Source organism: Accipiter gentilis, chromosome 20, assembly GCF_929443795.1.
Source record: "Accipiter gentilis chromosome 20, bAccGen1.1, whole genome shotgun sequence".
NCBI lineage: Eukaryota > Metazoa > Chordata > Aves > Accipitriformes > Accipitridae > Astur > Astur gentilis.
Genome location: NC_064899.1, coordinates 9,251,216 through 9,395,394, shown reverse-complemented (window position 1 = coordinate 9,395,394; position 144,179 = coordinate 9,251,216). Strand labels below are relative to the sequence as shown.

Below are 144,179 nucleotides of genomic sequence, written 5' to 3'. Positions count from 1 at the left end.
GGAGGCACTTGTGGTGTTAAAGTAAGCAGTACCTGTTATTTGACCAGTGTTCATCCTTTAGTAAGCTTTATCTTTTAATAGCCATATGCTCATCTCAGAGAAAAGGGGGCAGTTCGCTTGTGAGACTTTCACTAGAAGTGTTAGCTGCCAGAATTCCTCTGTGGCTCCTCAACACCACCACAAAAAGTAGAGAGGGTTCTTGTTCAAATGGAAAGGCCAGTTCTGCTGGTTCCCCATTGCTGGAGGGCTTCCAGGCCTGATTTACGGAGCCTGTGAGAGACTGAAAGAGTTAATGTCTCAAACACTGGTTTGTGGGGCAAGTTCTGCATAACACCAAACCTGCATAACACCAACCACAGGTGAGAAGCCGAAGCCAAACCGGTCAGCAACAGGACGCGGAGGGCGTGCTGGAGGATGCGCAATTCCGTGTTCTGATAGGCTGAGGGGGGACCTCGTATGGCCAACGGTCATACAAAGTTTATCTGAGGAAGGGGCCGACGGCCGCCCACAGACCCGCCGCCTCCACCCCCCGCCAGCGGCGCCGGCGCACAAGCTCGAGAGTGACGGAAGTGCCCACGGGCGGTGTGCAGAGCGGGAGGGGCGTGACTGGTGTGAGAAAGGGCGGGAACTGGGCTATAAAGGACACAGACACGAGGAGTCCCGCGTGTGTGCCCACCAGAATTGGGCCTCTAGACTGGCTGGACGAACGCTGGACCCAGGACTGGAGAAATCTTCACCCCCACCCCCCCCCCACCCCCCCTTTTCCATAACCCTACACCTCATCCCTTTAGACATAAACCGCTGACCAAGTGTGGGACTAGGAGTGGATCCAGCTGCCCCTGGGCCCCTCTCTGAGAAGGAGCCCAGAAAGCAAGGGGGTCTGCTCTGAACTTTGTGTCTCAACAGGAGGACTCTCCTTATTCCCTGAATTGACGTATATGGTTACCACAGGTTACATGGTTTATGGAGGTAGTTTCATGACAATTCCGGTTGTGAGACACCCTACCACCTACTGTTACACCTTCCAAGTTCAGGCTGCTTCTGCCATAAATAAAACGTTCAGCTGATTGTTTGGTGTCGCTTCACCTTAATTTAGCCCAAGGGAATTCTGAACTCACCACGACTCCTCCCTGGTCTGTCCAGCATGGGTCATGACAAAGACCCAAAAAGGCTATCTGAGAGATTATCAGTATTTTTACAAGGATAATCTTAGGATGTAGGGATTTAACCGGATATATGAGCCAGATGTAAGAATGTAAATCCACCCAGGGACATGAAGCAAGAAGGCAGGAGATCTTACCCAACACAATTTTTGGCACTTTCAGAGACATGTTGTTACCCATTTTAAGGTCATCTGTTGTCAAAGCTCTTGTTCCTAATTCTGGTTTCACTAAATACAATGACTGAGCAATTACTGAAAGATCAAGATAAACAGATTTAAAACATCAGCAACACATTCAAAAGAGAGCACCATTAAAATCAGTGTTCGCTTGCCAGTTCTTGTGATGTTATTGATCTACACATTGAAAAAAGGCACTGGAGACAGTTTTTCCTTGAAATCTTATCATCTTATCATCACAGGACAAAGAAAGTATAAAACAACTAGAGTACCAATGCAAAATTGTGCACTGACTGTAAAATTGCACAACTTTATCTCAGGGAAGGTGAGCAAGTACTTGTACAGCATCCAGTGCCTAATGAACTATTTGACCAAACCTATATTTCATCAAATAGAAGAAAAGAGATAATCTCTTTATTTAGACCAGCAACAGATTAGTCATCTCTGAACTCTGAACACATTGTTCGTTGATACAATTGTCCCCCAGCTAAATCTCTTGGTACCCAAATTTCTTCTTGTCTGCATTTTTAGACAACAGACACTCTAATCAAAAATTTACTGTCAGGAAGAAACTTAGAAACCTGATGGGATACTCTACAAACAACAGATAGCAGCTAAATGCCCAACAGAGTTAGGAGCCTAACTGCTGTCAGTACTTTAAAAAATACCACTCAGAAAACTCTTCAATATTTCACAAATTTTAGATGGAGTCTGAAAACTGTTTCACAAACTGGTACAACTTATTACTTCAAATATATCTTAAGATAGCTTCTCAAGAGATAATAACAAAGCATATATTTATCAGCAATGCTACCTCAGAAGATTTTCCAACTTTTTAAAAATTATTTTTAAGGGAAAAAATACTTACATGTGTTTGAATAGTTGGGTTCCTTTTATTTTGCTGGCTGAACCAAAACACTGACAAAAAATAATGTTTAGTTTTCCCAGGAAAACAAAACAAAACAAAGGTTTCATGTTTACTAACAATTTTCATTTAACTCTAAACAAAACTGTTCATTTTTCAAACAAAAGGATATATTATGCGTTGTTCTAAACATGGGAACACTACCTCTGTCTCAAATGTGTTATTATCATAGTTGTTACTTTTTTGCTGCCTTGCTACAACAATCTTTATATTGAAAAAGGTATTTTTTTATTGCTGCTGCAGGACAATGTGAATGGAAAGTGTGCCAATATGTTTGGATCAACAATTAGCTCAAATTGCTACAAGCATTCTTAAAAGATTGTTTTGACAAGATGCAATAGTGAAGATATTTCTTATATTTGCCAAAGCTGAAAGAAAATGGTTTCTATGGGAAGGTAGATTCATCCAAATGAGCTTTGAAGCTTTTCTTTATACCTGTGGGTTATTTCCAGCTGCAGACAGTCTTGGATCTCTGTCAGCTCCCCAGGTATGCAGTGGCTGCCTCTACCAGCTTTTTGGTAGAAAAATCATTTTTTCTCTGTTGTAAGAAGCAATAATTATCTGATCAAAGGATCAACACTTCTTGCAGTTCTAAAACAGTAAAACTAGTTGTCCACTGTTAGCAAATCAGTAATGAGCTCATCAGCATTTATGGATTTTGTTTCAGGAATGTCACAAACCAACAAAGTATCCTAATCAAGCACTTACGCTCGCATCTGATTGTCTAGGATATAAAATAGTCTTTCCCTCCTTTTTATTTTTATATTGCTTTTGATATCAGTCACAGAATTGGGATTGTACCTCTGTTCACTTACTTTGTTTTTTGTGGTCACAATTCCTTCCATTTTGTTTAGGGTTCTGCGGAGCCGGTTTATCCTATATGCATAGTATACAATACCAAACTTAGTTTGTAAGATTTACTACAGCCCCTCGCTGAGAAATTCAGTTATTGTAACTTGAATAGTTAGTTGTGGGCTGGTAGCAGTTTCTACCTTATGGGTTATATATTCAGACGACTTTCCTCTTCTTAATTTGATGTACTCTGATCAGACCTCAAGGCAGCTTCTAGTGGTTAAGAGCTTTTATTTAATTCTTGGGTTTTTTTTTCCTATGACTGCAACTGCTTTGAAATTTTGAAGATTATTGGTGACATATATCACTATACTCCTTAGTCTGACATGTACTCCTACAAATGCTTTTGTGTCTTTTCCACCTGCAAGACAATATTTCTTGTGGAGATACAGTTGACTGTAGCACAGGTGGTCACTGTTGGAGTTAAGATAGGGAAAGGCTTATTTCAGAGGTTACAAAATTTCTTTGTCTCTTGATTATGAGAAGGGTGATTTATTTTGAAGTGCCTATTGAAAAAATTGTAAAAAACTTGAGGAAAAGCATAGCCATTCTTACCAACACAATTAGGTACAAATTAATCGCTAGAGTTGATAATGAATATAGAATGTGTATGTCTAAGCTACTCTTCTGAGAAAATCAAAGAGTTTCTGTTTCGATTCATAATTACATTGCTCAATAGGTATAAAATTCTCTCAGGGAAAAATTCTATTTTGGCGCTGTATTGGATTTACGTAGCAAGATTTTGGTTGGTGGGGCTGCAGGGGCAGCTTCTGTGAGAAGATGCCATGTCACACAGAGAGCGTTCCAGCAGGCTCCAAGACGGACCCCTCTGCTGGCCAAAGCTGAGGCCATCAGCAGCATTTGTAGCACCTCAGTGCTAACATATTTAAGAAAGGGTAGAAAATACTGTGCAACAGCAGCCAGCAGAAACAAGTGAGAAAACATGAGAGAAGTAACTATGCAGGCACCCAGGTCAGTGCAGAAGGAGGGGGAGGAGATGCTCCAGGCGCCGGAGCAGAGATTCCCCTGCAGCCCGTGGGGAAGACCCTGGTGAGGCAGGCTGTCCCCCTGCAGCCCAGGGAGGACCATGGTGGGGCCCATATCCACATTGCAGCCCATGGAGGATGCCACACCAGAGGTGGATGTGCCCTGAAGGAAGCTGCAGCCTATGGAGAGCCCGCATTGAAGCAAGCTCCTGGCAGGACCTATAACCCCATGGAGAAGAGCTCATGCTGGAGCTGGTTGTCTGGCAGGACCTGTGATTCCGGGGGGGACCCACGCTGGAGCAGTCTGTCCCTGAAGGACTGCAGCCCATGGAAGGGACCCACGCTGGAGCCGTTCGTGAAGAACTGCAGCCCGTGGGATGGATCCCACACTGGAGCAGGGAAAGAGAGGAGGAAGGAGTGGCAGAGACAAGATGTTATGAACTGATGGAAACCCCCATTCCTCATCTCCCTGCACTGATTGAAGGGGGGAAGAGGTAGAGAAGTTGGGAGTGAAGTTGATCCTGGGAAGAAGGGAGGGGTGGGGGGAAGGTGGTTTTATATTTGTTCTTATTTCTTATTGTCCTACTCTGTTTAATTGTTAAATGGTTAGTCATTTCTGTATAGCTGTGTCACCACTCCTAGAGGATAATGCAAAAACAGGAAAACATCTGATGGCTATCAGTCCTTGTTTCCTCTATTGTGTGATTTGGTTTGTGACTATTGAATAATATTTATTTTTCCTTCATTGGTTTATACATTTCAGTATCACCTTCATGCCAGGGAGTCAGAGGTCAAATAATGCTCAATATTACTTGTCTTTGTTGTAGCAATACCATTTGTTACATTTGTGTGACTTGCCTGCAAGATTTTGTAAGATGGGCTTAGCATGCAGAAGCTGTATTTTTTCAGACCTTTTTATTGACAGTAGTTAAATTTTTGGCTGTATGTTTAAGTCAGTAGATATAGTACTTTGTTGCAATAAGCAGAGCTGATATACTGTAATGAACTGGCCAGTGTGTAAACATAAATTTGAAAAGAAATGGTTATAATTAGGTACTCATCTCTACTATGTCAGATTCTGACCACTATTAAAAGCTTATGTGGATTCTTCTTAATCATACGTGAAGGGAACTTTTGAGGCAGAACCATAATTTTTGTGAAACACCGAGTGGCCTCTACTTGAAGTGCAGTGACAACCTCCTGGTTTCCTATAGTCGTTCCTACAGACAACATGATCATTAATTTTGTTAATAGGATAACTTAAAATTGATCTAGAAGTGATCTAATTCATCTCACTGCCACCAAACAGGATTGCTGTGGATTATGTCGTTTCCTGACAGAAGTTTGTCCAGGCTGCTCTCAGTCTACCACTAACAGAGATCCAGAATATTCTAGACAATCTATGCTAGTGTTTAACCGTCTTTACCTATATGAAGAGACTTTCGATTTAAACTCATTGTTTTGGCAGGGGTTAGACGTGGCCATAGTCTGTAGGTGGTTCTAACATTGACAGTTATGAGTATTTCCTTGCATTGTGTAGCCCTAGATATGCACCCTTGAACTGTCTGCAAAAGGTTGCATCATGAATTTTAGGCTGTAGATATTCACCATCTCCTGGGCCATTTCCTGTAGTAAAACAGCATGAAAATGTCATTTAGTATTTGACAAAAAGGATGATTTAATTCTTAATGAATTTGATTTTCAGCCTGTGGACTTGAATATATAATTTTTGAACCATCTAGGAAAAAAAAAAAAAAAAAGAAAAGATTGAATTTATGGAAAAATAGTTTTCTGTAATTTTTACGAGTTTTGAGCAAATCCTTCTCCCAGGATTTTTGAGGATAGAAATCAGTTCAGAGGCATGACAAGTCATTATGAATATCTGACTATCTAAATGATACAAAGATTAATTTTGTCCTTTAAAATGTATTCTCAATATTTTCCTTCCAAAATAAATATTTGTATGGCACCCATTCTTCTGGATTCTGACAAATACTGTGATGCAACTGCCAAAATTCTGATAGCTCCTCTCACTTAAACAGATGTAGTAATTGCTAGAAATTTCCTGAGAGAGTCAATTCTCCTGAGATTTCCTACACATTTGCCAATTAATATGGATAGTTGGAGAAGCAGCCAAATTTTTGTGATGTTTATCTGAAGCAAATCACTGAGCCTGTGGTGGTTCATCCATTGCTAATGAGAGAATTAAATTTAAGCTTGTGTATGTATACTATTGAGAATATTATGGATAAAATCTGTACCCCTCAGAAGTCAGTCCAATTTATCATTAATTTCAATGGGGCCAGAATTTAATCCATTGTACAAAAGGACTGTATAAAGCAGGTGGTTCAAAATGACACTACAGTCTGTTGCCTGTACTAGAATTCTGTAAGAAGATAAAGTACGTAAAAGCAACACAGCAGTAAAGAATATGGAATTCTATATTACCTTACACATTGGGGAAATTGTATATAACATGTAGATTTGACAACTACAGAGAAATTCTGTTCTACTCAAATAATGTCAATAGCAGATATAAATAAAACCAAGATTTGGACCTTCCAAGTAATACATTAGAAACAAATTTTTTTCTTTATTCTTCCCACATCAGTAATTTTTTATCATTTGTCATGAAGTTACAAGCCCCATTATTCAAGCCTTTGGCATTTTGATCCACTTGTCCTTATTCAGCTTCCACATACTAATTAGCGTAACCAGCTGCTGTTCAGGTTTTCCTAAACATCCCAAAAATTCATCTTGGGCATTTAAGCTATTTGATTAACTTGGCCTTGGAGAATTTTTTGTCCTATTTTTGGTCATATCAATTACTGTACTGCAGATTCATACAGCCTATTCTTATCATGTAGTGATAATGTTGCTTCATCTTCAAATCTCTACCTCCTAACCAGCTTGATTCCACTAGTTCAAAGACTTTCAACTACTACATGCCTTTGCAATGTCCTTCCACATGAGATCATGAACAGTGGGTTGACTGTATTTTCCAGTCAAAATTAAAACCCCATTCGTTCAGCTTGACTTATGCTTAGTGACAGCTCTGTGTATTTCTCACTGTGATGTGAATACATGAAGGACACGGTATAAAGATGCACTGAATTATATTGCATTGTGTGGTAAATGTGATTGGAGTAATTACCAGTGTCCATGTTTTTATCCCTTTTTTCATTAAAGTCGCTAATATGCCAATGACAGAGATAAATAATAGAACTGTTTTATTAGTGGCTGTCTTGTCTAAAATTTGAATGACAGAAAAAGCAATAAAGAAGACAGTGAAAATATATCATTAGAAAAAACAAAAAACAAACCCACACTTCTTAACAGGGCGGGTGTAAATGTCACTAATGAAGTAAGAACAAATACATGATGTTAATTATTCTGGCTTAGTTAAGTGCAGATCAGATGCTTGTAAAAAAGATAATCAGACAAGTTAACCATTATATTGTATCATGCACTCTGTTGAACACTTATGTTCATTTTCCTCTACAGTATAGCACTTTAAAGCATATTACACCGCGTGGACCAACTTTGACTAAAACATTCCAAATATATGTGGGGTTTTTTTTCCTATGGTGTTTACAGAAGATGTGTTTTCAGACAAACCTTTCTGAACCAGTCCCAGACACACTATGGGTACTCTTAAGTGGTATAACACGTTGCTACAATTATTATTTACTATTAATTACCATTATTTTTAGTATTAACATTTTCCCCAACGATATTTTATTGGCATAGCATTTTTTCTGGTTTACTGCTTGTGTCTCTGGAGGAACTGTAACATTATGGTCTACTTTTCATTGACCATAGTACTTCTTCAGCTCTTGAGTAAATCTCAATGTTTGGACTATAATTTCAACTATAGACTCATTATTCCAGTCTGGCAAAGTAATGTTCTTTTAAGGGGGGAAGTAACTATAGTTCATAACCAAGCACAGATCACAAAGCTTCATTAAGTGCTCTGTCCACAGATGGACTGTGTAAGGTGGTCACCTTATTATTTAAGCGTGTAGCTTTTTCAACATCTGCTACATGTCCTGTTTGAAAAATAATAGGTACTGAAGTTTTTTTCCTTACACAGAAGTCATGATTTGATAGTTTTTTTCTGATTCAATGAAATGTTTAAATGCATTCTTTCAAACTTTTCCAAACTGAGGCTAGTGTGAAATTTAAGTCATTTTTTAATTGGTCTAGCTCTATGGAAGTGAGTGGAGCTAGGCTCATTTACACCAGCTCAGAATATGTCCATAGTCCTTATAGTCTCATTCACTAAATTTTCATCATAACATGTTGATTTTGTGGAGTGATTAAAATTACATGTTAAGAAATTTTGACAAGAAAGGGAGAAAAGAAGCTTTTGAAAGTTTGAAATCAGCATTTCACTTTAAAACATCTCAGCAAGGACCATCTGCTGCAAGAAGGAACCAAGAGCAGCTCTTATCATATAAATTCATTTCCTGAGATGCACAAAAGAGTCAATATTTAAAGTCTATTGTTCGTTAATGTCATTGTTTAATGAAGATGGCAATAATGAGTCACATGGAGCACCCTTCACACTGAATGGCAGTAGTGATAGAAGAGTCACAGCACAAAATACTAATACTATCAAAATACTCAAGTTCTTATCTAACTAGGCATAACACTGGCAGAGATGTTATTAGAGCATTGTACTGTGGGAGTGCTATATTTGGAAATAACCATTTCTTAGACTATTATCAAAACATAATTGATTCAGTATCCGAAATCACTTTAAATATAATTTCAGGGGGAAATAATGCTATTTGAAAAATAGGAGAGCAATGATTTAATATGGCTAACAGAATAAAGTTTAATTGCAAATATTTAATATTCTTTGGCTTATTTCTCACTACCTTTCTAGAAAAAAATCTTCAATTTAATATCTCTCAACTATGACATGGAATCATCTGACAGGATTTCAATATCCACATTTAAGTGACTGTTCACTTAGGTTGATTTGCAAAGGAGTGAAACATTCAAAGCCCCCTTAGAGCGGTGCAACTGCTCAATAACACCATTCTGAGATCATTTGCATAGGTTAAATACAGACTTAATTGTCAAATTAAGCATTGGTCATACCGAACTCCAAGACACTGACAGCAAAGTGTCAAACCAGTCAGAATTGACTTGCTCATGCTCCCAGTGTTCTAAAAATAACATTGCAGCTGTTTAAATTTTAAAATGCCAGTAACATTTTTGCATTAACACTCTTTTTTTATGGGAAGAAACACCCATGAAAACAAATTAAATAATGTTTTTCTTTTCATTTGATTGGAAATGCATGAAAAAAATAAAAAGAACACAATTCTCAGAAATAATGAACAATATAGAACCATATTTTAAATATATCTAAACTTTGCTAGAAGAAAAAAAGGTAAATTCTTTATAACCTCTCCAATGAGTCATCTGAATATTGAGAAACTCAGAAGCTTTAAACCCTTGAGCCTTTGAGAATTTGATAGCCTCTTAGGTTTCTAAACCACATTTGCAAACTTCCCTTACCTGTTAATGAGTCTGGTAATGAAAGTGAAAGTTGGTTTCATTTCTAAATCATTTAGATGTGTTTGAGAATGTTACCTCTGCCTAGAGAAATTACTGGAGCTGTTGCATTACAAAGATTTCTTCTTTAACTGTTTCTTTTTTATGGTGTTCTCAGGTAGTAACAAAAGAGCAGAGGGAAGATGTAGGTCTCCAAGATCATTTCAAAGTTAAAAGGTGGATTTTCTGTTCCTTATCAGCTGGACACAAAAATTTCTGCTGATCTTTGACAATGTGTTTCTCAGAAGTATATTGGCTGTTATTTTCTTCATTCACAATAAAAACAGAAAAGTACATTAACCGGTGCTTTCATTTTCAGTATGTGATTCCAAATGCAGAACTCAGCCTTTTAAAGATCTGTAGCTGCTGATAAAAATTAACAGTGTGAAAGATACACTTGGCCTACAGTTACGTTGCCTTTTATATTTCATGTAAGACACAGACAAGCATGCTGAATGTTCATTCAAGTATTTGATTGCTAGGCTGAAAAGCTGTTACTTTAATGTGGAAGGTAAATGATAAGATTCAGACCTTCACAGTGATCAGAGGAAAAGGATGAACTGAAACAAACAGCAGTCTGCACATCTCTCCAAACCAAAAGGAAAGAAAAAAGCCACATCTGTGTTAATCCAAATACAACGTAGACTGAAAAACATATAACCCCAGTAGACAAGATATAACCTTTATTTTAGGGTTAAGGATGCAGAGGAGGGAAGAAAAGAACAATAGCATAGATTATGTGGTGTTTATCATCTTTAGATATACATAGCTGGAGTTAAGCAAAGCAAATGTGGGTAAAAGCTATTCTTTCTTTTCCGGCAGGCATTATTTCCTTTGCTGATTTCAGACGAAGGAATCTTGTACTATCTGAAACTGCAAATCTTACTCCAGAAATTCAATTCACCAGAGCCTAGAGGATTAAGTAGGACTGAAGTGTGATCACCAAAAGGATGCTCTGAAGAAAGATTTTAAAAAAAAAAAAAAAAAAAAGACAAAATCAATTGGTTGATGTTTAAAACATAATTAAGTTGATTCCTCTCTCCTTTTTGCAGAAAGTAAAACTAACCTCTGCCCAAACATTGTATAATCTCTTTTGGTTTAGTGACTCAACCCCTTTGAATGTTTGAACTGATTTTTTTTCCAACTGATCTGCATGGGCTACCAGATTTAAATGATAGATAATCACAGAACAAACTACTAATAGGCCAGTACACACAATGATGTACTGTCCAGCTCTCAGCCCTTTCCCAGACAGTGCTTCACACCACCGGATTGACCACATGCTCACTCTTACTGTGAAAGCCTTGATCTGGTATAATTTCCTACTTTCTGAAAGCCTGGGCTGTGCCATAAGCAGGTAAACAGTGTCATTCCTGCAGCTGAACAGTTGAGGCAACAGAAAGAGAAGGGTCATATATATATAGCTGTCTTGACTAGTTATAGAAAAGAAGCAACTGATGCCCCAAAGGAAAGCTGCAAAGTTTTTCAGACGCTTCTTGTCTGGAAAAGCCAAACTGATCAGAATATTTGGGCCATTGGGAGAATGTCAATATTGGAAAACAACTTACTCAAATCTGGACAGATAACTGACAAGGGCATAGTTCTCTTGTTTCAGCAGAACGTCCGGCAAGGTGTGAAGGAAAGATAAAAGGAGGAGTTTGAGATATGTAAGGAAGTCCTATATTCTTCTGTGTTTGTATTAATACCTTGCCTTTTTCTTAAGATTTTCCCTCCCAATTTCCAGAGCTTTTGTTCATATTCAAGACAAGCATAGCTGGTACAGGTCTGCCGTGGTTTGGCAGCTCATTCCTTTCAATGACAAATGGAATGGAGTTGGAGAAGTGTTTTTTGTAATTAAATAAAGTTCTGACATTTGGTCAAACATACTTACATGCAGACATTTAGAGTACAAAGGAGAAAGTGAAATGCCCTTCATCTTCAGTTGGTGTTTGAGGATTTTTGGCACATAAGGGCTATCAAGAAAACCTTCCTCTGGACGGCAGTTACACCTTAGAACGTACATCACGGGCATCAAGTCCTCAATACAGACGAACTGAGTCCTCAGTAAAGACCTACAGTAGATCTGTTCATTGCATGAAGCATTCTGTCAATAGATTCTGAAAAGTTTCAAAGGTAACTAGTGAGTGACCAGACCCTCAAGGTGATGATTTTGAGATACTTGAAAAATTAGATTTTCAGTAGGTGACAAGCACTCTCCTTTAAAACTCTGGGTCCTTAAAGGACCTTTCTTTCCTTTCCTTTAAACTAGAAAAGCAGAGAGATACCATAAATCATTGTCTTAAGTCTGGGGAGAGGTGAAAGCTTTGCTGTGGGGTATGACTGGAAGAATTTTATTGCCACATTATGATATAGAATGTCTTGTCTACATTAGAAAATGAAGCTCAGGCAGCATACGTATCTTACCAAAGTAAGAAAGCTGTTGATTAAATAGATTGCTAGTGCCGTTCCCACTCCCTCAGCTTTAAACATTATATCGTGTTTCTTTTATGGCTAAAGCAAGGCAATGAAATCATTATGTATTGAAAAAGTAGTAGCCAGCAGTTCATAATTGTTTATGACTGTTACAACCAGAAAAAAAATCCCTGTTGTACTTCTGATTCATTTTCATGATCCATTGACCAGCTGGTATGAGAAGCATCATTAATGAAGCATGAGATTTCATGCAGTTTGGCCACCCAGCAGGAGATACGCTTCACCTTATGCTGATTCTCTTTTTACTAGCTCCTACAGCCAGGAAAGTCAATGTGTTAAGGACACATTAAAAGTAAGATATGTATATATTATTCAGTCTTCTGGATATCACTGACAACTATCATACTGCTTCTTAGAGCGACAGCTTTCAACAGAGCATTGCCCTGTGAAATAGAGTACAGAGGCACACACTGTGAAAGGAAAAATGTAAAATCAAAAGAGTTTTGTAACAGCTATTATTCAGTGAGGTTTTAGATATTTTTAACAAAAGCAAACCAGGAGATTTTCTCTCATGAGAAGACAGTACTGGAGACAAATTAGATTTTATATATCAAGTCAGTGACAGCATTAAAAACACATAGAAATATTTTTAAAAGGACAGTCTCATACGTACATGAACATGAATGTGTGCGCATACATGATGGAGTTTTGTAGGCATGCCATTGCACATATTGCTTACCTATAATTTCTTCCTAAACCAATCTCTTTATAGAAAAAAATATCTTTGATGCCTTTGTACAACAGGTATAAAATAATGATCAAGATCCTAAATCTAGTTCAGCTTCCAAGACTCTTTGTAAAGCATTTTACTACTGCCCTCCGCATATCCTGGACACTTAAGATGAAGGATGGACCCAAGAGTTTTGTTGAACCACACGTGAAAATTAACAAATGGTGTCAAGTTCAATTCTTACTTAATTTTGGCATTCATTTCCATTTTAACATCCCAAACTTTAATTTTCAAAATGCTGCTGAATTGCTGTACTGAAACTGAAGTAGAAAACTTGACAGAAGCAATCCTTGAGGTGGGACCAGGCATCTGGGGGACGTGTGGCGAGGTTTATACCACCTCAAGCTTACATGTCAGATTGCAAAGTCAGGAAGTCATTATTTTGGAGTCTGGTCATTGCAATGAGAAGAGAGGATGATCACCACTTTGTTGGATGGGGTTTTAATGCTTCAAAGAGGAATAGAAAGGTATAATTTGTTTACAATAAGAGGTACTAAATATACCTTATGTTATTACAGAAATTCTTGTAAATACAGAGATCCATGTATGAGGGCTTTGGGTCGGTCAAAAGGAAGCCAAACAGTAAGCAGCAAGAAACTTTGCAAAATGATGTTAATAAATAATATGGGAAGATATACATGGCCTAATAAAAAGTAAACGTATTCTTTATGTTACTCTATGGCTGTTATTCTCTGGACTCAGTTTGCTCACTTTATACCAAAAAAGACCAATCTATTCCTACAGAAACCTTAACTGCTGGGGATAATTTATGCAGGGTCAGATGGTCTAAGGAAAAAAAAAAAAAAAAAAAAGACTAAAATTCAAAACAACTCCCTTTTTTCTTTGAGATGCCAAAATTGTGCACATTGGCTTTACCTCATTCAGCTCTTCTGTTATGTACAGAAGAAGCTTAAGGCAAAAGAAAAGCTGGAAAAAATTTAACATCCCAAATTCTGTCTAGTCAGAACAGAAAGACAGAGAAATTTAAAACAACAAAACCAAACCAACCTCAAGAAAACAACAACAAAGATTAATTCACTTGAAATGTATGGACTAAATATTACATTAAACCCCAGCTGTGTCATAAGGCAATTATGACATAGTACCTACGTAGTAATCTAGTTATCTACATATTACCTAAGTAGAATCACAAATGTATGTTACTGAACCACAGAAAATGATGATGGTAATTTATGTCACAATCTCAGCTCAAGATTTCTGAACAGGTTAGTATTAGTGACAGTACTCCTGTCCCTGATGCAGTTTTGCACTTCTTCCACTCCCCCTTCCTGCCTAAAAACGCAATGGTGCCAGAAGACTTCTGAGTTCACTATCTGCTGAGTGCAACCCACTCACAGGCTGGTTACAACTTGTCTCTGTTTGTAGATGTCACTCACCACTCTAATGTGTTAAACAAACTATTGAATCAGCAGGTATGAAAAGAAAAGTAATAACTTCTTTTTTTCCACATTGATATATCAGGGGAAATAAAATGTAGCTTGGAATCTATGAGTGGAATTGGAATTTGCCAATTTTATCCTACCTGAACACCCCTATTTTCCTAAAAAGTGTCCTGAGACTAAGTGACCACAAGTAACCAGTGGCTTAGTTTTCTCACCACTAAAATATGCTAAAGATAGTTATAGTGTACTCTGTATTAGAGTTACCACATTAATGGGTGGATAGTGAGTGTTTGGGGTTATTTCAGATTTTTTCAGAGAGCAAAAAAGGTTCATCACAGTTGTTAGGGTTAAGAAACATCTGCAAGAATCTATATTTTAAGTAAATAAATAAAAATAATAAGAAGAAAACAATAGCATATGATAAAGGAATTCCCTTGGAATTCCAACATTTGTTGGAACAAAAAAAAAATGCCAAAAAATACATTAATAAAACAATTATTAATATCAAATGAAAGAATGATGAGATGCTTCTTGCTTAACTTGAGATATTAAGTGGGTGATAAAACAAAAAGTTATATTATATACATTTACACAAATAAATAGTAATTAATTTTCCAAAAATATGTTAAAAAATAAGAACATGGAATTAATGAATTCAGAGACTTTCTTTAGGAGATCAATGAATGAAACTACCTTCTGCAGTGCTGAAGTGAAACAATAGCTTTAAAAGTGTGTATAATTATAAAAATAAACTGGACACCTGCAAAAACGTCTTAATTTAAATATCTAATCCTTAAAAAGCAAGGATAATCAAGTTTATTGCTGTACTGAAAATTATCAAAATCCAGAACCCAATTAATGAAGAGATCTTTTAAACGTAAGTTTCACTACAGTGCTACTTAGATAACAAAGGCAGGTGTAACAGCTCTGGAAGGTGATGGAATGAAGTATGGAAAAGAATTGTGAGTCTGCAAACATAGTAAAAAAAGAGTTTTGTGAGTTATGAAACACCCCAGGCAACTCCCTGGAGTCTTAAAGTAATCAGGAGAATATTCCGGTCTGTCCTTTTAATTTCAAAGGTTTCTGTTTTGCAGAGAGAAGAGTTCCACAAATTACTTTTTCTCGATGAAACAGTCTTTATCTGAAAAATTTTCAACCAATTTAGTTAATATCTTCATGCAAGGCTACCTTAAAAGACATTTCTGACCGAATCAGGTAAGAAGGAATGAAGGTTGCCCAGTCCATAAAGTGAAATAATAATGAGAAAACCAGTGGAAAATGTTCCCATCTTTCTTCTGTAAATACAGACAACAAAGAAAAGGAATTTTGGTCTGGTTATTCTTTGGAGGAAGAAATGCTTGGGGTGGGGACAGGAGAGAGAAAGGCTGCACATTGCTACCGAAGAGCAACAGGCAACTACTCCTAATAAGGATACCTAGACTGACCTTATCATGGAAAAAAGAAAAAGGAGAAAGAAATTAACGAGAGATAAAATTAGCCAATTTTCCTTCTGCATGAAGATCTCCTAGTAGATCCATGACAGACCCTGGAGGAATGCAAATTTTTGAGAGTGCCTTCCCTCCCATGTGTTCATGCAAGACTCCCTGTTTTGTGGTCACAGGAAGTATTCCACAGCAGCAGTGGGTGCTGTTTAGAAGTTAGTCAAGAGGAAATAACCGTTTTATTGTATATTTTTCTAAAATATTCACAGACATTGAGCTGCAGAACATGGAAAGATGTTATGAAGATACCCACGTTCCCAATGCCTCTCAAATTTGGCATGTGGAAATGAATGATGTGTGCCTCTTCAGTGAAACTGCTTTGCCTGCCTCTAAAGAAGACCTCGCTTACATCTGAACACAACTCTGTTTTTTTTAGTAAGACGACAAAAGGACACTTAACTCTACTTTATTAGAGTGTTCCCCCTCACCTTCTTCTCCAGGCCATTGATAGAGACGCTAAACCAAACAGGACCTAGAAAGACCCTTGCAACAGATGCTTGCCACAGACCTCCAGGTAGAGTAAGAACAATTAACTACTCTCTGAGCCTGACCATCCAACCCGTTATTTAGCCATCTACTTCTCTACTCACCCAGAACACAAAGTCCCAACTTGGATACAAGAATATTTGGGAAACGGGTTGCCTTTCAGCTATTTGCAGGTAGAGACCATTTCATGCTATTTACCTTGACTTTAGAAAGGCTTTCGATGCTATTTCATGCTTCGGGCTTAGGGAATTTTGGAGTTAACTAATAAGATCTTAAACTTTATTTAAACAATACTCCTTAATCTCTTTGAAAACAAAACTTCAAAGCAAGCTTGTACTGTGTCTAGTTCAGTGACACCTCAGCTTAGGAGCAAAGATCTCATCAGAGATTTCAAGCTCCTTATTTAATATGTAACAGTGAGTAAGAACATTGTTTGTAGCAGTTACTAACTTTTCCAGAACTTGTTGGTTTCAAACACTCAAAGTTTAGTGACTTTAAATGACAAATTTTTAGTTTTGTCTATGCATTATGATGCAATTTTTAAGACTGGATCTCAGACTATTTTTTTTCATAGGTAGCTTCCCTACTTCATTTAGAAGGTTTGTGTTGGTCGCAACTTATTTGTTACTGCTTCACATAGATCTGTATGCTAATCAAACCACGCTGGAAGAAATCTCCACATGTCTTGCCCTCTGATGCTCATCACAACAGTTAAATAAGTGCTTTCTGAACACAAATAAATTTATTTTCATGTGACTCCAGTCAGATTATTGATTTTACAAACAGAAAACTGAAAGATTAAGGCCAAATGCAGTCTTTCATTCCAAGCACCCAATCTGAGATGTTTATACCTAGATTGTCAGGGCAGGTAGCACGATATGTTTTATATTCTTACTGACTTCAGCTGCTGTTGGAAGAGTTCTGCTTTTTTGCATGCTAGACTGGAAAGTCTTAAGCATGGCACCTAGAGAAAAAGGGTGTCCTGTGATTCCTCAAAACATTTTGATTTAAATCACTTGTGCAGCCTAATGTATAATTTACACTGCACAAATAAAAACAGAGGGGTTTTTTATGGTGGTTTCCATTTACCCATTCTCTGAGATAGTTTTTTTTCCTCTCATCTTTAACCTCATTCAACATACATCTTACATATTAAAACCATGAAAATTGGTGAACATATGAAAAAGGTCAATTTGTGGAGTAGTATCAATTATGAACTGTTTGGACTCTGCCTGGTTTTAGTCTGCTCTGCTCAACAATATCATTTCTCCTCTCCTGCTATGGGGCCTCATCACATTTGTCTCACAAACTCATCTTCCTCTTTCTACTTGGTCCCCACATTTTTTTTTGTTCCCCATTGCCTTTTTCAGTCACAGTCCTGGTATGCTTTAAAACCATAGACAGTTACAGTGCTCCCTTCCCTTTCTCAGGAGTCTCCAGTCAACATCATTTATTTTTATCTCCTCAGGCTTTTTACTGCAATGTAGCTCAATTTTCTCTGCACTCTTCTAAGACTGGTCTTTTTCCTTCATTTGCTTTAGCGGTGGAGCATTCAGCCACAGGTAATATAGCTTTCCTGACATCACTGAGAGCCTACATCCCAGCAGACAAACAAAACTCAGACATAGGTGCTAGGGAGAACAGACATGTCTGTTGAAAGAGGTGGTTGTGGTTCCACTTAAGATATATCTCCTCCACCTCCTAAAGAGAATATTATGTCTCTGAAGGAAGAAGACGATCCAAGAAGCCATAGACAGCTGGCCACTGGAAGACCACGCTATTTGTCAAATGATTAAGGCATAGGAGATCGTTTGTGTTTTAGAAATGCTTTCTTATCTATACTAGCTTTATAGGAGAATCTAAATGACTACGCTGACAGCACTCACCTGAGAGTTGAATCTCCCCTGTAAGGTCACTCATAGTTCTGGAGAAATGTCTGCATGATTACATTAGTGTGAGGTTACGTTGCTCTTAACCTTGGGAAGTCATGGCATAATCAAACCTTCCTCTGTGCCTTACGCTTTGAGGAGATTTATTCAGAAGATGCGAGTCAGCTTAAATACTTTACATGATGACATACTGATAGCAACATATCCCACTGTGACCTCAAAGCTTGTTTATTAAGATTTCTTTTTCACTGAAGTATTAGCTGCTGGCAGCTTGTTCAGGATATAGCATCATGAATGCCTATGAGCTTGAAATACTGTGATAATATCCTCCCCAACCTTAAAACAAGTAGTTTTCTGAACATTGGAACTAGTGTATAAAATTTTTGTCTTGAAGTTAATGGACTTCACTGTCTGAGTTGCAAGCCCTGGTTGAAGTTTTCCTGCCACTGAGGCGAGCAGAAACATTCACTCTAAGAGATATTAAAAATATTTATAAATCATGCGGAAAATTAGAAAATTGTGTTCTAAAATTCCCTTTTTCAATCTCTGCATATGTCAGCTGCATTGTCTCTCTACTTAATTTCCTCAAGGATTCAGACATCTGAAATTTCTTTCCTCTGAAGATCTGATAGGGTGCTGCACTTGTTTTGAGAGTAACAGTGATTTACAAAATACTTTAAGGTTTCCTAAATGTTTATGCTTATAATTTCTTTCCTCCTGACTTGAATTCATGATAAGAATATCACTATTTTAGAAGCAAAAGAAAACAAACAAAAGAACCTTACCTCTTAACAATTCATTTTAATTTTTTTATTTGTTTGTTATGTGGGCTCCGTGTACTGGATCTGTTTGGGATGGAAATAACTTTCTTCATAGCAGACTGTATGGTCCTGTGTTTTAGATCTGTGAGTAAACCAGTGTTGATAACACACCTGTGGTTTAGTCATTGCTGAGCAGGGCTTGCACAGCATCGAGGCCTTCTGTTTCCCACACTGCCCTCCCAGTGAGTAGGCCGGAGTCAGCAAGAGTTTAGGAAGTGACACAGCTGGGACAGCTGACCCGAACTGACCAAAGGGATATACCATACCATATAACATCATGCTCATTAATAAAACTTGTGGGGGAGTTTTTCCAAGGTAGCCATTGCACAGAGACTGGCTGGGCATCGGTCTGCTGGTGAGAGGTAGTGCGTGGTTACCTTTGCATCACTTCTTGGGTTTGGGGTTTTTGTTAATTCACTTGTTAAACTGTCTTTATCTCAACCCATGGGTTTTTCTTGCATTTGCCCTTCTGTTTCTCTCCCCTATCCTGGTGGGAGAGGAGAGTAAGCAAGTGGCTGGTGGGTGCTTAGTTGCTAGCAGGGGTCAGTCCACCAGACTCTGCGACTGAACAAGTCCTCGTTCTGTAAGATGAGATGCATATGCAAAACAGATGATGTTATCATTCCACACACAAATATTTTTATGATGCAGCCAGCTTAACTTGTTCTGGATAATTTTGAATGTTGCTTCATTTTCAGATATAGTCTCTTTTTTTTTTTTTTCCCGTAGTCATAGGGAATATTTTTTGTGTGTTTCCTAACTATGCATTAGTTTCAGTCACTTATGTAGTCAGAAAAACTGTACAATTGATCTCCCAAGTACCATAGTAATTCCTGCAAGTATGAGTTACAATTCAATATCCTGTATGGGTTTTGAAAAGTACTCCAACTATATAGAAAATGAGTCAATATGTCCAAGTCTTGATTATGAACTTCTTTAAAACTTCTGGAGAATGGAATTGACATTTAAAGATAAGACTAGACTTGAAGCCAGAGATGTTTTATAGTTTTATGGTCATTTGAATTGGAAATGAGAAATATTTATTTTCTAGCTTGGAAAGGGTGTCTCATGAGGACATGTGTATTTATAAGTGTTCTTAACTTCAGAGGTTTGAAATGTCATGAAAGTAATGGCTCTTATAAGCTTTCCACTGGTGGAGAAAATAAGCCTTATGATATCTATTGACATGGGATCTAGCTGTAATGCAGGGTTGAAGTCAGATAAGAACAATTCTCCACATCTAAGTCTTAATCTTGCTTTTCATTTGGGTTCAAATTTTCTCTGAGGTTTCGCATCCCTGACCACAGTGACATGACTGAAATTTAATGATAGGTCAAATTATAGAGCTTTCAGAATGAGATTTAAAAAACTTAATGGAACAGTCAAACCACTTTTTGAATGTTTTCCAAGGCTATTGATTACACAAAAGGTGACATATCCCTCTAATACATTTTCAGATCAACCAAATTTTGTAAGACAGCTTGACCTTTGCTTCAGCAATAAGAACAGAAGTTATATGGTAATCTTGTCCGCCCTTCTTACCAATGGAATACCCATTTGATCTAAATGCAGGCTAATTTGTTCCTCTGTAAACTCAATATCCAAATAAATTATATATTTATGTCTTCAGACTAGGTTCTTCCCGGTTTAAATTTTGATCTACTTGAATGCTCATTGACATAATTTGCACAAATTTTGGCAATTCACTGAATCATCCTGTCTACTTAGCACCAAAGTCCAGAGATGTTCCATAGGAAGAGGAATTTTTCTTCAAAATCATACTTTAACATTTAACAACTTTTTAGACAAGATATAGAAGGATAAGCCAGAGGAAGGAGACAAAAAACAAGGAAGCATTTGTGGCCTTGTGAACAGAGAATATAAATAAACTTCGCAGCAGGATTTTATATGAATCCCAGGAAAAAAAAACCCACGTTATTTACTTATTCATCAAGGGTAGGTAGTATGATGTCATAGCAGCTGAGACAGGAGTTTAGCTTTGTGGGCAGCCATCAAAGGAGTTGTCACAGAGGCATTATACAAAACAAACGGAAAGATTTAATACCTAGTAAATTTCTGAATTAATGATGGTATCCAGATGAAACTGAGTGCCATTCAGGATGATGATGTCAGCAAAAAATAAGAATAGTCTTGGTAGATAAGAACAGTTTAGGGAAACCTTCTGGATAAAGAGGAATTTGAGAAGACAGGCTCTATGTTACTAGGTTACTATGTAACCACTGACTTTCATGGTGGAAGGGCCAATGGAGATGAGATGGTTATTGGAAAAGCAAAACGGTCACTGGAGGACTTTTTAAGAGGAAGAACACATGCTTTTATCATGAAGAAAAAGAACCAGAAAAGAACTGACAATCAAGAAGATTCCAAGAGCAAAACAGAATTGTCGTGAGAGCGATCAGGGGAAGAAAGAGGATGAGGTAAAAGGAGAAAATGAAGGAATTAGAGAGAAGAACAGATGAGTAGAAGATGGCTGGATGAATCAGGCTGTGAGAGCATTGCAGCAAGAGATAAAAGCTAAAAAAAACCCCAAGGGAAAAAAAAACCCAACCAAACCAAACATGAAAAGTGTAAGAGGGTGACTCAATAGATGAATTAGCATTTTTCGAGTTAAAATCTTTCCAAAAACATCTTCCAATTCATTCTATACAAATATGCAACATAAAAACCCCTATTCAGTTTCAAAGTCTTATGAAATTTTCTAACTCATGATCTTTGAAATTGTGTGATGGGCAATGCTGCCCATTAAATCACTTCCTACAGTACCAAAACATTCCTTTGACGACTCTGTCTGCAAAGCTGACCAAACCCTTACTTTTAAGATCATTTTAATAGAGTGGCATTGCTGCTGAAGAGAAGTGAAAATGCTGGAGGGTAAAGTCCAGGTACAATGAGACTTTAATTAGTCAGGTTCCTAGTCAAGGCTTACTTCAGTTTTCACTGAAGTCAAGAGAAAACCTGCTACTGATTATAAAGGAATTGGATCAAAGGTGCGTGGCAAGATGAAGATGCTGAGAGAGTTCTTCATCCTCCACATTTTTAATAGAGAAGTCAAAAATCATAATTTTTCTTTGAAAGATATATTAAAGTTTGGACTTATTTTCATATATTTTATAGAGCAAAAAGTAAAAGTAAAATGCAAAATGGTTTGGGTTTCTTTCCTCTGCTTTGTCAGATTTTTTCTTCTTGTTTTTCAACTAGACTAGAAAAGGCAGAAGGAAAACAATTTAGAAGAGTCTTCAGCAAAATGATACTTAAATGCCCTTTTTAAAAAATGTTCCCCGCTCCGCTTTATATTTCTCTCTCTCTCCAGTGAATATCTTTCTGGCCTATTACCTTTTAGGAAGTTGGTTTAAATTGTTGCAGTACCTTCCCTGCATGTGAAGAACGAGAGATGTTGTGACATCCCTGCCCTCCTTGTTGGTTTAAGGAAAAAAAGTCCCCTGTTCTCTGCCTATTACTATTTCCTGAAACAGCCTGCTTCTGTAGGTAATTAGATATAAATGAGAGCAACCTTTTCAATAAACTAGTGTCAATCAGAAAATTAACAGTTACTTGGCAATGTCAGAACTGGTGGCTAGAAAATTTGCCATTTAGGTAGATGTACTCCTTGTTCAGCTGTATTGATCTCACAAGCTCACAAGCCAGTCATATATACCAAGGAGCTGATTTAAATACAGTTTTAGAGAGATGAAATTTAAAGGCTGATACAATAATTGGTATGTGTGAAGAAACCACAGCTGAGCTACAAGGCCTACACATATCTCCAAGGAAATAATTATCAAGAAAAATATTCAGTATTTGTGAAATAAACCTTATCTTTCAGTAATACACATTTCACATTTTTAAACATTTAAATGAAGTCAGACAGGAAATATTTTTCCACTTTGTAATAAATGAATGGTATTTCAAATTTCAAAAAAAGAGATTAACTTCAAGTGTTTGGGAAATATTTTAAAAACTTACATTTTTTTATTAATTAATCTCTCCATTTAAATTCTTCTTCAACTCACTGCGAAAAAAAAAAAAAGGAAATAGTCGGGTTTAATTTTTAAAATGTTCAGTTTCAGATCAAGAATTTAATCATAATTTTTGTTTTGACTAGATTTCAAATCACACTCAAAAAGAAAAATAATATTAAATTCTAAAAAATACTTTGAAATCATTATAGCAGGATCCTTTTGGGCAATTCGTAAAATTTTCTTTCTTCAGAATGGGAAATGCATTTACACTATCCCTTTTACCCATAAATGTCAGTTTCCATGATCATCATTTTGTCAAAAAAAAAAAAAAAAATTAAACTCTAGATTTGACTGAGTTCATGAGCCACCAGTTTGTCAGTTGATCAATCATATCTGTATAGCATTCCAGCTTTCACTTTGTTCTAACATTCCAGAATTTATTTAACATATTCCTTGAATTTATTCCCATAAAACTGATTTTGTACTTACCAAGTTGACGAGAATCTTCTGAAAACACCCACTGGCAGCAGAAGATGAAGTAAGAATCAGAAAGTCGCCTGAAAGAGAAATACTTTCTAGGAATTACCGTGCATAAACATTAGTAATATGAAGCATAGGTAAACTTTAACACACAGGGAGGAGATCTTCTTAACAGAATTCCAGGAGTGAGTTAGATGACAACATTTTTAAGTGGTTTGGTAGTCATAACCGAGTAAGAAGACACTTGCTGTGCCTTTTAGCATTACCTTATAAAAACAAATTAAAAATAAAGTAACAAGAGAGCAAAAAATATCACCACATTTCCACCCTCAACATATATGTAGAAAATTAGTATTCCAATAAGACATCGATCAGTGTGAAAGCATCCATCACTGGAGAAAGAATCTAAGCAAGGAAGTGGAGAATTTCCTCAAACTGGTTAATATTTTCAAATATACTGTTTGTTTGTTTGTTTGTTTGTTTTCCAGATTTTACAGTCACAAAAAAACCCCAAAAAACAGAATGTGGAAAAATATCTCCTTATTTCTCACTCTACAAAAAGCACACTTCACCCAGCTTCACCGGCCTAAATTGTTCACTTGTTGTATAGCTATGATAGAAGGATTTAAAAATACATTGGTGTGAAGCATTCAAGCAAGATCAAAATAAGACCTGTCAATTAGACCTACCAAAACAAGACCTTCCAGAAGACTTCCTTACCTGCAATCTGTTGTTATTAACTTCCCACTCTGGAGCTAAGGAAGCAGAGATGCAGTTAAAATGGCAATGAGCAATATCAGAGAAGTTCATTGTAGAGTCCTACAATACTATTGACAAAGGGATCTGTCAAGCTCATACTATTTACCCCACAGCTCTTGGGAAGCCCTTAGAGCTCACCTGCGACTGAAACAAGCTTCTTAGATGGAAAATGAGGCTTGTCCTTAAAACATCAAGAGCAATAACTGGTGAAATACTAGCCTAAAAATCAAATTCAAAATGTTTCATTTCCACTGAAATTATATATTCGAGCTTTTTTGTGTATTTTTTTTTTTAATCAGGAAAAAAAGAACATCAGGTATATTCTTGGATTATTCCTTTTCCTCAAGCCATTGTGATCAAGAATTACGTAAAGTATTACCTTGCAATGAGTTTTTCCTCACAGCTTTTGCTTCATGTAAGAAGGCCATCTGGGCTCCTAAATGAATTAATGGAAGTTTACTTATAAATAAAGAAAAAAAAACCAACAAATAAAAGATGTGAATACTGAAGATGCCTGTGGTCAAAAGCAATTAACATGTGGATTGTTGGAAATTGTCAAGATAGACTACTTAAACTGAAGTTTCTTGCTTATTCTCTGTCTAAGGACCAAATACTTCATTCTCCTTGAAAGCCAAAGACGCTAGAAGAAAACTCAGTTGGAAAACCAGACAGTCAATTCTAGTCACTCCTTCTAGCTCAAAAATAGGAAAAACTCACAAAGCTATTAAATATAGAGAGACTGAGGTTCTGTAAGGTGAAATTTCAAATGAGAATAAAGTATAATATGAAGAAACATTGGATCTTACTGTATGCCTGCTTGCCTTCCAGAAAGCGCTACGTGGCTTCACTATGGGGTTCAACTAATGTGAGGACAAGACAAGCTAACTTGTAATTTTCACATGAGTACACACATCAAAGTAAACTCTTGTTTCCTTCAAGACTTAACTTGCATTAGTAACTCAGATTAAAACAACAATCACTTTGTTTTCACTGATTTTTTGTTGTAACCTGACTCCTTCAAACTAAAAAAGAAACATGAAACTTTTTATACTTGTAATGTGAAAATTAGACTTATTCTGAGGGGAGAGCTTCAGCACTGTCCTAAAGAGAAGAAAGTATTCCTGGGTCACCTGTTTCTTGACTTTTATTATGCGTTCAGCCTATATTTGTCTCCTTCTCTCTCACAAAAAAAAAAAAAAAAAGTCATTTACTGCCACCTAAACAATCATAACCCTAAGTTAAGCACTATACCTTTGCTCAAATAACAGCTGAAATGAGCAGAAAATACTACTGTAAAACATATTCTGTTATGAGATGGTGCTCTACAAAGGGCAGGTTGTCAACTCTGTCCCTTAGCCACATTTGAATTTGAAGAGAACTCAAGCAGAAGAAGAAATGAGAAGGATGAGGGAAAAGTAGGTTAAGATAGGAACAAATACAATGCAATCTAGGATTATATAGGACCAAGTAATTTCTATGCAAGCAGAGATTTTTTTTTCCTAATATATATAAAATAATTCGGTATAGGAGAGTAGTTTTTTTAAACCCTTTTGTTAAATGACAGTAAAGTCTCAAACCCTGGCAGTACAGATAATAATAATGCCCCATACTTATTTAAATAAATAGGGTTCTTTCTCTAATCATCCTGACCTGAGACAACTAATAGCTGTAAACCCTTTTAATTACTTCCTAGAATAGGATTACTTTCACCTGACTGAGTAAACTGACATTTTAAATTCCTTTTTACAATACAACAGGATGTGTTCTGTTCAATGCTGCATTTCTAATGTCCCAGTGTCTGGCAGAAGCATATTGTGAATTTCATTCAAAATACCAAGGCAGGTGTTTAAATAGATATCCCAAGCTCCAAAGAAAACACAACAAAAGCCAGCATTTAACTTTCAATGAGGAAGGAAAGGCAAGGAAACTTGTCAACTTGTGCACTCCTTAAGAAACAGAATAACACAGAAGCTATTTAGACTTGCATCAAATTAATCTACCTGGTATGCAAACCCTGTCCCAAAGTAATTTTATTTCTTTAGACCCACATTTGGTATGAAGAATCACACACTGACTCCAGGGATAGGCTCTGCTGAATGAAGATGCTCAGTAGCAAATCCTGATGTTACTGGAGTGGTAAAAGTTCAAGTCAGTAGAAAATAGAAGGACCAGCCTTGGTGACACATGCAACAGTTGTTTACAGCTGTAGGTGAGAAATATAGAAAACTTTTCACATATTTCTTGACAATGCAACTCGATTGTAATAGTTGAAAATGCCCTTGAAATTTAGAATTTGGTCTGGTTACTCACATATATAAAGTTAATTACTTTTCCCACCAAATCCTTATTGAAGAATGAATGGATCTTATTGAAGAATTTGGAATATAAAGTAGAGAAAAAGACTTCAAGGATATCAGTTTGGCAAGGATACATATGACTAACTTTATACAGCTGAGTCATATCACAAAGTCAAAGGAACAACTTATCTTAGCAGCCTAACATTTGAGATTTAAAAAGTTAGTCATATGTAATTTAGCCAACTTCCTTCCCATAGTTCCTCATCCAAAAATTCATTTCAAAATCTTTTTTGGCGGAGCTTTTGTGGAAAGTCCAACTTCTTCCAGTGAAACCTGTTGGCTACACAAGATTGACTCCAGAGAAAAAAAAAACAGAAGGAAGGAAAAAATTATTTGGGAAAAAAAAAGTTCACTACAGATGAGAATAGGTTATACTAAATGTATTCCCAAACCCAGAGAACATTTCCTGTGGTGAAATAGGATCCAAATGTTTAAAGAGTGTTAAAACAAGTTGAAAGTGGAAAAAACCCACCAAAACAGCCTTAAAAATTTAAGGTTGATACAGCAGAAAGAGGTAAACGCTTGGCTCTGTGGCAGTCATTATATGATTTGGAATGACTTCCAATAGGTGCAAGATTTTGGTCAGGAAGTTTGAATGGCCTTCAGAAGATTTTCAGAATTGAATGTGATCTTAAAAAAAATGAAGCACATTACTACATAAAAATGTATAATCAAGGCCACTAAACAATATTTAGTTCCCTTCTTTTTTTTTCTTTTTTTTTTTATACAGGTTTGCCATCCTTGAGGGGTGTTCTCACCGTGAGCATCCTGAAAGTCAAATCATGTAGTACACAACACAATATCTTCAGCCACCTCCCAGATGCTGTTTGAAACACCACCTGATTTGCTGAAGCAATAGAAGACTGAAAAAAAAACCCCACAGAAAACCAAACAAGCAACCCCTCTATGCACACATTCCAAAACCTCTGAATTTTCTCACCGAGAGATCTGAAAGTATGATGTGCTGGCTCACCACACAGAACACTGCTCAGTCTGTCTTCACCAGCATGCATTATTTCCTCTTTTGAAGCTCATGCTGTGTTAAAAGGCTGCTTTGTGTGTAAAAAGGCAATAATTCATAATATATTTGTATGTGAGAACATAGTTTTATTATTATCTTCAACAAGTAATTAGATGGAAAGCAATGATAATGACATACTGACAACGCTAGTATGTACAAAAGGAAAATGAGCTAATTTTTTAGTGGTAAAGAAAAACCTGTTATTGTATTGCCTTATCCAGTAGGCTTAAATAATAACACTATCATGACATGACGTTTATGTTCAATTTTAAGCATACACTTTACTTAAATTATCATATTCATCTGGTATGAATATACTTACTCTTTTTCCATGCTCCTTTGAAAAATATTCTATAATATTCTGCCATGCATCAGTTTCAAAGAGTTGGAAGGATATCTTAATTTATAGCCTGAAGCTATACAAACTTGATCATATCAGTACAGCTGTCAGGAAACAATTTTCCTGTCCTTTGAGAATTTTTGACATATCAAAAATTTTCCCATCTAAAATGAGACCAGAAAAGACAAAATCCCCCAAATAAAATAGTGAGAGCTGATTAATCCTTCAGTCCATACCCAGTTTAGTTTCACATATTGTGTTTTTCATAGTCAATAACAACAACAAAAACCACTGGTTGCTTTAAAAGACATTGTTTTACTTTGGCAATTTTCTTTTAAACTAATTAAGATATTTCTGATAAAAAAAAAATAGTTACAAATATTAGATTAAGCTCTATTAGAGTCAGCTCTATTTACTAGATCCCCAACTCTACACAGAAAACAGCCATGAAAAACTGATGTCTCCTCAGTAAGAAGATGAGAAGCCTGCATCTGTGAATGTGCTTAAAGGCAATTTTTGAACTTAAGAAACATCACACACAAACTAAAGATACAAGGCTTCCCCAGAAAACTACAAAAAAAGAAACTCAGAAGATTAGTAAATTCTTGTCTGGTTATTAAAAATCTGCTTTGACTCTACACTTTTTTGAAGACCAACTCATATTTATACCCTTGGGTTTGTAATTCTAAAAAAATACTTTCATTCTGAGAAAGATGGGAGAAGCGATACTATACCTTTGGTACACGACTAGCAAACACTAATCATGGTAGTACTAATAAATCCGAAACAAACAGTTCCTTAAGTATGTTTTAGACAAACAGAACCATGTTATTTTTTAAGAAACGTGGACATCTGTTGATGTTTATTTGCATGTTTACCCCATGTTTATTGTTTACATTTTGTACATTAAAAATCTAATTGTTTATTAAAAAATGGATTAATGAAAGCAAACCTTCTGGCAACAGAGGAACACACCAGAATGAAAGAGAAACTGTCAGAATAAAGCAAATTTGCCCTGAAGCCCTATTAATCTGAGGCTTTATGATTGCCTGCTGCTTCTGCTAAGATGTCAACAACCGAAGTGTTGTAGGTTTGGGATATTTTTAATCTCTAAATGCAACAACTGTCAGTCAGAGCAGAAATTACATTTGAGTAAATGAGTGTGGCTCTCCTTTGGGGTAAAGGGAAATGTGTCAGAATTATCACAGCGAGGCTGGCATAGCGTCTGGGCCGAATTAATCTATCACGGAGGTCTTTAATGTCTCTGGAACAGTAGTGCACACAGATCGCATGCTTCTTCTGACACATTGAGCGATTTCCCAGGAGACCTTGCTTTGGTCTACAGTACCACAAACAGTTTTAGGCAGCTTGACACAGTCTGAGTTTCAGCAGCGGTCTAATTTCCCTAGGATTTACATTCCCCTTAATGCAAACAACAGTGTTTGTCCTTGGGGAAAGTTGCACATTGATGGATTTTTTTTTTTTTTTTTTCTTTTTTTTCATTAGGATTATGAATGGCAGTGTGGTTGAAAACAGTCATAATACATAGTTTAAAGCTATTCAATGGCATGTAGAATATTATCAAATTCTTTTCTCACTCTCACTGCATCCCTAAGTTGAAAGGGGAGCAAATTCAGTTTAATCTTTTAAGAAGCTTGGCAGAAGGTATATAAACTGAGAGACAAGAAGACAAATAATTTAGAACTTATAAAAGAGAAGAGAGTCTTGAAAAAAAATCCCAGAGGGTAGTTTTAAAAGATTGCAACTTACACTCGAGGAAATCCAGCAGCCACTGGTAAGCTAGTCCCCGCATCGATTCCGACCACAGGTCTGAGGGATAAAAGATCATTGCATCTTCCCTGACATGAAGGACTCTTCAGCTGCACTAGTTTTGTAGCTTAGCAGGAGAGAATGAATTTTACAATACAAGCTCTTCAGAGTCATACTGCAGAGGAAACTCTTTTAATTCAGAGCCCCCCTTTTAACAGCCTTCCAACTGTTTGTTTTTGTGTGCTGCAAAACAGCCAGTTTCAAGCTAAAGGGCAGCAAAGTGGTGCTTAGGGCTCAGACACTGGGGAGGAGCATGAAAGCCCTGTTGTTCCTTCCCAGATGAAGGAGGCAAAGAGCAGAGCAGTAACAGGAAAGCAAGTGTTGAGGCAGGATCACACCAGGGCTCTGGTTTGAAGAGGCCGACAAAAGGGTGGCCGCTCCTTTTTAGTCTTCCCAGCAGGGCCCGTACCAGTGCCTGAAGAGACGACTTGTGACTGGCAGTATGGTAAAATCAGGTCGGTGACTGAATCTACATATTTTATACCAAGAGAATTAATGGTACACTGTGGCTGAAGCTGAATGCACTGAGATTAAAAGATAGGCATTTCTTTTAGTCTGCGGAGTTCTTACACTCAAACTATTAATCAGAGTCCTTTTTCTGGATAAGCTTGTAAAATTACATTTGCAGCAGAAAAGTCAGCAAACCCTGTGCGAAAAAAGTAAAATGACACCACTATAGTAAAGACAGCTATTCTTTTTATCTATTTGATCAGGTATGTGGGCCTTTAACCTGCAGATTTCCTGACTACGGTGGCCTCAGCTTTCTGCTTAACTTGGCTTGAGAGAAGAGAAGAGAATTCACTCTGTTAACAACACACACTCTAAGTAGCTAAGCTTATCCTCAAGGCAATACAACAATTTCTATGCATATAATGAATATGGTTTCTTGGTAGCAACTGGACAATATTGCCATTGAAGCTTTAGAACAAAAACCCTTATTGAAATTTGAGCAATAATAACTCTTACTCAAAAGTCTTAATATTTGAATTGACCACAATATATTTCTACAATCAAAATTACAGACTCAGTACGCAGAAATAACTAAGGCTGTTGGAAAATGATGACCTCTTACTTACAGGTTATATAAATTATTTGCTAACAAAATGTGGAAAAATTGTGGAGAAAATGTTACTGGCAGCTTAATTATTGCAACACATCATTTTGGGTTTATATTACTTATTCCCATACTTTAACCCAGGCTTTCAAGAAAGGTGGTTTGATTTGGTTTGGTTTTTAAATTTTCCCTACTGCTACAGCTGTTGTAGCTATAATTTTAAGTTTTCCTCTTTATTTGTTCCAAAGTAAAGTTTTAAAAGTGATGTGCACAACAGCTAAGCTCAGAAATACTACCACTTAATTTGTCTGGCTCATCTTTTCAGAGTGGTTTCTTTGGACATGTTTTGTTTTAATTCCAGTATCTGGCTTCATAAGTTTTGCGGGAGGGACTGTTTCTGAGCACTCTTTTAATTCAATAATAAATAATTGTCTCTAAGAGAGAAGAGCTCCAAAGGGAAAGAAATGAGAAGCTTGTAGGATTTGAATATATTCATGGAGGTGCTGTGATTTGCAACTGGCCAAAATGTGCAAGCAGATGGAGCTGTGTTATCATTACTTTAGCTTTCTGGACAACGTGTGTCATAGTCATTTGGCCAGTGAATGCAATGGTTAGAGCTAAGAAATACTGAATGTCTCCTGAAAAGATGGAAGACAGCTCAACATTGTCAAAGGCACGCTATGTTTCCACAGACAGTGGTCTGATGATCTATGACCATTTGAGGAAAAAACCCTCATCTAGGTGCAGGTGGTCCATTGGATTGTAGTGGAAAAAGACCACACGGAACACCCGCCCACCCACCCCGAACTACCACAACAACCACAAAAACAAAAACCTCAGAAAAATCCGAAAGCTCTCCATGGCAAAACCTGCTGCTGCTCAGCTGGCAGGCAGCGCACTGCTGAAGGGCTGACTGATGTGTCGGAGAGCAGAAGGTGCATATTCCGTTCCCACCAACCAGGGCAATGTGGCTACAATTAGGCTTTGAACAAGTTCCTGTAAAGTGGTCTGAAATCAGCATTATGGTCTAGGGGAGACAACACTCAAGGAGGAATGTGGAGAGCCGAGTCCTTCCATCCCTTCCCTAAGCTGCTATACGACTGAGGAATAATTTCAGCATAGTTTTGTATGTGCTGTTCCTTTGCATCCCTTCCACTCACATTAAGAGGTCTTTGGCTATTTTAACTGTACATTAGAATCATAGAACCATGGAATCATAGCATCATTTAGGTCGGAAAAGACCTTTGAGAGCATCGAGTCCAACTGTAAACCTAACACTGCCAAGTCCATCACTAAACCATGTCCCGAAGCATCTCATCTACTTGTCTTTTAAATACCTCCAGGGATGGTGACTCAACCACTTCCCTGGGCAGCCTGTTGCAGTGCCTGACAACCCTTTCAGTGAAGAAACTTTTCCTAATATCCAATCTAAACCTACATTCAGTAATGTAAGCCCACTGTCCCATCACAGCATGCTTTCAAAGCACCTAGCATATTATGTTCTGGAGTTCTACAAAAGCCCTCTATTCACCATGAAAATAGAAACAGATAATAATAATAAAGACCAACTGTCACAAGATAGTTTTGGAGACTCATTCAAACACAGGTTTATAAAGCTGCCTACATCTAAACCACTGTGTTGTCTGTCTGCTGAAGTGACCTGACTATTTTGCTGTTTGGGGGGACTCAGTAACAAAGCACTCCACTGCTCCATCTGGCCCTCATCTTGAGAGGATACCTATTAACTTCAGGATAATATTTTGAAGCTTGAGCTGTTCTGTGCCTCTTAGGTTAATGCATAGTTGGAGCACTGTATATTGTTTTTCACTAACATGCAAATATCTTTTGGATTTTGAATAAATTCTGATTCTGAATAAATTTTGGTTGCTGTACTAGACAACAAAATAACCAGATGATCAGGCCTCACATTTGGATGAATTTATCTAATATATTTTTCTATCATCTGTCTCCTTTCTTTTTATCCTTCTTGTGAGCTATGCTCCCTCCTGCTATTTTTTTCCCACCTCCATACCTAACTTAAGGTGCTTAGAAAACCGCAGAAAACAGTCACTGATTTCAGGTCATGTACAAACAATAAGTAAATAAAAAGCATAGCGTTTTTATGCTAACTTATGTAAGTTCAAGTGTCGCTGTGTGCACTTTTACAGAATATGGTTATGGGTTCCATTAACCGCCTGGTAATATCCAGGAATTCAATATTATCTAGACAGTAATGCTTCTGATGTTCATAAAGAATGGTTGATTTTACACAGGAACCCCCCATAAGGGGCTCTCCTTTTAAATTGTCCTGCTGTGGTTAGAGCAACATTTACCAAATATGCATGTTGTTTAAAGAAAACTGATTACATGGGACTTGAAGCCACATAATTTTTGTAGTTAAGATAAATTTACATTAAATCAATCATAGCTTTATGGAAATAAAGGCCAGAAAATGAGGCACTATGTAGATCACAGTCCCATAAAACAGGGCATAGGGTTTTGCATAATAAAAGAAGAGGCATATAAACATGAGAGCACAATATTAGTTTTCTCTCTTCCTCTCCTGCTATTAGAGAGAGCGATGCTATTGAAGTTGACTGAAATGGAATTTCTGAAGTAGTTTAGGGTGGGTTTGTTGTTTTTTTTTCAAACCAACATTAAAGGCAGAAATGTTAAGAATTTAAAAAAAAAAAAATCAAGAGGATGAAATACTCTGAAAAAACCCCAGACTCTTCAGAATATCAAAATGGCCTGATTTTTTTCAAAAGACATGAGCCAAGTGGTTTCCCCGTGTACTGTAAACTATCTTCCCATTGGAGAAGCCTACACAAGGCACCAGGAAGAGTTGCCTGCAGAGAATATTGCCTGTCACTAAAGCCGCATATCCCAGCTCAAGGCATGGCCACTGGCTTCCCTCAGCCCCACAGTTCCAGCCTGGGGCTCTTAGACCTTGCTGTCCCCAAGACTACTGCCGAGTCCTCAAATCTGAATCACCTACCAAAGCCCAGGAACTCTCTGATTGACCTAAGAACTACCCAGAGGCCAAACCAGGTTTCATTAACTTCCTGGTTATGCTTTGGTGAAATCTTGAGCAATTCAAAATGTTTCCTTGAAAGCTACTGGGTTTGTTGTCATTTGCTTGTTTTTCTACTCTGAAATATTTTTAATTGGAAAAAACTTAATCATTCTGTGTACTTCCTACGCACACATGACTAGCAGAATCTACCTATGGATCCATTAAATCTCATCGGTTTGACCGGGCCAAACTGGTCGATAGCACTGCTTATTCTCTCAGTATTGCTACATTCGTATGATCTATGTATATACCTTTTTGTAGTTCAGCAGCGTGGCAAAACCAAGCTCTGAGAAAAGTGAGAGGCCATCGTCTTTTTTAACAAATAACAACATGCTAAAATCTTCTTTCTTGCCCCCTTTCGGTTACACTTTCATTCTTTCCTCCCAGTCATGATGACTAGAAACATACTTTAACAAGTTAGGGGAAAAGATGAATCTTGAATAATTGGCATAATGAATCATAGACATTTCAGAACTCCAGTAGCTGGAATTTGAGGACAGGATTCATCTCACCTATCACCACCAGTTGAAAGTTAGGCAAACAGTTGATCTCAGCAGGGTTCACTCCATAGTCAGCTGAAAGAAAGAGAGAAAAAAACCCCACCACCATCCAGATGAGGTTGCTTAGCAACTCCAATTTTCTTCAAATATCTTAGACAGCTATCTTAAAATGGGATGAATCTTCCTCTGGAGACCTCTTTCTCCTTCCAATGATAATAGATGAAATAGCTTAAAGTGGCTGCCTAACTTCTGGACCAGTAAAATAGGTGAAATTAATTCCATCTCAAGATCCAATTACAGCACAATTACAGATTTTGGTTGTGCTCCAAGGACTGTAGTGGAAGGGAACTTGAGTATTACCACGCAGAAGGTGAAGAAGTTCATCTAAATAACCTGATGTAAACAGGATAGAGATTTGCCAAACTGATGGAGGACAGCAATTGCATGTGCTGTGAAGATTATGCATTTATGCATTGTTTTACATCCACAAGCAGAGAGCAACATGGGAGAGGTCCAGGAATATTTTACACAGACAAAGATCCCTGTTAGTAGACTTACTTATGCATGTATATTTATCCCAATGTAGAAGAATGAAAGTTAATTTATTCAGTTTGGGGATCATTCTTTACCTTTGTCATATCAAGGGGCAAATCATCATCTGACAGAGCTTTGTTTCTTTTTTAAAAAAAAAGCTGCTGCTCCTGCTATTTTCTTTATTCTAAATCAGCTGCTGCTTCACTGTTAGAGGAAAACAACTCTCCTCCCACGATTTTTTCCAGTAACTCTTCACAACTGTCATATGTCACACACTGTAAGCAAAGAATTTAGGCATCATGCTTATGAAGCAATGACAGCTGAAGGGTTAGCAGTTCATCTTGATATATTTTTGAGTGCACATACAAAGCTCATATGGACTCTAGCTATGGAATTAAGGATGGAAATTTCATGTGAAGCTGAAGTACTTTCTAGCTATTCCTTAGCGAGTCAGAAATACCACAGTATTTATTTTTATTTTCAGAAAATAAAGTGTTTTTTAAAAATCGCTAATTTTACTGATATTCTAAAATTCCACTCAGATTCATTCTTTATAAATCTTTTTTTCAATATTATAATTTTATGGCTCATATTTGCAAATTAATTTTAATAGTTTAAGACATACCTCTACAAATAAGTACCAAGTCCACATACCATAGACGTGTGCACCTGCACTGCCTGGGGTTCATTGTTTCTGTAGCGAGCCGGTGTCATTGACACAGCAGAGCACTTTGCTTGTGTCTCTTCTGAACCACGAAGACTGCCATTGTTGCCCTGAAACAGTTAGGCAGTTTGTTAATTAGTCAGTTTGGGGCGGTGTGTGTGTACACATGACTGAGGGTGGGAGCAGTTTCAGATCGATGTGTCTGATCCAAGATGAGCGCTTTGCCGTGGCCCATCAGAGTGATGTTTCTACAACACAAAAGTGAGGGCGGGTTATGTCTTCCCATGGGAGTGGCAGTTTCTAAAGGGAATTACGTGCTTTGTTTATATATTTATTTTCTCTAGAAGGTTCTTAAATGCCATTGTAGATCTGGTCTTCTGTTCTCTCAATAGCGTATGTGGAGGTCCAACCTGTGCTGGAACGTATGCTCTCTCGAGCTGGTCAGGAGTCTTGCATATTTTCATTAATATTTAAGAAGCCCTATTTTCTTAATGTTTGGAGGTAAGGATGATGCTGGTTTGAGTAGAAAGTGGATTCAGGATATCCAAAACAAATTATTGCCTGAACTTTATTTCCTGTACCAAAAGAATATTTAACTTGATTATTTCACCCCTGCAGCTGAAGCTAATTTTATTCACAAGTACATCTTATAAAAGTGTACTGCTACTGTAATTAATTGGATAATTACTGCAGGGAGGTCAATAAATTTTCCATTCAATGTGATTTTTCAAATTTCTGAGAAATAAAAAGCCCTATCCCCAAGTAAAACAGTTTCAAAATATTTTGCAGATTAAGATGCAAAAAACCCCCAAACCCACCAGAAAAGCTATTTGGATTAAGTGAATCAAAACAATGCATTTAAATAATTTTGAAAGGTTTAATTTCATGCAGGAATCATACTCTTACAATTTTGTGCCTAAAGAATTGATAAAGGAAATAAACAAGGAGCAACCAATAATTTGTCAATAGTTTCAGTAAGCCAATATTTCAAAGAAAAAAATTAAAGAGTTAAAAAAGTTAAAGATTGTAACCATGTCTAATTATCCATGTAAAAATTGTTTATATAGGACTAAAAAATAAAGTGCTAAATAAGTCAGTTTATAAAAGTTATGAAAACAGCCTAGCACTCACGCTTTCGTGTACTTGACTTTATCTTCATTTTCTCTTCATATGTTAGTATCTTCCAATCAATATTTGTTGTTTCTACTTAAGTATACTGCACTTTACTTTTTGTGTATACCATAAGTCTATAACCATTCTATAACCATTTTGGTAAACTGATTGAAAATTAGAACATTTTAATTTTTATACATAGTTACATTGGTTACAACATACTTTCAAAATCTTCACCAGCTTTGAACTGATTAAATGCTAAGAAAACATTAAAGCCTTGCTGCAAAATCTGGCCTGATGTTTTAAAACTTCACTTCAGCAAAACCTAACACAGATTTATCTTATTTTGATATTTCAAAACAGTGCATCTACAGACTGAGGAAAGAAAGCAAGATAGAAATGATCAATACCACTGGTTTATGGACAAAAACAACAACAACAATTCCAAAAAAAATTAATAAATGTGAAACTGCTAGGGATTTCTAAAAATGTTTTTCTACGTACTTAACCCATGAAATCAAGTTAATTTAATATTACTTTTGAATCTTGACCTATTGAGATAAACAAACTCTCTCATAGAAATAAATGGAGTTGTGCGTGTATGTAAATATGCACATGCAGGGGTGTGTGTGTGTGTGTATGCAAATAACTCCAATCATTTTGTGCCGGCTATCTAAAAAAAAATCACTGGGTTTTTACCAAGCTGGGAGAAATTCATGTTTAGGGATTCAATTTACTTAAAAATGCTGTAAACAGAGTATACAGAGTAAGCTATGAAACTGATTATTGCACATATTCTTAACTAAAGCTTTTACTTCTATATTCTCAAAGTAGAAACACAAATAAGTCTGGAGACATCTTAGCCTAATCCAATGGTCTGTGTGGCACAGGGTTGTCTTATATATGTGTTTTAACTTTACTTCATTTTAAACAGCTCAATGTTTAGCAATGTCTGGTTGTTCTTACCATGTTTTGGTCTTGTTACATGTTCTTTCTCCCTCCCACGTACAATTCTTCCCTCCTCTCATCTCTTTTTGGGGAACTTGGAGCCATATACAGAAATGTAATTCTCCTTCAGACAAGAAAGTGTGGCTGTTCCTTGCATAATTGTACCAAAGAAGAGGTTCAAAAGTAGGAAGGGAGCAGAAGATTTCTTATTCTCTCTCTTATGCCCTATCCTATGTATATCAAAGGGGTGCAGCCAAAATCTAGTGCTTGTCAGGTCTGATTTAGTAACGTTCTGACAATCTTTCAAAGTCATCCACTTCATCATATTCTTTAACAAATGAATCATTTAAAGTCTTTCACAGAAAGAGAGAAGAAAGCTTGGAGAAAACCTGGAAAAGAAGCTAATAGCATTCTTTTGAAATTATTGACTAAGTGAAAATACAGATGTGTTTAGAACTAGTTTTTCAACTAGTGGTAATTATTTGATCCAGTTTCTTTATGTTTTAGAATCTTAAAGGCTTCAGTGAAAATTAACAGAGCTGAAGTTGCACAACTGTTAGCTTTGTTCTTGTGACTCTTGGAGAGCTTTTCTTATTTATGTGCTTCTTGATTGTTCCATTCTGTTCAGCTCTGTTCTTTTTTGGCATCACATAGAGTCTCTTATTTGAGAAAGATTAAATGCATATTTAACATTTCTGACAACGGAAAAAACCTCATGTAAGTGGCGTATTGAAGTGAAGTTGTTACCACTGAACCCCAGACCAATTTTTCCTTACAGACCATAGGACATCTGTGGGAACACAGACTTGTGAGAGTTCAGGCCTGCCTTGGCTTATCAGAAGCATGGGAAGAGATGGCATGAGATATCAAAATCCCACTGGCAGATTTTTAGACAGCATCTGCCAACTGGATATAGGTGGAAAAAACCTAGGGATAAAAATAGATCATTCCTTTCCTCTTCTGATGTTTTATTTGCATTTAGTTTTGCCTAAACAAGTTAAGTGTAAACATGTCAGGGAAAAAAAATTATGGGAAACAGTGATTGAACTCGGAGTGATTTAACATGGCAACCAGCCCGACTCCATGCACTGCTGAGTGATCTTAACCTCTGTGAAATAAGGAAATGTTCAGAATTTCAACGAAGATTAGGTATGTCATCACTGCTTCCCATGGATGCCAGCAGACAAATCTTTAGGAAGGTAAAGCAAGAGAGATGAATAAGGGTCAAAAGAGAAGAGACCCGATTCCAAAAACAACTTCATAAAACATAAAACTGAAGCACAGCCTGTCTTGCAGTAAAAACAATCCTGCTTTACCCTTTTGGTGCACTTTCTGCTTTTCCATATCTCTTTCCACTGCCCACTCTTTCTCAGAAGGAGCGTTATGCTTTCCTCCCCTATATGGAGTAGCCTTCTGCGTGTTAGAGCACAGCCTCAGATTTCCACCCATCTCTTCCTATTTGCTGTCACACCTACACTTTTTCCTTTCTGGCCTACTTTTGATGTATATTCCATTTACTGTTTATATTACAAAACTTTTTAGCCCCATCATGCAACACTGTTTGCATTGGAAGTGCCTCTTGTTTGTGAATGTATAGCACGTAATTTCAAATTTTTTCCCCTGTAGTAGTTACTGTGCCCTATTTACAACACCATGAAAAATATATGTGAGAGAGCAGGCATTATGCTGTCTGATATAAATAATGTTCCTTGGTTTACTCCAAACTTGTAGATGGCATCACCCGAAATGAAGGCATTCCCATTTATCTGAGTGTCCTCTGCCTGGTATTGAACAGATCTATGCCTGCCTTTAAAGCAGAGGCCAGTCCCCCAGCTGCCACTGAATAATGCTTTCTAATGCTCAAGGAAGTATTGTGCAAAGATGCTTTGTACATCTTGCCAGTTTCAGGGATTCCTCTGCACCTGGATAGTCTCCTAGTATTGATTAGAGTAGCCACAATGTTCCCAAAAAAGCAGCCAAAAGAGTGAAAAAAGCCAATACAGTGAAAAAACTAGAGCCATTACTCATGCCTTTTTATCATCCAGACATCTTCCTATTAAGAAAATATCTTTCAGGATCCCCGAGATTTAAGGCTGCACTGGGACCATAGGGCATCAGAGATATACACTTGTCTGTAGCTTTTCTTTTTACTCTCCCATGTAATTACTGAGATAAAAATTATACTAAATATTTTTTTCCAGTAGTTCCACTGCTAAAGTGGACCGACCATGGGATGAAAATACTGATTAAAACTTTGCTTTATACATTTTAGCTAAGGTACGGTAATTGATTTTGGTTTGGGTCTGGATTTTGCTTTTTGATTGTCAAAATTTTAGACCAAATTCTGCACTCTGTTACACATATGCAAATATTGTTTTAATGGATGCGTAGCATTCTCAGAGAACACTTAGTTCGTACAGGGCCCAATTTAACTGCCACTGAAATCAATGGAAAGGCTCTGACTGATGACTATACGAATTGCATCAATCCCTTAATCATTTTAAATGGAATCTAATGGTGAAATGGTTCTCATTAGAAACAGTGTACTGTGAATATGAGCCTGCTGATCTCATCAATGGTAGTATTACAGGAGTAATAAGAGCATAAGGGAAAAAGAATCATTTACTTAGGTTTCTCAATTGGCTATTTGATGTAAACATTCTTTTTGTTATTGTAAAGTTTCTCCGCCACAATAGACTCCTCCTTTCAGCCCAGTTACTGAACCTACAGCCCTAATGATATTTCATAATTAGAAACTAGGCTCATGATCCATATTTCTAAGAGGAAATTTTGGTACTAAATTGATTATGCTACAAGCCCAGAGAACCACACTTTCCAGCATTTCATGTTATTCTATTGGGGCCCACAACAGACATCTGATGAAAGCTATCTTCAGGGTTTGTTGGTACAGAGAGTGACTGCAGCGTACCAGTTCCTAGAAGTCCCGTTGCAAATGTTTATCTTATGGCAGTGACTGAAATAGTCATTAGTACCCAGAACCCCCCCCAAAATGCACAAATAGCAGATCCAAACCCAGAACTTAACGATACTCCAGTTCTCCCATTTTAATAGGTAATATCTTATGCTTTCGTTGAAGATGCTAGTTCAAGCAAACCACAATATTCCGTAATATTGAACATCTGGTGACATAGTAGGGAGCAGTGATTACTTGTGCCCGAAGAGGCTGCACCAGGAAACAGGAAACTCATTACTCCTGCTGGCAAAACCATGTAATTCTATGAATGACCTGAACATTAGCCACGATTCCCGAAACATCCTCTGCAACTTTGTATTATGCCCACTTTCAGGTACAGTGACAAGCCCATCATTATCAATAGCTGTAAGCGACACTAGTGCTGTAAACCTATTAAGCGCGGGGAGAAACCTCCCACACTGGCCTTCTTTCAACTTAAAATCGTTTGTCACTGCAGTGTTACAGGATAATTTTGCATTCTTCGGCGAGTACGTGCACACAAATGGCACTGTATTGCTCGTGTAAGTAATTAGAGTAAATTTTTTCTGCACGCACTTCACAGGTTACGGGCATCCCGTTACCCTTATTATTAGAACTGAAACGTAAACTGAGGTGGTAGCATGAGACTCTGTGTTTAAGCCTCAGTTAATGAGAGGGTCCTTAACAAAGCCCTCCTCTCTGAGCCCTCCCACTGCATTCACTTGCAAATCACTGCATGGCTGGCAAAGCCGTCGTCCTGTCCCCCCCCAGCCCCAAACCTTCTCATGTTGAGCACTGCGGCTCTCTCAGCAGCAACATCTCTCTCGGAGAGGGACGTTTCTTATTAATCAGGGGCACTGACCAGAAACCAATCAGATAGAGAGTCCCTTTGGCTTCAGCTCCCTGCCTGCCTGACTCAAAAGTGATGCTGGGAGAGAGGGAGCCCTAGGTAGATGCGAGTACATCCAGCGCTGGAGCGACGGGGGCGAGCAGAAGGGAGGAAGCAGGTAGAGAAGCAGCGCTGGACGGACAGAGCTAGGCTCACGCTGACAGACACGGTGAGTCGATTAACTTTCGTTAGCATCGAAACTGCTGCCAGCAAAAGAGCAGGTGCTTTCTTAAAGAGTGCCTAAAACGTTACGGATGCCTTACTGATACTTTTTAGGAAGGGGACGGACGGACGGACGGACGGTGGGGGGAGAGGGTCAGCAGAGCGCTTGGGGGAGATTTCTTTTATACAGTTCAGAAAGAAAATAATTACACTGAATTGCTGAAATCTAAACTTCTGTTGCTGTATATATGACAGCTGCTTGTGCATATTAGAAAGCTAGCAATGTGTATGCTATTTGGCAATACTACTAGACATTATTCGGTTTTTACTGCAATATAGCTGTAACAATGTAGCCTAACTTTTGTGCAGGATGCTTTTTTGCCTGTCCAAACAGAAGCTATCTTCCTTTTCTTTCTTTCGCATTTGTTTTTATTGAAAATACCGAATCAAAACAAACCCAGTTAGAGAAGCATGAAAAAGGAGGAGGTCTTTACTACTACTAAGAATGAAGTACCAATGCTTTATTTTGTTTTTCTTTAGTGGGAGTAGCAAATTAGTAATTTTTTCCTCTGTGTTAGAGGGGGAAGTGGCAGCTCAGGGCTCAGAAAGCTTCAGAGATCTGAAGGAGCTGTCCCTTTGGGTATTCACAGCAGTAAGTCAAAGGCAACAGGCTTAAAGTGTAAGGCTGTTTTCCAGAAGTGCTACCAAACAACCTTATCAGCCTAATATGTATAATCGGAGACTAGCCCAGAAAGCGAGGCGGAAGGCATAAAAGGACAAACTGACCACTTGATTTTGAAGTAACCAGCAGAAACCAACTGCCCAATGAATGGCATTTTGCTTTTTCTTTTCACATGCAAGAAATGTGCAGTCACATCCATTCAATTTCACTGTATGAGCTTCAGACAAAGAATGATGCATATGAACTATAAAGAAATCGATATCTCTTGCAGTTGTATGGCAATGTGCATACAGCAGCCACTCGCCATCTCACAGACTGAAGTAGTAGGTCAGAAAATAGAACGGTAGTTTCTTAGGATAATATCCTTTTTCAGTAGGCAAATATACCACCAACGTATCAGACTTGCTCTGATTAAAGTCAGACAAAACTCATGTTTTACTTACATCGCAGCAGGATTATGCTTCATTGCTGACTACTATACTAGTTTGTCACGGTAAAGACAAATATGGATAAAAGGACGAGTGTAATATTTGCAACAGTTTCGTTAATGGGATCAAAAGCTTTTTTTGATAAGTAATATTAGTGGTAATGATAGGAATTGCTGATGACAGAGCTTTAAAAATCATTGTTTGCAAGTAATTTTCCACATCTAAAATGTTAATTTCTATTAAAAAAAAAATGAGACTGGACTAATTAAATGTTTAGAAGTCACGCTATATTTTTTCTACAATTATTAAGGACTCTGTAGAAGAACTACGTTAGTTTTAAAAAAGGCATACTGTTATCTATATGTCAATTTGACAGGTAAAATACATTGACCTGTCATTTGTCCTTCACTGTGTAATAATATAAATTCAAGAAAGATTTAAATATGGTTACAGCTAGTGTGATTTTCTATTGGCAAAAATATAGAACTTTTACAAGGTCGTGTTATACAATCAAATGCCTACGAAAGAAATAATTCTTGGTTTGTTTTTCTAAGTTAGAGAAACAAGATTAATTTTAAATGAGGAAATGTAACTGTATCAGTACTACATACTAAACTTGTACCTAAAATAGTTGTCAACTCTTTTTAAACTTGATGGGGTGATTTCAACAATCAAAGTTTTTCGTATGTTTGTGTGAACCAAGCAGGGGCTGTCCTGCAGCTGTTCTGGTGAAAAAGTATGTTGCATAAGTACCCCGTACCTCTCACCTAAACACAAAAAGCAGTTTAGAGACGCAGTTCGGAGACAAAATGTGGAGAGACACAGCTCTGCCATATGCTTTGTACAGCTCCATGGTAAAAGTGCTTCAGGCTTTCAGCATTTTCGCACTTGTCCGCAGAAGTGACCGTTCCAAAGAGGCTGTCGTCCCCCCCCCGGACAGCAGCCCGTTCGCAGGGAGCTGCTCCCGCCTCACCTGGCTGCTCTTCCACAAGGACGCTGATCTCAGCAGCAGTTGCACGGCGTTGGCGGAGACGCCCTCTCATCCTTGGATGGGCCAATGAGGATGATTCCGTTCCCTGACTGATCTGCCAAACAAAATGTTAATAACCTAAATCCACTAGTTCAAATGTTGTCACCCACAATGCTGCGGAAAGAACTGTACAACTTAAGTCCAACATTCGCTTGTGCCCTGGCATCGGGACACGGTTTCTGAAGCTGTGCAACACGGGTTGCAGGCAATCTACTGGCAGAAGCGTTGCGAGGTAGAGCTAGAAAGTAACAGGACTGACAATTTCCTCTGAGGATGAGTTTGTTCAGGTGATAAAGCAAGGTAGACTGATGTCTCCTGTTGGCTGGCCATAGCCTGATGATAACAGGGCACATGAAGGGGCAATGATTACTTCAGAATTTTCGTTTACTATAGGGTAACACACACACACACACACACACACAGAGTCTTGCACCTATTTTCAGAGATAAACAGAAACACAGAACTGTTCTCTTTTTCTTCATCCTCCCCCTTCTTTTCCCAATTTTGCAAACTGTTCTGGAGGTACCTCAAGTCCTTACTGAAAATCAAAACTCAGCAATGACCAGTGTTTAAAAAATTGTCCCAGTTCCTCAAATCTTGTACCTATAAGAAAACTGGGCTATATACACCTGGATATAAGACAATATAGATATATAATTTTATATGTTTCTTTCATGTAGTCAGTGCTATTTAACTGCAGAAAGCTTAGACAAAAATGCATCTCCCACTCATATCAGAATGCCTTCTGAATTTCTAAGGCTTGCAGCAGGTGCTACATGCAAATGCTATCTGCAGAAGCACAAATATTTGAAGATGAATAGGGATGTCTGAGTGAAAGCTAACTGCATTCTTCATGTGAGTGAGAGAGTTTATGAAAAGTCATTTGTAAGAATAAACCCAAAATTTTGCAAGAGGGGGTGGGAGGAAAAGGAAAATAAAGCAAAGGGAAACGAACAAAAAGAATCTTTGTAAAAGCAGTCAAGCGTCATTTTAATAACTTTCTCCTTTTGCCTTTTAAACAAATAGGAAATTGCTGAATGGCAAAAGGCAAGTTACCGTCCTGACTTTCAGCGACTGATCATGATAAAAAAACCCCAGCGGCATGGAGGCCTACTTGCCAAGCATGACTGAACTGGAGAGACGTATCTTGATCAGATCATACTATGTGTTTGCAGTACAAAATCCTAGTGAAACTGGGCTGGTTACTTCAAGGAACGTGTTACTAACTTCAGAGAAAAAGGAAAAATACTGGATGTATACTGTAGCTTACAAGAAAACTCTAAAATGATTATGGTTTAGAAACATAATTTTTTAATGTGTAATATGCAGTGTAATTACAGAAAAGATAGGAAGTGAACTATGTTATTTACAATCTTCATTCCACAATCTCCGAAATATTACAAAGGAGATGGGTGGCATTGTCTTCATCCCATACACAGAGATTATTGCACAGAGTTGAATTGACTTGGTCTCAGCTACAGAGTACCTCAGTGTCAGAGCCAGGGACAGAATGGGGCCTCCGCTTTCCCAGTCCTCCAATTTCTCCATGTGAATGCACCAATGTTCATAAAAATAAATGTGCCTTGATTACTTAAATAACACCGTAAACAGCCACTAATGTTTCTCTGGAAATATATTTCTGTAACTGCAAAATGGAATGCCTCAGGTGATGGCCAGTGTATTTTTTTGACAGTTAAATGCAAATTTCTATAGTTAAATTTCACACCTTTTAGTAGCAAGGGTAATAGCAACATCAAGACAACATCACATTAGATTCAGTTTTCCCTGTCTCACGCAAACATAGCGTTCATATTAGAATCTCCTGATACGAACATGCAAATGTCAGAGAAGTTTATGTAAGTACAAATTTTCTAGGTGCTAAATGGTGTTCAGGTTGCTTTGTCCTCACAAACCCTATTCACAGAAAATAACCACCACTTTCATGGAAACTCTGCCTGGAAGAATATTACAGTGGTGGGGCATGCAAGTCATTGCTTAGAGACTCCAATTTCCAAAAAATACTGAAAGCATTTTTGCATTGTATATAAGTATGTTGAGAAAGAGCTCCTAAATTACTTGTCCGAATTCAAAACATGCTCTTTATAAATGATACCCAAGACAAGATTCTGTGAAATAGACAAAATTGTGGATAATGCTTTTATGTTTGAGGATGGAAATAGCAGGCCTTGCCATCATTTTAGACAAACTACACAACAACTGTCATAAGGAGATCATCTCAATTTACATATTTTTAATAGTTCAGTTGAAGGCAGTTAATAATACATACAAGCCTATCTAGCAATATATACAGACATTATTAGATTTAGTCATTACTTTCAGAAAATGATGATCAATTACATTGATAATCAGTGGTGCAGAATTTGACATTTATATTTTGGCACCTCTTAAAAAAGAATTCAATAAAACATCAGGTTGTATAAGAGTGTTCAATAAAGAAAATTTAAAAAGTATAATGATCTAACATCCTCAGCTCAAGATCTTATTGAAATAATTGTTCTTTATTTCCTCTGTATTCCATCATTCAATATTTGCTCCTGAGGACATGATGAAGAGGTAAAGTGAAAAAGGTGTGAGTTGGGGAAAGGGTGAACTTAATCCCGTTACTTCTGTTTTGAAAGAAAAAGTAGGCATAGTACAAATGAAAATTAATATTTTAAAATCAAGCAGTTATAGGTTATATATGATTAAAAGGTAACAGTAAACTACTCACACCTGAATTTAACAGATCAAAATAGCCCCAGTTCATGAACAGAGTTCTTCATATATATACACATATACACACATTCATACATATGTATATATGCATACATAAACCCAAGCATAATTCATGCAAATTATAAGAATGATAAAATATTTTTAAAAATAATAGATTCAAATAGGTCTGCTTAAGTTTGCAGTGCTACTTTCTGGCCAAATTTGTTTGCCTGCTTACTCTGTTGTTTATCATAATACTTTTACATGATTTGCATTATTCTTTATCATAACACTTCATACTAATGGATTTAAATATCAAGTTTTATAGTGGAAAACTATTGTTAAGAAGTTCTGATTTTTAAGGCATAGGTGCTGGTTGTGGGAACTTTCATTAAAGTGTTTCTGTCTGTGTAGTAACAAAAAAAAATCAGGAAACCATAGTTATTTCAAAAGGAAATTCTTGCGGTTGTTTAAATTATTTGTCAGGAGAGCTGTTTGTGCTTGTGGCACATTCTGGAACCCTTATACAGAATGACTAACATTTTGCAATAAGACTAGTCCCACTGAAGCCAGTGAAATTGCTTTTGTGCATTTCCCCTACCCAGACTAAAAATGAGTGTTGAATCTGTGTTTTTATAATGATTCTATCTGATAAAAAGATATCTTTTCCTCAGAGTAAACATAAAAATATTATGTTACAGGAAACATTTTCCCTTTTCCTGCAGGATTTGCAATAATCCTTACATTTGCTTCCAAAATGTAAAAGGAAATTTCACCTCTAATGAGAATTCAGACTTTCTGAAAAATGGAAATATATTTAAAAATGAATGTAGATTCTTCACTCCTTGCTGTTATCTGCATCCCATGGATTACCAGCAATTGGGCCAAATCTTGCTCCTAATGGGTTTAAATTTGTGTGATACATGCCTTCATTCCTAATCAAGACACATTTCTGGATTGTATTTATACCTTTTCTAGGGGTAAGACACTAAGTAAACCCCCTTGTGTTCTGAAGAAAATGAATTAGTCTCTTCATTTTCCTTCATGGAGATAGAAATCCTTTATCTATGATACTGAAGATACTATTTGCTTACTACTAGTATTAGTAGTAGTAGTAGTAGTAGCAGTAGTATCAAAGCTGAGAACTCACGTATCACTTCAAGTAAGGGGTTTGTAATGTTTTAATAGCATTTATCACATTTTAATGCAAACCAAGCTTCTGGTGCTGCCTGCTCTTCCAGTCATAGTCCTACTGAAAAATCCTCACTACTGATGATGGCAAACCAACCCTGCAGCAAACGACAGGACTTTAAAACAGAAAAGTATGCCATGTATTTAATGTACTTCTAACTCCTTTTTAAGGCAATTAAGAGAATCAACTCTCCAAAAAGTTGGTACAGCTGCTCTCAGCTACAGGTGGCCAAAAAACCTGCTGGTTGAGAATCTTTCCCTAAAGCTTTCTTTCAGGAAAGGGGAAAATAGCACTAGGGAAGTCAAAAAGGGGAGTAAATTAGGAAGTGGCTAGACTGCACCATAGACTGATGTTTTTGGCAAAAAAAAAGAAGCAAAAAGCACAATAAAAGATGCTCATTCACACTGTCTGACATAGATCTGAAAAGGATGAATCTAACAGATAATGGTTTACAAAGGTACCCAGTGTTGCACATTCAGAAACGTAACTGTTAGCACTGCTAGAAGGAAAGATTTAGCAGTCCTGCCAACGGTACTCATTCTAATTATTTATTTGCCATTTGAATTTACACTCATCCCATTCACATTTACATTTCAAAGCAAATTTGTCTAACAGACCCCTACAATATAGATCCACAAAGAATAAACTTCTCAAGTATACAAAGGTCCTCTGTCTTTTTCTTTCCCCAACATATTCAGCTTCTAGTTCATCATACTTCCCCAAAACTAAAAGCCTACAGGTAGAATAGATATGGTTTTTAAACTACTGTAAGGATTATGTTTACTAAGCATTTGTTTAATTAAATAGTGAACTGCACTGCTGTACGCCGACACAGGACCATAGTTACCTTTGATTACTCAAGAGATATACTCAGTAATGGCAAGTAATATATAAATCATGATTTCAAAGAAAACATACATCTGAAAGTTTCCTAACAATTACATATGAGACCAGATAGTTCTTGTGTCGTTTGTGTACAGATCTGTGTCTGTAACACCAGGAGTAGCATATATTCACAGCTTGAGTGTTGAACAGGACTAAAATGGGTCTTAAGGATTAACCATCACAGGGTTAAAGTTCCTGGTCTCATGACATAGAGGGGGTGTCAACTTCTATTCAAAAAGAATTTCACTGCTTTTTAACTGGCAGAAAATTGCATAAACTCAGGATAACTATTTAAGTGATAGTTTTCTGAAAGTGCAGGTAGTTTGAAACAGTAGCTACGTGCTAGGAATTTCCCTGGGAACTTTCCCAAGACCTACACACAGGGTTCCCAAACAATACAAAGTCAGGGCAGAAACATACATTAAGTAACCCAATGTAACTGTTAAAGGACATGCCTAGAGCTGCTAAAAGAAACCCTGCCAACCTGGCAGAAAGAATCACTAGTTCTCTGGAGAAGGGAGGAAGGAAGAAAGGAAGGCAGGCTGGCAGGCTGGCCTCCTCTCCAAAGCTTCAAAAGTGGATTCATAAAGTTGAAGCAACATAAAGATTTGTGTAAACTACCATAAGATTCTGGATTACTTGATTTGAGCTCTTTTTAAATGTGGTGCTGTGGGCAGCTACAATACAAACAGGACCAAACTGAATGGTAATTTGTCTATATCCTTTCTGAGCCAATAGCATCAGAATCATTCATTTGTACAGACTGAAAGCTGAAATCTGAAAACCCATGCTTTTAAGGAACATAAATAGGGGGACATTGCTGTAGAATGGAAAATAAATGAGTCACATTAATTTTCTGCTTCCTTCACCTCAAGTTGATTAGCACTAATTAAATTTCATGCTAGTCAGCCTGTGAGTTTAGTAGGCAATAAAAAAAAATCCTGAAATGTCATTGCTTGTGGTGAAAACACACAGACATATATGTGCATATATGCATCTATATTTATATCTGTATCTGTATTGATATTGATGTCATTTTAGAGATAGAGATGAGATAAAGAGATCTAGAGATATCTATGTAAATATATCTCTATCTCTATATCTATAATGATGTCTATCTATCTATCTAGCTATCTATTTATGTGCACAGCATCAGTGTCATGAAAGCCATGCATGTACTTGCATTGTAAGGTCTCCAGTGGTAAATATTCTAGCCAATATCAGGTAAGGTAAGATGCTTATGTGCTCTGAGTTGAGGAGAACTCCACAGGCCATACCAAGTTTCAATTCTCTTACAGCAGACCCAGGCAGATACCAGAGGAAAACAGCAAAACGGCTGCTCTGCCTACACCATCAACCCAGAATCATAGAATGGTTGGGGTCAGAAGGAACCTTTAAAGATCATCTAGTTCAACCCCTCTGCCATGGGCAGGGACATCTTTCACTAGATTGGGCTGCTTAAAGCCCCATCCAACCTGACCTTGAATACTTCCAGTGATGGAGCATCCGCAACTTCTTTGGGCAACCTGTTCCAGTGTCTCACCACCTTCACTGTAAAATATTTCTTTTTTATGTCCAATTTAAACTGCCTTCTTTCAGTTTAAAGTCATTGGCTCATGTCCAGTTTTTCATCCACCAGTATCCCCTTCTCCACAGGGCTGCTCTCAATCCCTTTATCCTTCAGTTCGTATTCCTTCAGTTCCTTCAATACTGGGAATTGCCCCAAGCCAGGTGCAGAACCTTGCACTTGGCCTTGTTGAACTCCTCAAGCCTGTCAAGGACTCTCTGGATGGCATCCCTTCCCTCTAGGGTACCAACCACACCACTCAGCTTGGTGTCGTCTTGCTGTGTGAACTCGCTGAGGGTGCACTCAACCCCACTGTGTTGTTAACGAAGACGTTAAAAAGTACTGGTCCCAGTGTGGACCCTTGAGGGACACCACTCATTGCTGGTTTCCATTTGGACATCGAGCCATTGACTGTAACTCTTTGGACACAGCCATCCAGCCAATTCTTTATATATCTAACAGTCCAACCATCAAACTCGTATGTCTCCAATTTAGTAGCAAAAATGTCGTGGGGTATCGTATCAAAGGCCTTACAGAAGTCCAGGTAGATAACATCTGTGGGTCCTTGCCCACTGAAGCAGTCAGTCCATTGTAGAAGGCCACTAGATTAGTCAGGCAGGATTTTCCCTTGGTGAAGGTATGTTGGCTGTCCCTAATCGCCTCCCTGCCTTGCATATATTTTGACGTGTCTTCCTGGAGGATCTGCTCCATGATCGTACCAGTCACAAAGGTGAAGATGACTGCCTGGTAGTTCCCAGGGTCCACCAACCAGTCAGCATCAGTTTATTCTTTCAAGATTTTCAGGAAACAATTTCTGCTTCATTCAATAACTTTGTATTGAGGCAAGAATTCCCTGAAAGAGGAACTGATGACTAAATTACCTTGGTACAATTATATGTCATGACTGATTACTTTCAGTGAAGCACCTGTATGTAATACCTATACACTTTCTACCTGATTACATGTATTGACAAAATTCCTGCCTTCAGAAAATTTAAGCGACTATTTCAAAATGAGATTTTTCAGCTTGTCTCACTGTGTCTCATCTCAAGCGGCAAAGATTCAGGAAACCTGGAATCTTGTTGCCACAATGTAGTTTTTGGAATGCCTTCAGCCTTGCTGTATGGTCATCCAAAAGATCAGCCCCAAGGCAGCCAAAGCAATCCCTCTGATGATAACTTTCATTTAGATATCCCTTTACAATGCAAATACAAAGTTGACTTCTTATTCTTACTTTACTTAATTGCTCCTGAAATTTAGTTTTATCCTGATAATTGACAGGTCAAGTGATGTGAGCATGCTCCTTTTAAACAGAAATTTCCATCCCGGTGGCCACTGTCAGGTATCTGAAGGACAGGAAGATCAAGGAAGATAAAGCCATGTTCTCCATCCTTTCCAGCTAGTCTGTAGTGGTTAATTCTAAGGCACACTGAATGAAGTATGATGTTTTCAGAATTGCCACAGAGCATTCAAAATTTCTTGTCCTATTTATAAAGAAAAGAATTGTAGATGTTAACATTTAAATAAAAAGGACAAAACTACCACCTCCATTTACAAGCAATTGTTTTCTCAGGTGCAGGTGACAAACAGCACCTACCCTATTCAAAAGATGAAGAATTGTTATTTGCCCCGAAATATAATGCTGTTCATCTTTGGAAGCAGCATGTATTGTAATTTTTTTTTTTCCTCAAGAAATGGAATGTTACCATATGGTATGTTAAACTGTTGTGTCTGAGAAGTGATATATCTTAATACTTTGCCAGCCATGTCCATTAATGCTAGGAATAGATGTTAAAACTTGCAGTTTATCTCACTGAGAATTTATTAAGAAGTATTTGTCAGTGTTCATTTGGTTTATTGTCCACAGTCCTATGAAATTACATACAAAAGAAATTTAAACATAATCAGTGTAAAACCCCTCAACATTTAAATGCAAGAACATACATATGATTTACTAATGCATATATATATTTATATGTATTTATGGGTATAAACAAGTGTAATTAAAAAGTTGGAGTTGACTTTATTAGTGACAGTGTCCTGATTTCAGCTGGGATAGAGTTGATTTTTTTGTTAATAGCTGGTACAGTGTGTTTTGGATTTAGTGTGAGATGATGTTGATAACATACTTGTGTTTTAGCTGTTGCTCAGTAGCACTTATCCTAAGTTAAGGCTGTTTCAGTTTCCCATGCTCTGCCAGCGAGGAGGTGTAAAAGCAGCTGGGAGGGAGCGTGGCCAGGACAGCTGACCTGAACTAGCCAAAGGGATATTCCATACCATACAACATCATTCTCCGTATATAAACTGGGGGGGAACTCTATCCCAGCTGAAACCACGACAGAGAGTCAGGTGCATTATAATTTCATAGAGTGCATCTGCTATTGAGCAAGAATACCTCAAGATCCCAGTAAAATCTTAATTTACATGATGCCAATTACCAATATTATTATCTGCCAGAATGACAGCAGTATCATAACATTTCCAACGTTTATCTCTTCTCATACTCTGTACCCCTCCCTAGGGCCTGACCTCACTGCCTTCTGGAGCAACTGGCCTTGCTGTGGTTTGAGCTGGAGGACTATTGAGTTTTGTGGGGTCAGAGAGACTTGCCGGTTTGAAGACAGGACAGTGAAGAGGACAAAGGTTTCTGAGTGGTCCTCATTCTGAGGGAAGCGAGGAAAAAGAGGGTGGCACCCTCCACCATAGAGTGATGTGTCAGTGAAAAAGTCCTTTCCCTTTGCTCTGGAGACCAAACTGGTTTAGCAAGAGCAGGAGAAGATCCTTCATCCCACTCCAAGTCTTGCTGACCTCTTGTCCAAAAGAATTAATGTCACCATCATGTTTTTCTTAACACTTTATTGATATTCAAACAATGAAAGATTCAGAAGATCTTAACAATCCCTAATGTCTGTCTGTATTCCATCATTAAGAGACCTCCAGGAAAGGCCAGGTACTGGGCTAAAGCACAGGATCCAACTTGGCCTAAGTACATGCATTCACTGGACATCCATAGCTTGTCATCCTACTAGGGCAGTCACTGATCAGACCACCTGTGATTCGTATACTCTTCTATTGTATTCATGTCCACTGATAGTGACTGCCTGGCAAAACCCGTAATATTTAACTAATAGAGATATTAATAATATTTCTGCATTCCCCCAACACGGAAAATATTGCATATTACTTAAGTGAAAGTCAATTTATCATTTGTAAATTAAAGACACCGAACCCACTTCTCGTAGAACAACACAACACTACCTAGCTCACTAGGGATATACTGGTTTAAGTGAGTGGTTTTTACCCTGTGAGTCGGCAGACTTTTAAGAAGCCTATTTCTAAGAAACCCATACAAAAATATATATGCTAATTACAAGCAGGTTTAAATTTGTGGTACAGAATTCCACTTTCCTGATGGAAAATATTTATAGCGTCTGTAAACCATAGTAATCAAAAAGCAAACAAACAACTCAGAACAATTATTTGTCTACTGCATTTTCAACGAATTTGAGTTTTTTAAAAAAAGATGTGTGGCCTAAGTAACCTTGTGTTCATATACTGCAAGTACTGGAGGCACACAAAGGGAGAGCTTGTGAAAGGACTTGAGAGTGGGGAATTTTTTATTCATACTTTGTTTTGATTTTGATATCACTAGTAAATCTGAAGGGCAGACTAGACAAGAAGGCACAGACAGAGCAGTTTTAAAAATGAGAAGTTTTAACCATTCTAGTTTTAATCTGAAGCTATTAAGAAGTTCAGAAACTTGCATGGATATAAGTCTGCATTGCTTAAGTTCAAGTTTTGTCTTTGACTTCAGCTGAGGTAAGAATAGCCAAATAATTTTACTACTTAATTTGAAGTACTGTTAAATTACTGATACAACAGGAAAGTATAAACAGAGTCATAGCTTACTGTTCAATAAAAAAAAAATACACTAACTTGAGTAACAGGTTTTATCATTGAGTACAGAATAAAATACTGAAATTAAATCTTGAAGAAGAAATACTAGAACCTGAGAAAATTATACAAATAATATTAGCACATCATATGTAACGTCTTTGTAACGGTATGGTTCTATCTCACTGTCACTGAACTGAAAGAACAGCATTGTATTAGAGACCAAGTAAATTGGTATTCATGTGGTGCCCCTCAGAAATTACCAATTACCAGTCAGTAATTACAACAAAGTATTTGAAAGTGTTCTGTGAAAGCAGTTAAGTATAAGCTCCAGGTAAACAACAGAAGTGCACATAGTCCTGATGGAAAGCTCAACATGGTCTAGCTGAATATTCCCATGGACATCGATAACATTTAGATTCAATCTTTATAAAGGGAGGAATACTGTCACGGTCATTAATAAGCAGAGCAGAGGACCTGAGAGCTGCAAAGGGACAGAAAGGGCAGAAATCGGTATGCAGCTGAGCACCAGCTTGCTCAGGAACGCCTGAAGTGCCTGACCCACACCAGAGCCCACGGGCTGGGCAATAGCAACCAAACTAGGGGGCAAACTGTCAAATATTGTGTAATCAGACTAATGTTAAGTGATAACATTTTTCCTTTCCAGCCTCTTCACATCCTTCTTCCTGCACAGGGGTTGGTATGTGTGCAGAATTCGCATTAATTTGTATAATGTGCATGTGCGTATGATGTGAGTAGATAGATAATATTACATGACAAAGCCAATTTACATACAATATGTGAAAAAAAATTATTTGGATAATTCTGTTTTAAACATGTATTATCTTCTGCACAGAAGTCATCAGTATTCAAATCAATAAGTGGAATAACTCCATGATCTGTGCAAGGTAAATCTTAGAGGAAACAGTATGGCTAAGTGCCAACAAATACTGATTTCTGATATATGAAAGGATAAAGTTAGAGGAAAATCCAGATACTATAAAGAGGCTTCTTTCTGCACAGGCTGGCAAAGAAAGCGAAATTATAGCTTGTTCAGCTATCAAAATGAGACTGAAATATAATTTCAGTATAGCTTAAAATGGGATAAATAGAATACTGTGAACATATTGCTTATAAAAGTAATAAATTCTATTATTAGATAAAATAAATAGCTATACTTGAGTACTGCATAATTAGAATGATAGACAAACATACAGCACAGATTTTAGAGTTATACACAGGGCTAAGAAATCTTTGGTTTAAAAAAATCACAATCAAATGTATACAGTAGTATCACATGTTGAAGAAGACATTGCTTTAGAAAGCATTAAAATGTATATAGCATTAAAGAAAATTTCATTAAAAGACCGAGACACTAAGTGACTAATGCTAGACAAAAAGCAGAAAACCTAGACAAATGTAACAAAAACCTAACTGTAAGCCACTGAAGTTAGCAGAACCTTTTTACTGACCTACATGACGTGGAAGAAAGTTCTCAAATTTCCTGCAAAGACTAGAACAGCACACCTGAGCAGAGAAAATATAGTGCATGTGGGAAAGAGAAAAAAACCCCAGCCCTACAAATATTAATTGCTGATTGAAATAATGTCCTGTGTAAGTGATGGAGGAAAGAAGCATGGAAATAAAGAGTGCCTTAGCACACTTAAGCTTTGAATGCATGCCAAAATAAAGAGAATACTGAAATAAACACATCAGAAAAATCTGGAATACATTGGCTTTCAGAAAGAAAAAACCAAAATTATAATTGTATGTGTTAGAGAGAAATCACCAAAAATTGGGAATTCCAACTATGAAGTAACTACCTAAATTCTTATTAGACCACCTGTTTTAGCGTAGGTGAAGATACAACCTGCACTGAAAACAAATAGTTAAGTATTAATTGTAATTGACTGTATGACAGAGGACTCACATGATTAAAAACAATAAATTGAAAGTATGAATGGTTTTGACTTGGTAATAGAGTATGCAAAGAAAGCCTGATGGCACATAAAAGAACTTCAGTGAACATCATTGGAGAAAACGTGAACATATTTTCAAATGTCAACAGGGGAAACAGAAAGTAAAAATATGGCTGGAGTAAGCACTTTTATTTTAAATTACATTCACAAGGCTCACATCCAAATCAGGAAAGTTTCACAAGTAGTATATTTTTAAATGCATTGTCTGTTATAATTTCAACACTCACAAGCTGGTGTTAACAAATGTATTTTCTTATGTCTTCATCAAGACCAAAAGGAAAGCTAAATATCAAGAAATAGATTTAACCTCAAGCTCATTATTTCTTTTACGATGACTTAATGGCAGACAATAACTTTTTTTTATTATTTTATGAAATTAACTTCTGTGCAAAATTACTCACTTTCATTATAACACAAGTGGGGGGGGTCAATCTAGAAATTAAGATAAAGTATTTCTTTTTGTAATAGATAACAAGGCTTTCAATAATTGAAGCGGTTTTATTATTTCATATTAACCACTAAAGCATACCATGTCACAACAGAAGTGGTGAAGTGGAAAGCTGTTTACATATTGTGAGGCAATATAATAAAAGCTCATGAAATATTGACACTAAAACCGAAAAGCATAATTTTTAAAACATACCAACCAAAGAAGTTCTCTTTTACAGGAAATTTGGAAAAATACTGGGAATGAGAACAAATTATAAAAGGTGAACAACATTTAACGAGTAATAATAACTTGTTGCACACGAATAGCTGTAAACTATCTTTTTTTTTCAAGTTTTGAGTTCAAATGTATTGTTGGAGCAAATGATTGGGAGGGCAAGTCGCGAGCTGTTCCAACAAGGTGCATCATAGGCTGGACTGACCTTATGTGATAAAGAGATATGTGATAAGCAAAAACTATCTAGAGAATTTCGGAGTGAAGAAGAAACTGCCTAGATGCTCTGTTCAGCTAAATTATTTTAAGGTGGAATGTTTGTTCTGTCATGCTTTATTCAGTTGATTGCTTTTCTCAAAAAAATCTACACTCCTACTTGTTTACTTTGCAGTGGAGTCACTGTTAAAATTTATCGTAACCCCAATAACATAAAAGTTTTCCTAAAACGTATATATATAATATATTGCAGTAGAAACTGTTAGGTGGCTTCAGATACCACTGTGGTAAATACTGATTCCTGTGAACGATGCTTATTCCCAAACATGTGTACCTTTGAAGTTCCACAAAAAGTAGCAGAGGCTCTTAAAACACATGGAGAAAGTACTACAATTACATATATTTCCAGTGAGGAAAAAGCTAAGGACAGAAAAGTTTAGTGGATCTCAAAAGAAGTGAAACAATAGAACCAGTGTTACACAGAGTGTTTACAGAGTTGCTAAGCATTTGTAAAACTAGTTTAATTTCTGGACCTGCTGATACTCAGTAGCTCTGAAAAAGTCAGATCCATGTTTCTTGAACTGAGTAACTGAAAACAGTGATTCTAGTGGTCAGCCAAACTTTATCTGACATATATGCTGTGAAGGGAATGCTCACATTTAACTTTACACAGTTCTCTGAAGAACACTTTCCGTCCTTTCCTGCAGCTTTTTTGTTCTCAAGTGTTTATATCCTCTATCCTCTCTCTTCTCCTCTCTCCGCTTGCGCTTTCCCTTCCCTATACTTGCCTTCTTCTTTTCTTATTTACTCAGTATTCGTTTCACTAAAAAAAAAAAAAAAATTAAAAAAAAAAATAAAAAATGTAGTGGTTTAGATTTTATGCAGGCTATGATTTTTACTTTTACTTAGGAAGAAGAAAGAAAAAACTAGAAGCAATTAAAAAAAATCACATTCCATACAAGCAGTGACATATGTTTTCACTTAAGTTTCATATATCATTTCCTATACATTTGAGCATATGTACTTTCAAGCACAGAATTTGTATTTGGACTAGCATCCCTAGGGTTTTAACTTGGCCTGCCTTTTCTCATTTATCAAATAGGTCTATAATATCAACATTAACATTACTTTAGCCAATTACATCGCTACCAAATAATGACATATGGTCATAGCCAAACCAGCAAGAGAGCTTTTTTGTAAAGCAACACGCAAATCAAACCTATTTTTTAGTTCAGAAATATTAGAAAGGGATAAACAACTATCAGTGCTTCTCTGACACCAAAAATACCTGAAGTCCCCCCTCACATAGGCTTATTGGGGTGTGCTGAACTGCCCACGTGGCACACAGAACCATCAGGAAGAGGCAAAGACACTGCTCCAAAGAAATTATGAAAGTAAAGCAAGTGTTACTGATGACCCTGAGCTTTTCTATTCTACTCTTTCAGATACATCCTGGCTCACTGACCTTTCAGATACGAAGGCAATCCAGTCCATGCTATCCAGAATATAAGTAATGCCTTTACGAGTACTGTGCTCCTCCAAGCAAAGGTTTTGTAGAGCTGGACATCTCATCAGTTATTGACAGTGATGTTTTCTGTCAATATCACTTTTTACAGGGACAAACAATCAAAATATGTTGAGCAAATACCTCAAACACTCTGACAGTTATATGTTTTCCCTTTCATAAGGTAGGAAATGACTACAGAGAGAGTAAAATCTTTTCTCAAAATTGGTAAAAAATCATGTGGTGGAAGCAAGAGCAAGAGGAATTAATCTGATTTTTTTTATGTCAGGATGTCTTTCTCTTTTTTTAAGCATATTTCACTTTACTACAGCCATTTAACTCAGCTCCAATAAGATTATTAGTATGTACTATCTAGTTCTGAAATATATTGCTTATTCATATAAACCCAAAAAACCTCAGAGCAAACATCATCTTTAAGTACAATTAAGGAAAAGGAATAGAAGAATGTGTGCAGTTTCACTGTCTCATAAAGTGAAAAGATATAGTATAATGTTATGGCTCCCTCTTTTGGATCGCACATATCTAGTATTCAATAATAAGAAAATTCATCATGTCCTTAACACCAAAAAAATAACACAAGCTTCTCTGTTTTTCCCCCATATCCTGCTTAACAGTGATAAATGCAGCCAATAAACCCAATCTTTTTATGTTTCTTGCAAAATGCAATTATATTGCAGATCTCTACATTCTATAAGAATAGACATGCATTTCCTAGCTAGAACTGTAGCTAGAATACTTTTGAAATACATTAAACATTAGTCTATCAAGTGCCTATAAAGACTGGAACATAAAATTCTCTCATGGATTGCTCCTTATTTTAGCAGTGCTGTTAATACAAAATGAAGGAGAACAATAAACAGAAGATTGATGGAAAGCACTTGATCTAGCTTACTCTGTGGACAAGTGACCAGAAAGGAACAAATTTTGTTCCTACACTATTACTTCATTAGGAACTGTGACTGAAAAACAAAATAAACAGCCATTTGGGCTGCTCTTTTAGAATCTCCAGCGTAACTGTGACCTAGTTGAAAGTCTACAGACTTATATACATTAGCTTCAGGAAATTTTTGAGTACACTCTTGAAGAATTAAAAGACATATAGCATTTTTAGAAGAAAAAAATATCATTCCTGTAAAATAAAAGGTGTTTGGTTAGATGGGAAAGGTGAGGAAAGAGTAAAACCGTTAAAAGTTATCAATCAACACAGAACAGTGAATCCTGACAGAGCCTAAACTCCTATGGTTTAAGATTTTTTTCCTAATGTAAAAGTAGTAATCAAACAATGTTGCCTTCATGGATATAGTTATATTTGATTCCGAATTTGGATTTTGCTTTGCCAAGTATGGGAGGCATACCACCATTATTCTACATTAATATATAGGCATAACTCCACATTACACAACAGGCTCAATTTTCTCCATGTCTCCATGTATGCTGCTGTGAGACAACTAGAAATAAAATTTTTGGCAAAAAAAAGGTTCATGAAAAATTCAGCAGCACTACTCAATGACTTCAGCTGTGTCAGCTAGAAGACAGACTTTATTTCACTCAAAAATCCTTCCTATTGCTTTCTTATTACCTTTATATAAAATATTGATGTTAGGCAGGTATATATAAATGACTTTTTCTACAGGCTTTGTTTAGCACTTTCTATTACTAAAAATAGCCATTTCTCAACATTCATTAAGATATTGGTCTATACGATTAAAAAATTAGTTGGATTTATATCAACTAACTTAAAATTGTTATATCGTGATACCCATCTTAATTATACCATTGCAGCATGTTTTCCCTTCACAGCATCCAGAATTACAATAGGACAATTGCATTTGACTATGCTGCATCATTATTATTCACTCTATTTATTAGTAACTGTTACCATTAAGTGTTTACTTTAAAATCAACATTGTAGTAATGAGATTTAGATGAATTTACATTCTTTTCCATGAAGAACTGCCTGTGGATAGTGCATATGATGACAGTTCTTCAGTTAGGAAAAAAAAGGCAATTTAGCATGCTTTACTGACAGTAGTAGCGACACTGCTTCACTGGTACTGTGTACCCTCAGCCATATTACTAAAAAGTGACATCAAAACTTGGCTGTAAGAACGATTGCAGAACCACAAAGATAAAAAGAGGGAGGAAATTCACTTGCAGGAAGTCTAAGTTTGTTTCATGTAAAATATCTGTTCCTACATAAACGAAGAAAAGTATCAAGAAAAAGTAACGGACATACACATCCCTATGTACAGATTAACTATGCACTTCTTTTTTTCCTGTTACGTGACTGAGTTGATTTGTTTTCTATGAAGCCAGATATTTTATGGCTTGACTTAGCAGTATGGAGCCCAAACACAGCTATGGTCCCTCATACACCCTTTTGCTTCATCTTTTAGGAATGTGAGAAGGAAGGGACACACTCACGGGCATTTGAGTTGATGGAAGAAAGTTTTAAAGCTTGACTATGCACTGCCATTTCAGGCAAAGCTAGACAGAAAAATACTAGAGCAGACAATATAAAGCAAATGCTTCGTTATACCAACTTTTTCCAGTCATATTTATACTCTTTTTTCACTCTGAAACTGGAACCATATACATGGTTTCATGGAGTTATATCTTTTACTTCTTACTGAGTTTTAATGAAAAGGGCAGGAAAATAGAAAGAGTAATTCGAGAATGCCATCTGAAAGGTACTATGTGTGTTTTGAATTAATCCAAATAAATCACATGAAAATCTGCATGCTCTGGCAAGTCATACTGAGCTATAGACTATTAAAGTCTCAAGTCTGGTTCAGATATTACTAAAGGAAACATACCGCATCATTTGAAAGCTAACTGGTATCTTAAGAGAAATAAACTAGTTATTTCTGTCTCTGGTTGCTAGAAACAAAGGAACCAAATAGTAAAACAGTTGGTATCAGCAATAACAACTGCAGTCTCATCAGAGCATGATTAAATGATTACATGCATATGCAGATGACATATTTCCCCATCTTTAGACTCAGCTCCAGATGGATCAGAAGTCTTCTGAAGTTGCCTATCATGGTAGCAGCAGTAAACCACATATAAAGTCTGCACTAATGGTAGAAATCTGAGGAGGGCAAATTCAGGAAATACTATAGGAAATCTTGAAACCTTAACAGGGGGCATAAAAAATAAAAGATTAATTTTACAGGATTTCTTTCCCCAGAGGGCTTTAAAACTTGAAGTAATCAAAATTTCAATATGAAATTAAGCATGGAAGCCAAATTCTGAGCTACTGATCAGAGTTCTTGGTAGGCTTCTCTGCAGGACTGTCAAGCACCAGAGGGAGATTGACTGACCACATCCAGGCTACTAGCTCCTGGGAGAGGATAAACCCTTAGGAAACAAATAGCAGAAAGGGGATCCACTGGAACAGCATATACACCCAACATCCAGTGCCATGTACCTGTGTGTTACCCTTCCTGTCCTTTCATCAGAGGCTGGGGAATCATTTTGATTTTAACAATCTGCTATAATTAAAGACTGAAAACTTGTTTGGGAAGTTCCATGAACAACTTTTCCATCAGTGCTATGCTTGTGGCTACCCAGTGTTCTGTGGTTATTTGTCACAGTTTTCAGGAGAAAACAGAAGGGGTTATAAACCCTTAAGGATTAAATGTGAGATTGTTTTATGATTTTTTTAAAAAAAATTATTTATTTAACCAGGGACTCATGAGGAGATCTAACTTCAGTACAGTGGGTTTTCAAGTTGTAGTAAATAGCAGTAGCTTCATGGATACTGTCAGGAATCCTAAAAATCTCAGTGATGAAACTGCTGAAATATTCGTTATTTTCTTTAAACTTTCACTTCAGTGTTCTTGATACTTGCGAGTTTCAAGGTAGCAAATGCAATGCCAACTTTTAAAAAACAGTTTCGGTTCTACCAGGGCCAAGTCACAGGGACAAGGTCTGAGACCCAAACCAGTGCAACTGTTGGCAACTCTTATAAAGAATGCAATTGTTGCACACATGACATCCTGGGGAAAAGTCAGTATAGTATTTGGAAAGGGAAGTCCTGCCTCACAGACCTGTTGGAGTCCTCTGAAAGAGTTATGAAGCATATGGTTAGCTTTGACCTCTTTGATATGATCTAGCTGTGCTTCTAGAAGGCTTTTGACAGGGTCACTCACCAAAGGCTCTTAAGCAGCCATGAGCTAGAAGTGAAGATCCCTGCATATATCAGTAATTGATTAAATGACAGGAACCAGCAGGAAGAAGTAAATAACGAGTTTTCACATTGAAATAAGGTCTGTTGTAGTGTTCCACAGGGATCTGTACTAGGGCCAGCACTGTTCAACATACTCATAAATAAACTGAAAACAGGTTTGAATATCAAGGTGAAAAACTTTGCAATGACATTCAGCGTAATAACGCTAAGGGGCCTTTGCAAAAACTTGCAAAAGGAGCTTATGACTATGACTATGCTAATACACTTCACCTGGCAAGGAAACTGGCTTTTGCAATGTAATTGTCCATACCATTTTTCTGTTATTACAGTCCTTAACAGCAGTTTAGCCTGTACCAGCTGGCACTCTCCCAGAAAACTCCTGTCAGTGTTTAAGGACCAAGCCCAGGGTGATTTCTCATAGATGATATAGACAAGGTAACCCTGAGTTGGAGGAAGGCAGGGGAGAGAAGAGGAGAATTTAGCCATATGGATTTGAGCCTTGCCATCCCAACCAGTCCCTACCTTACAATGGTTTAATAACTATAGTAGTTTGCTACATATACATATACATGTAGTCTATGCTGTCCCGATCCAAAGCGATACAGTGAATGGACACCAAAATGATGGATGGTGAAATTGTCATGAAATTATGTAAAGCCACACACATGGTAAATGCCAGATTTTACGTTTAAAATAATAAAGTCTGACTACTGCCGTCGGGGAATAACACCATAATGTAGCAATAGATAATAACAGGAAAACATTAGCCCAGAGCCCTGCAGCAGTCAAAAAAAGCAAACAATGCCATGTATCATGATGAAATTAAGTAGAGAATGTAATTAAGCTGCTGTCTATATATGCATGAAGAACTTGCAACTTGAATACTGCGACAAATTATGATCGTCAATCTCAAAAGATACACCAGAAAAATGGAAGAGATTCAGAGGAGGGCTACAGGTGCAATCAAAAGTATGGCACAGCTTCCAGACAAGGGATGATTGAGCAGACAAGACCCAGAACTTTTCATCTTGGAAAAGAGACAGCTGAAGGAGAAGTTGGTTTAAGCGTATACATTCATCTGTGGCAAAGAGTGAAGAGGCAATGACTATTGGTGGTGTCCAATGACAGTATTAGCTGTCTAATGAAGCTGTCAGTTACAATGTTCAAAAAACAAACAAAATCTTGCTTTTTACAAGATTGTTAAACTGTGAGTCTCCTTGCAGAATGTTGCAGCTCCTAGAAGCTTACATGGTTTCAAAGCAAAACTGGAGAAAGTTATGACAAAGAGAATCTATTGGGGATTACTAAAAACCTAGTATTTGGAGACTGAGAAAACAGACAGGAGAAAAATCATGATATGCTTCTCCATGGTTATATACTATCATGGATGTCTACTTGTTGCAGACATCCTTGTCTTGGTCTATCAGGATACTAACAGAATAAACAATACTTTATTACACTTATGTCGAGTTTGTTCCATGTTTTGCATTTGTCTTTCATTAATGAAGTCAAATGAGATGCAAGTGAAAGGCTTTTTTGGTTGTTTGTGGGGGTGGGTGGGTGGTTTCTTTTTAAGGAAGAAATTCAGACCTAGAAATAAGAAAAAGGAAAGTCATTGTACTTTGTAATTCTGAGATCTATATTATTCCTGTAAGTGGTAGAATTACCATTTGTAGGTATTTTAGGGTGCTTATTATGGAAATAAAGGCTGAAGCCTCAGCTGCATCAGACTGCTTTCAGATTAACTGAGATAACAAATAGCAAAAAATTATGTTAAACCTATGCACTATTTCTGTGCACATATTCCTGTGCTTGCAAGGGGTCTGCTCAGCTCTGAGGATGAGACTTTCTTGACTTTGTGATCCCACTGGAGACAGCAGAAGGGCATAAAGGGGTCTGAGCTCTGATAAACGACAGCATTCAGCAGCTGCTCAGTTCCTTCAGGAAGGAACGGGCTGCAATTACCAGTCTGAATCTGCTAACTACCTTTAATTGGTCAGCAACTGAGCTTTTCCAGTCTGGAGAAGTGAATGTATATTCCCTTGCAGGTAGTAATTAAGTCTGATTTTCATGATCCTTCTCTATAAGAACAAGATTTCTAATGACTCCAATGGACATAGGCAAAAAAAAAAAAAAAAAAAAAAAGACGATGGGAGAAATTCATGGTTTTTAAAAATCTGGGAAACACTAGCTTGAAGATGTGTTTATTCCGAGAAATTCTGGCTTGTAACAACTTCTCGGGCCATTATACAAGCTGTAGACTCAGAAAGTTTAGCAGGCTCTCCTCCTGGTGCAGGCTATGCTCAGGAGACACGCAGAGGTAGGAGGCACCTGACGTGGAATCCCAGACTGCTTCGTTAGGACCTAGCTGCGTGACCGCAGCGGACTGCTGCCTAATGAAGCAGCAAGAAAGGGGCATTTGGCGAGAGTGCGTAGTCCCAGTTATCAGGAGATCTGGTAAGTACCTCCTGTCATTAACAGTGCTGCCACAGGTGAATCTCATCTGCTTCACGCAGGGAGACTGATGAGAATCACCGTGTCTGGAAAATGGGGGTCTACACCTTCACATACTGCTTGGGTTTGTATCAGGCAGATAGAGGGCTGTACTGCTTATGAAAAACAAACAAACAAATGAAACCAAACAAAAAAATGCCTTAAATATTGCAGGATAATATTAAATATTGCCAAGCAGTTTATTGAGACAATCTTAAAGGGGAAGAAAAGAGAAGAATTTTGCTTTGATGACAGCATTTATTTTTCCTCCTGTTTCTGAGGGCTATTCTTTAAAAACCATGAATGTGATGACTGTGTTGCACTTGTAAATAAGGTGTGCTATAAAAACTTATAATGCAGCTTCATTATATGATAAGAGTGAAACGTGTCCCCTGTGGAGAAAAATCGATACTAAAGATCAAAGGAATATCTTCAAAAGGCGTTGCATTAAGAGTTTACAAGTGCTGTATTTCCTAGTTCCCCTCATGTTGATGAAAAGCAGATCATGTAAAAAGGTTCATTATTGGAGAAAAAAGAGTCTTCTGGGTTTTTTTAAATGTGAAAATACACATTTCACTTTTGTAAACCAGTGACCTGCTGCCTCAGGAGTAGATATTTTTAAAAGTCTCTTCTTAGCTTCATTGAATACCTTTGCTAACAAGAGAGAGACCCTTATGCAGGATGGGTTGGAACTGCTGGAGGCTTCATTCACTAGCTGACAAAAGGATAGTTGGGGGAGAAAAAGTCCAGAAACAGTTTCATCCGCACCTCGGAAGAGACTTGCTCCAGAGAAGGGCAGATGGCATTTTCACTGCCCAGGGACAGTTGCTTTAAATCACAGCTGTGTCTCTGTACAAGTCTTTGCCAGTGGGGATTAACCAAACATGAATCAACACATTCTCTTGCCAGATCCACCCACCTGGGGGACTGGCGTTACTCACCGAGAGTGCTATAGAGAGGGTGACTCAAGCCATGTTGAGACGAATTTGAACCAGTGTCTCCAATGTACATGCCCAAGAGGCTGGTAAAACTCTCAAATAAATGCTAATTCTCTCTTGTCACAGCAAGATAAATGTTTCTTATAATGCACCTACAAGCCATAGATTCATTTGCCTAAAGACATTAATTCAACAGACATTCCAATACAAATTGCTCTTAGTTCATCTTCCCTAAAACTTTATTTATATTCGCGTGACTCCTTGACTCATGTAGCTAAGGGAACCTGCACTGGTATCCCAGACACAAAGAACTGCCTTCAGTTGTTTCCTGGCAAAATTTTCAGCTGAGCTTATCTCCACTGTATATACTGCTGAACAGATCAGCAACCCAATGGGCGAAAAAGTGGTTCTGAAAATCTGTTCCGAACAGTTTGCAGTGGGAGCTGCTGAGTGGGGAAGTGTTTCTTTTTTAGAGTGGCCCGTGTTTCTGTGCCTGAATGGGATCTGAGAACTTGTACTCAAAGAATGGGTGCTCACCAGTCAAAAACCTGTCCCTTAAGTTTTGGGGATCCCTCAAAAGCTACTTCAGCTGTCATAGAAATAAATGAAAAGACCTTTCTTGATTCTCCCAGGTTCAGCAAAGGAGGTCACTCAAGATGCACGTTGGCTGTTTTCATCCTTTCAACGTTACCCCCAACCCCATCTTTACCTGTGAAGAGGGGAGAGGGTAGGAAAAAAATTAGGAAGATGGAAAAAAAAAAGGAGCTTGTTTTTAAAAGTCAGTCATCAGTGATACATCCAGTCTATATTCATGTTTGTAGGATGACTACACTCAGAGAATATTTGAGCACTGCAGTCAGAGGGAATCATGTGTATGCATACTTGGGCTATCTTTAATTAGTTTGGGGAGTAATAAAAGTGAACCTACAGTGGCACAGACCTAGCCTCTACCTAAGGCTCGGTATTATTGGTGGTAGCGTGCTGTTTATAGCACAGCCTTTTGTTCCTACAGCTTCACTGCTCTTAGTATTCAGGCTAGGTAGATTAAAGCTACATTCAGATATTTTGTTTTCAAAAGAAACACAGCCCAAGTCAATGAGATCACTTCCATGCATGCAGGCTACACAAGATTTATACTTGCTGTGTCCTGTTAAAATACATATTTTAGTTTGACAGATTGTTTGGATCATCCTGAACATCAGTTGCATCTTTCCTATTTAAAGAATGGCGAGTGCAATATGAAGCACTGCTGTTGCAGTTAACTCTGCTATTTTTAGCTGTACACAAGCACAACAGCTTTCTTTTAGAACAGAATATTACTTCAGTATTAACAAATGAAACAAACTAATGTGGGATACATTATCAAGTTGCCGAAGGTTAGCCTTTCTTCATGTCATGCTAGTGAGTGACTGTGCTGCACTAATTAAAAACATTGCCATGGCAATTGCTATAGAAACATTTAAATTGGCATCATTGCTAACAAATCCCTGCTATTGATCCCAGCAGGGCTTATTTCACACTACACCTGAAGAATCTAAATAGAATATTTTACATTCAAAAGGACTTTAAAAGATACGATTTTTCCAGTTGCTAATGTGCTCGGGAGAATAATGTCTTTCATACAGAGATAATTCATTTACCTGGAACTGTTGTAGGATTCTGATATCAGAATCCTTACTGCAAGGAGAGACTGTAATGGTTCTAGGCTACCACCACAGATGCCTCAAACCGTAAAAGTAAAAATATTTATTGCCTCCACTCAGATCCTCTGATTTGCAAAGTGGGGAAAGAATGTAGGTTCTCCACAATTTGGGGCATTAAAATGTTGAATACATTAATACCTCATCTTAAAAGAAGTTTCCAATGTAACTAGGAAGAAAACCATTTTCCACTGTTTGACAAGAAGAAGAAGTTGACTGTTGTACTGAGTTAAATGGTGGAAGCAGACGTGAAGCGAGAGGGATTGCCTGTATAACTTTTGATCAGTTGCTTAGAACAAAACCCATTAAAATTATTCTCTCTGGTTTCAGACTTAAGATCTTTGTGCCTCTTGGAAGAAAACAAATTAGATATTTACCGTAATGTTCAGTAGATCCAGACTGACCCAGACTAATAAATCTCTCTCTTTACACCTAATACGTCCAACTATTGTAAAAATCAAAAATGGGCAATAATAGGCTTCTCCCCCCCACCCCCCCCCCCTTTTTTTTTTTTTTTTTCATTCCAAAACCCGAATCTTATCCTTCTTGACGTGAAAGATACTACCTTTCCTCTCAGTGTCAGTGAAGTCCTTCTGTTAATTAGCAAGGAAATCAGTAGAGGGCAGCACTACACAGAAAACCACACATTTTAAACAACGTCAAACTGAGTTCTGCCTTGGCTGGGACAAAATATGGGAACCTAGATTCCTCCGAGAAAAACCTGTGTTAAAAAATAAGTGCGCAGAAATAATTTCTTATAGCAGGCTCAGAGCATCTGTGCACAGTGTATTGTGGTCCCTTGAACATCTGCTCTTACTTTTCCAGACTACACCAGAATCCTTTGTTTCAGTATTAAAATACACCTTCTGAGTCTACCAAACACAATTCCTTACCCACTTGACGTGTAGCTGACTACAAGACCAGATGCATAAAGCCAATGACCACCTCGAAGTATTTCTCTGAGTACAAAGGAAAGAGTAGTATAAACATCTCATGCATTTGAATGAGTATGGCAAGTAGTGTTTGGATAGAAATGAATGAAGACAATTTCAGGAAATTAAAAATGGGTAGCTTTGAAAAAGCAAAAGTGAAGCATTTGAAATTTGAAATTTTATTTCCATTTGAAATTATCACAAAACTGAACACGCAACCACACTTCTTAAAATGGCCAAATGAAAATATATTGATGTCCCCTATCCTTCCTTGGGTTTCAAAAAAGAGAAAAATAAATGAGACTAAATAATTTGAGTGTTAAATTTGTTTAAGTTTTGAAATAATGACATTTTGAAGAGAAAATGTGAATTGTTTGACTTTTTTGGATAACTTCTTTTTCACAGCAGTATTCGAAGGCTTAGAGAGTTTTTGTAGGATATATTTTTAGGATTTTTAGTAGTTCCATAGATTCACTATGTGTTAAAATTTTGCCAAACACATGTATAGTTTTCAGAGCTTTTTGGTTTTTGTTTGGTTTGTGGTTTGTTTTGTTTCAATGCATAAGAGCTGATATGTTCCAAGAAACTAGAGAAATAAATCAGTCATGATCTTAAATATATAAAAACATAAAATTTATTGGAATAGTTAAGTAGCAACACATCACTCATATACAAAGCAAAAGCAAACAAACCCAAAATTTGATCAACATGAATATTTGAACGTGCTATCATTCAGAATGTATATAAGATGAATTCTTGAACAACAGTCCAACAAAAAGTGCTGTACTACAGCTGTGAAAGAGCACTGTTTGAGGACAAATCAGGCAAGAGTATCTCAAGAAGAGATAAGAATTCAGAACCATTGGACAAACTTGATAAACTGCCCTTTGAGTACTGTATTTTCAAAAGTAGTTCCTGTTGCTGTTTACTTTCATTTTACAATACCTTAACCAGGATCTAATTTACAAAGTCTGAAGAGGCCCTGCCTCAGACGGTGCAGTGGGCTTGATTTGAGGATCTGGCATGTCTTATGCTCTACATTGATAAATAGTTTTATTCAGTGATAAAAACTACTTCAGTCTATATTATACAGGGAATTAGAATAATCAAATTTAGACATGGATAAAAAATTAGTTAAGTGGTTTTCTTTTTCTTTTGATCTGTATCCAGTAAGTTTCAATCACAAGGCAAGATCATGATGTATGCAACATGTTTTCCAGTTAATGTCAAAATTTACTGGTATTAAATTAGCCACAGGAGAGTTCCCCTTTGCCCCTCTGCATGCAACAGGAACATACCAAGCATTACAAGGGAGAAAACAAGATTTTGAGTATACCTATAGAATTCAAAGAAAATATATCCACTAATGTATGCCAAAATCTACGAACATTCTTGATTTTATGCAAATAGACTTAACTTACTCTGTGCTTTGATTCTTCAATTAAAATGAGGTAAAAGAAAATAAGAGTTTTCCTGCATTATATCCATGATCTTCTGCATAAATTTAACACCTATTAAATTGTTTGGGGTATTTTTGTTATTGAACATGTTAGAAAGTGATAAATATTCCAAGCCTTCACTTCTTGCTCAGCTAAAACTCTTTTTGAAGTTACTAAAATGCAAAGACTTTGATCCTCCTTCAGGATTGCTAGTTAAGATCCTGAGACCATACAGAATATCATCATTTTAAGAAAAACTTCACACAAGGGCACAATCCTATCAATTTAATCATTAAGGCCTTTAGAGTACAATCCACTGAATGTTTTCTGTTAAACAGTTTCGGTTCTCGACTGACTAATAATTTTCACAAAAAGCATCTTATTTCCTAAAAAATCTCACTTTTTATACAGAAAAAGACTCCCTTCCCCTTCCCTGGAAAAAAAAAAAAAAAAAAAAAAAAAAAAAAGTGAAAGTACCTGCTGGTAACGTTGGGTTGTGGGAGAAAGGAGGATGGATATGTATATTTTTTTTAAAATTTCAGAACTTCAGTATTCTAAAACTTCTGGGTGTGGTGGTTTCATGCTACTATCACTGTTCATGGACTAGGATTCCCAAAGCAAACGATACTTCTGCTGCTGAATTGTTTTCTTATGCTTTCTGTAATATGCAATGACAGCTCAGCTAAAGATATGTTAAAGCAAAAGCAGACCTGAGAGGAAACCCAAGTTATGGAAAAGACTGGGACATCAGGCACCTCAGCTGTACTGCCAAATAAAGAGTATGGGTTTAAAAAAAAAAATCTTTGGTTTTGGTTAAATGTTGTTTACAAACTTCTACACAAAACATCAGTGCCAGTCTCAGAAAAATAATGGCAAAAATAAGGTTCTATATAATGAAAATTCCCATTCATTCAGGAGGGGAAAAAAATAAAATGCATTATAATGCAGAATTCTGTCCTGAATGCAGAATTTTGTTAACCCCAGCAGGACTCCTATGAACTGAAACTTATCTAATAAGTACTTTTTCCTTCTGGAATAAGGAATCTGTTGAAGGCATCAATAATACTTTAATTTTCATATTATGAGTTCCTTTGTTCAGAAACAGAAGCAGATCCTCTGGACAATTGGGAACAAAGGGGAAGAGGGGTTGTATTAATCATGAAGTAACAGAAAATTCAGATGTGCAGACAGTTCTGAAGAGACAGTAAGAGAGCTGAACTGGGAAAGATTACGTTGGAAGGTCTGCTATTTGGGCTGTTTCGTTGTGTCACAATGCTGCTGGTAGCTAAAGTTTTCAGATGAAGCAGTATTTTACTCAGATTGTGTTTTAAATTAATGTCTATATACAGTGTGAGAGAGTGAAATAGAAGAAGATAAAGGAGACATTAAAGAACTTGACTTAAAAACTTTCTGAGTAATTGTTACGCTTATATGTAATTTCCATGGGTTATTGTCATGATCACTAGACTATTGGTATTCCTGTTTCCCTAAGGCCATGGCCTTAGGGAAACAAAATTATTGCAACTTACTGAAATACTGTTCTCCATTCTGTAGGTCCTACTTGCAAGAGGAATATAACATTTGAAAAATTTGTTCCGGTGAATTATTAGAGGACTGGAGGCTAACAGCATCTCTGTAAATGATGAGGACTTACTCCTTCTTGACAGTTTTGCTTTGGAGCTGTATGTTTCATGCGATTCATATGAGGCCATCCCAAAAAAGGACTAACAAGCACTTACGCAGTGAAAGGATAACAGGATTGTCAGAGAATGATGGCAAAACACTGCACCGTACCAAGCGTGGTTGGATGTGGAATCAATTTTTCTTGCTGGAGGAGTACACAGGTCCCGATACTCAATATGTGGGCAAGGTAAGCGTTGTGTTTAAAGGGTTCTTTAGAGGTGATGCATCTGACAGCCTTGGTATTTCCCCCCCCTTCTCCACAGTTATTTTGCTTTTTATACAGCAATGATCCCAATTTCTCATTTAAGTCAAAAAAAGCATGTCATGGACCACCTGAGGCTTCCATGACTGTTCAAAGTTGTGGGAGAAATGAAGCAATTTGGTGAAAAAAAAAAAAAAAGGAAACTGTTCAGACTAAAATGTTCCAACTTCTTATTACATATGCCCATGCAAGTTTATCACTGACTCATTTCCAGTTTTCAACTGTTAAACATAAATATTAGATAAGGGAATAGAGAAGTTATGCTTTCATTCATCTACCTCATGTCATTTGCCAGTATACTGGGATGTGTACTTCCTCAAATGAAATATAGAATTCTATTTATTAATAATAAAATTGCTGTCTACGCACAATTCCCAGTATGGATAAAGTGTTTGAGAAGAAAAAAAGTCTGGTTTTCATCATTTCTGCAGTAAATTGAGATCTTTACTTGATTCCTTGAAAGACTTTCCATTCTTTGAGACCTATCTACATCAGCTATTGTCAACAACAGTACCTCTGAATTCCAGCTGTCTGCAGTCCTACCTTTTCTAATAACACACAACTCAAAGATTTCCAGATTTTTAGCCCTTTGTGGTGTCTCACCATCCACAGATGTGCCTTGTCGTCTCGTGTAACTAAGTAATCTTGGTAGAGGCCTTGAATACAGACAACAACCACCCAGAATGACTTACAAATTAAGAAAATGTTAATCTTAAGATCTTAAGTTAATTGGTGTCCATTCCAGCTTACGTCATTCATCCACAATGCTGTCACTAGCTTGGATTTTCAGGTAGCTCTCTCACTTTCTGGTGCCTAACTACCAAACAGATTGAGACATTTTTAATTAAAAGACACCAAAATGTTTTTGAATATTGCAGTTGCAGTTGTAGCAGAATTTTTGACTTGCAGTAGCAGAAATAAGATGAGAGCCAATAACCCTATTGCTAGAGGCATTTATCAGTGTGTAAAATAGGAAGGTTTGTTGTAGGCAAAGGGGTTTCCAATAAAGAGTGAAGTAACTGCATAGAAAGATTTCTGAAAAAAATTTGGTTGAAAGTATCTTTTAGTATTAAGTAAACTTGCAAAGAAAACATACAATAAGGTGCACAGTAATATAGATCTCCATAGCCGTAAGTTCTACCTAAACTCACAGAAATATTTTTTTTTGTAAAAATAGAAAGCTATTCTAGAGGAGAAGCAAGTATCAAACATAAGAGTTGATTCCAGTTTCAGTCCCACTGCTATAGATGAATGGACTCCAAACCATGTATGCCATTCTAAATCTCAAATAAATTAAGCTTACATCAAGACTGTCATCACCATCTCTGTTTCACAGAAGGAATGCCTACATGGTATATTGCAACAGATGCAAACTTATTCTGCATTTATTCCAAACTAACTAAAAGCCATTGGACCTCATTACTATAGAGCTAAGTCCAGGAAGGAAAACAAACGGCTGTACAGCAGTTGGATCTGAGATGATTCATTTCTTACAACTCAGATAACATGTGGAGATTTTTCACATTTTACTGCAAAATATTGTACAGAGGCCCTGAGGGAGAGGTCAGTATTATTGATCTCTAAACAGATGGAAATCACCCCAAATATTACCCTGTGTTCCAAAGAGATGGAGTTGGATTGAAGGGCTAAACTCCATGTCGTTGCATTAACTTTAGAACAGTTTATGACCTGACAAAATGATTGTAGTTCTGTCCTCAGTGGTATAAACCCACAGTAAATCCATTTAAATTAGTTCAGATTATCCTAGGTACACGTGACATGCAGCACCAAGAGGGAGATGCTAAAACAAGAAGTCAGCTAAGGATATTTAATATTTTTTTTTAAAAGCAACAATTTTTTTGAACAATATTATTCTGAGAAAGGCTTAAATCTCAGGTTTAGTATTCTCCTGCTCAAAGTGATGGTAATTAGCAAACTGGTATGTGTGAAGAGAGAGCACTTTTATTCCAACCCATGGGGACTAGTTCATAGCCAGTATTCTTATCCAGTCCCTCTTTAATATGGATATGCACAGGCAGATGGATTACTGGAGTAGAATAATAAAAGTTGTACTAAAAATTAAATAAACTGAATTAAGAAACTTTATCAGCAGAGAAACTTCTAAGGGATCATAGCCATAATACTAAAAAATCAGTGTTTCCTCCCCAGTTCAATTTTCAAACAACTTTAATCTGTTAGGTCATTGTGTTTTGTTAGTGATGCTACTTGGTTGATGCTTTATTTATTTTATTATGAGTGCATTCTGTTATTGCCTTTGGGGTAGGATCACTCGGTACGACATAAAGGGATAAAATTTATTTACGAAGAAGGATGGGTACATGGGGTGGAGAGCTATTGTGTGACAGCTTCACACTTCTCGCTCCCGCTGCTCAGCCCCCCAGCCCAGTTTAGACCAGCAGCAGGGACCCAGGGGAACTGGACGCTTGCTTTGGCCACTGGACTGTCCAAGTCCTGGCTGGCAATCTGGCCCCTAAAAGGGCACTTCTGCCTTGTGCTCAGGCCCCTCTCGGTGTCAGAGGTTCCTGGAGGGAGTTTTCCCCCCATATCTGAGGTGTCTTAAGTAGCACTTTTTAAAATTACGTTGTCAGCAGCCAATGGTCTTACTAACCAAGTAGCCCCAGGACGATCTCTTTCCCCATATTTAAAGCCAAATAGAAGTTGTTACTTGTGGCTACTCTCTCCCTCTGGTCTCCTTCCCAAATATCTTCCAAGAATGGAAAGTGGTTAACAGCTCCATCATCCCGGATTTTTTGTTTCTTTCCTGCACGTACCAAACCAATCTAAGCAGTTAGAGCGGAAGATAGAATCACGGTCTAATTTATCTGAGTGGTGCTTGTGGATAGGCTTCACCCCGTGGCAAGAAGTAACTAAAAAAGAGCTCTGGTGTCCTTGTAAGGTAGATGAAAAACCCAACTCCACACAAACCCGCTGCATGGCTCCCAGACTGGTAACAGGGGTAACATGGTGTTAATGGACTCTGAACAGCTAGAGCAGAGCTTATGTTCTCAATTATAGTTAGATGGCTTTTAGACAAAGGCTGTGGTAGTGATGATAGGTGACATAAAATGGAGACCAGTAAGTGCATCTAATGCACTTAGAAGAAATAGAAAATATTGTTTGATGAGCAAAGGAAGTTAGCATTCAACAGCTGCCAAAAGACTTGATGGCTAGAAAAATTGTAGTAAGGAAATTATTCAAAGAACAGACCTAAATGACAAACCACCCTTCAGGGACAGGGCATACATGTAGAACAACTGCCTTGCTAATGTGATGGGAGTCAAAAGTAAATCCAGACAACCTACAGTATATCCGTCACACATCTTTCTTTTCTTCTTCCAACTCAGAGGACCCATCTGTCTCACCTACTGGTGCATGCATAAAAAATAAGGGCATAGGAAGTTATAAATTTGTTAGGTCCTATTACTCATGCCTGCAACAATGCAAGACCTGCTTACAACATCCTTTCATTTCTTATCCTTTTAAATTATATTCAGGAAATGCTTACAGAAACCACTGGCTCCATCATGCTAGGTGTTGTACAACAATTGGATAGGGAGAAAAACTTTGCTCTGGAGAGTTTGCAGCTGAAATATTTAGTGAGACACAGGTAAGGTAAGCTGTATCACAGAGTCCTGTTTAAAAATTTGGCCAAGAAAAAAACCCCTAAAAACGTCTAAAATATAAAAATGCCCATATTCTTTCAAGATGCCTGTTGCCTGGTGTGATTGTTGAATATCTCAGTGAGATCATCAGTGTGAGGAATTTTCAGAGGATGTAGTAAGGGGAACTGTAAAATTCCTTCTGCCTACTAAGAATTCACAAAAAAGAAAAAGTGGATTACAATATAACATTCAGAGTCAAACGTTTGAGAGAAGTTTCTTTTTAAAGGAAAAGAAACAACTGGCATTTTGTCTGTGAAATATGAAGGGGTTGAGAAAATAAAACACCTGACTGTATAGCATACTGTTTCATTCCTTGGTTTCTGGGATGTCCTTTTCTTTCACTAGGGAGGGGCCATAGATCCCACTTCTCAGCTGATACTAACTTTAAGCCCCATGCAGAACCCGAGAAATTAAATCTAAACCACTGACCTTCTATGAGAAAATCCTACCAAATTTACTTACTTCCTAAACAAACAATCCAAAGAGATAATAATCTAAAAAAAAAAAAGGACATGCAATTTAGGAAGTATTAAAATGTTGATGGGGATGATGTTCATTAATTAAAGGAAAAGCTAATAGAATGCACAGAAGGCTCTAACCAACTAGCCCTTTAGGGATAATTAGTTTTATATTCCAAAGTTAATACTGATTTTATGTGTCTCCATTCCTAAATAACTTACCTGATAACCACTGAATGGGCATCAGTTGTGCAAAATGCCAAATATCCCACCTCTTTAACTCCAGTATTATGAAGCATCCCTAGGTGGGAAGAAAGCGGCCTAATCAGAATCGTCAGCCATTTTGAAAACCATAGTCCTTTATGCTTTGCAAAGTGATTTCAAGAGACAAGAGATTTTCCTTCCTTTAAGTCACTCGAGTACATTTTTTACATGAAAGCTAGTCTCTGCCTATATCAAACAGGCACTTTGCTAATCAAAGGCTGCTAATCTTGACGGGCAGATAATGTGTGAATTTCTATGCAATGTATGTTAGACTCAAATCAAACACCTGTCATAACCCAGCTTTTAAAAATAATAAACAAACAACAACAACAACAAAACCACTTTTGTACGCCACCTGCAACCTTTCTTTTTCATATTAAGGGGGGAAATACAAAATCAAATAAAAAAGAATTGACACTGCTCAAACTTAGCTGCTCCGTGAATAACCTTCTGTTTTGTAACTTCCGTAAAAGTAAATTAACTAAGTTTTGCATATCATAAGCATCATTTAAATTGGATGTAAACTAAAAAAAAACAAACCCTGTTCTACCTCCAGTTAACCTGTGAGTTTGATTCATGACATTTGCCTGTGTGTCTTATTAAGAAGTATAAAGTGAAAAGAAAAATATTCAGAGGGTGGGTTTTTACGGGGAGACGGTTTGTTTTGTTTTGTTTTATTTTCCAGAGGGGTGGGGTACAGCATATATCTGCCACATAACATCTGCTGCAAAAATATTTTTTTATTAATTATCTAATATTGTTTTCTTTATGTACTGAATTTTATCTTAATCTTGCCTTTAGAGTATGTGAGACAACTTACTTTTTCACTTGTGCCTTTAATCAATTTATGCAACTAATCCATAAGGATTTCTTTACAGCATTTGTTATTTTCCCTCCACAGAGTCAGTTTAAGAACCACTTATTCTTAGGATGAGAGAACATACAGGTGCACTACCCTTCCAGTGTTTCAAGTGTGCCCTCCACTTTGTTAAAGATGCAACCCACTTGTCTCATTTGAAAAACTGTTGCACTCAGTACAGCACCTAAATGTTGCTAAAACCAGTGTGTTTCTTTGACATCTTTTGTCTAAGCAGTATGATAAGTTTCAAAAAACCAACAGAATCATAAACAATCATATGTTGCTGACATATAGTCATTTAGAAGTGTAATTCAACTGGGGGAAGATTTTCTCACATTCTTAACATGTTCTATCTAGCACGTGCTATATCCCAAAGCCATCTTTTAAAACACAGATTTGAAGAAGATTTAATAACATATTTTCATTAGAAGCTCTGCTCTTTAAGTAAAATCAGTACTTTAAGATTAAATAAAAGAAGAAAATTTAGTGGGGTCTCTTGGGTCTCATCCTTTTGTCTTTACTTTCCTCTCTCGGTCACCAAGTTTCTCCTTGTCTTTGAATAAATACAGCAGAAATAATGATGTATTAAAACAGAAAGGAAAAAAGCCATAAGGACAGAAAAGATCAGAGATAAGAAAAAGACTCTGACCAATATTTTAAAAAACAAGAAACCTAAAACCTATTCGATTCTAAAATTAATGAATTAATAAATTATCTCCACTTACATTGCTTTCTTCAGTTAGCACATTTTTTCAACAAACACTTGATCTAATTTCAAGCAGCCATATCTCTAGGCAAATGAATCCCCAAAATAAATCTAAAATGGAAACAGGCAAACCAAGAAATAAAAGGTTAAAAAATATGCCACAAGTCCCTGTCTCCAGATACATGCATAACTTAACTACAAATACTGATGAAGAGCCATAGATTTACTTGTTTAAGAATAACTTATTTTCTGAAGGCTTCCATCATAAACCTTACTGAAAAATTGCTGGAAGGAAATATTTTTTTTGTCAAAAAACAGTAAACCCCAAAGTTTTCAATAAAATTTTATTGCTGCTTTTAGAAAGGAGGCTGGAGGGCCAGGGAAGAAAATGTTGAAAGACAAACGTGACATCTTCCAAAAAAAAAAAAAGACTTTTTTCTTTCGGAGAAAGGACAGCAGCTCATTTCTGACAAACTAAATAAATTTTTAATTGAAGTTTCAAAAATAGTGAAGAGATCTAATCACAACATGCATGTCCCAGGTGTAAACAGTTTAAATACGAAATACCTTCAATGTTACATCGCAATGATAGGCCTAAGCTAGAATTTTGCAGTCAAAGTTGGACATCATATTTCACAAAATAAAGATTAATGTCTGAAAACAACTGCAGTGATCAGACTTCAAAGACATGAATAACAAGAGTGAGTTGGCATTGTTTGGTACAGATAGAGCAGCTGTCATGAGATCTGACAGCTTCTGTTTATTCAATTACATAAAAGAGTGCTAAAAAGATAATCTCAAGTTCTTGTCATGTTCAGGGCAAGAAGTTGGGCTCATAGTGTCATAAGGTTGATTTACATTCAACATCAGGAAGAAGTTTTTGTTGGTAAATACAGTCAATACAGTGAAGTACTAGGTAAAGATCACTCAGAAAGACAGGATTATCTTGATACTGGAGATTTTCATGACAAACTAAAAAACGATGTGCCAGAAAGTCCACACTGATTCTTCCTGGAGGCAGAAGGATGGCACAGATTATCTCTTTTGGTCTCTGTCTCTTCGGTTTTCAAGGATTCTGTGTGAGTTTTTCAAGTTCAAATGCTAAATCAGCTCAACTGCTTGTGAAAAGCAAAACTAAACCAAGAATAAACCCAAAGACGTAAGAAATGAGGGAATCCTCAAGCTGTTTATTCAAAACTCTTCCCTTTCCCTTTTCCTTCTCTTTTCCTTCCCTTTTCCCTTCCCCTTTCCTGTCCTCTCCTGAGACAGAACATCCAATATGCAATGATTTTCAAGTTAAAAAAAAAAAAAGCAGAAAGCTGCCAACTGTGTGCCTTTAAAGACCCTTTGTGTTTAACTGAAAAAGGAGAATTTTCAAGATAATTTTTAAGAATTTAGCGAGGCTAAGTGACATCTTCATCCACAGCATAGATACAGGCATCTGAAAAATTACCCAGCTACTGTTAAAGCCAAAGCCAATACGAGACAATTCAACAGAAGCAAAACAATAATAATTCCCCGATTCTTTTCCCTTTTCCCTGCCGTGCTTCTCCTCTCAGGTGTGGAAAAATTACGCTCACCAGAGAGTGTGCTCAGAGCACCCGTGGGTGGGCTAGGACAAGGACAACAGTAACGGGGGTCTGGGGCCCACGGAGGTCCCCTCTGTGGCGTTTGCTGGGATGGAGGGTGCTGACAAGCTAAAGAAAACTGAGGCTTGAAGTAAACCCACCTGATTTAAAGACAAAGTGGGCATGATGACTAGAGTTCTCTTCTGTCTTCAGTGGTAATTTCCAGTTGCCATTTGAAATACCATTTTCATTTTAATAAAAACCGGCTTTTCTGAGCTTAAAAGCCTCTTGGTCTTGGCAAGCTCCTTATGTGAAAAGGCCTAAGCAGCTCTGCCTCGAAGATCTAGCTGTCTCAGGAACCTGCCACAATAGGTAATTGTTATTCATAGAATAGCCCTCTCTTCTTATTACCACTTCATAGGCTGGTATTTCTCAGCCTTGCAGCTTTAAGCCTGTGGGAAGAGAAGATTAGACTAGTGGCAATCCGCAGACCTATCATTATCTGTTATCAGGCAATCATTTATTGTGCATGAAAAGGTGGGAGGGTGAGGAAAATGTATTTCACAAGATACTTTTCATGATGTTGTATATTTATTGCATTGATTACATTATGGGAGCGATTCTGAAGAGGGCAAGTGTTTTGACTATATTGTGGTTTACCGGTACCTGCCAACCTGGTGATAAAAAGAGTGCAAAACCCATCAGAGCAAATCAGTATGTGACTACTTAGAAAGGGCAATTTGACTGCATCAGAGGGTGGTATTGTGCAACATCTTGTCTGTTGGAGAAAGGTTTATGAATAGTCACCCTGAAGACAAACAGAGGAGCTGTCAACAAGCAACTGTCAAGAACAGCATGTTTTTTCTTCCTGTACGTGTCTGATACATCAAATCCTGTCTGTTGCAGAAATCATCATACGTTTCAGCCTTCTAGAAACTGAAAAATACGTTAGTCTAGCCAATGTAATCAGTCAATTTAACACTATGCTGGGTATCAATCAAAAGAGGAATCTGTGATCTCTTATCAGTTATAGAAATATGTAACTACAGTCAAATCCTTGCCGTATGCATTGCTGTAGCAACATAAACATACTGGGCTAACTTCTGCTCTCTCTTACATCAATCCATGGTCAAGAAACTCTGCTGAAATCTCTTTTCCGTTTTTGCCAGTGGAGTGTAATGAAAAGAGTGAGAAAGCATTCCGGCCTCCATGACCATTTGAGAAGTTATAAATTCCTCCCTATCTTGCTTCACATTTCAGGGGCAACAATGCCCATTTTGGACGGAAGCCATCATACCATTTTTGTCAAATTGGGAGTGTGAGGAATTGACAATCAGGCTCATAATATTAAATGAGTTTTAGCCTTAACTGAAGAGAAATTCTTTTTATGTGTTCTCCATTTCCATAGAGGGAACCTAAGGAGAAATGACCTCAATTCCCCTCTGTTTAGGTTGTAGAACTCTTAACAAAATCTCAAAGAGGTCTTTGGAATGGTTGATTCAGATACAAGAGTAAAGTTGTAGCCCAAACCCTGCCATGAAAATAATTAGTGATGCTGGAAATAACTGTTAATAAAATATGATTGAATATTTGCTTTATGTACATTTTGCTTTATTTTTTTTCTGTCTGTAAAATGCAATTGCCAACACTTGTCTAATGAAGCTTTTCCTCAGAACATGTCTATGTATGAGGTGTTCCCACACAATATTACCAAAAAAGCTCTGGAATATCGTGAAAACAGCCATGAATCAGCCATTTGATTGAAAGCAGGGCTTGGAAGTAGTTGGTTGAATAAGATAATCAGGACACACTATGAAAAGGAGAAAAAAGAGAACTAAATATTTAATAGCTACCTACTTGGTGAACAGTGTTTGAATGCTTGAATTTGTGATATAAATGATTGCTTTAACTATGCATTCCTAGTACATAAAAATGACAAACCCAGAAGTATTAAGTGGGATATTGTTATACTTCTACTCAAGCATTCACAAATTGCATTTACCTAACTTCAAATTTGTGATTGTTGTCACCACCTGTTGCCATTTTTGCCCCTTGAACTTTTAGTTGTTGTTACGTATTTCTGATTAAGAGCTGAAATATATTTAATTTCTAAATATTGAGAACAAATTTGGTTCTTATAAAAAAGTTCTAGTTTACAACATCTATGCAGCTTAAGTGGAATTAACACTACTATATCACACTGTTAAAAATGTTGCAACTACTGATGCAAGCTTTAAAAATGGTGCTTTTCTGATAGTTCAGTCTTAGAGGGATTGTGGAAGTAAGCATATTTTTCTTTTTAATAAGCATTTGTGATGAATAAACACTGTCAAATACCAGGAGGTAACAGAGCATTAAATGTTCAAATATAACTGGGTCAGGTAGCTGACTGATAGGACTGAATTAACAAATGAAAAATAAAATACAGAAAGTATTTGCTTACCTTGTCTCTCTACCACTGCAGCATTTGCATTTAAAACGCTGAGACTAAAGATCCTTTAAATCAATAATTAAAAAAAAAAAAAAAAAAGGAAAAATTTACTGTATATTCTGTGTAACACAGGTGACTAAAAGAAATAACTATGTATATTTATTTTTAATTTAAACCTATATTAATTAGATATAAACAAATGGTTTGGACAATAAAATTAATGCAAAGAGGAATTTGTCATGGAAACAAGTATTTCTATATATATTGTTGGTGAAGCAAATGGAAGCGGGGTTGTTGCAAGAAAGCAAAATAAATAATTAAAAGATTTTTTCAACTGTCTCTCTAAGTTTCACAGAACATGAAAATACATTCACCTCTGTACAGGCTAGTAACTGTGAAGTAGAAGAGGACATGGTCTGATTCCCACCCATTCCATATGAAAGATTTAGAATCACATGCATAAAGGCATGAAGTGAAGGGCAAATTTTGAATCTATCCCAGAAGAAATTCTTTAGTCCTTCAAAAATACTGTTAATGGAAAGCAACAGGAATGACCCATTCTGTTTTCATTCTATCAGAGGTACTGCAATTAATTATCTTTGTACTTCAGGTGGCTAAATCTGGTCTAAGTTCAAAGTGCGTAAAAGAAAAAGAAACAATAAAAAAGCCCACAGTTTAAAATCATTGTATGCTTCTAAAATCTATAAGAATATATATATGTGTATATATATGTATGTATATATATAAAAAACATTGTTTTCTCTTCATGATGTTGTTCTCTTTGATGAGGATAAAAGAGAAAAGGATAAATAAAACCTTTTAATGATGATGCTGTGAGCATTAATAATAATTTCCACTTCCGTGAGTGCCATTCAACAAAATATATCAAAGTATTTTATATTAAATGAACAGTACCTATGATGAGGCAGGCAATGACATAATATCTGTTCTTCTGAGGAAAAAACTTCAGCAGAGTTGCTGAAACAGTGACACGAGGTCACAGAGCCAGCCAACAACAGTTAGATGCAGAACTCACTAGCCACTGCACAGGGACGAATTCAGCATAATGGCATGGCTTATCTATTTGAAGAGATCAAGGAGAGCACACAGCAAGAGTGAAAGCCGTTGGAAAAAAGAGCACTCCTGATCCCTTATTTTGAATATTAGCAAAATCTCAAGTTCTATCTTAAAACCTATCTCCAAATGGTCAACAGGGCCATGGTCAACATTTTACTCCAGATGAAGTCATAGGATAATTAGCAAAAAAAACCCAGTTTTACTTTGTGTGCTGTGTGCTTCTCCAAAGTACAAAGTAATTCTTTAGACAAAAATGAATTTCAGCAAAAGATGTAGACAGTCAGCATTGAAGATTCCAGTTCCTCCCCCCAATCTCCTTTTTTTTCATAAAACTAACACAAAATTAACATTGCTACATTCAGATTTTTATCTGCTTTAACCAGATGTAAACACTTTGACTATCCTTGCTGTTAAACTAACATTAGTTCAACTCATCCTTTTTGCACCTTCTCCTGGTCTTTTTCATAAAAAAAACCCCAACAAACAAACAAACAAACAAACAAACAAAAAAACCCCAAACCAACCCCTCTTAAATAACTCCTATATTGCCTAAAATCTCCATATTAATGTCACTTCACCCGATCAGCTTGCAGATTCAGCTATTAAACATACCCTTGATGAAGCAATACTGTATGCTTGGTTTGGGCCTTATGCTTTGGCTTCTCTAGGCACTACTTTTCTTTCGTGGAGTTTTCATCGGAAGCCCCAGGCAGCCTTATCCTGGCTCTCACCGCCACAGTCTTCATGCTTAATCAGACAGGTACAATCAGCTTGTGGTTTATGTGGAACCTGAAGCCCACCTCAGGCTCCCCTCCAAAAATGGCATTACACTTACCGGGTTCTGTTGTGCCAGGAAAATAAATAAGTTGTTTTGATAACTATTCCAGCCACCGCCTTGTCTTTACCAGCATTACAGTGGTGGCCTTTTAAAGATGGTGTTTTGAAACAAGATTTGAAAGAAACATACAAGTAGGTAGTGCAAATTTCAATAAATATAAAATCAGTGACAAATAAGAAAAAGCAAAAAACTGACCCTATATATTTCTTTCCTAACTACTGGTTTCCAGCATACTCTTCTTGAAACGATAGCTTCACTTAGGAAGGTATGTTATCACAACACAGATTCAAGACCTGGTGCTTAATATGCCCCGTCCTGATTACGAACCTATGCTTTGATATACCTGCCGTCAGGAATCTGCTTCTCAGAGAAGAGTTGGGCATGCACCTATGTGTCTTGGAGCAGGCACGGGGCAGGGGAATTGCACTCAGACTGAGGAAGGCACAAGATGGGCAACTCTACAGTATACTTTCACTGAGTACCCTTTGGTTGGTATTACAATTTACATTTCCAGTACAGTCTGCAGAATAGGGAGACAGTGTAACACTCTAAATTAATTTCAGCCTATGTTCTTCTTTTTTTGTTTGATTAACTTTGTCAATAAATAAGCAGTAGCAAAGGACCTTAGTGACGCTTTAAATCATGCAATGACCTTACCTACCTTCCGCTACTGTTTATTTGAAAGTTTAGTTTTAGATAAATATTTGAGGTATTTAAAGAGTCACCATTTAACAACCACATTCTGAAATGGGTACTGAGGAATGAACAGATTTTTTCTTGTGAGATGTGTACACATCTTGTGAGATGTGCAACAAAATAATTAGCTTATCAGTTTGCAAAGCAGGATCTTAGGAAAAAAGCATTTTTAAAATTGTGATTTGAAGCCTGGTTGTAGAGATCGTTGTGAATCAATAAGCATGGAACTCAAAATCATCACTTTTTAGGTTTGAAATGCATTCATGTAAAAGCAAATATGTTTTAAGGATAGCAAATAACTTAAAATATTGTGAATATTTCTGGAAAAAACACGTAGTTGAACAGCTTAGGAAAAATGCACATTTTGGAATCTGCTTCCTTTGACTCAGCAGGCCTACAGCCTGGATTTGTTTGTTTGGTATTGCAAATCTGGAAGCCTGTTTACATATTTTAGGCCAAAAAAGACTCTTTGATCATATTGCCTCACATCTCAACATCTTACTCTATTACTCTTGTATTATGCTGTATGACTTTCTGAAAAACATTGTCCTGATCTGTAGACATCCATCTACAAGTATACATACATATATCTATATATACACCTAAAATTGTGGTTAAAAGTAGCAAAATACTCCTGTTACAGATGTACTCTTCAGATCATTGTGGATGGCCCACAACTGAAAACAGTATAACATCAGTCAGTTCAGCATAACTTCAGTCAATGCAGTACTTATCCGAAGTTAGGGCAATGAGTAATTAGACAAGTTGAGGGACATCAAATTCATAAAACAAAACAAAACGACTCCCCCACCCAGGTCCTGCTGACATCCCTATTCTAAACTGACAGTTGTAGATGCTGGGGCGGGGGTGGTGGGGAGTGCAGAAGAAGCAAAAATTACAGTGGCCGGTCTCGCATGCTCTCCCAGACCAGCATCTCCTATTGCCTCTGAGATAAAGTACTTGGCTAGACAAACCATTGGTCTCCCCTCCTGGAGTATTTCTTATATGCTTATTAGCGTAGAGCTGAGCCCAGATCAGTTAGTTCTGTGGAGGGTAAGAGAGAATCCATCCATATGATGCACTCATGTTGCTTCCAGGGCCAGAGCTTTTATTCCTGCTTATCTCTGTGCACATCTTTTGGAACCACAGTGCATTTTGAGTACCTCCAAAACAGCAAGAGATGCCACACACACAGACAGATTTCACTCAGAAGTTTCTGGGGAGAGGAAAAAATCTCTGAGAAAAATATCCTTTCTTATTGTGAAGCCTTTAAAATAATGATGGATTTACCACCTGCTTCAGGGATTGATTAAAGTGACAGTGCTTGACGTTATGATGTGATAATTTCTGACCTGCGGACATAATTGATGACTACAGTCACTTCCTGTAAACCTGTATCTCATGTTATGGAACGGCAAAATGACAGGGTTTGACAAAGCATTAAAAAACCCCAGTTTGGCTCTTTTCATCAGGCTGGAAACCTGCAACCCACCTGTTGATTTGGAGAATAGAGAGAGGTGAACAAACGAAGAAATTCTGTGGGCTCTGAAATCCAATTCTTTGCGCACAAGTAAGAATGCAACCACTTGTCCAGATTTGACGACAACCTAACATATAGGACACAGGAGATGTGGAAGGTACGCAGGGGAAGGAGGTACTTAAGTAAACAGCTCTGGTTTCCAGGACTCCACCCACGGTTTGGGGAGACGTACATGGAGGGAATGAATTTCCCCATGTTGTTTGTACCAGCAGAACCGAAAGACTACTAAGAATTCTGCTGCAGCCTTCCTGAATGAGAACCAGATTTACCCTTACCTACTAAGTCAAAATCAGCACCTGCAGCTGATGTCAGCAGTGTTTTTCACAATATCATTCCCTAGAGAATTTGTAACAATAGACAGCTGAACACAAGAACCAGATGCTGGAAAACAGAAGATAAGAAAAGTAAATGTCATTCGCCTTGTTTAATATACAGTCACTTAGGTTACCATCACACACAGAGTTTGGTTGTTTAATTAAGAAGTTTGTGCTGATGTCACAAATTCAAGTCAGGTAAATACATTGCCATTTAGCACATATATAAAACTTTTGATTAAACACACATAAATAGAAAATTAAAGCAATGCAGATACTGTCACGGCAATCCACGCCAAAGAACTACTGCAGTTATTAAGATATGTTTAGAGTTTTTAATTTGTTAAAATGCTAATGAAGGAGAATATTGGCTGAGCTGCTATTGGAGCTGTATCTTAGCTGCTGTAAATCTCACAGAGGTCTGAAATCATACAGTGGGGGCACTGGTTAATATCCTACCTGTCACTAGCACTCAACGTATTTTCTGTAAGATTTTAGGGTTGGCTGGGATGCTACAAGCTCTTATTTCAAGTACACTTCTTGCATTTTTAGTATGAATTAATTTATTTTGTTTGAGGTAATACTCATCCATCCTTCTTCACAAATACTGTGTTCTTTCCCACCTCTGTATGCATAACCTTCTTTACTTGGAGTAGGCTTACAGTGATAATTACAGTCAAGTTTCCTGGGGTCAAATCAATTTGTGCTTTAATACATATTGGGCAGACTTGGAAAACTCAATCTGTTTTTTTGCCACAGCTTCCGAATAAATAGCATAGTACAATCACCATATATGAATAGAAAATTGATGTAAATAGGCACATGGCTTTGTAAAAGTAACATACACATGAGCTTGTGTTTTTCTGTATTTTACATGTTTCTTCCCTCAGCTCAGGAGCTTTAGCTAGAAACTGTGATTAAAAGAAGTTTGAAGAATCCTAAGAGTACAGAAATTTTCTTTTTTTCCTCTAATTTCAGAAAGGGTCGATTTGGACACATCAGCATAGCTTATGCTTACCTGTTCCTTCCCATTGCTTACTGTTTATGCTTATTGCTTTCACATCTAAGAAGACATAAGCATATTTGAAAGAATCGTACTAAATCTGACAGTTAATGACACTTTGCCAAGTTGATCTTTTATGCCATGTACAGGCTACTATGGTTTCCCTAAACATTTTTCAGAGCCAGTAGGTCTGGATATATTACAGACAAAACTCAACATTTTCTAGCTGTCAAACTATTAATTTAATGCTTCATTATGTTAATTTTATGGAAAAGTTTTTCAATCTGAAGCTATACATGGCTTGAGTCTTTTGCCTTAAGCCATAAAGAAAGCAATGATATGAAAGGTAAACTCAAGGAAAAGACTTTGTAAGTACAGGTGAACTTGTGACTGGTGTGTGGAAAGCACGTTAACTGTACCAGGAGCTAAGAGGCTGAACATACAGAATTTTTGGTGGGAAAGGGAATGTTTTCCATCTGAAGCACAAATTGCACATGAAATATGAATAGAACGGAGATGTGTTTGGACAGCTGCGTTACGGTTTAGGAAAACCTTAAATGGAAATACATTTGGTCTGAAAAGACAATACCAATATAACTCTTGGTTCAGGTTTCATTTTCACAGGGGGGAAAAAACATCTTTGTCTTTTATAGCTTCCAATTTTCCCCTGCTGACTTGTGATAGCCTGAAACCAAAATAACTAGCACCATCGACACTTTACGTTTTTATTGTTATGCCTCCAGCAACTGGAAGAAAAAAAAAAAGCAAGTGAACCCCAATGTCCTCCTTTAAGAAAGACCTCTGAATTACACACATTGAAACAGAACCCTATTCCAGACAAAATTAACAAAGAGCATGCAATAGGCTACCGCTTCAAACATCTAAAATGCAAATACAGGCATACGCAATCTTACCATCAGCATTTTCAGTGTTTTGTGTAAATATAAATACAATTGAACTTTAGTGGTGAAGGTGGAAAGAAATTACAGAGTAGATTGCTTAGAAATCGCTTCACTCAACTATAATGTGGAAGAGGAATTAAGCTCTTTAAAATACCATAGCAAATTTACAGAAATTATGAAAATACCTCCACAATTCTACAGGATTAATTTAAAGAATACTGTAAGGACATTAAAATTTTCTAATGTAACTTGTAGGACTTTTGCTCAAAGAACTTCTTACTTCTACTTATACACAACTCTAAATAGCAAGTAAGGATGAACACCCAAGTGCAGTATCGCACGATATACTAGGCAATGTTGTTGACAGTGAACACAGGAGGAAAGGTAACATGCCATAGCTGTAACTAACCTGTGGGACCCAGAACTGCTTTCCCATAGCAAGAAAAGACCTGGTTCTGCATCTTCCTCCCATTCCTCCCTGTCTTGGTTTGAGGAGAGCAAATAAAACCAGCTGGGACAGAGCCTCTGCTCTCTCTAATGTGTGACCAGGATGTTAGAGAGTTTGGAGTTTCAGGGGTTTGGGCGTGGGACTGGGCATGCCCATGAATTCACTTGTCCTCCCGCTCAGATATCAAACACCTGCCTATCTATCTAGGAAGGTTATGATACATATGAAAAAAAAAAAAGAAAAAAAAAATCTGACTTTAAAATTTACTCTGTATTTGTGCACTTTGTCCCTCCCATGCACATCTGCGTTCTAGCTGTGATTGCAGCTCCATGCAATCCTGTATCCTTGTTGTGCCCTTGAAGAGGTTCGCTTGTGTTCTGGTACTAGTTTCATGACAACAATGTGGAAATCAGCATAGTCTTCATCTCCCGCTAAAATATGGAGATCTACCAATTTAGTGACACTAAAACGAGTTCATTTGACCACAATAATCCCCAACATATCTTCACTTAAAGCATAAGGAAAGAATATTGTTCACACTTTCTAGAAGGCATTTACAGGCAAATAGGGTCTGAGACAGAAGATCATGGGATATCCTCTGCTAGAGACAACTGCGTGGGTGGAGGCAGTGGAGGTAAGAAATCCATAGTAATAGCCCTTTTTCTATACCGTGATACAGAGGCCCACTGTAAACCATCCCAGTTGTAAGCATTAGTACTGTACCTACCACAATGTAAATATGGATCTACCCTCTCCTTTGTGTGTCTTCATCCTTCCTTTCCACTCGTCCCTCTCCACAAGAGAGATCGTACCTCTTTTCTAAATTTAGGCAGTGAAATAAATGTTTTCACTGTATTTATTCATAACAATCTTACTAGTCCTAAGTAGCTCATCTTGGTCATTTTTCCCCTTTTCTTCTGCATCAATAGTTGCATAGTGTCCTGGTTTTGGCTGGGATAGCTAATTTTCTTCCTAGTAGCTGGTATAGTGTTACATTTTGCATTCAGTATGAGAAGACTGCTGATAACACACTGATGTTTTCAGTTACTGCTAAGTAGCGTTTAGACCAAGTCAAGGGTTTTTCAGCTTCTCATGCCCAGCCAGCGAGAAGGCTGGAGGGGCACAAGGAGTTGGGAGGGGACACAGCCAGGGCAGCTGACCCAGACTGGCCAAAGGGGTATTCCAGACCATGGGATGTCATGCCCAGTATATAAACTGGGGGGAATTCACCAGCGGGAGGTGGATCGCTGCTCGGGAACTAACTGGGCATTGGCTGGCGAGAGGTGAGCAGTTGCATTGTGCATCACGTGTTTTGTATATTCCAATCCTTTTATTATTATTATTGTCATTTTATTATTGTTATTATTATTATTTTCTTCCTTTCTGCCCTATTAAACTCTTATCTCAACCCACAAGTTTTACTTTTTTTTTTTTTTTTTCCCAAATCTCTCCACCATCCCACTTGGTGGGGGGAGAGTGAGTGAATGGCTGAGTGGTGCTTAGCTGCTGGCTGGGGTTAAACCATGACATACAGAACTAAATTGCAAATAAAATGAAATCTAAATGAAGTCTGACAATTTCTTGCTTCTAAATAGGGAAAATTCATTCATATCACTATATAACTTGTTAACTGTGTCCATTGATTCTCCCCTCTTCCATTGATTATATGTCTGCCTAACTTGAAAAGAGTTACTCTCTATTACAAAGAACTGAGAACCAGATCAGCTGCATAGTTTACAGGAAATTTAGTAAATTAAAATTGAATTAATAAGAAACAATGAAGTACTTTTAAATATGGGCCTTTAAGGAACTATTTTCTAAGGCAACATTTTTTTCTTTTTCCTCTATTTTTTGTTTTGCCATTCCATACCAATTCCTGAACTTAATAATTTATGAGATACCTTTTTCCTCCAAAGAATGCTGGTATCTTCTCTACTGTGTATCATACAAGCAGTTTTGAGAGAAGTTATGGATTAGCCTTGGACATAATAAGAATGCGTAGTCAAACAAAATACTTCCTGAAACAAGGCAGTTGTAACATGGTGTTATAACCACCATTTGCTGATAAATACTGAGTGCTACATGAGGGTGAAGCGTAAGCCAAAGGAGCAAGATACTTAATTTAGGGGAAATAGAATTATGCTACAGAACTCTGAGATAATCTGTTGTTTGCCTACTCATTTACTTATTGGAAATTACAGTAACAGGGACGCATGTAAATTAATGTCAAGATTTCTTTTGAGAACATCAAGATCTCAATTATCACATCACATAAAAATTCAGTTTGACAGAACTAGAAGACAGGCTAATCTGAGATGCACACTTTTCCTATGTAAATAAAGAAAAAAGATTGAGAGCATTTATAAATATGCACATATTTATAAGACATATATTGTTACAGAAATAGCTTATTGTCACTCCCATAACCATTACCAATGTCTTTGTCTCTGACGATGCCCAGGAAAAGTTGTGTTGAGAACATCTTTACCCAGCCGCACAGAAGACTACAGAAAAAGAAGTGTGCACAAAATAATATTATGAAATCAAGATACTCAGCAGTGCATTTTCTAAGTTATGTCTTCATTCCAATCTGTTTCAGATGAGTTGATGCTGGATATTGAATGGAATGGGGATGGCATTTGTTATCGGTGTGGTCATTATATACTGAGTAAACTAATATATTAGCTGGTTTGGGGTTTTTTTGTTTGTTCGCTTGCTTTCCTTTATCAAAGTATTTCATGGTTCTCCTCTGACCTGCTAGCTCTTCACAGAAATTGCAGAATGAAAAATTTATGATATGAGGAAGGACACATTTGACAAGTTCACTTTCCACCCATGCAGAGTTTTTGCCTGTTAACCTACCCCACCCCAAATAGACAAAAAAGAACATGTACAGTAAAACAAACCAAAATATTTCAACAGGAATTACTTTCTGTTGATAGTAAATGGATATATTAAGTGCTAAAACTGTTTGGACAGTCATCTCATCCAGTCTTACCTCTAAGAGACCATAACAATAATCAGATCACATTTGGTGACTAGTGTTAGACTAGAGGAAAAAATCAAAGTGAAGAACTTTAACAAAGTCTGCCACAATCACCCTTCATACAGGTGGACTAATAAAAAGATGCAATGGCTCAGCTATGAAACATGGAGATAAACACTGGCAGCAATACAGAAACAAGGAAAGAAGTGGCATAAAATAACTTATCTGGCTCTAGTGACTAGATTAATCCCTTTACTAATACTGAACAATATTTTCTCAGGTGGACGATATACTATATTTTTCTACTCAGAGAAAGCAAAAAAATGCTGGGATAAGATTCATTCTGTCCACATTTGAAAAACACTCAGGTCACTGATCTGTGGTCAGCTGTGACTGTAAGCATATATCTGAGGAAAATATACTGCAGATGCTCATAAAAAGCACCTGTGGGTCCCCGCAAATGAAATTAGTGGAATAGACTTCCGAAAAAGAGTATTATGTGAGAATTTCTAGTGCCTGGCTCAGCTTCAATGGCTTGCTTTGGCTTTGGTTTTAGGCACTTTTTCATAATGGTGCTATATGGCAAACTAATCAGTGCCTGTAAGTTCACAGGGATAGAGTTTTGAACTCTTATGAAGAGGTGTAGGAGGAAAAGGACTGTTCAACCGGACTTGATGCTTTGAAAATTTACCTCCTAGTGTTCTTGAAAATTATTTCTCCTTCATGGAGAGGACTAGAAGGAAGGAAGTAATTAACTGAGGTAAGATGTTCCTAAAGAGAAAAGAGAAAAAAAAAAAAAAAAAAAAAATACAACTAGAAACGCAAGTTGCTTAAATCAGAACATTTATAGGTGATTTTGGGAAGTTCAGAAGCTATAACCCTTAAAACGCATTTCTTCCATGTTGTTACAAGGTAACTGGTTACCTTATCAGCAATCAATAAACGGGAGGACAAGTGTTATTTTGCAAGTGGAAACTTTGGAGGTTTTCACCCTGTCATCTTCAAAAAAGCAGACTTCTGGTAGTTTCTGGACAGACGACTCAAAGCAATATCATTTTTTTGTTTTAAGTTGGTCATTTGAAATGCTACTCCAATACCTTCTACATCCCCCTGTGTGCTTTTGAGTTTGTTTAGAGCTATTTTTTGTGTATGACTGAGTCTCAAATTTGCAATTTTTCCAACAGTGAAACAGAAGATAACCACTACTGACCCCAATTATAGTCAAGATTGTACAGACTTATTCATATATGCTGAATGATTTGGTCTGTATTAACAATACATATATTTATAGAATTCTTCTTTTCTACCTCCCTGAAGCTACACACTGACCAAGATAAAGGAGATGGAAATTTAAAATACATATTAACAGGAGATGGGGCTGGCAGTCTGTTCATTATAGATGAAAATACAGGAGATATTCATGCTGCAAAGAAATTGGACAGAGAAGAAAAATCCCTGTATGTGCTACGTGCCAAGGCTATAGACAGAAAAACGGGAAGACAAGTGGAGCCAGAGTCTGAATTTATCATTAAAATCCACGATATCAATGACAATGAACCAAAATTCACCAAGGACATGTACACCGCCAGTATTCCGGAGATGTCTGGAGTTGGTAGGTAAAACTTATCCTTATGTAAAATACAAATGGGTTTGAGCTGATTTGGAACTTATAAGTAATTTATTGTTTGAGGCACTTTATTAATACTAGCTTCTGTTAATATCCATAGAACAATTTTTGTTGCCAGTAATGTAACATAAATGATTGGTTTCTGCTTTTATTTTTTTTGTTTCATCTTCATCCACTTTTTAATCCTTTTTCCACACTATAAGCTACTCTTTACTCTTTTAAGCCCACCGGAACCATCAAAGAATGTAACATACATGGTTGTCTTATCAGTTACTACATAGTTCTGCCACAGCTGAACTTGCATAAAATGTATCCTCTTGCTATTTGTAAAGTCTAATTTACCAAACATTTCTGTACCTTTAGACACAAACAACTTTAAGCACGTAAGTATATAAATCATTTAATGTGTCAAAATGCTGCAAAATATGTTCCTAAAAATACCTAAAAACTTGCTTGGGTTTGGTTGTTTGTTTCTGGGTTTGTTTGTTTCTTTGGTGTTTTTTTATTAATTATTTTTTCTCTTTGGTGTCAATATTAGTAGTTGTTGTTGGGGGGAGGGGGGGGATTAATATGGAATTGTCTGTCTGTTGGTGTGGTTTTTTTTTTAAGATACCAAACATATGAAGCCCTTCCCCCCAAAATTAAATCTTTTTGTTTTAAAAATATTTTTCTTCATGGATAAAAACTCACAGATATTCACAACTGCTCCACTGAAAAGTAAAAATGTGGAGTGACAGTAGAAGACAGGTGAGAAATATAGCATCAAAGGAAAATAATTCTCTAAGTTTGGTTCAAATAATATAAAGTGATAGATAATATTCACCAGCACACATTCATCAGAACTTATCATGATTACCTAAGTGCTCCACGCTTTTACAGCAGAGACAGTTTCTCTGATAAGATGAGTAAGCATAAAATATATAGGCTGTGGGAAACAACTGACAGATAAATTCTCAAGAGTTATTTACTTATCACAAATTACTGTAATGGTTTGCAAAATCAGCCCTGGAGGATGGCATTGCTAAGACAGACAATAAAATACCAATCAACATTTGTGACTAATAAGTATCTTTGCAAAATAATTTACAGAAGCTAATAATTATCTCTGAGAGCAGTAGCAGAAGTATAATGGAACAGAACTGTATTTTATAACTCTCTTATAATCATGAGAAGGGAATACCTACACTACTATGTGTAATGCAAAGAGCCCAAGAATAGTCCATCTTCTTTTAAAGACACGTGGAAAATAGAGAAATCCTTTCCATTCAGAATTTACTTTGCTTATAATCTGTGAAGGAAAAATGTTGGCAGTGCACCTGTCATATTTAATTTGAAATATATTTGTAAGGAAGGAACTCTATAGGAATAGATAGGATAAAATGCACGATGTCCATGTTTAACCTTACCACTTAGTCCAACTTCATTAGAGTCAATGGAGAAGCATGAATAAAAGAGAACAGAATAAGATCCAGTGTTTTGGCACTGCCTGTGAAATTTTAAGTCTATGAAATGTCTGTATTTGATGAGGATGATGATAGTATCAGTACCATTATGTACTTTAAGCTGAGAAACTGTCCGTGAAAGACCCAAGTAAAGGTGAGTTTTACTGTGAAGAAAGAATTGGAGGAAAAGGATTTAAACAGTAGAAAAAGCCCCTTAGCTTCCAATATCAAGGCAAAAAGGGATCTGAGTTACTCTTTGCTCTGTTTAGTTGACATCTGCATTTGGGGATATAAAAACTACACCAAAATGGCAATTTTTAGCATTTGAATTTGAATGAGTAAAAGTAGTTTTGCAATTTCTTAAAGTAGCAGAGAATAGGATCCCAAATCCAGATCAGTCCATTCAAGAAGCAGAAATTCTATATTTCTGAAGTCAGTCATAAGAATGCTAATTCAACAGTCAGGATGTACACGTAGGTAAATAAGGAATACACAAATATATTCCTTCTTGGAGTCCCTTTGACCCGTTCCTCCAGATAAGGAAGCAGATGCCATAACTTGAGAAAATAACTTTGGAGTAAAAAAGCGAGATTTTTGCCATAAGTGGAATACAACTTCCAGGTGAACAAGTCATAGTCTTGTAAACCTTTCCATAAAACACACAAGAGGACACACAAAATACAGAATTAAGATAGTGTATTTCTTGAAATAACTAGACAAAAGAAAGCTATGTGAATGTAAGCCAGCAAAGATGCACATACAAATACGTACATACAACGAAATGCACACAAGAGGAAAAAAAAAGAGAGTAACAAAAATTAAACTCAAAACTGACAGAGTGTGGCAATGGCCTGTGGAAGTAGCTCCTGGTTCATATTTTCTACACAGTGTCTAGGTTATCCATTAAAAAACCTCCACTGCATTATGAAAATGGCATTTAAGCAGTTGTAATTATTCTTCATTCAGTAGGTATGATTTAATGAACAACTACTAGCTTTTCTTTTGTCTGAATATGCCGTCCTTTTTTTTCCTGAACACAGTGTTTATTGCAGAACATCACAAATTTACAGAATTGTTAATTATGCAAGTAGGTTCATTACACCTCAACACTTAATCTCTTCAGTGGTTTTGGTATATATTGCTGTTTGCTGATTAGGTAGGTGTCAAACAGATGTTCAAAAGCTAAATTTGGTAAGGAAGTAAGGCCAAACCTTTTAGTCGGTTCGGGACTGTAGAATTTAAAATGCAATTAGAGTTTGGACGGTTGTGTAAAACATGTCATGAAGTAAGAACAAACTGAGAAATTACTGAGCGAGCAACGCATATTAGGATTATTGCTGCTGTGAAAGTAAGTGCATCTGGAAGAAAAGGACAGAAAATATACTGAAAATTAAAAGAAAGAGAAAAAAGACTGTGATCACAAAAGTGCATTCCAGAAAACCAGAAGACTTCAGAATAAAAAATTTAGTGCCCCTTAATTCTATTTGTTCCTCTTTAACAAATGGAAGAAAATAAGAATAACAAAATAAAACCAAGAATCCCTGGAATAGGGTGATCATCTTTACTAAGATAACATCAAATGACAAAGTCAGTGTAGCCCTGCATTACCTGCATAAATACTTAAGATGATGAAGCTATTTTTTTATAACTATAAATACACACAGATTCTTGCATACTTAACCAACTAACTTTTCTGACTGGAAACAACTATACAATTACACTATACGCGTTTTAGGAAATGGATATGCTCATAATGAGCAGGTCAAAAATTTGTGGGAAAACCTCAGTTTCTTCCCATGCTTCACTTCCTCCCGGTTTTGTGTCTTAAAATACAATTTTTTCTTAACTGTTATATTTATTATTTTTGCCAAGATCAACAAATATGACAGCAGATATTTGTGAAAGCTCAGGAAAATGTCACTAAGACTGAGAAATTGAAGAGGAATCATCACTAGCAATGTTTCCAGCTGCGTGTGTATCTGTTATTCAAATGACATATCGTACTACATATTTCGCACTGTGTTACTGACTGTTTCTTGGAATAACTAGATCTAGAGCACACAGGGGAAAACGATAAGTCAACACCTCTGACAGAATGTGTGATTTTCAGTACCAATAGGCAAGCTTCACTCATGTTTGTCTAGTTTGATAGTAAGAACAGTGAAAGCATAACATGGATTTTCAGCAGAACCTAGCCAGGCCCGGGGGGAAATAGGAATGCTTATTTGTGCGCTAGTTTGTGCTAATCCTATGTTGTAATATCTACGCTGCAGCCATCAAGCTATACATAAATTAACCTTGCTATGCCTAAATGGGATCCAGTCATATCTCAAACAGCATTATGGGTATACCTAAAATGCTATGTAGCAAAGTTAGTACTGGAAGCAATCAAAACCACTGAAGTGAGCTGACTGCAGTGTCATTTCAGATAGCTTTTATGGAAATGATCACGCTAAATGCTCACAGTGATATTAACTTAAAAAAATTAAATGAGAAAGTTAGTGTAAAAGATTCTAAAACTCAATAACATGGAATTTCTCATTAAAATCAGCTACTATACTGAAGAACTGGAGGATAATAACTGCTGTAGCTATATTTTTAAAGAGTGCTAGAGTTGACTGGAAGAATCCTGAGATTTATGTCAGACTAGGTAGATTGATTCAATAAAAAAATAATTCCAAAAAATGAGAAAAAGATGCTAGACAAACCCAAAAAGGTTAATCAAAACATAATATTGAAAGTAAAGGAACAAAAGATATTCAACATTTTAAATTGATGGAAAGCCAAAGCTGCAAGATACAATTTTGGTCATAATGAAGAACAGGTGGATTTAAAGCATGACCTATTCTGATTTGGCTATATTGTAGAAATACCGTAAGGGGAAAATTCAGAGAAGCTAAATACATATTATGCATCTTGAGAATAATCTTTTCATTTCCTCTTCATGTAGAAGGAAAAGTACAGCCCTGATCATATTTAAAATCTACTCATTTCATCTTCAAGGCTTACACAAGTAGAAGCCATGATCCAAGTATGTTTCCAAGTGAAAGATGATTGCTAAAAACACAAAATAAAATTAAATCAAAACTAACCATACACCTCATTGTGAAAACCACTTTTTCTCAGGATATAAATAAAGTTATTAAGAAATTTTTTAAAAGGGAAGTTAGCAATGAGATGTCCCGTGGAGTTCAATCCCTTTGACACCCGGGTCAATATTATTACATCCTCCTGTACCTGCCTTGCTAATTTTAATGAGTAAGGCTTACCATTTGTTCTCATTAAATATCTTCAGCATGCAGCTGATGAGTATTTCACAACATATTTTTAATCTTTGAATTGATCCTATTAAGAGAAGGGATAATGCCCAATTTAACTTAGCACTTATTTCTACATACTTAATTGCTACTTTCTAGACTTTATGGATCTAACCAAAGGCACCTCCTGGTTCAGAATTTCTACGTGAAAAGATTTGTACAAGGTATACAGGACCATACTTCAAATGGCTAAATTTAAAATCTATAATTTTTTCCATTAAATTACTTTTATTGCAAATACAGTCAAAAGTTTTTCTTTAGCTGAACAGTGAAGCTTGATAAAAGGATATTATATATGATCTGTAGATACGGCCATTTTCAACTCAGGCATGCAGGATTACAGCATGCCTAAACATGCATTGTATTTATCAGCTACTCTAAGTAAAAGATATATATATATATATGTATATATATATATAAAATACATACACACAAAGAGAAAGAGAGAAAAAGAGAGATGAAATTGCAGTAAAACACACAGGGTAATATGCATTAATACTACCATTTTTATTACCGTGCTATTGTCTGTGAGTGCAGTTGTATATACTGCAACATAATTACACAATGATTGTGTTAGAATTTCCTAATAGTGTTCACTATTTCTATAGTATCTTTTGGGAGTCTATAAGCATCACAACTACTACTGGATTTAAGTAAGACTGCATTTCAATATTTAGTTTTAGCTACATCACGTTTTCAGCATCACATAAATATAAACATATATTTCTCAAGAACAGTTTGTTATTTTGTACAGGAAGCTCTTACAAGAACAAATAGGCCTTTTAGTAAAAAAAAAAAAAAAAAAAAAAAAAAAAAAAAAAAAGAAAAAGAAAAGAAAAGAAACTGAACCAAATACAGTAATCATCACATTTTCTATTTTTGAACTTGCTTATGTCAATAAGCGTTAATCTACAGATGTGTGTAAACGACTAAATGGAGGCAGCTCTCATCTTTCATATTTCAGCAGGAAATAATTTTATTTTCAGCAGGAAATAATTTTATTTTCTCCACTGCATATTTTCCCTGGTTTCAGATGTTTATAAAAAAAAAGCTATGAATGACTGTCTTGACTTTGCCACAAGCTTATGAAAACTACTTTGCTAACTTGCAAAATTTCAGAATGCAAATTGCATATACTTCATATACTCTTTTTTAAAATTAATTATTGAGTTAGCTTTAAGAGAAAGACATATTTCAAATAAATATTTTATCTGCAAGTTCATATTTTACATTCTGCAGTTAAAATATAGTATTATAATTCCTTCCTTAGTCAAACTAAGCATGATGGCAGAAATCCTGTAGCTAGAATACTCCTTACATTTCTGTTTGCATTTGCCAAAGAATTTCAAAACCTCTATAAACTGCATAGGGTTCTCTTTTCTAAATGCAGTATTTCTATCTTTTTTTTTTTTTAATTTATCTTATTTATTATTTTTATACAATTCTTTATAATGAAAAAAAACCCTTTCAACCAAATAAAATGAAAATATAAAATAAGAGTTCAATGCCTCATAATACTTTCTTAAAAGAAACCATCAAGGTGAAAAAGGCAAAACCCTCCTTTTGTTAAACAGTTAAAAATAGAAATCTAGTTTTCCAAGAAATTTCGGGGGTTTGTCAGTTTTGAACATGCATTCTGTTAGATATGTGCATAACATTTTTATTTACAATAGGCTTGCACTACATTTTTATTAGGAAACTATACAGAATGCTTTATAAATATTTTGTATTTGGCATGAGGCAGAACTTTTTCAGAAGAGTATGAGTGGGTGCTTTAAAACTTTGTATTTACAGCTAAAAAAGAAAACCATTGGAACGCCAAAGAAATCTTATTTAGATCATGATTTTTTTTTTTCCTTAAATTATTCTATTAATTGTAGAGTTTCTGGACAGCATTTTCCTATCAAAAAGGAGGTCTCCTCTGTAAGGAACTTACTACGGCATTGATACTATAAACAGGTTATTTTGAATTTGTACAGCTCCATTGATTTCAAGCTGGATGTAAATGTTAGGATCTCTTTGCATGGACTTTATTTCACTGTTATTGTATATAATTTCTGTAAAATTTGCCCATTGACAACTACTATTCTTTTTCCTGAGGTTTCTCCTATGTTTAGTTGATAAACAGAATTGTGTGTAATGTAGACATTTTGGCTCTTCAGAAACAGAATGAAACCATCCTCAAAGGAAAATCTCTGAGTTCACAACACTTCCAGATAATTATGTAATCTCAAGAAGCAAATAAACATACACTCTGATCCAAATGAAAAGCAATAGTTTCCTTTTAGGATCCAAACAAGCGATGTAACTAATTTTTAACAATAACATTTTGGGATGACTATCATTGTACAGCTCTATTCAACATCCAAACATAACATATGAAATTAAAAGTAAACATTGAATTTAGATATTATTTTTTCTCCTTCAGAGCTTGGTTAATTTTCTTTTTACATAAATAATTTTATCCATTAATGATACTGCATTATTCTTTGTTATTGACTGAAGAAAAGATAAACACTTTAAAAAAAATACAAGCAAGCACATAAAAACTAATATGTATATATAGTGTGTATATGAAGGTAAAGAGGGAATAAATAAATAAATAAATCACGTTTATAAAATTCGGGAAATTCCTTATAAGTCACCAGAAATACCATAGTTCCTTTAAAGTTTATGCAGAATGTATTAATGTCACACTTGAAAAAACTGAGAGACACTGTGCATTCAGAAAAATGAGGGACAAAAACCAGCCTTAACAAGATCAAAGCAGTGCTTCTGAAGCATTCAAATCATTCACAGATTTAAGATTTACAGAACATTTTAACATTACAGATAAGGAGTTCTCAAGCTACAGCCAAAAGGAGCGGCACCTTTTTCTTCTTTTGGTCTCTCGGCTCCTGGTTGTGCTGTCTTATGCCTTACCCACTTTCCGTCTAAACCCAAAAGAAGGAAGTTTAAGGAGCTAAATCATCAGAAAAATGGATTGTTCAAGGTCAATATTCTTTTTCTGCTACTTTTGTTCCCTGGGTCAGATCACATGAAGTTCGATGCCAGAGCCGGCGCTAGGGAAGTGACAGGAGCATGCCAAGCATCGCAGGTAAAAGCAAGAGAGACTCCCTCATCCAGCAGTATCTAAACTCAGCTAAAAAAAAATCACTTGACATATTCATTTTTCTTCAGCTACAAAACCCTCACATCTTCTAAACAGGACTCCTCACTTTCTTTCTCGTCTTTTTTTTTTTTTTTTTTTGGGGGGGGGAGGGGGGGGGGGGGGGGAGTTTGGTTTCTTATTAAGACACCACAAGTCTGCAGCAGCACAATGGGAAAACCAGACCCATCTATTCACCCCCGAGAGTAACTCTTGGTGCTAGAAGAAATCGGGGTTTTGTAGAAGCGCTGTCAGCAAGTAAAGGTAGCTAGCGCTTGCTGTAAACACAGGAAGGTATAAATATTTCTGTCCTGTGGGAACGAAGCCGCTGTCAATTCATTGCTAGAAGTTGGTGACCTCCTCTGAGCTCCTATAAACCTCCACCTGCTGACTCTTCACGACACGCCGGTCTAAACCATTTCTCGTAGGAAGCAATAAGATGACAGCAGTTCAAATGCAGCAATTAGTAAGCAGGATGGGTGACTTTTAGAGCACCGTATGGGACTTTAAGATTTGTAAACGGGTTGGCCTAAACTTTGGAGATGCAGTTTTAAGGTGACCACAAGCTCATTTAACCTCTGTATGTCTCAATTTCCCACCAGTTAGTGGAAGACTAGGACAGCTCTACTCCATAGATACGTTGAAATGTGTTCAGCTACTGCAGCAACAGACATCACAGCGCCCTTGGAGTGACAGTCTTCTTGCCAAGTGGAATTTTCAGGCCTGGCCTATGTTTAATGTGGCTCCCTTTTCTATCTCTCTGAAAAGATTCGGTGCAAGACTGTTGGCTCCTTTATTGCAACAAATTTATTATTTCCCATTATCTGTACATTGAAAAGAGACCAAACCAAAACATAAAAACCCAGATGCCTGGACCTTTCTAGGTTAGAGCTTGAAATTAGCATTAAAAGTTCCTGTATCATACTTACACTGAAAATTGTTTGATGTATCAATTTTCCTTTCTTTTATTTCAGTAGATTTTCGGCTGTAGCACTATAATCTCTGAACAAAAGCATAATGGGCCTGAATTCTTTACATCAGCACTTTTGCTCACGCTGCAGTGCAGTACAATGGGATACGTTCTGCATTGTTAGAGATGCTGTCCTTCCAATAGGATGTTAAATCAAGGTCCTTTCATCTTTCATGGCTTCACATCTAAAAAGTAAAAATTTCATTGACATTCCAAATATCGTAAGGAACAGCTATGTTGCTTCAGCAAGTATATATACCTCTTGATATGAACATACACCCTTTATACATCCTTTGATATAAACGTGTTACAATGCACAGCCACGTACAACCTATTTTCAGAGCCACAGCAAATACCGAGTTCCTACGCGTGATGCTAGTTTACAGGCAACTAATTTATTCCCTTATGAGCTCTTTCAGCTACCAGCCACTAAACAATTTTGCTTCTTTTAAGACAGGCTACAATATCACAGGTACAGCAAGCCTCTTCTCACATTTATGTCACCATACTGGAGCCTGCGGCAATTGAACTGCTGGTACTAAGGACTGGAATAGCTGGGACTAATTAACTTTACTAATATTAGGAACACCTGCGTCTTTATCAGAAGGAACACGTCAAATAGAAGCATACATGTGTTATAGCCTTTATTAAAAATAAAGCATGGCAGATATTAGAACAAACAAGTTAATAAGGGGGAGGAGGTAACCTGTTGTCTAAGGGCAGACCTTGCTCTTGAAGTGCTAACATTGATGTCTCTCGTTTATACCATGCTAATGCCCAGGGTTCTTTCCTGACACCATGTAGCTAAGTTACTTGTGTAGTTTGTGTAGTCTGGCAAAAAAAATCCTTTTCTTCACTTACTTAAATGATTCTTGAGAATGAGATTTCTCAAATGCGGGATCTGTTGTAGGCTGGGAAGACTGGACACACCGATTAAGTCAGGATTTGTAATTAACTAGATATAAGTTAAATCTCTTTGAGAACTGGTTATATGTAGCCATAAAAGAAATTTACAAATTATATTGAGAAGTATTATTTCATTTTTTTATTCTGTTAAATCAAAGCACATCTGGGATACTTACTTAGTCTAATCTTCTGAGCACAGAAGCTTTTTGGTTGTGTTTAAAAGCAAAAGCAGCTTTCTGAATGCCTGAATATACATTTTGGTTGCTGGCATTATGCAGCTGAGTGTAAAATGTCAGGTTTATTTTTTAAAATCATGTTAACACATGCATCTAATTTGAAAGTAAAACACAAAGGCAGGGTGGTTTGTTTGTTTCTTTGTTCTTTCACCAGATATCTCTACAACTTCTAAGTATTTCCAAAATGTGTAAGTAAGATAAAATGGATCTTATCTGAGTTTAAGATAAAACACAACTTTTTTTTTTAGTATAATATAAATTAAAGTAACTAAGCATCAGACACAGTAGACTGTACAGAAAGATGCTGTGACATAACCTTCAGTATTCCAAAGAGGTAACAGTCTCATTAAACAGATCAGTGTGTCACAAAACAAAGGTCCACACACCTACAGCTTTATTTATCCCATGTACCTCATTTCACGAGCTATCCCTCTCCACCCCTAGTTTTCAGTTTTAGTAGAGCTACTGAGAAATGAAAGGTTTATCTCATGTGAATCTGAATGATTAGGAATACTTCTATTATAGATGATTTAGCTGCAGCATACCAAGCTCAGGAAAGAAACATTACTCCCCCAAAAGAAGTCCACTATTTTCCCTAAAAGAGACCATCAAATGGCTCTCTACTGAGATGGAAGGATTATGAATGTCTGCCCATAGTGGATACAGTATTGTTAAATATGTAAGTTTCTCACTTAAAATGTGCCCATACATATATATATGTACATATCTATATATGTTATGTATGTTTATATATATTACAGAAATAAAATATGACATTTCTTTCAATTAAATCATGTAAACAGGTATGAGAATTGATAATAAGTTTCTAGCAACACAGAAGATGAATTATAGAAATGGCAGTTACTGCGTGTGGGGTTTTTTTCTTTGTTCAGTTAACAATTCAGCTTGAATTCTATTACACATCACCATTTTTCCTTCTTGCCAACCGTATAGTCATTTCGGAAATTTTTTATCAGACACAGGCTTCACAGAGTCAAGAAAATGAAGGTAAGAAAAGTCTTATCCTGGACTATCTTGTTTAAGTCCTGCTTATTTGAAAACCACACTATATTATTCCCACTGAAACTCATCTTTTACTAAGTACATGGCACAAGATAGGTTACAGCATTTCTTATGACAATCACTGTATTTTTCTTAATATCTACCGAAATGCACAGCTGCAAGTTTTCACAATGACAGCAATCCTGGTGCTCACATTTACTTTATTATCTACTATCTAATCAGATGCCTCAAAAGACTTCCCAGAATAGCTTTTTTCTACAACCTCATAGATATGTGACAGTGTGAAATTAAGATCAAGCACGATTAAGATCTGTGCAGGCATCAGTTTTAATCCTTATGAAGGTTGTTCATATCTTCATATTTAAAACACATATTGCTCACACCTAATTGGTAATTTAAAACCAAACCAAAACAACCTAACTTGCTGTCCACTGAAGTACGTGCACATGTGCGAATATCCTGCATCTAACAGAGTTGCTGCCAATAAACCACAAATTCTCATCAAAGCCTCCTGTCAGAAAGCCAACTCAATAACAGTTACTTCACTCTGCTCCAAGGCAAATGATAAATAGCCTGTGATAAATAAGGCTATGTACACAGTATACTGGAGACGTAAACAAAAAAATCAAAAGGTTTATTTCCTCATAAAGTCAAAATATGTGACAGTTGTGGAAGAAACACCTAAATAATAGCCACCTCTTTAGTGCACTGAGGTGGGTAAGAGAGAGGACATGGAAAAAAAAGTCTTCTATTTCATGGTCCAGAAGACTAATACTTAATGACTTAATGAATAACTTTTTAAAAGATAGCTTGGCTATCAGGAACATGTGTCTACCTGAGGAAGATAAACAAACTAAAGGCATATGTCCAACTAATTTTCAGACACCTAGACACCCCAGTGTATAAAGGTTTGGAAATTAGCTCAGGCATTTCTAAAAGTATTTCCCAAACAAGCAATTTGGAATCAATACCTTTAATCTTTTTCAACCAGAAGTTTTCACATCTATGAGGTTTGTCCAAATGAGATTGTCCTCATGATGTGCGTCATTTACTGTAACTGTAATCTGGCACTCAATAGCCAATGCACCTGTGATCAATTTGCAAACATAGTGAAAACTCAACAGTCTTTAGCAGAACACTTCTGCATTTGAATCATTTGGCAGATTACACTCGACATTTGAGCACTTTTGAAAATAAATGAAATGTCTAGAATGAATAACAAAAAAGTCCCTAGAGTGACCCTACTTAACATTCTAGGAGGTTTATCTACATGTATATACACATACTCACACGCATGTATATACTTATATCTGTATTTACTTATATATACCATGCAAGCTCTAGAATTGTTTTGCTTTTGTCTAAAAATAGTACTCTAACTAATGTAATTTTAAGACAGCCTACAACTAAGTTAACCCTGGAATTTGTTTCATTTTCTCTGCTTTAGACTCCATTTCTCTTCCAAATTACAGGTCTTTATAGTCATTTCCAGAGACAACAGCACAGTATCTAAGCATGACAGAAGGCTTTCAAGAAACACATATTATAAACTAATGTAAATTTGAGTTTACCAATAATATCTTCACTTACCGCATTTTCATAGAAAATTACTGTCATCCACAGCTGTATTAATGTTTAAAGAGACAGACTTTATCACCACCCAAGCAGGAGTTCCCACAGATGATTGCAAATGCCCTCAAATAAAATAAATATGAGGCCAGCCTGTTGTCTTAATAATCATGTACTACATTCTCACGGTCACAATAGAGATTCACATATGGTTTCAAACTGTACCTGTTTGCTGAGCTGAAAAAAAGATAGAAAACCTGTAAAGGTTTCTGTTTACTTGTATTACAGATGAATTTTGAAGATGCAAATGAGAGTGAGGTTTTAGTTCCCCATCATAGACAGAAATCCATAGTAAAGAAACTCTCCAAAATCTCGTAGATACAAAAGCCGAAGTCAAAGAAAAGAGAGCAAATGAAAAATAGGTACAAAAAGCTAATCTGTTCCTTCCCCCAAAATTCATAAACCCATCTGTGTTGCATTGTGAAATACAGAACTGTATGGGCATGTACATCAGAAAGTCAAAGTTTAGTCCTAAAAAGTCGCAGTTATTGACAACTGTTTCTTTTAAAGCTTGCTTTTTTGCTCTTCAGTGAAACATTTAGATATTGCATGGAAGACCCCTTAAAGCTGTGTTACATGAACAACGGGCCCTGAGAGTAGTGCAGAAAAAACATCCCTAAGATTACTTCATTATTTTATAAATTGAAAATTATAAATAGAACTAAAAACTTGGCTGGAAACGTTGGCTAGGAATTGGAATTTTTAATCAGTAGATAACCGTGTTGCAGCCTTTACGAACTACTACTTCTCCTAGTAGCATCAACGGCAACAAGCTCTTCCTAAGTTTATCGTAAAAACAGCTGAAAGCTGTTTCTCTCTTTTAGAGTATTCCAGAAGTTAAGATGGGGCAAAGGGCCAAGATGGCCAGCTCTCATCTTTAAAGAGGAAACAAGTGGTGGAGTTCCTGTGACTAACCTGCCATGGACAGCAGCTGTCAGTCCATAAAGCTGGCCTATTTCCACATAGCCCATAAAAGCATTTTGGTCAGAGAAAGAGTAACCAAGATAATTAACTGCCATATTATGGCATCACTTGTTGCTCCTTCAACATATTGGTTTCATTAGCAACTAATTCTAGTTGGAGCAACCTTACCATATGCATAGCAGCTCCAGGCCCAGAAACATGCTACCAGTGAGTTTCATCATTATTTTGAATAGAAATTTTCAGGATAATTTTTTGATTCATTGTTTTCATTTTTGGTTTTAATTTCTTTTTGAACATAGACTGCAGATACTTGCTCTGCCTAAAAGAAGCGTGTTTTCTAATTGTAAGTATGTACAGCATGTTGAACAAAATGAAAAAGATTTCTAAGCCGCAGTTCATTTATTATGGATGGCAGATCACTTTATACTACACCTCTTTAGTCACTAGGAAATGCAATGTAAAAGCTAGTCAACTTTAGCACTTGAAAGAGTCTGACTACTTTTTCTCTATCTTATCACTGCCATTTGATGGCACCAGTATTGCCGTTTCAGAAGTGACTTTCTTTATGGTGAGAAGGGGAAAAAGAAGTTTCCCAAAAGAATGAACAGAGTTGTTCACCCACCAATAGCTGAAACCGCTTCTCATTCTTTTTAGTGTTTCCCACTTGTTATTGCATCCGTAATGCTTTTCAAATTCTCATGCAGGGCATCTGATGCGCTTCACAGTTACAATTACTGCAAAAGGACAACTAAACTTACTGTATCGAGGTATTGAACAGCGGGAGGGTGAGGGCTAGAGGCTTTGTTCAGCTTTAGCCATTCTTTTCCAGTTCAATTTCAGACATTATGTTACAATGGTGCATGTACTGTATTCACTGGCAAAAGCCTCTACCCCATGCAGCATTTCAGGCAGATTAAAGACAGAGTAGTTTAGTCACATTGCATCTTTCTATGTGGTGAGACAATCATTAGGATGTACCGACTTCTTTAATGCAAGTTCTGATAACACAATCTAAAACGTGAATTCATTTTGTTATAGAAAATGAAGCATTGAACAAAACCCCAAAACATCAAAGCACGACACACCCAAGAAATGATGAGAAGTATTTCCCCATTATGTTTATAAAATACAAGGGACTGTTTCTGGAGTAAAGCTACATAAAAATAGCATCTCATATTTCCAGAATGGGTGGTAAAGTCCATCTGGTTTTACTGGTATGGAGTGAAATGGGCAGGAAAAGGTAGATCTGAGGAGAAAAGTAAGGCTATACCATACAGCATAGCTTGGTTTTCTCACATCGCTCATAAATTACTTTTAATCACTTTAACAGGGATTACAGGGACTGTTTATGTCTACCACAGTGGTGCAAAGTTTGTGATTCCTGGATAGGACATCAGTGAGCAGCTAAAACAAAGGTACAGTACCCATCTACAGGAGCTAGGACTTCTTGATCAGCCATTATGTGAGACTATGTACTCAAAAAAAAGAAACAGCATGTTTTCAAGTGAAATTAAGTTTCACATACCTATACGGCAGACTATTAAAAATCATCAACTTGGTAAAATGTAATTTAAGAAATATTGCATCTCCTGGTTTATGCCACCTCTTTTTCTGCCTCCTCTTTTTTTCCCTGTTTTATATATTTCTCCTCAACGTATGGGTGAACTACATTTTAAGTTCCTTCTTAATTTTCCAGTGTCACGTTATTGCTCCTTTGAGTCTAGTTCCTTATTTGTTCTAAGTTGGCTTTATTTATTTTTCCCAGTCATGCCCATTTATTCCTCTTCTAGCTTGGATCATTTATCTATTTACCTGTTGACACTTGCTCCTTTTCTGCTTTTACTCTTCCTTTTCCTTTGCTCTTACAAATCTTTCATGCTACCAACCTTCTGGCCTTTTCTGCATCAAAGAAAAAGCAGTCTAGTGAAATCTCCGCTAAACTGTGGTCATGTACAAAAGAGCAAAGTTCACTTTGCAGTTCCCTATTCCTTCAGCTTTCTAGGTAGAGTTGTCTCCTAGTCAAAACATAAGAGTTATACCTCAACCTTATTTAGCCCTGCCCTTTGTATAGAAAGCAGTTTGAAGTGATGTAGTCCAACTGATGCGGTAATGAGAACCTTGGTGGTGAATTCTCAACTTTTTAAGCTTGGGTAGTGCCATATAACTGCTCCTAGTTCATAATTTCTCCAGTTCACTGCCTAAGAACAGACTCTTATCCAGACAGAACAACCTGCTCTCAAAAAAGTAGTTTAATACCTCTCAATATTTCTGCATCTCACTTAAAATCTCACTCATCTCTTCATCAGGGGCACCTCCATAGTACGTCTGCATCAAAATAATCCTTGGAGCCATGCTGTCTGAGCAAACTTATGCCCACTTACCTTTTTTAGGCTTTTGGCCAAACAAAATTCCTTATTTTGCCTCCAGAGGTTTTCCAGAGCTCTTCCCAAACTTTTCAGTTTGTAAAAGTAACCCACTTGTAATATATTCCCTCCATGAATAAACTTGATGAACCGCAGATTGTCATTGTGCTTGAAAACAGGAAGCAAGCACAAGAGCCTCTCCGTTAGGGAGATAAAGTCCTTCCTGCCTCTCCACTTACCCCAGCTGGTCTTCTATTTCTGAAATTGAAACAGCCTTTCTGCTTTGAGTGGAGCTCTCTCTTAAACAGAGCTAGATACACACACACACACACACAGAGTTCTCTGTAAAAATCAGAACTTTTCAATAATTGTCAATTTTGACAGAATTCGACTTGAGAAAAAATAGAAAAGAAGCTGTCTGACAATGTAAAAAACTTCCTGTTTCAGCATTTTCAGATTTTTTTATTTCCAAATTACTTTTGGAAAACTTTATATTAGAAGGCCAAAGTCTAAACCAAACATCTTATTTTTTCTTAAAATAAAAAGGTTGAATTGATCTGGAATCATACTTTTACAAAAAATGTCAGCATCAAACTCAAAATGCATTTTGAAGTTACAGAATTCCCTTTGGAAAAGAAATGTCATGGTTCTGAATGATATTTAAATCATTATCTGTCATTTTTTGATCCAACATTCATGGTGGAATCTTGAAACATACTACGCTAACAACATCATCTGCTCATTTTCTTCATCCAAGCTGGAGATTACTGTTAAAAATGAAGGTTACAGAAAAAGTTATCAGTAAAAATAGCATTTTCAAATAGACATAGATATATTTTTCTGACTGGCAGAACCTGTTTTAATTCATATCAACCAAAGGAGCCAAGTAGGAACAAGAGTTGCATGCTGAAGAGTATGACTTTACATGAAAAGGTAGCAAACCGTGTGTCTATCCCATCTAGTGGAAGACCTCTTTTACACTACAGCAATCCTCTGCAGGCTATTTACTTCAGCTTTGCGATGCACTCTGGTATCATGCTGGGAGACCTAATTATACCAGAGGGACTCTTTCAAAGACTGAATAGCACAAAAAAATAAAAATCATTTTAATCATCATTCAGAAAGGCATTCTCATTTCAAATGCTTTTCAAATTTATGTCTCACTTCTCATGAGTTCTGGAAATCTGTGTTAGTGGGACTCAGTTCTGACCCTCAGTTATACTGTCCTAGATATGGAGTGACGGTCTCTCTAATACAGTTTTCCTTTTTGGACTCTACATTCTTACATGCACATACATGCACACATACACACACACAAAGACGTTATTCACACAGTTTTAGTCTAGATTTGTTTTCTCCCAGGTTATCTTCACAATTACCCTTCTGCGTTTTTCTACCCTTACATTAGGACCCCATCCACCACAGAGGTGTTGTCAAAGTGCTTAAGCTTCCAAACTCAAACGTCTACCTAAGCAAAGAAGAAAAGGGAAAAAAAAAAAAAAAAAAAAAAAAAAAGTAATGTTGATGCTATAGCACTCATAAAGTTTGTCAAATTCAACACATTCAGCAAACTGCTTATTGTGTGCAGACATAGAGAGAATCATTGAGACAAAAAGCCAAGAAAGCAATCTGCAAGCTGTGTGAAGGAAGTATTGAGAATTCATCAAAACAAAATAGGAAAAAATGAAGGAAAAAAAAAAAAGAAAGGAAAATAAAATAAGGCATACTTCCGGAATACCTCTTGAGAACTCTGAGATTTAGTTCCCATGCTGAGATGGGATAGGCTTGCTGGGTAGGGTTGTGTTGCACTTCACTTTGTTTTGCAGAAAAGTGATGTTATCGCTCCTTAGACTGCTTTTGTAATCATTGCCACACTTTCCCTGCCATCTTTCACACTAGTTTGCTCGTGGGGCGAGTTTGATCTTGGCTGGCTACCAGAGGCCCACCCAGCTGCTCCCTCACTCCTCCTCAACAGGACAGGGGGAGAAAAAACGATAGAAAAGCTCATGTGTTGAGATAAAGACAGAGAGATCACTTACCAATTACATTGGGGCAAACCAGACTGAACCTGGGAAAATTAATTTAATTTATTGCTCGTTAAAATAGAATTGGATGATGAGAAACAAAAACAAAACCTATAACACCTTCACCCCACCCCTAATTATTCCCAGGCTCTACTTCACTCCTTCATTCCTGATCATGTTGACAGCTGTGGAAGTATCTCAGAAAGCTTCAAGTTCCTAAGCTAGCAGCCTGATTTGTATTTTAAATCACGCTGACTTCTGCTGATAAATGTGGGCAAAAGGCTGCTTGTGAGGTAATCTAGACTATAAAGAAACAAATTAATAAAACCATCCACATGTGGGTACCATTCATGTGGGGGTGAGGACAGGGCATAAATGTCTTTAATTTAAAAGAGCCAAACTGGTTTTGCCTCGTTACCAATAACTTCGTAATTAGTGCTGAGTGCCTTTATTTCACTGCCTTTCCTGGTTTAATTTCAGAACCCCAAAGCTAAGAGAAGTTTCTTTCCTCACAGAAAAAGCTGCACAAGCATTGCCTATCATCCATGAGGATCCTCTTTTATGACACAGCAGACTGTTGGCAGAGAAGAGAGTGCACTGCATGCTGACAATGAATTTTCTGAGGATATACTTTGGTTAATCATTTTTTATGATTGTACTATTCATTTACTAGGAAGCAGCAGCTGTTATAACACTTTTTTTCACCACTCTACCAAATTCGATAAATAAAAGAAAACATTGATATTTTGCAAACTGTAATGAGATCTCATTCTATATAAGATCCACTTGAATTATCTGGTAGTGACCTCCAAAGTTTCTGTAGGGTTACAGCTTCTCTACTCTCCTCAGCAACCATAATTATATAGCACTTGAGCCTCGGGAAACAGATACACATTCCAATGAGACTAAGACAGAAATTGCCCAAAGACTGCCCCGAGCTCCGTAATGCCTTTCTTAAAAAAACACCAAACCAAACAAAAAAAACCCCACCAAACAAACCACAAAACCTTAAAAAAATCATTCTTAAAACAGGCTTCAGCATTCTTTTTTTCATCAAAAGAGTATGCTAGGAAAAGAAAATTAATGTGCGTTCAGTTGTTATGACTAAACTCAAACTTCTCTGTCAGTCCCAAGACAGTGCCTAGATCAGGAGGCCACAGTAATAAGTTTTCCTGATGAAGATATTTTGGATTTTTTTGGGGGGGAGGGTGGGATGGACATATACATTTCCCTTGATTCTTAATTTGTAGACATTACAGTGGCACACAGTACCAGCATATGATTCTACTGAAGACTTTTTTTATAGGCTAGCAAATGATATTGATTCTCCTTTCCCTGTTAGTCTTGAGGAGGCCTGGGATTTAACTTTTTTTTTGCTTTTTTGAAAGCAGATAGGACTCATGGAACTTTACATTTCTCAAAAAACTGTCTTCAGTTTTTGTCCAGGAGAGCTGTTCTGCTGGACAGTTAGTAATAAAATTGTCCTTAAATATTCACTTCTTCAGGATTATCTTTACAGCTCAGCTTGGCACACAGATGACCTCTATTGTTTAACCAGACAAAAAGTAATCTAGATTGCTGATGGCAAAAATCCTCTTCATAGTTTGATGAATTGTGAGAAAGCATTTTTACAACTTTGTTCTGCTGGTTTGTTGCAGAGAAAGAAGTATTCCTCCCATCTTGTCATGCTGTCCAGATAACTTGAAATAGTGGGAATTGTTACTATCATGTAGGTAAAACTATTATGTGTAAAGCGGTATTATGTACTATGAGAAAATAGGTGCATCTAACAGGACCTAATAATAACATGTGCTCTCATAAATCTGTTTTGATTACTCTGGATTTCTACTTCCCCCAATGCTTCATATACACTGAAGAGTGACAGTAGAGTGATTCACTTCAATTCCATTAGTCACAGGTAAATGAGCATCTTCTAAATTTATAGTCAAGACAGCTACTTGACTGCAAGTTATCTGGGTGAACTTCAATACTGAGAAGCTGAAGGTGAAGAAAAAAAGGAATAGGAAATGATATTACTTAAGTGGACGGTGCTCAGTAGACCTTTTTCTCATAAGGAAAGTGAGATACATAAAAAATACCCAGCCAAAAGCAGGATAAAGAGCTTCTTCGCAGTCAGCCTTCTGCCCTTGCAAGGATGTAAGGACCTTTACACATCTAGCTGTTGGACTGCCTGCATTTATCCACACATTTGTCAGCTCTGGATCGTGTTAGCAAAATGTATCCTGACACCTTGAAAATTGCTTAGAAATAAAAGCTTGTGAAGAACAATTTTGTCCTTTTATGTATCTTATAAGAAAGGCTTGACAGAAGCTTTCATTTGCTTCTAATCCATAAACTACACCAAATATCTTGGCTCACAGTGCTCTTAATCCCATATAGTCTATATCCTCTTCATTGTCATCACAGGACACGGGTAAGAGATTTTCATGCAAAATAAGTGAATGCTGAAAAGATGTAGTTATCTTTTAATGGCAGTTATTTGCCAAATAGGTGGATAACTTTGATCAAGAGAAAAGAAACCCAGAATTTCTTATTGCAAAACCAAGCTTTTTATTTTTAAAGCGTCTTAAAAATTAGGTAAGATGACACAAAATTTTTTATTTAGCCTGACTTCAGATATTTGGAGGTTGTCATCTAAGCAGAAAATGGCTATGGGGAAATTTGCTTTAATTTAATTTGCTGATTAAGCCAAACTTAAGAATCACAATGGTACTTTTCACGCAGCAGCTACCTACCTTTTAAGTGAACAGTTTCAACTGAAGTCATGTTATTACCAGAGAACAGTCTTCGAACCTATTTGATCACCAAAGAAACCTAAAGCTGTGTTGGGTTTCAAAGACAAGTGTCAATCCCTGTGAGTTTACTCACGTTTAACTGAAGCATGAATCTTAAGTGATAATGATTTTAGTTTTAGTCACAGGGACGATAAGACTTTATTTTACTGTTTGCTTGGGTAAGATAACACTGGATTTGTCCACCACATGCTGTTCGATTTTTTACTGAATTCAATACTGAAACAACTTTAGGTGGTTTACAAGAAGTAGGTGCCACCTCAAAGTCTGCTGATTCCTTGTCTGATACCCATTTAGGTACCTCTGTTATTCAAGTGACAGCCACAGATGCTGATGATGCCAACTATGGAAACAGTGCCAAAGTGGTGTACAGCATCCTTCAGGGACAGCCATATTTCTCGGTGGATCCAGAAACAGGTTAGCAATTCATTCAGTCTTACTTTTTTGCAGTGACAGAGACAGGATGCAGGGATCAAGACACTTTTCACTTGCATTTAAATATTGGAACAGCTGTATGGCATCATATGACTTGACACGAATCCGATACATTTTTTCTAAATGGAAACTGGAATCACACTAAAAGTATTCCTTTTCTTTGTTAAAACATTATTGCAGAAGAACTGCTTTACTTGGTATGAATAAAAACTTCTGGAAGACAACTGTTAGCTGTAAGGGTCAACAGTTCAGAAAGGGTGTAGAATATCATAAAGGGTCCAAAGAATCATGAAAGTATTAAAGCCTTCTTTACACCAATTTCTGGGAATTTCATCTGTTTGTCTTTAAGAAAAGGAAAAAGGAGCTGGATAATTTCAGACTATAAGGTTAAAAAAAAAAAAAAAAAAAAAAATCCCCAAAGGAAAATTAATTATTTCTAAAAGTTTGTTATAGATTCTTGACCATTGACAATTTTTAACTCAAGATACTTTTTGAAACTATATTCTTATTCCAACGGCTATTAGAATTGAAGTGGGAAGCATTCATGGTTTTAAGTTGTAAAGCATGAATGGAAGCCCTTTTCACTGTTATTTAGGAAATCAGATAAAAGACAGACACAAAGAAGAAAAACTTGTGTCAACTTTGGAAATCTATAATCCAAAATTGGTTTTACAAAAAAAAAAAAAAAAAAGCAAACAACACCCTCCGCCCCTCCAGATACCTAATCCTTAGCAGATGTTGCATTAGCTTGTTCTTGCACATTATCAAAATTCTTCTGGTTTGAGAATGCAGAACTTAAGTGCAACTGTGCCCAGAATCCCTGAAGTTCCTAACTCATTGAGCATGCTCAGATGATGGCTAATTTCATTTTGAATCAATTTCTTTTTTAAATACAGCAAGGGCATTATATCAGAAACATAACAAGAGTCACATGGCTCCAGTTTTAAAAGGGAGCATAACGATTTTGCCTAGGATTAAAGTGTTTGGGGCTTTTTCCCCTTTTCCTCTCTCTTTCCGTTTTTTCTCCAATCCCCTACTCAAAACACCTTTATCAGGCATGAGCAGGGAAACTGGACCAGTACCACACTGGCATTAACTGATGGGAGTAGGTGGTTAGGCAGGCAGACGGTTTAGGGGAGACCTGGGCTCTCACCTTAGGTTCTGGGATTATCTTTCATTTTTATCCAATTTGCTTTTTAATGCTACATATATTAACGAGCCTAGGTACGGTAATCAGAACTTGGCAGTCCTGGATCAGATGTAAATGCCATAACCACTAGACTACAGAGGTATTTTTCTTTGTTTCGCTCTTTCTAGGAGTAGGAGTTTTCTAGGGTTGCTTTTTTTTTCATAATAAAACAGCCTCCATCCCAAGCCGAGCTTGTAATGAGAGCATGAGAGCCGCCTTCTGAGAAAGGAAAGGCGGGGGTGTGAATCCTCCAACGTCACTTGAGAAAGCTCTCATCACTTCAACCTTGCAAAACCACCACCCTTCTAAGTACAAGAAAAAGCTCTGCTTAGTTTTCTAAAAGAAAACACGTGCGTGTCCACTTTAATGAAGAGGTCTTTTTGGCTCTGGATCCCAGGAGGATTGAAGTCACTTCTCTGTTCAGGCTATGGGATTTTTGGTTTTCTCACCTGAGGTCCCTATTGTTTTTGTGTGCTGTACAAGAGTCTGAGCTATTTAAATTAAATTTATGAAATTCTTGAGATCAGACAATCAAAAAACATTTCCAACACCGATTTTACAGTCTTGTCCAATGCTTTTATTAGCTATAGTCCTAGCTGACTTACAGGGCCCATCACTGGGCATGAAAATCTATGATTTATTACAGTCCAGAAGAATGAATCCAGGGCATGTTAAGAGTTCAGCCTTGTGCTATAATATCAAAACCTCACCAGGGCTGGAGATTACATATTACATTAAAATATTAACTGGGGATAGTCGCTGAAAAATTTAATTAATTCAACAAATATATGTACATTTTTGTCATTGAAAGAATAATTAGACTGATTTAGCACATCACAAACAACGAATATGTCCCTGTTACCTTTATTTCTCTTTTTTCTTAAAATCACATTAAATCAGCCATAACTTGAAAGGCTTATTGCAGTGTCCCTTTTTTTTGACTGCTGTGGATTAAAATCTGCACAGTATATTTTACGTTAATCCATTTAAAAACTCTAAGATTAAAGTGGGTGGTGCTTCTTCTCCTTCATCTCTCTGTCTCTCTTTTTTCTTTCTTCTCCAAGGCTTAATCAAGACTGCTTTACCGGACATGAGCAGAGAGAACAGGGAACAGTATCAAGTGGTCATCCAGGCCAAAGACATGGGAGGGCAGATGGGAGGACTATCAGGGACCACCACCGTGAACATCACGCTGACTGATGTCAACGACAATCCGCCTCGCTTCCCCCAGAGTATGGAGCACCTAACAGTTCCGTTGTTTTCCAGAGAACCTCTCTAAAATCAGCTGTTTCACTGTCACCATCTGGGATCTTCTGGTTTTCTCCCTTTATATTTAGTATAAATGCTGGCCCACTGCTGTGTCTGTTTATGTTGCAGCATTATTAAGGCAAATGGGAATCTCTGCCGCCATTTTTTTAATAGCAAAATATTTCTCGGAATGGTAAACTTCCTTCCCATTCTTTGTTTACAGGAATATGAGCTGTAGCAATAACCTCGGCTAACTGCAGGGACTTGAAAACCTTTAGAGCAATTTAATTACAAAATTTAGGGTTCGGTTTTTGGAGACACTTTTAGTTCCACATGTTTAGGCAAGCAAATAGGTCAGCAAATTTTCTAATGTACCACCTTGCACAGGCAGAGTTGCTCAGGTGGTATGCTCTGCTGGAAGTCTAAGCATTTGGTTTAGGTACCTGTAATCTGTGTTCAGCTCTTGATGTTGAAAGATTTTAGATCTAGTTCATGAATGGTTGAATGATCTGGACCAGTTTGACACAAGTAAGTTTTTTAAAAATATCTCTGTAGAATAAAAAAAAAAGGCAAAGAACAGAAAGCTGCACAATACAGAAAGCTTCACAGTAGCATACTACAGATCTTTTCATCCTAGGCCACTGGTTTAAATCCAATCCCAAATTGTTATAATCAGTGTCTGATAACTGTTTGATAGGCTGCAGACAGAAGAAATTTACAGCCGTAGTTCAGTGCCTGCTGGAAAAATGTCCACATTGTAAAATTTGAAGTGCTTGTTGGCACTGATTAGGGACCTGACTGGCTCTCTTTACAGATTCACCAAGGACTGAACAAACACAGCTGATTTTGAAAACGCTCTCCTGGACTTGAAGAAATTTGAAAAGCACTTCAGTACCATGCCAATAAGTACACTCAGAATAGTACAAACAGGTCAACCTAGAACAGATTTTCTACAATATTAGAAAACTCTGGCGGTGTGGGAGAAAGGATTCTTGAAATTGCATATAAGTTTTTTATCTCTAATCATGACAACAGATTGCTTTTTAAAAAGAGAGAGGAAGTACTGCATTCCTTATAAAGAAAATATAATTTGAATTCACACTCAGAGTTTACTTGCTGAGAATAACCTTCACATGGCAAACTCAAACAGCAATTTTTAACCAACCTTCCTGTTTGACTTCAGAAGAGGATACTGCTTAAACATGTATGGCACGATATAGCCCATACTATTTTGGCAAATAAGAGTTCTTGAACCTAAATTAGAATGCAGTGTAGAACATTGCATTGTAAGTGTTGTTGCTGAATTAAATTAAATTAAATTAAAACAATAAAAAATGAAAAATGCATAGAACTGCACAATAACTTAGCGTTTTCAGTCTCCTTAGCCTTTGCTCCTTATGATGCTCTTCTTTCAAGATTAGTTTTAAGTGTCTTAAAAGAAAGCAAAGGACATGTAAATATAGGAAATAGGCTACTTGCAAGAAAGATACTTGACTGTGCTTCACTACAAGTCAATACAATTATACACATTCCTATTGGACCCTTCAGATGAGGATTGTGCATTTTATCAGGTGCTAATTTTGTCAGACTATTAAGTTATTTTTCCAATACTAGTATTCCACTCAGTAAATTAACATTAATTTACATGAGAAAACAGATCAAAAGAAACATCACATTCTGGGTTGCCACATGTAAAACGCTGAATATATCAGATTTCTTTTTTTACATTTTTTTGGTAAGAAATGACTGAAAATACTGATTTAGAAACATTTGTGTCTTGCTAGTGATGAAAGGTCTTCATTAACTGGTTCTGACTGGTCAAGAAAACCATCCCATTAATATTTTTCTGCAACAGTATGTCTTTATAATTACATTTTTCTTGCAAATGTTGTCAGAAAATACATATAAATTCACTTTTCATACACATAGGCTAGATTAAAGTCTGTGTAATCAGAATTCTTTCTAGCAAACCCTGATTATAAAAACATTAAATGAAACCAACCATTGAAAGAGCACAAAAAAGTATATGCAGAGTAAATTAAAGAAAATCTGAATGTATCTGCATTTCAATTAACTATAGCAATTAACATGAACATGTATCCAAATGCTCTTTACCATGACTCTTTAGTATGTATTACCAATAACAGATGAATGAATTACTTTCACACAGAACACCTACAAATCTTGAATATACTTTTCAAAAGAATAAAAAAAAAAAAAAAGCCTATTCTATTTTAGTCTCTTTTCAAAATCCACACTGGTTTCTACAAGTCTTGTACCTTGAGAAAACAAAACAAAATCCCCTACTACTTCTAAATATATCTGGGAACATTTCTAAAAAACTGAGAGAAAAAAAATGTATGTGCTGTTAAATAATCAAGGTTAGAACTGGTGCTTTTTTGTTGAGCTTCTCTGCTCCTTAGAGCTGAAGAAAAAAAAAAAAAAAAATTAAAAATTAAAAGCACAGTACTAAATGGCTTTGAAGAATCACTTGAAATTTTTGTGACAGTTTGTCAATCAACTCCAAACCCTGTTTTAAAGTTTAGTATGATGACTAACAGCATTTTCTTAAAGTGTTTCAAACTTCAAGTTACTTTAAAAATCCAGGTGAAATTGAAGATGTTTATTATTCAGAAGACCAAAGCTTCTCAAAACAATAAATGCTTGATTTCGCTCTTCCAGGCACCTATCAGTTCAGCTCTCCTGAGTCTGCACCACCTGGGACTCCTCTTGGCAGAATTAAAGCCAATGACCCCGATGTGGGTGAAAATGCAGAGATTGAGTATAGCATCTCCAATGGGGACGGATCAGACATGTTTGATATCGTCACTGACAAGGACACACAGGAAGGGATTATAACTGTCAAAAAGGTTTATTTTTTCTCCCTCTCTTTTATATGTACTTAGCTCTCCAGGTGTTACAGTTATTTTTCTTTTTCCAGGGGAAGGGAGGGTAGATCTCACAGGGGTCAGGCTGCCAAGGAGTTGTTGTATTAGTTTTGTTCTTCTCTTTCTTCAGCAGATATCTGTTATTTTCAAGTCTCAAGGGAAATTTACTGGCATGTCACTTCACATAAAGCAATATTTCAGTGGCTGCTGTCTGTTCGATATATATATTCTCACACACAGTACTTTCAAATTCGGGCTGGGAAAACCTGGAGGGGTTCAGTTTAAAGTGGGGTTTGTCAGCTGAATGCTGCAGTAAGGCTCACAAGGACTGGAGGCTCACCTGAAGTTTGAGGAACTTACACCTCCAAGGCTAAACTGTCCCTCTCTAGTCTGTCCAACAGTCAGGTATCTCCGGTACCTGAAATCTGTCTTGGCTTAAATCCAAACTTGGTGAAACTTAAGTTGTGACACGTAACCTCGATGGAAGTTTAAAGAGCAAAGACATGGGCAGAAATTTAATTCAAAATACCATCTCTGACAGATTTACTGGTTGCTTTTTAGTGTTCAGCCTGTTAAACTCTGAACGCTATTTTCTGTTCTTTTCTTACTAAACGTATCAGTAACAATTAATTGATATCTACATATAAATTATATAGATCTATAGACATATATATGGAAACATGTATCTTTAGGTATGTGCATGCATTTATATATGTGCACATATGAATCTATACATATATGCATACATGGATATGCGTAATATAAGTGTCACAGAGATTGGAAATCAGACTTCATAGTTTTTCTTTTCCCTCTGGAACATGGAGGCCAGGGACAGGTCTGAGTTGCTCCTGATGCAAAATAGGTAAGGGTAGATGGTAATGGGGAGGAGTACGGAAAAAAGAAGTAGGACAGAGAGCATTTAAGAGCGGCGATAATTGTTCTTGTTCCCACCAATGAGATGAAACAAATAAGACCTTTACGAACTCCTTACTCATGGATTGAGTCCAGCTTCCCCATTTCTTTCTCTCTTTCTATTTTACTATAGATTGCCCCCTCCTGGTTTTCCAGGAATCTGAACAAGTAGTAGGCAGAGGGATCATAATTGCCTTGCTGCCCTATAATACTCCTCATTTTTCTTATATCTAGAGCAAGCCCTAATATAATCTATCTTCTCCAAGATGCATTAAATTCTAGAGCTTTTGCTCCTAAAAATGCCTACACTTCTAATTCAGCATTATAAAACTTATTCACATTTCTTGTAAAGTGACACAATTTCCTTTACTATTATTATTTGTTCCCCAGCATCTGGATTTTGAAAACAAGATGTTATACACGTTAAGAGTGGAAGCAACCAACACTCATCCTGATCCTCGTTTTCTTCAACTGGGGCCATTCAAAGACACGGCTTTTGTCAAAATTTCTGTGGAAGACATAGACGAACCTCCAGTATTCAGCAGACCCTGGTACTTAATAGAGGTAGATGAAGATGCCAAGGAAGGAAGCATTATTGGGCAGGTTGTAGCCCAAGATCCAGATATAACAAAGAATGCAATAAAGTAAGCCATTACACAATATAAAATGCTTTAGATGTGGGTCAAATCTCCTGCACAGTGATGAGAGTGCAATATAATAGGGGGGCACTTGAGTAACTGAGCACATAGGGGCTACTGAAAAGTGTCAAGCAGACAAATATCCATGGGAGCCTGTGAAAGCACAGTTAACAGGGCACGGTAGGCTTCTGAGGGACAGCCTATAGGCATCAAGTAAAAAGAAAGGAGAGGTCAGCATTTAACTGGCATCACGTCCCAGTAATTTTACCAAACTCTTCATAAGATTATGCTTTTATACCATGTTTCGAGTGGCAAAGTTATGTCAAATACTCAAAATGGTGTACTTCTACGCTCCCTGCTAGCTGATAGCAGTCAGCCTTCTGTACCTTCATAATCCCCTAGACATGACATTGTCTACCGTGTTCCATAGCTTAACTATTTAACGATCACGTTATTAAATAAGAAATGATTGCAAGAAAGTCATGACGATTAGAGGTAAGAGTTCAGTGCTGTGAAATTGCTGTAATTGTTAGCCATCTGCTATTATTATCTGCAGTGACAAACACAGCACTGAAATTTGTGTATTAACCATGCAACTGATTAGGAAACTGATTTCTGCATTTCTGAACAAGACTGTTATGTCCTGCAGCAGTACGGTTTGAGGTAGGAGGTGTGAGAGGAGGAAGAAAATAAAATATTTTTAAGTAATCTATGTATAAATTTAACCTGATAGTGACTGGTAACTACTAGACTAATTAAAAAACACCCGTAAAACAAGTTTTTCCTTGCTGGGGAAGAAAAAGCAAACACAAGTGTCATAAAATAAGGTTTTAAGAACTTTCATCTTAAACAACAATTAAGCCAAAGTTTTTTCTGGTGATTTTGATGTTCCTTGTGATATCTCAAAAATATCTTGTTATAAATTGATACTTAGTTATATCTGCAATGTGTGTCCTTTGATGACTGAGTTCTCTAAGAAACAATTAATTTGCAAAAATATTATCTAAGAATGTGGACTTTTAGTTGTTATTCCAGCATACACTTTATAAGCTAAAATGTAATTTCAAATATGAATCCAAAAAACTGAACATGTAAATAGTTTGGTCTTCATCCTTCTCGCTAGTCTTAAAAAATTGTTTCTTAGTATTTGTAACATGCTGCACTCAGGCAGCTACAGGAAAGCTTCGGTTAATTGTAAAAAAACACTCTTGATTCACCACAGTTAAAAGTAGAAAACTCTTAGAGGTGGCTGTGAGCTAAACTAGAGACTGTAACAGGAGATAGTGATGCTCAGTTGTACTGTATCTTGACAGATATTCTGTGGATCGACACACCGACCTTGACAGAATATTCAACATCTATTCAGGAAATGGATCCTTATTCATCTCAAAGCCACTTGATCGGGAAGAAACTCCTTGGCACAACATCACTGTCATAGCATCTGAAATCAGTAAGTTGGAGATCGTTTATCTCAGAAGAACATTAGAACTGAGAAACGACTGAAATTCTACAGTATCTATGATTTATCTTGTTTCATTAGTTTTGCCCTTATTCAGATATTATCAATGGACAGAGTATCTTTAAATGCACATCTAAAAGTTCAATTTACTACTTTAAGATTATCTTTGCCCATTTATGAAAAGAGAATTTGGAATTCTCAGGCTCAGCAAAACCGTGTACAGTATATATTAGACAAGTTAACCGGTTCCCTGAGAATTCCCAGCAAATAATTTGGTGCAGGTGTGATGCACTGGCTTTATCCTAAGCTAAGTCTTTGGAAAAATCCTTGGTAAAAAAGTTGTCTATGACAGACAAATAACACATTGTCAGAATGATCACTGTAAACAGGGGAAGAACTATGCTTTACCTCAACTGCTTTAACTTATGTCAGGAAATGGCTTCATCTGAAGCCAAGATTAGAGGAAATTCTTTCCCCTCCTTGTCTGAAGCAGACCCTAGCCCTAAATCTTTCACCTGGATTCTTTACTACTCTGTTGGACCCTTTTAGATCTGGATGTCTCGTGCCTGCCTTTTCTTTCCAGCCAACTGGTAAGAGTCATCAGAGGGGAAACAGAGACACCAATTCTAGGGGAAAACTTTTCTTCCTTCCTTCATTCTCCCTGTAGATTCCCTAGAACTCTATGTGCGTAATAGTCTGGGAGTCGGGTAATATGGAGAAAGGAATTATATCCCCGTTTTCAGAAAGACCGATACTTTTTCGTCATAAATGCTTTTTCATTGCTTGATCAAATATGGTGTCCATTTTCAATATGTGTACTATGAGATTAATCTCCAGCAATAGCTTGACCTTAGAGGTCAAGTTTGTGAAGACCAATTGATGATAACATCTACATATCTCCTTGTTTTGGTTTGGGTTTTAGATTTTGTGGAGAAAGGACAACTTTTTGTTGGTTTGGGGTTTTGTTTTTTGTGATGTTGTTATTGACTGACACTGTTTAACTGCTTTACTGATTGGAAAAGTAAATGTTCTTGACAGCTCAACCTCAGGAAACAGCTTTTGCAATGAATCATTTACTGCACTGATGTATGGAATACGAATCAATAATAACTCAGTGACCTGTTTTTAATGCAAATCAATTTAAGTATACTTTATATTACTTCAAAATATATATACTATAATAGAACAATTTGTTTCAAATATAAATAAGGCTTATAAATAAGGAATGTAAATCAGTAGAAAATGAAACATAATTGTTTTAGTAGAATCAAGAAAAATTGATATTTCTAATGTCTGTTTGAAAAAAAAAAAATAGATAATTTCAGGTCTTTTCATGGACATAGACTGTAAATCTTTGTATTGTAATATAAATAATTTTCTTGTTTCAGATAATCCTAAACAAAGTAGCCAGATACCTGTCTTCATCCGGATTTTAGACATAAATGATCATGCACCAGAATTTGCCAAATACTATGAAACGTTTGTCTGTGAAAATGCAAAAGCAGGACAGGTAAACAAATACTTATGTTACTGAAGAACTTGTAATGAAACTGTCCTGGAATACCATAATGAAGACTTCAATGTGTCTTAATTTGAACAACTGCAAACCAACCCAGCCTCTTTATTCCTTATCTTCTACAGAAACTACCAGCTGATTCAAAAAAGGAGGAGATAAAAGAGGCAGGATTTTACCCCAGTATAATAACATAACATATAATACAAACCTGTACTTTATGATGTTTTTTCATTCCTAATATCAGAAAATATTTTTCAGAACTAGTTATGTATAAAGTTACAAAACCATGTATACTGTTTGATAATTCCATTTCCTTATGGATTTTTTTCAGAGCCTTAGATAATGTAGCCACACCTTCAAGTACACAAAGCAGGAAAATCTTTTATTATGCCTCAGTAAAGGAGATGTGGAAAATAAACTTTTACAAAAATAAAAGATAATGCAACTCTTTCCATTGTAAATTAAACTTCAGTTTGGAATTGAGTTGAATTTGGTCAAAGCTCATGTATATCCCTTTCTAAACTATCTCACAAATTCTGTAATAATCTAAGAAGACAATAACAAGATTTGTAGAGAAAATAAAGTGATAACTGGGAACTTAGAAAGCAGGCAGACCCACAGAACTCAGAGCCAGGATATTACAGAAATCTTTTAATATTACTGCTGCTACCACCAACACCTATTTATGCTAGCGCCAGTCAGCCTTTCAGTTTTAAATCTTGTGAAGAAAGATGTATGTTTTGCTGATATTTAATTCTGAAAGTATTTACCAAAAACTGGATTTAATAGCAGACTCGGTACCTCGAGATTGTCTTTCAAGCATGGGCCTAAGCCCGTGCACGAGCCTATTCTCTAGACTCTTGCATTTCTGAGTGGAAGAAAAAGCTTGAGATCATTATTTTTGCTAGTACAAATCTGAGTGGGTTCCTACTTTAGCAGAGAGAGGCCAGGATGGAGCCTTAAACTCAGCTTAGGTCTGTCCTTGTGTCTCACTAGTTTTATGCTGACTTCATCCAACCAAAGCTGGCTGACCTCATGGAAAGTATGTGGAAAGGATCAGGATGTAGAATGTTTTGGTTTTCCTTAGAGCACAGTGACCCTACAACACTCAAAGGCATTACAGAGCTGGGGGATACGGATACACGTGAGGAAGCATGCTCATGTTTCCAGTGTTGTATTCAGCATAGTCACAGGGGTTGCTCTGAGAATAGCATAGATGGTACCTGAGATGAGGCTGGAATTTCAGATCAGATCCTGCAGAACTCTAGACAGAGCAAGAACATGCAATTTACCAGTTGCAATTCAAATGATGTTTGATGAATGGTTTAACAGACTGGGGGGGGGGGGGGGGGGGGAAGAGACCAAAAACAGGCAAAAAAGAGGATACAGTGGATTGCTGGAGTTTGCATTCAATTCTACTTATTTTTCATTCATTGTACCTAATACTAGAATCTAAGTAAGTGGGTTAAAAAGACAGAGGATACTTTGAGTGAAATGACTTGGCTTTGAAAAGGTACTTGACCATTATTTTAATTCTTTTTCAAGAAAGTCTTACTATTTTTGATGCAAATGACATAAATAGAGGAATATGCATATCAAAGACAGTGATGAATTAAATTAAAACAGTGGAAGGAATTATAATATCAGAAAAATGAGCAAGAAGCACCTTTCAAAACAACTGAGGTTTATGATCAGAACATTGCGTCTTAACCAGTGACATAAACTGTCACATAAGAATACATATCAAGACTTATGGAATGAGCAAAAATTCCCTAAACTTCTGGCTATTGTACCCTCGTAGTTTTGTTTTATGATTTATAAGCGTTTTTTTCCAGGTGTAATACATTCAGATAATTCTAGCTATTAATTTCAAACAGCTGGCATATGACCTAAATTCTGTCTGTGCAACAAAATCTCTTTGCATGAGATGAAACTGAGACAAATAAACCTTAAAATCTCCATATAATGACTGATAGTAAAGTGACTGTACTTTAATAATACAAAGAAAGGTTCCAAAGCTTACAGATGAAGGTTTCATTGAAATTAATCATGTGCATTTTTATCAACCAGCAAAGACAGGTTTTGACATATATATATGAACCAAGTTCAATCCAGACATACTGCTTGTCAGTTTCCTTAACCCAATTTCCATCTAGGCTAGCTTACTTGATGAAATATCCATTAATGTATAAAATTTCATTTACCTTTCTGGTAAACTCTGTGCTTTTCTAACAACAGAGATGAAAGAGGCCCATTAGGTAGGCATATTGTCATTCAGACCTCCCTTACATCTAGTGTACCAATGTAATTCCAGGAATTATTTTCCCTAATTGGAAAAATCCACAGAAATACTAGAAAGACAGTGTGCATCAAGTGTAGCTGCAGAATAATGACACATTCAGATCGTTATTCTATTTGTTAACAATTGGGTTCCTCAAGACAGGCATCTGAGTTCATATCTGGATATTTACATATAGTTGACTAAGTATTTCAGAAAAGAGATTACCTTCAGTACATGAGACTACATTTACTATGGTGCCTAAAAATAGCAGTGAATATAGAGATACAAACTTGAATATTTTGGCCAAGGATGCTACGTTCCAGATAGTCTGTATTGCTCATGTTTAGCAGTCCCCCTATAATACAATAAAGATATAGAATCATGTTGTGTTCATTTAGTACTACTCTACCTCATTTTAGAGATTACCTAAAGCAGCTGTCTTATTAGAATCGTTATTGCTTCTTGACACATCACAGCAGTGCTTCTACATCTGGTGCCCATAGCAGGAGAGCCAGACTGAGAAGATAGATAGATTTAGTTAATTTTTAATTTTTTATTTTTTTTTTTTAATCGGGTCCAGCTATTAATCACACTGCTCTCTAAATCTCAGGTGCATCAGGAAGCAGTCAGAATGATCAAATATTGCTCTTTGCCGCCAAGTGACATTACTCATTTTCAACATCAGCAGATATTAGAGGCTGCAATTCGCTGTGTTTTTCAGATAGCCTTAGGAGGGTCAAAGGAAAGAAAGTCCTACAGTCGCTCCTCCTCCCCTGCCACTCTTTTGTCTCCAAACTACAATGGTATGACTGGGGAGAAACATTATCACTAGAGGTGCATAAACAACTACATTCATTAGGCTGGAACAGATTTGTCACCATGCGAGTCCCATTCCACTGGCTAATACACAGGCTAAAGAAAAGTATGATGCAGCCTTCCTCTCGCACAATTTAGAAATCCCTAATCCTTTGATGGCGTGCCCCAGGGACTGTTATGGGGAAGGCTCTGGTGCAAGTTCTCTCATGCCCTTGTCACTGGAATTAATTGGGTCTTTTTAGCTGGATTAGAGGATGAGTCCTCTCCATGGAAACTAGGAAGATTTACTTGAAAAGGAGACTGATTTAACTGAACAATTTGCTAGTAACAATTTAGCTAATTTCAGTACCCATCAATAATAATATTTAAGAAAATAACCTGCGTTGCTTTTTTTTGCACTGATGCTATATTCTTTCCTGCCATTCAGGGGCTCTCAGACATCAGAACACAGAAAGAGTTTATTTCTTCCTGCAGAAAGCTGGCAGATTTTTCTTTTCATTAGTCTCCATACCTCCCTTCCCTTTTTCAGATAGAGCAGACAGAAATCACAGTTTTCACGTGGCCATTGCTAATTATCAGTTACCAGTTATTTATACATTGTAGCTGCGTTCTCAGGGTAGACACTCATTGGCTTGATTTAGTGAGAGACCCACGCTAATAGCCTGTCTCTCTTTTGAAGCAAGAATTGGAGTTCAATGGGGAATTTTCCAACTTCTGATAAGCGCTCAGTCCTGCTTCGAAACTACCAACATATTTGTGGAACAGAGCCAAGACTTGAAAACCAAACTGTTTTGCATTACCAAACATGAAGCTTTGTTAAGTGGCAGGCATTTCAGAACATTTCTTAAGACATAAAGCGTCAAGATCAAAGGTCTATTCAAGCTTACACACATATGACGGCGGCTGCTTTCTGCAGCTAGCACCGTACGGGTGCACGGGCTAGAACTGTGCCTGAACACGTGTGATCACTCAAGCCGCAAAATGACAAGATGGGCATCCACTGACAGCTGCATCGATTTTGCAACACTTCCATGTGGGGACACTTGAATTATACAATTACTTCACTCCTAGAGAAATGCAGCCACTGCGAAATCTTCTACAAAATCTTCATCCAACACACTTACACTGTACTGTGTTATTAATACACTCAAGATTAGTTAGTGATTGGCCCTACCAGATCACACAGGCAGGAAAAGGGGCAAGAGAAAGAAAGGACAGGAGAAACACAAGTTGCTTTTCCACCATTCCCCCCCAGCATTTGCACATTACTACATTCTGATGATTGTCAAAAGTGCAGTCTCTCTCACAATATGTTTTTTTCATAGTTTATTGCAGACAAAGTGGCGAGATCTTTCCAGGTACCTTGGGAAATATTTGCAGCACAAAACAAGTTTAATCAGTTTCAAGAATGACAAAGCCAGTTCTCCAAGATCCAGGATTTGTTTTGTTCTCTCCTATACCACTTCTGAAAAAAAAGTGTCAAACAAAAAAAACCCACAGCAAAATGTCCCAAATATTCCTTTCTCAAGTGCCTAATGCTATTTTTTAAGTCTTACCTCAGAAGCAGCTGAAAGTAGATAAATGCCATTTGAGAAATTTCTCTGTTGTACAATATCCAGGTTTAACTAAGAGCATAATACAACAAGAACAAAAGCCCAAATGATTCAAGTGGATTGAAGGCCTACTCCTCCGCATATCTACAGTCACATACAAGAAACAACAGAATTCAGCAGCTGTTACTGTATCTCTAGCTTAACAACACCTGTCTCCAGTGGTCTCACTTCTCTGAGATTGGAAGTACAATTTTCATGCTATATGACAATTACATTCTTTTAAACTTCAGAAAGGCACTGTCTATAACAGCAGACCATCTTTAAATTCCTCTGAAAGTGACATTATTTTTCACTGTCTGACTAATAATGAACTTTAAAAGAAGGAATTTTGGAAAAAAGGTTTAAAAATAGGATAGCTACCACCAATATGATGCTGTTTTGAAAAGAAGCAGCAGAAGATTATGTTGCAGAAATTCTATTTGTCTCAAAATTTGTTTTATTATTAGAAATTTTTAACCTGAAAATATATTGCATCTGTCCACCCATAGACCTCATCTTGTTCAGCTTCCTTCAATGAACCTTTCAAGAATCTGTCTGAAGCACGTTGCTGCGTTTTTAAAGTGCGTACCCTGGAGCCAATGTGCAACTGTGGTTTATTCGCGTGACACGCCAAGCCAGCACAGGTGGAAAAGCCCATCTAAAAAGTGGCTAGCCGGAGCTGACCTTTATACTGTTAAAGATGCACTACTAGCTTAACATTTGCTTTAATCATTCCTGTATTCCTTTTAGAGGCAGTCCCAAGGCTGATCCCACGACCCAAGTCTCCTACTTGTGCAGCTCTCTGTGTCCACAAATGCAGCCTCAGGAAGAGTAAGGGCATGCTCTGAAGTGCACAGGGATCCTTGTTAATTTAGAACGCCCCCACCTAGCTTTTACTCACTTTCTGTCTTTAAAACAGCTTGAAGAAAACTGAAGAGCAGGCTACACCTAGGGATGTACCAGATATACGGAAGGTATCCGTTACTAGGCAGTCTGTTCATCCCCCATCGCTTTTTCAGAGATGAGCATGAATAGGTATAAGATAGCCTGAACATAAACGACAATCACAATTTCAACTGTGGTGTAAGTCATGGCCTTAAAAACACAGTATCCAGGAGAAAAAAACCCCAAACCTACAAAACAGTATTATAATCAAACAATTTCCACTTTTGAAGAAATTATGCCAATGGGAAATAGGTCCAAACCCTTTAACAGAATCTTTGGCTTCATAATGAAATAAATTCTTCAAGAAATTTTTCCAGTTGGAATAATTCCTCATTCACAACTCATCTTACGTTGTCAAGGTGCTACAACCACTTTGTCCTCAGTGTAAAAAAGAAAACTTTATGTCAATGCCTAAGTTTAATTTTTCAGTACCCTCAAAGACAAGTGACCCCTAAAAACTTGAATTTACCCAATAAGATCCACTCAAGAGTATGAGACTGTTTCTTCAAACACACAGAAGTGCGCACGCACACGCACACGCACCCCTCAAAATAACGACAGTAATGCTGTATTTTCCAAATCGTGCTCATTCACGTGGGAAACTATGGAAGAAAGAAAAAAATGAGAATGCTTTTTATCTTACCTAAGCCTGATATGCTTGAAATATATTTGAGTAAAAGTCATTTTCTTGAAATAACTCTTCCCTCATAAATCTTACAGTGTCAGAGATCTTTCTCTGAACTCCTGGTGAAGAGAGATCATAACTCAATGTCCATAACTGCTTCAAAATGGAAGAATACATTTCCAACATGAAATTACAAAACGTACATGAAACAGTACTAAATTTTTTCCTATAACTGTGATACTTAAAATAAAAATAGCCAAATCTCTTTCATTTCTGCAGTGATTATCATTAACGAGTCTCTTTTATTTACAGCTGTATAACTGGAAAAAAAAAACCTTAATTAGATAACATTTCTAATTTCCTTTCACCTATTCATCATCTGGAAAAATTCACCTGCAATCATCCTTTCTCATTGTTCTTTTATTCTCCCATCTTTCCTGGTGGAAGAACAGCTAGTTCTCAACTGATGCAGCCAATAGTTAGAGCAGGTAATAAGGGTTTTTTCTGGGTTTTTTTTTTCTTCTTCAGCCTTACCCTCAACAATAAGTTTTCAATGTAATTAGGTTCCTCTATGCCTGCCACAATTGTCCTCCTCCATGTGATTTGCACATGAAGAGAATCAAATCCAGATCCTACAAACATCCCACTGATTACATCTCAAAAAGCCCCAAGATACTCAACTGCAATTTCTGGTAGCTATTATATCAGGATATTTTCTTTTTGAGTTTTTCAGCAAGTAATTGCACAAATATTATCACTTATTCTAATTCTCTCTCTTCTCTTTAGTACTTTTACAGTTTTTCTGTCTTTTCAAACTTGTAAAAATGTGAGAGGGAAATTTTCTCATTTCAATTTGGTATTTTAGTCCTATCAGAAGGAAATTGGTTTTGATAGCAATATTACATTTTTGCATTAAACAATGCAAAACTAAAACTAAGCACTATCCTGGTCTTGCTCTCTGCATTGCCACTCTCAGGCAGATTATGGCAAAGAGAAAAGCAACGGAATATTGGAAAAACACTGGCATAATCAGAGACTCAGCAACATACTGAATAGGGTACTTTGCCATAAAGAGGGATTTGGCTAATCTTGGGAAACAGCTAAAACTTAAAAAAAAATATAAAAATCTAAAGAGCAATGATCATCAAATGCTTTAAAAGTGAAGAGGCCTTAATAAGTAGTTATTATTCCGATCACACTTGGAAAAACTGCATAATCCTGCCTTCAGCATAGTCACATCCTCTTGTATAAGGCTGATGTTCATGAATTACCTTTCAAGTTCCTCAATATGCCTCAAAAATAAAAAGAAAATGACAAAAAAAATCTTGCAGTTGTTTTAGAAGGAGCTGCTGGGAAGTGAGTGAGCTAAACTCAGACCTCTCTACCGTTTGGGTTTTTGTTTGGTTTTGTTTTTTGGTTTTTTTTAAATAACAGCTTATTAATTGTAGCTGCAATAAAATTATTCCAAAATTAACTAGAAAAAATGGGCCAAATACTCATTGTGCAGTGCAGCACTAGCAGCAGCAGGTTTCTGAAGGATAGAGTAAGGAAAACACTTCAGTATTTTTGGTAGCCCTATAATTATGCTCGTCTAGTGCAGTGTTCCATCCTGAGAGATGCTAAATACCCTCCAAAATTTAACTGTATCCTCAGGTCCCACTGAAGCTGGTGTTCAGAGAAAGTACATAAGAAAAAGGCATTCCTTACTTGATTGCTGCAAAGCTTAAAAATCGTATCAGTGTTACTTGTCAATTACTGTATGTCTTGAAGAAGTCACGCTGTACTTTCCCTGGAAATATCAGAAAAACAAGCTGCGAAGTAAGCCTTTGATAACAAGTGGCTTTGATGTCTGTGGGACTTCAAGACACCCTACACACTGGAAACACTTGAAAATCTCAAGACAGGCATTGGCTCCCTCATGGCTTTGAAGGAAACAAGCCTGACTGCTGAGCTCTCTCTGCCTTTAAGTTTAGGTGCCGTAGGAACTCGCCTGTACCGAGTTGCAGCATCCTCAGTTGAAGCTTACTCCCATTCTCATGCCACCAAGCTCGTCATCTTGTGACTGAACTCAAACACGTTCTTGCAAGCCAAGGTGGAGTATGGGTCACTCCCCAGTGCGATACCCACTGGGGAGTGCAAAGGCCGTAGCAGTCATTGATACGGCTCGCAGGAGTTACTACGACTCAGGCAACCTGGCACGGCGTCAACTGTTGCGAGTCGTTTCACAAACCACAGCTATTCCCAGGTAGCCTTTCCTTCCTCAGCTCTGTAGCTCTTTTCCTTAGCCTCTATCTAGCAGTCTAGCAGTGGACAGATAGAAAAAGTCCAATTGCTAGTGTCTATATATACACGAGTACACATATTTGCACATGTTTTGACGCGACAGGGAAGCCTGTGCGATCTAGAGACACCGCTCAAGCCTCCCTTTTTCAGTCCACGCTACTCTGCCCCGATGCTGGCACTATCAACACTCCTTCCCAGCTGGGCTTGAGAGGCCTTGTTAGGGCAGCTATAAAGCTCCACAGCCAGAGATTTCAATTTAGGAGGGAGTAAAGCATCTCTTTTTATTACCTCAGGAGAACCGAGCACCCTGCCAGCACAGTACTCCAATTTATTGCCAGGAGCAGATGGGGTGGACTGGGAATTAGACCCACTTAAAAACTGGTTTATACACCATTCTGTGTCATTGCTACATGAGGCCACAGGAGGTTTACGGCTTATTCAGAAGGGCAATTGTTTCTGTATCACTGCAAGATACGGAGTAGAAATCAAAGCACACGGCTATCTTGCAGTGAGGACTGGCCCCTTTTTCATCCCCCGCTACATGTTTAAGCAATAAAACAACAATTTGCTTACTGTAACCTCTCCTGTGCTTATGCGGGGAACATTTGGCTTAGGACATCAGTTTGTGTCTTCAGATAGAGATTCATTGGATCTTTACTGGACATAAAAAGCAGAGACCTTATTTCAGGCACAAGATTTCTAAAATAGCATGAAATACTGTTTTCTTTATAGCTGATACAGACTGTGAGTGCAGTTGACAAAGATGAGCCTCCTCGAGGACACAGATTTTTCTTTGAATTGGTGCCAGAATTTGCTGTTCATCCAAACTTCTCCATTGTAGACAACAAAGGTAACTGCTGACCAGCACCATCTCCTTCCCCCCCCCCCCGCCCAAAACTACATAAAACTTTATCCACTAACATTTCCTTATCTTGCTTTTCCATTCTAGATAACACAGCAGGAATTATGACTAGAAGAAACGGCTACAGCCGTAGTAAGATGAGTACCTATCTCCTGCCAGTCATAATATTTGACAATGACTACCCGATCCAGAGCAGCACCGGCACGCTGACCATTCGCGTGTGTGCCTGCGACAGCCGGGGGAACATGCAGTCCTGCAACGCCGAGGCCTTGCTCCTCCCCGCCGGCCTCAGCACCGGGGCGCTGGTTGCCATCCTCCTCTGCATCATTATCCTGCTGGGTGAGTACCTGCGATGAGAGGTTTCATTGACTAGGCAAAGGTCTGGTCACTTCTAGACCCCCGACATTCTTCAACCCCTTATTCACACGACCCTGCAGAACAGTGTTTCATACTTGATGTCGTTCTTTTTTTTTTTTTTTTTTACGAATTGTTTTCTAAGATGAAGGAGCTGGGAGAGTGGGAGAGGGAGCTACTATGGACTGTTTGTCATCATACTATTCAGAAGAATGTGTGAAAAGAGTGAGACTATCAATGTTATTTAGGTGAAATAAATATAAAAATCTACGGTCATGCTCGTTTGAGTAATATTTTGTGTTATAAACAGATCTTAATTTGGAACCAGGACTTTAAAATCATATTCCTGAAGCTGAATGATAAGTTTCTCAGTGATTAAAAAATTATCAATTATACTAGCTATTTAATCATGAATGATTTGTAATTTTTATACTCAGGAAATATTTAGCTCAAAAGCATAGAAGAGAAATGTTCAATTGCTTGCAAGTGGTAGTGAGAGCAGCTGATTAAATAAAGTGCGAGCACAGAAGTTAGATGGGTGGTTGGAGAGCAGAAGCATTAGAAAGATGACGTGATATGAGAAGAAACTAGGATAAATGCTAGCTCATAACCTGGTGTTAAGTACATAAAAATTGCAACTCACATGTTTCGCTTACCAGAGAAGTGCCTCCTTAAACGTGCCATCATCTCTATTTTCCAGTCAAACTCTGTGGAAGTCCTCTTTCCCTTTCCACCTGTCCTAGCAAACACAGCTTGCCAAGGGGGCAGTGACAAGCTTACAGGTGTCAGCTTACATCATTCTAAGGAGATCACTTTTTTTTTCAGTTTTTAGACTGGATTCAAGCTGCCTCCAGTAAATATTCAGAGGAACATAGAGGCTGTTAGGAGAGGGGCAATATGTAGGAACTATATCTATACTGTTAGGCATAGGGAAGGGAGGGTACTTGAGCTCCGACAAACTGATTGTCCGTAGTGCTTGGGTACAAGCACTGCTGCTGGCCTGGTTTCAGCACGAGCCGGCGTGGGTTCCCCAGGATGCTGCCCAGGCATAGCCTGAGCAGCAGAACTTGCAGGGCACCGCTTCCAGCAGACAACTGTGGTTCAAACCCTGCCAGATCCGGCTCTCCACCTCGCATAGCTCTTCACACCACGTCAACGGGCTCTGCGTCTTCAAAGCCACCCTTTATGCCCCAGCACAGAGCATGAAATGTATACCATGAAACACATACCCTTACTCGATCACTAGGAAAACGTCACGCTAATCGGCTGCAATGCTTTAGTACAGAAACGCTGAATTAAAAACAAAAGTCAAAGTGTGCCTTAGGACCACAACGATAGCTCATGAGACTCCGAACATGCTCAGGGACAAGTGCTGTGCAAAACACCGGTGACACCTTGTGTCTCTCGGCCCCAAGGTTAGAGACCCTGCACTACTTAGCGCTACAGACACAGCCGAAGCCAGAGTAGCACAGGGCTGAAGAGCGTTTAAACAGAATTGTTAGTCTACAGCTGCTGTGATTCTCAGCACCTTCTCTGATTGTTCAACAGGATGTAGTGTTTTAGGATAGTGGACTGGTGCCACCATGCCCAAAATAGCAGAGGCATTTTAAGTACCTGGCTGTGAAAGACACTTCTTCATAATAACCTTTTAGTGATCTGCCCTACTCTTGCATATGAAGTTCTTAAACTTACTTAAGTGGGCTATTACTTGTCTAGCGTTAGGAAAACTTGAAAAAAAAAAAAAAGGTTCCTGTACAGATACAAAACCCGCAAACAAAACAGAACAGCATTTACCTTCACAGCATTGTACCACGGCATGTGGAAGATCCCAGTTCCCCTCTCCCTACCCGAAGTACGTCCAGTCTTCCCTTTTATTCACCAGTACTCAAGTCATTCAGAGTAAAAGCTTTGCTCCTACGACTCAACAGATGTGCTCGGCACTGCTGCAACGTGTGGTTCGGCGACCACTGTTATGACTCATTGACAGATGATCTCGCTGGCCTCTCCTATTCACTCCAGCTACTGGAGCTACGGTCAGATTTTTAAACGCATGTAAGCTTTGAATTCCTACTGAAATCAATGGCATTTAGGCACCAGAATGTATTTACAAATCTTAACTTCAGTTTTTCATCTCCCTCTTAGAGGTTCGTTTTTGTGTCAATCTTTACCTCTCCAAAAGGAAGGGTTATTCAACCAACATTTCTTAAAGTAGGGGGATCATGTCTTTTAAAAGAAACATTTAGTAGCAAAGATTAGATTTCAATCCTTGCAGTCACTGAAGCCAAAAATAGTTTTGTCAATAAAATTGATAGCTGAAGGTCTTCAGGTTCTTATTTTCAGAAGGACCTGTAGATCCCATTTTCAAAAGTGAATTAGGCACTTAGGAATACCTAAATCACTAGCTTTCAAGAGTGTGGATTACTTTTGCCAAGGAGGTTCAACTACCTTTGACGAAATCACCCTTAGTGACTGCCAGGAAGGCAGTACTTCAAAAAAACTAAAATCAAAGTCAACCCCTAGCAGGATGATATATTTTAAGACATTGTCTGCTTTTCAACTTCAGCCTAATTGTATCTCTATTTCCAATATATAATATTTTAATCGTTGCTCCCATAGGTTTAAAAAAAGCATAAGTTTTTGGCTACTACAAAATCATTAATATTTTTCCTTATTAACTTCAGCTTGGAGAGAGCTTTTATCACTCTTTCCCTACTAAAAATCCCATCCTAGCCTTAAAACTTTTCCAGTTCAACAGAAAATGCAACATATTAGCTCATTTATTTAATTTTTAACTACCCATTTCTGCATTCATCCTTTGTTTCCTTTCAGTATTAGTTGTCTTGTTTACGGCTCTCAAGAGACAGAGGAAGAAAGAACCCTTGATCATCTCAAAGGACGATGTTCGGGATAACATTGTGACCTACAACGATGAAGGAGGTGGGGAAGAAGACACCCAGGCTTTTGACATTGGCACGCTGAGAAATCCAGAAGCAAGAGAGGAAAGTAAGATGAGAAGAGATGTTATCCCAGAAACTATATTTCAGATAAGACGGACTGCACCTCTTTGGGAAAACATTGATGTCCAAGATTTTATTCATAGAAGGTTAAAGGAAAATGATTTAGACCCAGCTGCCCCTCCCTATGATTCGCTAGCAACATATGCCTACGAAGGAAATGATTCCATAGCAAATTCACTCAGCTCCCTGGAGTCGCTTACCACGGAGGGCAACCAAGACTATGATTACCTCAGTGACTGGGGACCTCGGTTTAAAAAACTAGCAGATATGTATGGTGGCGAGGACAGTGATCGAGACTGAGAAAGTAATCTGTGACCTGGTCAGTGTTAGTGGAATTCATGTCTATGTTACTAGCTAAAGTGGCCTACTCTCTCTTACTTGGGAATAAAAAATTTACAAAATAGGTGTTGTCTTAGTAGGGGTTTGCTTAATCAATAAGTCAACGTGAATGAATATGAATGATTTAGATTTTAAAAAATCTATAATTCACCCTCTCTGCCTAGAAACCTCTGATGAAAGGTTTTTATTGACAATGAAAAGACAATAAAAGGCTTTTTGTGCCTTTAATAATGAGGTGGAAACTTAATTTTTTTTAATTGCTTTGCATTACCTTTCCTACTAGCTGGGACAGTGTGCACCTGCATTGTAACATAATCTCAAAAATATACTTTAAAAAAGATTAATATTACTGCCATATTTATTGAGTTAAAGAATGTCTGTGTGTTGATTCATCATGATATTTTTATATATGTATATTTATATTTTTGTATTTTTATTAAATAAATTAGTATTTATAAAAACAATACTTACTCACGTACTTTGTTAATCATAAGGAACTGTCCAGTCTTTCTGAACAAAGGAAACTGCGTGTTGTGCAATACTTAATTTTTGAATGCATCTTCTTTTGTCAGATTAGTGGTTGAAATGTACTGTGCAAGAACAATATGGAGACAGTGCTCTGTAATGGGAATGCAGTGTAGAAAAAAGAAAAATTATTTTGAAAAAGTGGTTATAAATAAATGCAGTCTGGCTTGCAATGTGTATTACTATTTGGCATAATAATATAGTTTCATTGTGAAACTTGCTCCCACATACCTTCTTATACAAACAGGTGACCAGTGAGAGGATTTAACAGATATACACCTGGGGATTTAAGGAACCGTGAAGGTTTATTCTGGTAGATATGAAAACAATTTTATAATATGCCCTTTTAAAAATGGAATAATTAAGCAAACATCAATAATGAAAGGAAGGCTTTTGTGTTCTAATCTTATTTGGGGGTTTTGAGGCAATAAGGCAAATCAGACACGTTACTAATAGCTTCTTTTTAAATCAAAGCGAGCCAAGCAATAAAAACAAAGCCCAAGTAATATTTTATTAAAGATGTTAGTGTTTTCTTCCTTCAAAGAAATGCATACATTTGCATATTTTTTAAAAGTATTAATGGCAATCTTCAAGTATATATCTGTGTTCAAAATCTATTTGCTGGATCAGCTTTTATGCAATGCACATTTTTTTTCGCAACACAGGATAGGAGGAATTTATCTGGATCGCACGTGATCTGAGAGTTGCAAGGTTTATCCACATTTGTTTAAAAAAAGAAAAATAAAAAACCTCAAATGTATGAAAAAGAATCAAAGATGACAACAATATAGGATGTACGCTATCCATAACATTTCAACTTTTAATATCAACTTTAGGGAAAACCAAGTGCATATAGATGTGCAAAATAATAATGTTTTAAGGTTTTCTCTCAATTACTTATTTTTCAGATCTTTTCAGAATGAAACTTAAGATAGACATTGGCAATGTAATGTGGACGACCGCAGCACCCATCTCTTACCAAAAAGATAATAAAGAGGGTACACACAAAGTCACTTTGCCTGGACATAGGAACACACTCCTGCCTAATATTTTCCTCTCTACTATGTTGACTTTCAAATTATTTCCCAAAAACATCTCTTTATTATTATTTATTCTACCCCTCTACCGTATTCTTCTGATAGCCCCAAGGATGCATCTCAAGTTTTCTGACACTGAACTCCTTTTTTTTTTTTTTTTTTTTTTTTTTTTTGGGGGGGGGGGGGGGGTGGTCAGGGGGTCAGGGGATTGGGGTTCCAAACAAGCACCTGAACAGCTCACTGTGAACTGCATGTCAGGTCTGAAACACTACGTTGCAAGCAAAACACTTTAGTGACACAAAAAAAAAGTCAAAATAACCTGCAGCTATGTGGCAGACATGTACGTGGATATGATGTAGTAACAAGACATCAGTGCATAGCTTGATGGCATAAAAATGCATATTTCTTTTTTGTGTCTTTTGGAGCAAAAAGCAAAAGACTTATGGAATGTATGTTCTCCACAGTGTTGCTGCCAAAGTGAAAGTACACTGGAAGGCATTAGTCTTTCAATGCAATTTTCATAACTTTAAGGCACTGCCTTAAAATGGGATAGGAGGGAAAAAATGGATGATAAAACAACTATGTCAATCAAGAGATATTACTAGTGGCAGGGGAGAAAAGAATAAAACAAACTAAACCAAGAATATAGGAAAATCTTCCTTGACTTGTAGAAATTGTACACCCAAATTTCATCTTCAGTGACTAACACAGTAGATGGGACTAAGAGGAGAGCTTTTAGCAATCTTGTAACTTGTCATCAGAAATCTGCATATCACACAGTGATGTAGAATGGCAGGAGAGAGGAGAATGAAAATCTGTCCCAAAGCAAGGACAGATACAGACAAAGTATATATCAGTGCAGTTGAGTAAGTTTTTAAGATGTTAAGAGTTGGTGCAGAACACATTAAAGGGTACCAGTTTGATTTCAGAGAGGCTACTGGTGAAGGCAGGATGGAGGAAACAGGGTCTGAGGAATTCTTCTTCCTTGAAGACATATAAATTTAATTTAGAAATTATATTTTCCACATAGAAATAATCTTATTTGTGTATTATTATTTATTTTTATTTTTTATTTCTTTTTCAGAAAGGAGTGACAGAAAGGAAAAAGAAGTATTGTAGAAGTCACTCACAGAACGCTCTGGTAGAGACATGTCCTCAATATCATTATGTCATGGTACCGCTGTGGTACTTTGGGAAGAGCAGATACTCTAGAAGATCATCAGAAAAAGGCACCCCCCTTCTCTCACTCTAGGTTTTCTCAGCCCATGGGTCATTACCACTAAAGCAAAGAGAGGGAGATTTAGCCTTTGTTTTCGCAAGAGAATGAGACTTTCGCTCGCTTTCCTACTATGTCAGTATTGGGACCAAGAACCCTTGGCTCACTTAAAGCAATATATGTTTAAAAGAGGACCTACATGGATTTACAGCTCACAGAAATTCACATAGTTGATATAGCAAAACAAGTACTTTCTCAAAATTGCTAAAAATTCCAAGCATTCTTAAAATGACTATAGCTAGCTGGCAAGTTTATCACCTGACATGCCTAACCGGTAGTGATGTGGGCTTGTTCATTCAAATGGGCTGCAGAAACTATTTTTTCTATTACAATTGTTTTTTAAAAAATGGATCTTCTTTTACATCTGAAACAACGCAGTAAATACCACATCACAGGTGAGGAATTTGTATTCACAGTGAAAACTGCCATGATATGTCCGTTTTGCTCTGTATCATTTTTATCTGTTTACATCCATTGAGATTTTTTTGGGTGGCGTTTTTGATTACATTTTATACGATAAAACCAATGAGTGACAACCCCATATGATAAGCTGCTGCTTCTGGTGCCATAAGCCTGACTGATTCCCAGGGTATTTCCCACAGAGGAGACCCTTCGCACAGCAATAGCCATATCCCTCAAGGGTACGACTACCACCTTTATCTACGAGAGGCATGCGCCTTTGCTGCCATGGGTATTCAGCACAGCAGCTGCACTGCCTCCGAGTTTGCCTACCCAAAACGCTAGAGCGTTATGCCTGCAAACCCCACGCTATACCACCTCCCGATGCTGAGGACATTCTGAGATGAACAAGGGCAACTTCTAGCCTGTGATGTGCTGAGGCTGCTGGGTGGCCAGCCGCTTTGGATGTCCTAGTGGGTATTGCGGCTAATTAAATCTCAGGTTTTCAGTGCCTCTGAACAGGCAGAGGGCCAGACATAGGAACCAACGGGAACTTGCATAGCATTGGCAGAAATCTACCTCGTCGGGATACAAAGGTGGCAGAAAAACTTCAGATCACCCTTTGATTAACTTCTATTTTCCAGTAATAGGTTCAGACTGATGGAGTTATGCACATCATTTTTTTGGATCAGTTAAACAATATTATTGTGAAATAAATATTAACAAAGGTCATCATTCAATGAATAAACAGGAATTTTGTGGGAGAAGGAAAGGAGATTGGATAATAAACGTGTATGTTGACAGCTCACTTTGAAGTCCAGTTACTAGTAAGTCATCTCCTTTAAACCATCAGAGAAACAATGACTATATGATTTCTCTAAGTCCCAAAGGGAGCATCACACCTAGATCCCACTATTACATTGCATTTGGATTCCCAAAGGTACAGGAAGAAAAAGAAGGTCTTGAGGGGCCTCTTAAAGTCCGATGGCTATTTTCGGTTTCACAGGTCCACATTTAGAGGAATTGGGTGAGGTCCTGCATGGGTACCACTACCCTAATATGGTTGAAGGAGCTGACTGACACAGAAAATGTCTTTGAGTTGTCCAACACAAACTGGTACTGATGAAGTTATTAGCTTCCTTTGGTTATTTTAAGATTAGTGACATTGATGGGTACAACAGACAAAAGGTCCAACGAAAAACACCAAGTTTCAGCTGGACAGGCAAACAATATTAGTCCATTACAGGGCAGAAGTGCTGACTGATGCAGTGGGATACTCCACCCTGGTTAAGCAGCAGGAAAAAAAGAGAGGGATGAGAGGTAGGAACTCCTTCCAGCGATGCTTCTGCAGATGTTCTTCCCTCTGAGAGAGAACTGAGGCACAGAAGTGCTGGGCATTTCAAGTTTATGCACATCTTCATCCTCTGTGAAATCAACTGTGCTTAGCAAAGGTTCTGATCCATGGGATTGCCTCGAATCTCAGACATGTCTCACTGGGATGTTCAAGGCCTTGGGACCTTAAACGAGGCTCAAGAGGAAGAAGAAAGGTCATTTTTTATGATGCGAATCTCACCAAGGATCTACTTTTCTGCCACCATTGTGGTTCACTCCAAAGGAGAAAAAGTAGCTGGAAATACTTAGGATGTACAAGACTAATTTTGATGCCTTGCACAAAAACTACTTGTGATCGCTAAGGGCCAAGATAAACTTACTAAATCCTGAGGAAATACTGTGGGATTTAGTCATCATTCCAAACAGTCTTAAATCAATTTTGAATGGGCTTTCCCCAGGGTTAAGAGCAAATAAGCTGAGAAAAAGGAGGGAAAAGGAGTAAAAATAAACACAGAAAAATTCCAAGTGAATGTTCCAAGAAAAAAAAACAAAAAAAGAAAAAAACAAAACAACCGAAAAGTAAATCCATTCCATCTTGAAAGCAGGGAAAAAAAGGAAAGAGGAACATATGATGAAGGTCTTGTTTTGTAATGTTTATGTATTTTCTATTTCTTTTCACTTTAACTGAATTTTGTAACATCCTCATATTGGTACAAGCTTATCTGGATAAACAGTCTTATCAGTAAAAAATAATGCTGGAGACAATCTCTCACAGAAGGTTGCATCTTTCAGTGAAATGTCGAAACAGACTCCTCATTATGCCAGGTTAAACAACCTAACTGCAACCACTATCATCCATGAACCTAAATTTTTAGTCAGTTCATGAAATGGCTGTTTTCAGAACAGAATAGTCAGACTCACAAAAAAACCCCATATATAAAACTTTTCCTTAGTACCTTTCTTATGCATCGATGACAAACAACATTAACAACTTCTGCTCTACCAAAGGTATTTCAACTGCTAATGGTCTAATTTACACTGAAAGTTGTAGTTTCAAGTCACATTTACACTTTGCTCCTCACTTGTGCTAAGCAGACAGATAGAACACATAAACATTTGGGTCACTGCATTTTGGAGTATTGTTACATTTTATGTTTTACAATTGAATTTGTAGAAGAACTTGAGCAGTTCCAGAAAGAAAAAAACATGGAAAAAAAAGCAGTACGGGGAAATCAAACAGTTTTGCTTCTGCTATAGGAAGATGAATGGGGGAGAGATGAATTCTTCACGTATTTTTCACGAACATAACATAGATATTACTTTGTATGCATACTAATATCTGTCTATACGTATAGGTGAGTGTACATATATAAGCATACATATAAAAAAATTGCACTTTATTACCTATAAGGTTAACCAACAGAAACCCTTAGGTCCCACTTCCATTCAGAGATGCCCATCTAAGAGGAAAAAACCCACAGCAGAGTACAAGACGCATTCAACTATGTACAAACAAAAGGACATAAACCTATCTGATTTTACAGATTGTTTTATGTCATTCTAGCATCCTGCTGTTAGAGGGTATATTTTACACTTCAGTTCAGTTTCCATTCATGAATCATAATTCAAACTAGGAGGGATCTGGCCTGAACTCTACTTCAAAATCACTTCCAAATTTGGGATTTTGCATCTTTGTTAAAATCCCACAGCAATGGAAATGCAGAAAAGAGTGTTGTGAACATCGCTATTCCTGTGTTCCAAAGAAATCATGTTGGTGTTATTTCTGCAGGGGAAGCGAGTGCCTCCGTGCGGAATCAGCCCACTGGCTATCACAGGGTACCATGCAAGAGAGGAAATCCAGGAACATTTACTTCTTTCCTTTCTACTCCCCCCCGCCACCGTCCCCATTCGAAGCAAAGCACTCTGCAACACCCTTCGCCCACTCCAGC

The 144,179-nt window shown here is 37.1% G+C and overlaps 1 protein-coding gene across 1 annotated transcript; it reads left to right on the top strand.

Annotated features, from left to right (window-relative positions):
• The first annotated feature begins 41,434 nt into the window (after nucleotides 1-41,434).
• Nucleotides 41,435-137,718, top strand: CDH9 (cadherin 9). The gene is made up of 12 exons (XM_049823795.1): nucleotides 41,435-41,661; nucleotides 71,677-71,992; nucleotides 93,158-93,452; nucleotides 114,560-114,679; nucleotides 116,951-117,118; nucleotides 119,817-120,004; nucleotides 121,325-121,578; nucleotides 122,886-123,022; nucleotides 124,420-124,541; nucleotides 133,822-133,939; nucleotides 134,039-134,290; nucleotides 137,135-137,718. The coding sequence occupies exons 2-12, from the start codon at nucleotides 71,762-71,764 to the stop codon at nucleotides 137,620-137,622; spliced, it is 2,373 nt and encodes a 790-aa protein (XP_049679752.1). The 5' UTR covers nucleotides 41,435-41,661; nucleotides 71,677-71,761; the 3' UTR covers nucleotides 137,623-137,718.
• Nucleotides 137,719-144,179: the final 6,461 nt, after the last annotated feature.

Excerpts from the sequence above, each read along its gene's own strand:
- CDH9 (XM_049823795.1), top strand. The coding sequence starts at position 71,762 with ATGATGAGGACTTACTCCTTCTTGACAGTTTTGCTTTGGAGCTGTATG. Across the intron at positions 120,005-121,324 it reads GGATTATAACTGTCAAAAAG|CATCTGGATTTTGAAAACAA; the intron begins GTTTATTTTTTC and ends TTTGTTCCCCAG. Across the intron at positions 123,023-124,419 it reads TGTCATAGCATCTGAAATCA|ATAATCCTAAACAAAGTAGC; the intron begins GTAAGTTGGAGA and ends TTCTTGTTTCAG.